Source organism: Pan paniscus, chromosome 12 (assembly GCF_029289425.2).
Source record: "Pan paniscus chromosome 12, NHGRI_mPanPan1-v2.0_pri, whole genome shotgun sequence".
Taxonomy (NCBI): domain Eukaryota; kingdom Metazoa; phylum Chordata; class Mammalia; order Primates; family Hominidae; genus Pan; species Pan paniscus.
Genome location: NC_073261.2, coordinates 25,461,322 through 25,605,500, shown reverse-complemented (window position 1 = coordinate 25,605,500; position 144,179 = coordinate 25,461,322). Strand labels below are relative to the sequence as shown.

Sequence of the window (144,179 nt, the reverse complement as noted above, 5' to 3'; positions counted from 1 at the left end):
CGATTGTGAGGACATTGTGGTGAAATGTTGCTTTCTTGACAAAACAAATGTGTTTCCTTCTGATGCATGAACAAAGATCTGTTGAATAAATAGTATGAGCGTGTAGAAGGGAGAGACTTTATCTGATCAGATTAGGGAAAGGGTGCTTTTAATATCTGTGGAACAATCTGTAAGATCGGACGTTTCCTCTGATAACAGAAACTCCAGAGTTACAAGAGAAATGGCTTCCTGACATCACAGACACTAAAAGGCCTTCTGAGTAGGAGTAGCAGTTGAATTTTTGACTACTATGTAAGGGAAATACAGTACCAAAAAAAAAAAAAAACCCATGGAGATCAAGTCATTTCTTACTAGCAAGTACCCCTGACTTCTACGTATTTGTTGTTAGATCCACAAAGAATATAGTATAACTTCATTTTCTATCAACTATTAGGGATCTATAGTGCCATAACAAAGTACTCTAAAATTTATCAGCTTAAACAGTAAACCTTTATTATCTCACATGTTTCCCGAGGGTCAGGAATCTGACAGTGACCTAGCTTGGTGATTCTGCCTTGGGGGTGCTCATGAAGTTGTGGTCAAGCTGTTGACTACACTTTTTCATCTCTGAAGACTTGACTGCAACTGAGGGACTTGCTGCTAGGGTCACTCATGTGGCTGTTGGCAGGAGGCTTCAGGACCTGTCCATGTGGAGCACTCTCTGGGGCTGCCCTCGAGATGGCTTCTCTCAGAGGGGGTGATTCAAGAGACAGAGTCCCAGACAAGTACAGGATGCCTTACATAACCAATCTTGGAAATGGCACGTGATCACTTATTCCATATTATATTGACGACATAGACCTGACCTGGTACAGTGAGGGAAAAGACTACACAAGGATATAAACACCAGGACGCAGAGATCAGGGGGCCAACTTGGAGGCTGCCTGCCACAGCTATTAAAGGTAATTTGTTGACAACTCACAATTTCTAGCTACCCAGTTGCTCATTCTTTTGCTTAAACTATTCAAGGCTGGTGGGGGACATGTGAATCCTGTTAAAATGTGGAAAGATCTAAATGTGTTTTATAGAAAAAATTGAGTAAACTTTTTTTTGCTTAATAAGCAAAAGAATGATGAGGAAGGAAGGGGCAATTGTGTGTGTGTGTGTGTGTGTGTGTGAGAGAGAGAGAGAGAGAATATAAAAATCTAATTTTTTACCAAAATTATTTTTTTTCTTCTGGGTGAACATGTGGCTTTAACATAACTTCTATTCCACAAACTCAAAATCAAGCACCTCTGTTAACTCTTAACTAAACATAGACTTTTTCTGAACTTTGGAATAGGAGTAAGGGGGAAGAGTGAAACACACTAGCTTTCATGCCTTGTTTAATTTTTAATTTCTCAAAGAGTGGACAAGAAAGAGAATGAATACAGCAAAGTCTTTGATCCCTACAGTTCATATTCAGACAAATAGGAGCCAATTATTAAGGCTAACTGCCTCAGTAAAATAAAAAACAGCCAATTTAACTTCTGAACACAGGAAGGTTTTTTACCCATTATGGAATCATGAAAGATCTGAATGCACATGGTATGGTGTAACCATAAAATAAGGTTGAGTTTTTGCTTCCTGTTAAATCTCATGAGAACAAGCATTCTGAGTGAGGGGTGCTGTAAAGACACACAGGGCTAGTCTTAAAAGAAGGTAAAGTTTCTGGCTATGTATTAGGTTTGATTAGAATTTTCTGGTTAAAACGAATTCTCCTTCAGTTTGTTTCTTTCATAGATGCTGGAATTCCTATAAAAGCCATTCAGACATTTATATTTATGACTTTTCTACTTTTTAAAAAACTATACTCCTCGAGAGAATAAAGGAGTAGGTTTTACTAGACACCATATTTAATGGGTTAAAGCAACCAAGTAAGAAGAAGGAATGTTCTAGAAGTGAGGGAAAGGGGATTCATGCAGACATGAAGGTGAAGCAAAGGTAAATGTGACAAAGAAAAATGAATTTGCCATCTCTTTCTTTCTTTCTTCCTTTCTCCCTCCCTCCCTCCCTCCTTTTCTTTCTTTCTTTCTTTCTTTCTTTCTTTCTTTCTTTCTTTCTTTCTTTCTTTCTTTCTTTCTTTCTCTCTTTCTTTTTCTCTTTCTTTCTCTCTTCTTCCCTTCTTTCCTTTCTTTTTTTTAGCCACAGTTTCGCTGTTGTCGCCCAGGCTGGAGTGCAATGGCAGGATCTTGGCTCACTGTGACCTCTGCCTCCCAGGTTCAAGTGATTCTCCTGCTTCAGTCTCCTGAGTAGCTGGGATAACAGGCATCTGCCACCACGCCCGGCTCATTTTTGTATTTTTAGTAAAGACGGGATTTCACCATCTTGGTCAGGCTGGTCTTGAACTCCTGACCTTAGGTTATCCACCCACCTCGGCCTCCCAAAGTGCTGGCATTGAAGGCATGAGCCACCACGCCTGGACTATCTGCCTTCTTTCTAAAAGAGATAAAGCTTTCTAGCTGCCTAGTACCTTGGTGAATTTGGGCTGAGGCCATTCAGCGACAAGCACTGGAAAGAAGTGAAGTGCTCCCAAGTACCTCTGCAAGGGAAGAGGGGTGATGAGCAGGGGAGAGGAGAGGAGGAAGAGGACCTGGTGGATCGTAGGAGGCCATCAGGTCTTCCATGTGATGTGCGAATCTTTAGCTAGGTACACCATATTTTAGAAATGTTTGGTGTAAATGGATTTCTTTTGCAAACTGAAGAGGGGACTGAGTTTTGGGCTGATGCTGACTGGAACAGAGATGGGACTCCTGGAGCTTGAGACACAGGATCTTGGAGAAAATGAGCCCCAGAAATCAGCAGATGTCATGAGGGGACTCTGGGTTATCATAAGCTGTGGAATTGGTATCGGATCTGAACTTGTTTCTTCAAAGTGCAAGGAAGACCAGCTAATCTCTTGGTTTTGCCAATTTAGGGCAATTTTCAACATTACGAAAATTCATTTAGTTTGGGTGCAGAGCTCAGATGTCCTCTCCATGTGGACACAACCCTCCATGTGCACACACAAACAAGCACTTGAGCACACATGTGTGTGCACAAACCCCACTTTTCTGCTTTTCCAGGAGCACCGTATGTTATTTCAGACAAATAAGTTTGGCCAACTTTGATCTTTCCATTCAGGTCATTGATTGCTGAATTGCCACAGATGTTGTTCTGCCCTCCTTAGGTTCTAGGGCACTTTCATTAAGGAGAGTTACCTCCAAGAGGGGTCATGGCTGGCGAGCAAACCATACTTGGGGTGCACCATTAAAGACCTCCACCCCTGGGGAGCGATCCTCACAGCAGAGCAGGACTTGGCCCCTTACAAGTTTGCCTAGTCTCTCCCTGACAGGTGGGTACAGCAGCAGGAGTCTGAATTCCACATTTTGCAGAGCCCTGGCATAGACGGATCATTCAAGAGAAACTTCCTCAAGCTGCCAACGGCTGCTCAGGTCCTCATGTCTGCATTCAGATGTGGCCTTCTTTATTACTAACTCAGGAGGACCTTGATGGATGTTAGTCTCCCTGGATTTGAAAACTATTTATGGGAGCACTGAAAATGGCATTATTCGTTTTGATGGCAATCAAGTACATAAATGCCAATGATAGAGACTGAAGGATAAGTTCCACAGCGGATGTGGTTCAAGTTTCTAAATACTGCTGCCATGATTCTCATGTGATGTGAAGGATATTAAGAGATCTAGAACTAGGATAGAACTGTAGCTCAACCATGCTAGAAAAAAATTTTTTTTAAGTTCCACTCTATTTAAAAATATTTGTGTAGAGACAAAATCTCACTGTGTTGCCCAGGCTGGTCTCAAACTCCTGGCCTCAAGTGATCCTCCTGCCTTGGCCTCCCAAAGTGCCAGAAGCCACTGTGCCAGGCCAAAAAGTTGTACTCCTGAGTAAAGACTACTTTATAGTCTCTTGATAACATACCATAATTTAAAGAATATTCTGATTGCTGTAAATTTCTGTATAATTTAAATCTTAAGGCCAGGGACAGTGGCTCATGCCTGTAATCCCGGCATTTTGGGAGGCCAAGGAGGGAGGATCTTCTGAGGTCGGGAGTTCGAGACCAGCCTGACCAAAATGGAGAAACTCCGTCTCTACTAAAAATACAAAATTAGCGGAGTGTGGTGGCAGGTGCCTGTAATCCCAGCTACTAAGGAGGCTGAGGCAGGGGAATCACTTGAACCCGGGAGGTGGAGGTTGTGGTGAGCTGAGATTGTGCCATTGCACTCCAGCCTGGGCAACAAGAGTGAAATTCCATCTCAAAAAAAAACAAAAAATCTTAAATTTGCAGATTTGTAAAATCCTACATCCCTGTCCCCCCACCCCTCTTTTCCCATGGTCTTTAATTTAGTTCCTCAAGGTCAGGAATGAGTCTCATCTTCTCTTGCACCTCTCACAGTGCCTGACACAATATTGGGGACATCGATAAGTATTGTTTTGTGTATTACTTAGGCATATTTTCTGCGGTTCTCTAGCAGTGGAGAATAAATGATTGATGATCTTTTGAAGTCATAATCCACCTAAAGACTGCATAGTACGCAAATGAGTCTACCATTATCTCCTCGATGTAGATTTTCATCTTTTATGTATGGTGACCCTAGGTAAGGAGAAGAGGTGATCTAGCTCACTTGGTGGGACGAGCGTCTTGACACAAATCCACAAAAAAAGGAGAGTACACACAGCTGTTCATTTGTCTGTGGGTTGAGGCGGGGGTGGGGGAGGTGAGGTTGTATTCACACAGAGAAGACATCTTAGCTCTGCACTCAAACCAAAACGAGCATCAGTGACGTTAAAGATTGAAGGTCAGGTGCTACCCAGGTTTTGTTAGTCTCTTGACATAAACATGGTGTCTAGATATGGTACATACTATGAATCATTTCATCTTTTCAAATACATTTTAAAGGGTTTGTTTGTTTGTTTGTTTGTTTTTGAGACAGAGTCTCACTGTGTCACCAAGGCTGGAGCACCGTGGTGCAATCTTGGCTCACTGCAACCTTTGACTCCCGGGTTCAAGCAATTCTCGTGACTTAGCCTCCTGAGCAGGTTGGATTACAGGTGTGCACTATCACACACAGCTAATTTTTGTATTTTAGTAGAGACGGGGTTTCACCATGTTGGCCAGGATGTTGGGATTACAGGCGTGAGCTACCATGCCCGGCCAGAAGGTTTGTTTTTATTTTAAACACAATTGTGCTGGGTGTGATAGGATGGGTATATGATAGAGCAGAAAATCACTAGTATTTCATCAATATGGATAACACCGTCCATAGGTTACTGATTTAATATTGACAACAATACCCTTCACACAAGAGAGAGGTTAGAGAATTTGCCCAAAGTCAAGCAGCTGGGAAGAGGAAAACTAGGCTGTGCTCTCCCTAAATCTCATGCTCTATTATATTAGGGAAGACTCTGGCAGATGGCACATCCTGATTATTTGAAAGTCACCAATATTTTTAGAAATTGCATAGATAATTAAGGTTAGGTTATCCAGAATTCTAATAATTGCAGCACATGTCCATAAATCTCTATTACAACCACCTGAGATAGGCCATCTGGGGCATGTGGAAAAAGCCCAGGTATAGACACTTTGGATCCTGGATTTCCCTTGTACTGGCTGCTACCTTGGGTAAGGTAATTCTCCTCTCTGAAGCTCCTGTCAGCTTCTGAGGATTGCATGGGATAGCACATACCAAATTACTGCACACAGAGCCTGGTGTACACTTAAGCACACGAGATGTGTCAAAGTTTTCAAAAACATTGCCAACGTGGCATCAATTACAAAACTTGCTGCAGAGTGAGCTGATATTGTGCCACCGCACTCCAGTCTGGGTGATACAGTGAGGCTTTGCCTCAAAAAAAAAAAAAAAAAAAAGAAAGAAACACCAAATAAGCAACTTGTTGCAGAAATGGGTACTGTTGTTCTTAGAAATGTGACTATAGGGAAGTTTCAACTACCAACTCGCATTAAGGGAAATGAGTGACCTGCCACCTACATGGAGTTGGGGAGGTTTTGCTGAGAAAGTCACTCCTGAAGAAGGCAAAATATAGTTAAGACAAAATGTAACTATCTATAGAGATAAGGTAAAAATTGGAAATAGAACTTCATTAAAGATCTTTCAAATAGAGGAGAATGTGGTGAAAAATGCAGTTAACATTTGTTAACAGTGTGATCATCGGGTTCAGCTTATCAGTAACCTGGTTCCTGTCTCTTAACTGATAAAGAAAATGGGAGGTTTTTAAAGAGAGGCTGGCTGTTGTATTTAGTAAAGCTATAAAGCTGTAAGAGAAATTGGCTTTCCGAGTTGTGAAACTGTGGGCAGAAAGTTGAGGAAGAAAGAACTCAAGTACAACCCAATGAGGGTAAGTGGCTTTGGGGTATTTTTCAAAAATACTTTTATCTCAAAGGGAACAAAATTTTCACATACGAATTTAGGTCATTATAAGAATAATATTCATTGTTATATTATTATAACATTATATGTTATAATAATATATAATATATATAATATATAATAATGTTATAACATTATAACAATTATACATTATATATAATATAATTATATAATTATATATTATATATAATATATTATATAATTATATTATATAAATATAATTATATAATTAATTATATATATTTATATAATATATAATATATATTTATATAGTTTATATATATTATATATTATATAAATATATATAATATATATTTATATATAATATGATATAATATAATATATAATATTATATTATATATAATATAATATAATCTATTATATATGATATAATATATATTATATTATATATGATATATAATACATATTATATTATATATGATATGTATTATCATATATAATATATAATATTATATATAATATATAATAATGTTATAACATTATAACAATAATAATCATTGTTATCAATTTTGCTTGTGAGAAAAGTAGTATTACCAATGGGAAAATCATGGTACAGATTGATGAAATCCCTTGAAATCTTGTTTGTGTAATACGGGACTTTGGTCCAACGTGTTGGAAAAGACCTGGTTGAGGGTAAGAAAGGATGGGAGCTTTATAGTATACACATAGAGTGCTCATATTCTGGAGTTATTCTTTCTGAAATCCACAAAATCCAGCAGTGTAATCTACTCAGACGGAGATGAAGGAAAAAGCAAAACAAATGAAGCAAGAAGCTGCTCGCCAAAAGGGGTGAGGAAGCAGGGTCGTACCCATCTGCAAGAAGAAAATAGAGAACGGACATGAGGGGGGTGGATATGAGGATATGAGAAGGCCCTCTTGAGTGAGGGCCATTGTTTCTGGAGGGGTGGGGAGTGAATGATTGATGTAAGTTCAAGTTTGTTGCAGGTGCCTGCTTTGATCCTCTGCTTGGTGGCTCCATTCTTCTTCTCTCTGAAGGCTACTTCAACAGAGGGTGCAGAGGTAAACATGGCAGAACTGGCCCCCAAAGCTTTATCCACTGAATGTCAGTTTTTCCTTTAATTTCTTCCAGGCATAAGGAAATCGGAGGCATGTTTCTGTCTGGCTATAACAGTTCTCCTACTAGATCCTGATGCCAAACTATTCACATGCCATTGTTCCTGAATACCATTATGGACATAATCATCTAATTTTGGCTATGCCATGCATAGGGTTGGAGACAGAAAGCTCTGGACTAATGCAGATCTGCATTTAATCCCTGCTCTTACACTTACTTGTTGCATGACCCTAGGCAACTCATCTATGTCTTTAAATCTTGGGTTTCTTGCTTACAAAGAGGTGACCAGCATATTAGTAATAATATCATGTTTAGAGGGTTGTTTCTGAAGGTTAGATGGGTGTAAGTGTTTAGTGCATTACTCAGCCAGCAGTCAACACTTAATGATGTCAGACCTCATCATTGTCCTTATTTTTTTTGTTCCCCACTCTGGGAACTTTTGTCTCTGCGCCCTGTAGATATGCTGCTGTGACTGCTGACTTGAATGTTACGGGATCCCCAGCAGGATCTGGGGTTCTCTCTGTTCTTGAATGCATTGTTTAGGTGAGGAGATTGATTCCAAGTTACTTTTCTACTGGGTGCCTCTGTGTTTGGAGATGTGGCCGCATAGCTCAAATGTATCTGGGGTGTCTTCAGTTTTCGGATACCTGTTTTTCCTCTAGGAGAACTCTTCCTCTATGTCCTTTAAAATATTTGTCCTATAATCACAAGGGTTTATATTTCTCTGCCCACTCCTCCATACTTCCTGGTTTTCTGGGAGTGCAGAGGCAGACAACTGCAAAGGAGAGCCCCACAAGGATTTGGGTGGTGACTTTGAGCCAGGCTGACATCCATGTCCAAGGGCAAATGCAGTCTGGTTGGGAGGATACAATGCAGGAGTCTTACAACAGTGGCAATGCCAACATTGTGGGAGCATGCATGTGTGTGTGCACGAGTGTGTGTGTGTGTGTGTGTGCGTGCGCTTGCATGCGCATGCATGTGCAGTAGGGTCCTACTACAGGTTGGTGGAAAAGATCCCTCTGGTTCTAGAACAAAAATCTAACAGCAACCAAGAGTCCAGTTCCAAGAAAGAGAAAGGAAAGGGCTAGTTAGGCGGGCATCTGGATTCTGAATAGGGGCTGAGGCCTTGGCTGAGACACAGAGGAGTATGGAGAAATGGGGTGATGACAGAGACATCTTTAAAATATTTGTGGGCCAAGGGTAGGATGGCTTCAACTTGTCTGGGATGTATTTGTCCTTAGCATGCTTGGAATAACATAGCAGCAGCAGCAGCAGCAGTCGACACTTACTAAGACTGCTATGTGCCAGACCCTGAGACAAGCACTTTTCACACACCACATCCTGCCATTCTTATGATGATAGTGCTGTGAAGTAGGGATGAAACCAAGTCCTTGCTGACTCCAATCCTGTACTTCCAACCAATGCTGCTGAGGGCCCCAGGCCCCCTACAGCAAGACTAAACATGGACATGTGTGTGGCTGGGCTGAGTCTGTGGGATTGGCTCCGGAGTTGGGTGTGTCTGAGCCCTGGGTAGAAGGGGATGCTATCCTAATGGAAAAACACAGAATAAAGATAGTGTCCACCAAGATGTAACTGAGATTTAGAGAAGACTTGATAACTTACCAGTTGGGTGGGTAGTCTTGAATTTCAACAACTGCAGATCCTATCTAAGACCACTTTTGTCTTGTGACAACTTAGTTAAACATGACTTTAGTGTGGATATCAGTGGCCAATTTTGAGCCCATTCTATGATTGGAACAATGGCTTCCCTGTCATAGGTGAGCGACAACTATCTGGTCTGGTGGTACAGGGGTAAAAGAATTTACTAAGACAGTAGTAGATAAATAAAGGCAGATTTATTAGAGAAAGTATGAAAATACATTACAAGGTTGCAACGGGCAGCACAGCCAGAGAGGAGCTGACTGCAAAGAAACAAAGGCTTGCTGGATATTTATAGGATAGTTCCTGGGCTCCAGGGGGCTATATGCAGTACTGATAATGCCAAGGTTGTAGTGAGCTAACTTGCAGGTGTCTGGTGATAGTTGGGTGCTGGAAGATTCTGAGTTATTTGCTCAGAAGAGCTGTGTGTCCTGGGCCATGAAGAAAGGCAAACTTACAGTTTATCTGCTTTCTGTCTTTGCTTTCCCTTGGTACTGCTAGTCTGACTTTTTTTCCCTAATTAGGATTCCGCACATCCTATGCCTTTCTCTCAGGAGCCTTGCAGTCAAAGTGTGATGGAGTGTCTGAGGGCCGAGTCATTGAGTAATGGGGCCTCTGCCCTCTCAGCCCCACTGCCACCCAACTGAGGCTTCCTGGATGGGGGTGTATGCCGTGGGGAAAAGGAATGGGATGATGTGGATCCCCCTGGGGTTGCAGGTCATCCTCCCGAATCCCCACTCTCCCTGTCTACCCACAGGACCAGTCAGCATTTCTCTAATTCCTCTTCACTCTGGGGCATTATGATCAGAAAATATCATGTACCTTTTGCTGCAATCTTGGCTGAAAGAACCTCACACTATACTTGAATGTCTTTGATTTACCATCTGAGCAGAGATCTCAAACTATAAAGAAAATCAGAGTCTCTTGATGCCCATGTTCAGGACAAGTTTTCTTGGATTTCATGACTCTTTAGGAACAGTGAGCTTATGGGTAAAGACCGAGACTTTAGTGAGGAATTCCCTCATCATTTTTCTCTTCTTGAGCAAAACCTTGTCTGATTTGGGGTTGTAATGTGTAAAATTATTTTCTTTTCATTTCACCTTTTTTTCTTAAGTAGTGGTTTCTGGAAATCTGAGCTGCTTTGTGCACCCTGACTAGTCTGTGCCAGATCACGAACGTACACACCAACTCTCAAGACGCCAGAAAAATCACCCTTTAGAGGAATTATCTAGAAAACTAGCCCCTATGCAAAGTGAATAACCTTTTCAAAATATAATCTACATTAAGATTTTTGAAACTAACACATTCCTCAATCATAGCAACCAAATGAATTACTTAAAGTGGGTTTGGTTCCTGCTTTCATTAAGGGAGTCTTTTCAGGAAATTAGAGGTCTAATGTAAACATGGCTCCTTTTGGTTTTTCCATTTTCTTTGTCTTCAGGCTGTTTGCTGCCACTTTCATCCTCCCCTTATCTCAGTCTGCCAGTGATGGTTTGTGCCTCTGGTCACTGGGTCAGATCCAGGACTAATTCACTCACCTCTGATTTCTAGTTCCACCCTTATGACGAAAGCATTCTTAAATCTGATATTCACATAAAAAAGGATTTGATTGTCTTTGGCATGTCTCTGCAGTTAGTTAATCATGTCTTGAGCACAGAAAAATGGGAAGAAAATGGAAATAAGATTTCTTTGATAGGAGGAGTCCTGCTAAGACTTGTCTGTCCCTGAGCTGAGATATGCTAATTTACCTTAAATCTTTACATAAACCACATTCCGAATTCCAGTTTATAAATCTTTATCTTATTTCCCGAACCTCATCTCATACTTTTTATGTAATCTGGTGGGCATAGATATTCTCTTGGTGAACCTGAGGAAATCTAGAATGACAGAGGATCTAAAATAAGTAACACAGTTGCTCAGGTTCCTGGGCCCTATGGTAGAATTTCCTTCTTCAGAGAAGGGGAGAACAAGGTAGATAAAGAAAGGAGCATTTCATCTTGCAGCAGCTTGGAAGACAGCTGGGAGTTTAATTTTTATAAAAAAGAAAGCAATCAAACCATCCAATACAGCCCATTTTCAACCAAAAGTATTTCAGAATTACCTGGAGATTTATCTAAAATTATGTAAAAAGTACCTAGAATTACCTAAAAAATTGTACAATTTCATTTCCCTTCTGTTACATGATATGGATACCCAGCTACTATTTATTAGTAGTAGATACAGACTACTTAAGAGACAAAATATTATATTCCAAAAAGTGTGACCCTTAGAAACCAAAATTCCAAAGAAGGGTTCTTGTAATTGGCAAGGCTGGCTCTGATTGAGTGTCAAACTTCCTGTACAATGATGGATCAACTTAGAAATTTGATTGATTCAAAGCATTCTGAAATTGTACAACTCGCTCAGCACTTGTATTATTTACATGTCTTCTTTTGTTATTTTCCATTGAATGATGTTTTCATGTATACTCAGCTGCTTATAAGGGCGATATTTTAAAATCAGAGCAATTTCTTTAAAATTAAAATGTTTCAGCCCAGCATGGTGGCTCACGCCTGTAATTCCAGCACTTTGGGAGGCCGAGGCAGGTGGATCATGAGGTCAGGAGATCGAGACCATCCTGGCTAACACGGTGAAACCCCATCTCTAGTAAAAATACAAAAAATTAGCTGGGCGTGGTGGTGGGCGCCTGTAGTCCCAGCTACTCGGGAGGCTGAGGCAGGAGAATGGCGTGAACCCAGGAGGTGGAGCTTGCAGTGAGCCTAGATGGCGCCACCGCACTCCAGCCTGGGTGACAGAGCCAGACTCTGTCTCAAAAAAAAAAGTTTCAGCAAAATACTTTTTAAAATGCACTGTAATTGCCCTAACAATATTACACTGTTACAGATAGTTTAAGAATAATAAAAAATGTCATTCATAAACTCACTCCTTTAATACAACAAACCTGATTAATGTTCTGTGTTCCTTATTAGACTTTCTCCCATGTATAGCTTTACAAAGTGGTAGTTGATGAGTAAATACAATTTGTGATATTTTTTTCATGTGAGAACAAACTCAATATGTCAATTACTTCATAGATTTTTAACTTATAAAAATTTTCTCATATCTCTTATAAAAATAAAAAAAGATTTGGTTTCAGTAAACACACATTTGGAGAGAAAGTTGATCCTCATATAAACTCAACCATAGACCATTCAGTGTGTTGCAAGTTATAAATGCCATGGAGGAAAAAAATCAAGCAGAGTTAGGAAGATTGGGAGCACAGGGTTGGTTGGTCAAAGGGTGGGGGAGGATAGACCTCATTAAGAAAGTGGCAGACCTCATTGAGAAAGTGAGGGAGTGAGTCACACAGACACCTGGAGGAAGAAAATGCAAGAGAGGGTAAACAGTTGCTGCAACACCCTGAGGTGGGAGCAGGCTCAGGAGGCCAAGCAACAGGAAGGACAAAAGCGCACGTGTTGTGTAGTTAAGATTGGGGGTGTAGCAGGATGTAAATCAGAGAGGTGAGAGGTGACAGACCCCCAGGGGGTCTTCTTGTTCATTGCAAGCAATTTGGCTTTTGTTGGGTAAAGCAGAGGTTTGAAGAGAGGAGTAATTTGAAAGGATCACTCTAGCTTCTGCTTTGAAAATCAATTATAGGGGACAAGGGAAGGATCAGTGCAAAGACTAGTGCAATAATTCAGGCAAGAGATGGTGGTGGCTTGGATCAGCAAAGATGGCCATGAGAAGTGGTCACATGGCTGAGTTCTGGCTGTATTTGGAAAGTAGGTTCACTGGGACTTACTGGTGGCTTGAGATTGATGTGCTGGAGAAAGAGAGGTATAAGGATGCCTCCAAGGATTTTGATATGTGCAGCTGAAAAAAGATGAAGTTGCCATCAACCAAGATGAGAATGATGGTTGGAAGAGCAGATTTTGGGAGAAGAACAGGGATTCATTCTTGACAGGTTATTTTTGTGATGTCTGGAATATAGACAAGTGAAGGCATTGAGTCAGCAGGTGGACATGAGAACCTGAAGTTTAGGGGAAAAGTGTGGACGGCAAGTGTAACTGCAAGAGTGTAATCAGTATAGAGATGGTGTTTCAAACCAGTTAACTGGATGACATCATGTGGGGAGTGAGAATGGACAGAGAAGAAAAGTGCTTCAAGGACGGAAACTTGGGGTGGTGGAGAGAAGAGGAGATGTGAAGCAGTAGCCTGTGGGTCCTGAAGAAAGATGTTGGAGAAATTGTTCCACTTTGACAGAGGCTGCTTATAGCTCAAGGTAAGGGGAAGACGCAGGACTGAGGATTCCTAAGCAACATGGTGGTAATTGACGATATTGATAACAGCATAAAGACATCATAATTTAAACTAATTATTAACAAAATTGAAATTTAAAGAAACAAGTAATGCAGTGTTTCCAAAGTGGATTCAAATTCCATAATACTATTGCAAAACAAACAAACCAAACAAACAAGGAAAACAAAGAAAGAAGGGATTCTAACATAAAAGAATTTAAAAATAAGTAAATCAGCTCGGAAAACTCAGCAGGCTATATCTTCCTGGTGGTTAGAAATATCTGCTTATTAAAAGGTTTCAAAGGTCCTTTGGGAATAGAACTTATTGCAATGTGTTTGGCTGTACATTTCTTACACTTTTTTTTTTAACTGAGGAGTCAATTAAAATATCCTGAAGTGACTGTCCATAGAACACATTTTGAAAACACAGATGCTATATAATCACAAATATATCTCCCTCCCCTTTGCTAGTGATGGTTACCAAACTGCCTCTGCCAGCTAGGATTCAACTCTTTCTCTTAACAAATATGCTTTGATGGAACAATTTTTTTAGATACAAATATTGTCAATGAGAACAATTATTATACAGTGCAGTCACAGAAGAGAAACAGAAAAGAAAGGGAGGTGCAACAAAATGAAGGTAAATATTAGCCTTCACACTTAAATACACTTGATGAGGGGATAAAATGTACATGTAGGTGTGGATTTATGGGTTGTGTTTTTCAAACAATTACCAAATATTTATTAACCACCAACTCAGTGTAAGCTAGTACACTAGGTGCTTATAGTGATCCAGCAGGCTATAAGGCAGGATTTCTGCCCTTATAGAATTTTGGGGCATATTCTCAGTATCTTTTTTATCTCTCGCTCTCTTTTCTTCTTTTGTGACACAAGATCTCATTCTGCCATCCAGGCTGTAGTGCAGTGACATGATCATGGCTCATTGCAGCCTTGACCTCCCAGGCTCAAGTGATCCTCTTGCCTCAGCCTCCCAAGAAGCTGGGACCACGGGCATGTGCCATCACGGCAGACTAATTTTTAAATTTTTTGTAGAGATGGGGACTTACTATATTGCCCAGGCTAGTCTTGAACTCCTGGGCTCCAGCAGTCCTCCCACCTCAGCCTCCCAAAGTGCTGGGATTACTGGTGTGAACCATCACTCCCAGCCCTTTCTTTTGCTTTGTTATTTTAAAAACTTTTCTTTATTCTCTTTCTGTTACCTTTTAATAAACTATAAGAAGTCCTTCCAAACAAAAATGTCTTAATGTCAGTGGGTTAGGTTTTGTCCTGCATTATTTTCTTTTACCCCATGGTGGGGAAAAAAGCAAAAAACTGTTTGGTGCCTATACAATGCCTTATCGCACAGCTTCGGTTTGTGTTTACTCCAGTGTCATCTTTAAGGTGGTGAGGTCAGTGCAGCTGGCCTGGGTCAAAACTCAGGGTCACTTCATGCCAGATGCTCACCACCTCTGCAGTGTTGTATGCAGAGATCCAAATTCATCCTTCAGGGAAGGAGGAACACTTATTCTCTGGGATGTTTTACAGTGAAAATCAGAAGTTGCTCTATTGTGCCCTCATGGCCTAGCTACTTCCACTCTTTTGAAGATCTTACCTGATCTCATGGGTTTAATTTCATCTATACAGTGACATATCCCAAATTTGTATCTCTAGCCCAATATGTCTCCTGAATTTCAGAAGCAAATATTCATCCTACTGATGGGTTCACATCTCCAGTTTTATGTCTAATGAGGTATCAAGCTGAATATGGCCAAAACTAGTGTAATGCTACTCTAAAACCTATACCACCTGCCATTTCCTAATTCACTAACTAGCAACCCTATTTGACCCAGTTACTCAGGGCCCCAAACCTCTCTTGACTGCTCTCATATCCTGTCCATCAAGAAGTCCTACTAATTCTACCCTCAAAATCTATCTGCATCCCAATCATGTCTCACCACCTGCACTTCCCTGCCCTGGTCATAGCCACCGTCTCTGTCTCACCTGGATACCTCATCCCTTGCCATTCTTAAGAGTGTTTTCACATTCAGAGTGTTTAATACCTACGTCAAGTTTGAGGTCATGTCACTCCTTAGCTTGAAACACTCCAGTGGTCTTCATCACACTTAATAAAAGCCAAGGTGCTCAGGGTGACTCACTCGCAATCTAGTCTCTACCCCTCTCCAACCAGCTCTCACTGCTCTGGAGTTCCTCACGCCCTGTTGGCCATGTGGCTTCCCTACTGTCCCTTGGACACACCGGGCTTGCCTCCATGGCTGGACTTTCATGCTGCCTGCCCCTTCGACCTGGGCTGTTTATTAAATGTCTCCTTCCTAGTTGGCCTTCCCAGGACATCTGGCCTGAAATTGCTCTCCTCCTGCTGTATTTTTCTCCTTAAGTGGATCACACTCTAAAATCTTTTGTAACTTTTTTTTATTTCTTTATGTTACTTATTGTCCTCCTGTAGGACATGAATTCCACAAGGGCAGGAGATTTTTGTTTCCCTTTGCTCTGTGTGGTGCATTGCTGTATCCCCAGCATCTGAAACAGTGATTGGCATGAAAGAATAACCCTCACTGGTTGTCTGGGTTCAGTATTTTGCTTTTCTAAGCTCAGTTGATGCAGAACAACTGGTTTTCTGGGTTCAGTATTTGCTTTTCTAAGCCCAGTTGATGCAGTGTTGGTATGTGCAGCCATGTTAGATGTTAGAACACTGACATCCTTACCACTGATGAGTCAATAGCCACTGCCCCCGACCCTCCTGATATTTTATGGTCTGAATAACTACTAGATGCATCTACATTTAAGGCTGCAAACATGAATTTACTGGAGGAAGCACAGTGGTGGTGGATGACCCAATCTCTCTCTCAAACTTACCAAAATCGCCAAGGAATCATAAATCCACCCCTCTTTGCATCTTCCAAGCAAAGGAAATTGTAGAAAACACAAGTGAAACTGTTTCACAGAGATATCAGCAATACATAGCAAATTTGAGATGATGGAGATTAAGAGGAAAATTAAATCATTCTTAAGTGGTCAAGGTGAAACATTATTGTGTGGTTCGCTATAGTTACATTTAAAACAGTCCGAAGTCAAACAACTCTAGTCTGATTAGTCTTGTCATTGATATGTGCTGTCTTAGAGTTCTCCAGAGAAACAGAGCTAATAGAAGATTATCTATCTATGTATTTATGTATCTACCTAATCTAGCTATACTCTCTCTAACTATTTTAAGGAACTGACTCATGAGATTGTGGGGCCTGGCAATCTAAAAGCTACAAGGCAGGCTGGCAGACTGGAAATTCAGATAAGAGTTGGTGTTGTAGTCTTGAATCTGAATTCCATAAAGCAGCCAGTCGGAATTTCAGGCGGGGTTTCTGTGTTGCAGTCTTGAGGCAGAATTCCTTCTTCTTTGGGAAACCTCAGTCTTTGCTCTTCAGGCCTTCAGCTGCTCACATTCCACAGTGCTGTCCTTCTGGCCATCCTTCATGCTTTTGTGTTGCCTGTCCCATTGCCCTTAATCTTATATGGAAAAATGGAAATAAATTCAGAGCGGAAACTTATCTAAAAGTTTTGAGGGGAAAAATGATCGAAACCAGAATTATTCACAGGACAACTTGTTCTATGAATAATTTTTGAAAAGGAACCATTTCCTCTACAGCTGGCTTATTATGAGGAGCTTGATGATAAAATATTGGCAAGGCCTCCAGTGAATATTTATCATGTTGTGACATATCCCAGAAATGAATCTGGGTCTCCCCACTTCAATACAGTTCTCTTCCTATTACATAATGAGAGAATACGATTTTCTACTCTTTTCTTTTACTTCACTTGTTGAGAAACAACTAATATTCAATTAAAAGCATCAATCTTACCTATTCAGTTGAATGAGATTCAGCAATCATATCCCCCATGTATCATCATCCATATCACCATCCCAACAGCACAGAAAGCATTTCTTCTTCCCAGAGATTTGCCCTCACCCCTTTCCAATCAAATTTCCACATACTCTCTAGTTTCCAGCATGATAGATTATAATTTGCCTATTGTTGGGCTTCCTATAGGTATGATATGTAATATGTAGTCTTCTGTGTTTAGTTTCTTTTGCTTAGCATAATTTTTCGGGAGCAAGGCTTTATTATGTTTTTGTTTGGAAACGAACTCAGAGTTACATAACATGATGTTTTTGACAGTCATCCTGTGGTTATATCAGTATTTCCTTCCTTTTCATTGCTGAGTAGTTTACATTAAAAAAAAGGATCCATTCTCCTGTTGATAGACATTTGGATTATTTTTAATTTTTGGTATTATGAGTATGGCATTTATGAACATTCTTTTACAAGTGTTTTGTGGATATGTTTGTTAATTCTCTTGGGTAAGGGGGGAGTTATTGAGCCATACAGTAGATGTTCTTTAACTTTTTGTTAGGTTTTATATATATATATAGTGTGTGTGTGTGTATATATATATATATGGTGTATATAATTTATATACACTAAAATATACACATTTTTAAGTGTAAAGTTCAATAAGTTTTGATACATGTATACTCCATTGTCTTTGTTTTGTATTGCTATAAAATAATACCTGAGGCTGGGTAATTTATTAAGAAAAAGTTTATTTGGCTCATGATTTTAATGGCTGCAAAGTTCAAGACTGGGCAACTGCATCTGGTGAGGGCCTCAGGCTGCTTCCAATCCTGGTGGAAGGTTAAGGGGAGGTGGCTTGTGCAGAGATCACATGGGAGAGAAGAAGCAAGGGGTGGGGGAGTGCTAAGTCCTTTTTAACAGCCAGCTCCCATGGGAAGTAATAGAGTGAGAACTCACCACCAAGGGAGGGGATTGAAGGAGGGAATTAATCTATTCATGAGGGATCCACCCCCATGACCCAAACACTTCCCCTTAAGCCCCACCTTCAATATTGGGGATCAAATTTCAACATGAGGTGAGGAGGGTACAAATATCCATGCATACCACCTCTGAAACCATCATCTCAATTGACACATTCCACAAATCTCTCTCATACTCCTTTATAAGTAATTGCTACCCTTCATCTTCCATTCTAGGTACCCACTCACTGGCCTTGCAGTTTGGGAACATTATATAAATGGGACCATATAACATGCATTCTTTTAAAACTGGCTTCTTTCATTCAGTATGTTTCTAAGATTCATCAGTAGTTCTTTTTTTTTTGCTGAGTAGTGTTCCATTGTATGAATATAGAATAGTTTAGCCATATATGTGCTGACGGTCGTTGGTCTTGTTTCCAGTATTTGGCTATATGAATTGAACTGGTATGAACATTTGTGTACAAGTCTTTTTGTGTGCATAAGTTTTTATTTCTCTTAGGTAAATCCCCAGGAGGAGAATTTCTGGAGTGTAACACAAGCATATAATCAGAAACTGCCAAACTATGTTCATTGTATCATTTTACACTCCTGTCAATGATGCATGAGAGTTCTAGGTGTGCCACATCCTTGCAAAAATTTGGTATTGTCAGTCTTTTTTATTAGCTATGAAATAGAATCTCAATATTGTGGAGCCAAGATGGCCGAATAGGAACAGCTACAGTCTACAGCTCCCAGCGTGAGCGACACAGAAGACAGGTGATTTCTGCATTTCCAACTGAGGTACTGGGTTCATCTCACTGGGGCGTGTCGGATAGTGGGTGCAGGACAGTGGGTGCAGTGCACCGAGCGTGAGCCAAAGCAGGGCGAGGCATCGCCTCACCCAGGAAGCACAAGGGGTCAGGGAATTCCCTTTCCTAGTCAAAGAAAGGGGTGACAGATGGCACCTGGAAAATCGGGTCACTCCCACCCTAATACTGTGCTTTTCCAATGGTCTTAGCAAATGACACACCAGGGGATTATATCCTGCACCTGGCTTAGAGGGTCCTACACCCGTGGAGCCTCGCTCATTGCTAGCAGAGCAGTCTGAGATCAAACTGCAAGTTAGCATCGAGGCTGTGGGAGGGGTGCCCACCATTGCCGAGGCTTGAGTAGGTAAACAAAGCAGCCGGGAAGCTCGAACTGGGTGGAGCCCACCGCAGCTCAAGGAGGCCTGCCTGCCTCTGTAGACTGCACCTCTTGGGGCAGGGCATAGCTAAACAAAAGGTAGCAGAAACCTCTGCAGACTTAAATGACCCTGTCTGACAGCTTTGAAGAGAGTAGTGGTTCTCCCAGCATGCAGCTGGAGATCTGAGAACGGACAGACTGCCTCCTCAAGTAGGTCCCTGACCCCTGAGTAGCCTAACTGGGAGGCACCCCCCCAGTAGGGGGCAGTCTGACACCTCACACGGCTGGGTACTCCTCTGAGACAAAACTTCCAGAGGAACGATCAGGCAGCAACATTTGCTGTTCACCAATATCCGCTGTTCTGCAGCCTCCGCTGCTGATACCCAGGCAAACAGGGTCTGGAATGGACCTCCAGCAAACTCCAACAGACCTGCAGCTGAGGGTCCTGACAGAAGGAAAACTAACAAACAGAAAGGACATCCACACCAAAAACCCATCTGTATGTCACCATCATCAAAGACCAAAGGTAGATAAAACCACAAAGATGGGGAAAAAACAGAGCAGAAAAACTGGAAACTCTAAAAATTAGAGCACCTCTCCTCCTCCAAAGGAACACAGCTCCTCACCAGCAATGGAACAAAGCTGGATGGAGAATGACTTTGACGAGTCGAGAGAAGAAGGCTTCAGATGATCAAACTACACCGAGCTAAAGGAGGAAGTTTGAACCCATGGCAAAGAAGTTAAAAACCTTGAAAAAAAATTAGATGAATGGCTAACTAGAATAACCAATGCAGAGAAGTCCTTAAATGACCTGACGGAGCTGAAAACCATGGCACGAGAACTACGTGATGAATACACAAGCCTCAGTAGCTGATTCGATCAACTGGAAGAAAGGGTATCAGTGACGGAAGAGCAAATGAATGAAATGAAGTGAGAAGAGAAGTTTAGAGAAAGTAGAATAAAAGGAAACGAACAAAGTCTCCAAGAAATATGGGACTATGTGAAAAGACCAAATCTACATCTGACTGGTATACCTGAAAGTGACAGGTAGAATGGAACCAAGTTGGAAAACACTCTGCAGGGTATTATCCAGGAGAACTTCCCCAATCTAGCAAGGCAGGCCAACATTCAAATTCAGGAAATACAGAGAACACCACAAAGATACTCCTTGAGAAGAGCAACTCCAAGACACATAATTGTCAGATTCACCAAAGTTGAAATGAAGGCAAAAATGTTAAGGGCAGCCAGAGAGAAAGGTCGGGTTACCCACAAAGGGAAGCCCATCAGACTAACAGCTGATCTCTTGGCAGAAACTCTACAAGCCAGAAGCGAGTGGGGGCCAATATTCAACATTCTTAAAGAAAAGAATTTTCAACCCAGAATTTCATATCTAGCCAAACTAAGCTTCATAAGTGAAGGAGAAATAAAATCCTTTACAGACAAGCAAATGCTGAGAGATTTTGTCACCACCAGGCCTGCCCTACAAGAGCTCCTGAAGGAAGCACTAAACATGGAAAGGAACAACCGGTACCAGCCACTGCAAAAACATGCCAAATTGTAAAGACCATCAAGGCTAGGAAGAAAATGCATCAACTAATGAGCAAAATAACCAGCTAACATCATAATGACAGGATCAAATTCACACATAACAATATTAACCTTAAGTGTAAATGGGCTAAGTGCTCCAATTAAAAGACACAGACTGGCAAATTGGATAAAGAGTCAAGACCCATCAGTGTGCTATATTCAGGAAACCCATCTCACATGCCGGGACACACATAGGCTCAAAATAAAGGGATGGCGGAAGATCTACCAAGCAAATGGAAAACAAAAAAAGGCAGGGGTTGCAATCCTAGTCTCTGATAAAACAGACTTTAAACCAACAAAGATCAAAAGAGACAAAGAAGGCCATTAAATAATGGTAAAGGAATCAATTCAACAAGAAGAGCTAACTATCCTAAATATATATGCACCCAATACAGAGCACCCAGATTCATAAAGCAAGTCCTCAGAGACCTACAAAGAGACTTAGACTCCCACACAATAATAATGGGAGACCTTAACACCCCACTGTAAACATTAGAAAGATCAACGAGACAGAAAGTTAACAAGGATATCCAGGAATTGAACTCAGCTCTGCACCAAGCAGACCTAATAGACATCTACAGAACTCTCCACCCAAAATCAACAGAATATACATTTTTTTCAGCACTACACCACAACTATTCCAAAATTGACCACATACTTGGAAGTAAAGCTCTCCTCAGCAAATGTAAAAAACAGAAATTATAACAAACTGTCTCTTAGACGACAGTGCAATCAAACTAGAACTCAGGATTAAGAAACTCACTCAAAACTGCTCAACTACATGGAAACTGAACAACCTGCTCCTGAATGACTACTGGGTACATAACGAAATGAAGGCAGAAATAAAGATGTTCTTTGAAACCAACGAGAACAAAGACACAACATACCAGAATCTCTGGGACACATTTAAAGCAGGGTGTACAGGGAAATTTATAGCACTAAATGCCCACAAGAGAAAGCAGGAAAGATCTAAAATTGACACCCTAACATCACAATTAAAAGAACTAGAGAAGCAAGAGCAAACACATTCAAAAGTTAGCAGAAGGCAAGAAATAACTAAGATCAGAGCAGAACTGAAGGAAATAGAGACACAAAAAACCCTTCAAAAAATCAATGAATACAGGAGCTGGTTTTTTGAAAAGATCAACAAAATTGATAGACTGCTAGCAAGACTAATAAAGAAGAAAAGAGAGAAGAATCAAATAGACACAATAAAAAATGACAAAGGCGATATCACCACCGATCCCACAGAAATACAAACTACCATCAGAGAATACTATAAACACCTCTATGCAAATAAACTAGAAAATCTACAAGAAATGGATAAATTCCTGTTCACATACACTCTCCCAAGACTAAACCAGGAAGAAGTTGAATCTCTGAATAGACCAATAACAGGCTCTGAAATTGAGGCAATAATTAATAGCTTACCAACCAAAAAAAGTCCAGGACCAGATGGATTCACAGCCGAATTCTACCAGAGGTACAAGGAGGAGCTGTTACCATTCCTTCTGAAACTATTCCAATCAATAGAAAAAGAGGGAATCCTCCCTAATGCATTTTATGAGGCCAGCATCATCCTGATACCAAAGCCTAGCAGAGACACAACAAAAAAAGAGAATTTTAGACCAATATCCCTGATGAACATTGATGCAAAAATCCTCAATAAAATACTGGCAAACCGAATCCAGCAGCACATCAAAAAGCTTATCCACCATGATCAAGTGGGCTTCATCTCTGGGATGCAAGGCTGGTTCAACATACACAAATCGATAAACATAATCCAGCATATAAACAGAACCAATGACAAAAACCACATGATTATCTCAATAGATGCAGAAAAGGCCTTTGACAAAATTCAACAACGCTTCATGCTAAAAACTCTCAATAAATTAGGTATTGATGAGACGTATCTCAAAATAATAAGAGCTATCTATGACAAACCCACAGCCAATATCATACTGAATGGGCAAAAACTGGAAGCATTCCCTTTGAAAACTGGCATGAGACAGGGATGCCCTCTCTCACCACTCCTATTCAACATACTGTTGGAAGTTCTGGCCAGGGCAATCAGGCAGGAGAAGGAAATAAAGGGTATTCAATTAGGAAAAGAGGAAGTCAAATTGTCCCTGTTTGCAGATGACATGACTGTATATCTAGAAAACCCCATTGTCTCAGCCCAAAATCTACTTAAGCTGATAGGCAACTTCAGCAAAGTCTCAGGATACAAAATCAATGTGCAAAAATCACAAGCATTCTTATACACCAATAACAGACAAACAGACAGCCAAATCATGAGTGAACTCTCATTCACAATTGCTTCAAAGAGAATGAAATACCTAGGAATCCAACTTACAAGGGATGTGAAGGACCTCTTCAAGGAGAACTACAAACCACTGCTCAACGAAATAAAAGAGGATACAAACAAATGGAAGAACATTCCATGCTCATAGGTAGGAAGACTCAATATCATGAAAATGGCCATACTGCCCAAGGTAATTTATAGATTCAATGCCATCCCCATCAAGCTACCAATGACTTTCTTCACAGAATTGGAAAAAACTACTTTAAAGTTCACACAGAACCAAAAAAGAGCCCACATTGCCAAGTCAATCCTAAGTCAAAAGAACAAAGCTGGAGGCATCACGCTACCTGACTTCAAACTATACTACAAGGCTACAGTAACCAAAACAGCATGGTACTGGTACCAAAACAGAGATATAGATCAATGGAACAGAACAGAGCCCTCAGAAATAATGCTGCATGTCTACAACTATCTGATCTTTGACAAACCTGACAAAAACAAGAAATGGGGAAAGGATTCCCTATTTAACAAAGGGTGCTGGGATATCTGGCTAGCCATATGTAGAAAGCTGAAACTGGATCCCTTCCTTACACCTTATACAAAAATTAATTCAAGATGGATTAAAGACTTAAATGTTAGACCTAAAACCATAAAAACCCTAGCAGAAAACCTAGGCAATACCATTCAGGACATAGGCATGGGCAAGGACTTCATGTCTAAAACACCAAAAGCAATGGCAACAAAAGACAAAATTGACAAATGGGATCTAACTAAACTAAAGAGCTTCTGCACAGCAAAAGAAACTACCATCAGAGTGAACAGGCAACTTACAGAATGGAAGAAAATTTTTGCAATCTACTCATCTGACAAAGGCTAATATCCAGAATCTAAAATGAACTCAAACAAATTTACAAGAAAAAAACAAACAACCCCATCAAAAAGTGGGCAAAGGATATGAACAGACACTTCTCAAAATAAGACATTTATGCAGCCAAAAGACACGTGAAAAATTGCTCATCATCACTGGCCATCAGAGAAATGCAAATCAAAACCACAATGAGATACCGTCTCACACCAGTTAGAATGGTGATCATTAAAAAGCCAGGAAACAACAGGTGCTGGAGAGGATGTGGAGAAATAGGAACACTTTTACACTGTTGGTGGGACTGTAAACTAGTTCAACCACTGTGGAAGTCAGTGTGGCGATTCCTCAGGGATCTAGAACTAGAATTACCATTTGACCCAGCCATCCCATTACTGGGTATATACCCAAAGGATTATAAATCACGCTGCTCTAAAGACACATGCACATGTATGTTTATTGCGGCACTATTCACAATAGCAAAGACTTGGAACCAAGCCAAATGTCCAACAATGATAGACTGGATTAAGAAAATGTGGTACATGTACACCATGGAATACTATGCAGCCATAAAAAATGATGAGTTCATGTCCTTTGTAGGGACATGGATGAAGCTGGAAACCATCATTCTCAGCAAACTATCGCAAGGACAAAAAACCAAACACCACATGTTCTCACTCATAGATGGGAATTGGACAATGAGAACACATGGACACAGGAAGGGGAACGTCACACACCACGGCCTGTTGTGGGGTGGGGGGAGGGGGGAGGCATAGCATTAGGCGATATACCTCATCCTAAATGACAAGTTAATGGGTGCAATACACCAACATGGCACATGTATACATAGGTAAAAAACCTGCACGTTGTGCACATGTACCCTAAAACTTAAAGTATAATAAAAAGAAGAAATAGAATCTCATTGTGATTTTAATTGTTTACATTTATCTAATAACTAGTAACTTTGTGCACTTTGTCCTGTGCTTATTGAACATTGATATATTTTCTTTTGTGAAATATCAGTACAAGTCTTTTCCTCATTTTAAAAATTGGGCTATTTTATCTTTTTCATATGAACTTGTAAGAGTTATTTATGAAGTAGAGATACAAGTCTTTCATCTGATGTGCAAATTATGAGTATTTTGTCTGGTCTGTGGCTTAGTCTATTCAAATTCTAATGATGTCTTTGAAGAAGAAGAGTTTCTAATTTTAATAAAGTCCCAGCTATGATTTATTTTTCTTTCATGATTAGTGATTTTTGTATCCATTTAAAAAATATGTTCCTACTTCAGGTTTAAGATGTTCTGTTATGTAATACAATCCATTTTTATTTCATTTTTCTGTATAATGTGAGGTAGAGCTTTTTCACATAGAGAGTCAATTTTTCTATCATTATGTGTCGAAGGCAGTGTTTTTCACAATAAACTTATGTTGGCACTCTAATCAAACATCAATTTACTCTATATTTTTGAGTCTATTTCTGGACTCTCTCTTCTTTGATCAACATGTCTGTCTTTATGCCCATACCACACTGTTTTCACTATGGTAGCTTTTATATTAAGTCTTAAGGTCAGGTTGTGTAAGTTCTCTGACTTTGTTCTTATTCTTTAGCCATGTCTTGGGTATTCCCAGTACTTTAATTTGCCATGCAGACTTTAGATTTCCATAGAAGCTTTAGAAACAGATTCTGCTGCTGGGAGAATAAGTTACACTGACCTCAGGACAAAAGAAGATGTACATGAACTAAATAAAGGATGACAAATGCAGACCACAGCAATAAAGTCTGTGGAATTAGTATGTGAGAAATTACACAATGGTCTAAAATATTAGTCTTGAAGGGATCTTAATGATGATTTAGTCATTTCACATGTGCAAACTGTTAAGACTGCTGGCTGTTTTTCACATGGCCACCAGCCCATTTCTTTTTCCTGAGTGTCTGCAGTCCACAGAGCTTCTTCTGGCTCTCTATGCTCCATCTTTTCTCGGCCCAGGAGTTCCCATGGGACCTCCCAAGGGTGACTCAGGTCTCATCTTCTGATGAGGTAAAAGAAATAAGACAGATATTCGGGGTAGAGATGTAAGAGCATGGTAAAAGGTAGACTGCTCCGTTTAGATCCATATATAAAAGCTTTATTTTTTGAATCCCAAATTCCATCCCCTGGTCATCTGTACTGGTTCATTCAATAAATATTTCTGAGGCTGGGCATGGTGACTCAAGCCTGTAATCCCAGCACTTTGGGAGGTCAAGGTTGGTGGATCTCTTGAGCCCAGATGTTTGAGACCAGCCTTGGCAATATGGTGAAACCCCATCTCTACGAAAAATACAAAAATTAGCTGGTCATGGTGATGTGTGCATGTAGTCCCAGCTACTCTGGAGGCTGAGGTGGGAGGATCACCTGAGCCTGGGAGGTGGAGGCTGCAGTGAGCCATGATCACACCACTGCACTCCATCCTGGGTGAAAGAGTGAGACCTTGCCTCAGAAATAATAATAATAATGATAATAAGTAAACATTTCTGAGCACCTACTTGGTGCTCTTCCAGGCACATGAGCTATATCAATAGACAAAACTCACAAAAATAGTCTTGCCTTCTGGAGGTCATATTCCAATGGATAAAACAGAAAATAATAAACGTGATGCATAAGTAGAATGTTAGACAGTGATGAATGCCTTAGAAAAAGATTGGAGCAGGTTAAGGAGATGGGGACTGGGAGAGGAGACATTGCAATTCAAAATTGATTGGTCAGGAACTCAAACAAATACTTGGACACTAATAGCAGCATTATTCAAAATAGTCAATAGCTAGAAGCAACCCAGATGCCCATTAAGGGATGAATGGATAAACAAAGTGTGGTAGGTACACACAGTGGAATATTATTCAGTCATTAGAAGCAATAAAGTACAGACCCATGCTACAATATGAACAAAACTTGAAAAGATTATGCTAAGTGAAATAAGGCAGTCACAAAGGGCACTTATTGTGTGACTCCATTTATAGGAAATATTCAGAATAGATAAACCCATAGAATCAGAAAGCAGATTGGTGGTGGCTATGGGTTTGTGGTGGAAGAGGAAGAATGGGGACTTCATGTTAATGGGTACGGAGTTATACTTGGGGATGGTGAAAATGTTTTGAAACTAGATAGAGTTAGTGATTGTACCACATTGTGAATGTACCAAATGTCACTAAATTGTGCACTTTAAAATAGTTAATTTTATGTTATGTAAATTTCAGTGCAATTTTTAAAACTCAGAAGCAAAAAAAGAACAGAAAATTGAGTAGTTAGGCTAAGTCTCACAGAGAATGTACAGTTTGAGTGCTCACTTGGAGGAGGTAAGTTAGCTCTTGGAGGAGGTGGGTAACAGGAAGAAGCTGTCCAGGCAGAAGGAACAATGTCTGCCTGGTGCCTTCAAGGAACAGCAATGAGGATACGGGGTTGGAGGGGAGGGGTCAGAGAGGTGATTGGCGGTGTTCCATCGTGTGGTACCTCCCAGCTTCTGTAAAGATGTTGGCTTTTCCTCTGGGTGAGGTGGAAGACTTTGGAGGCCCCCGTGATTTGACCTAGGTTCTAACAGAATCTCCAGAGTGTCTGTTTTAGGAATATACTTAAGAGGGTACAAGTGGAAGCAGGGATAGCCATTTAGAAGCAGTTATTCAAATCCAAGTGAGAGACCATGGTGGCTTGGACAAGGATGGTGGCATTGAGAATGGAGAGATGCAATTGCAGGTAGGATGTCCTTTGAAGATGAAACCATAAGTTGTCCTGATGGATTGCATGTCCAATATGTGAGGAAGAGAAGAGTCAATAATAAATGGAGTCTTGGTCTGAGCCAACATTCAGCATGGAGTTGTCATCATTACAATTAGAAGACAATGGGAGATGCTGAATTTTCTTTGGGCCAAGGGAGGCAAGGAGGCTGGAGGAGATCAGAAGTTCTGTTCTGGAGACATGAAGCTTTTGTGAATTCCACTTGTTCCTTGAATATATGATGGTTTCTTCTGTTTTTGTTTGTTTGTTTTTTTAAATTTTAGATTCTAAGGTACATGTACTTGTTTGTTACAAAGGTATATTGCATTACTGGTGGGGACTGGTCTTACCCAACTTGGGAATATTGTACCCAGTAGGTAATTTTTCATTCATCACCCCCTACCCTCCCTACTTTTGGAGTCCCCGGTGTCTATTATTTCCATCTTTATGTCCATGCGTACCCATGGTTTAGCTCCCACATATGAGTAAGAACATGTGGTATTTGGTTTTCTGTTTCTTAACTGGTTCACTTAAGATAATGGTCTCCAGCTCCATCCATGTAGCAAAGGACATAATCTCATTCTTTTTATGGCTGAATAGTAATCCGTGGTGCATAGGTACAACATTTTCTTTATCTAGTCAACCGTTGATGGACACTTGAGTTGGTTCCATGACTTTCCTATTGTGAACCGTGCTGCAGTGAACATACTAGTAGAGGTGGAGAGGTGTCTTTTTTATACACTAATTTCTTTTCCTTAGAAAAGTAGTGAGATTTCTGGGTTGAATGGTAGTTTTACTTTTGGTTCATTGAGAAATCTTCATACTGTTTTCCTTAGAGATTGAACTAATTGACATTCCCAGCAACAATGTATAAGCATTCCCTTTTCTCCACATCCATGCCAATATCTGCTGTTTTTTGAGTTTTTGATAATAGCCATTCAGACGGGTCTTCTGGTTTTTGGAGGGGAGGATTGGGTGAAGCAAGAAGGAGTTTGGAGGGAAGGAGTGGAGGCTTGAGTGGGCCTAGAGTTTGGAGTATGGGCAAGAAGGATCCCAGAGACAAGCACTTTGCCCACGGCTACACAGCTAGTGGAGCTGGGGGGCCCAGCATATTCTCCAGAGGCCCAGGCTAGGCCGTCTAGGGGCATGCTTGTTCTGCCCCATCCACTGCAGGTCCTGCAAACATTTTCATCAATTAAAAAAAATAAAAAAACAGAATAAAAATGATACCCAGATGTCCTCTAGTGAAAGGAGGGGAAAAAAAAAAATCCATCCCCGGCTTATTGTGAGAGTCACTGAATGAGAGCCTGACTCACTGAAATTCATATAAGATTAATGTAACCAAGTTCCCTGTCTTTTGATACCGGTTTACAGTAAGAGCAGGCCACACATGGCCAGCTCTGGAGTGTGTTAGGACATTTACATTTTACATTTCAGTGTGATATCTGCTAAGTCAAATGAAGAAGTCTTGAAAGATACCTTCTAAGTTCGGAAGTATTTGAGTGTCACATTCCATATGCCAGCAGTTAGTTGTTGCCCTCAAAACATAAGGTTTTGTTTGTTCTTTTGTTTTTTGTTTTTTTAGTGGTTATGTAAGTGAAGTAGATTATAAATAGGCACATACAGGATTTCAAAACTGTAACAAAATTAAGAAAAAGCTGGTTCAATGAGGTTAGATTCTATGAGATTAATCTGAAAAGGGAGAGTAGTTATGAGAAGTCTTAAAAAAGTGGGTGTTTGCCAGAGAAACAAGCAGACACTGGAAGATTTCCGATTAAGTTGGCAGAAATTTATGAGTGCTTAAAATGCCTTGCTTTATTCATGTATTAGAAGCCCTTGCCTTTTTGCAGTTTGTCTGAAGTTGCTATAAACTACTCTCTGTTATGTTGAATGGTGCCTGAATAGTGAGAAGCCAAAATAATTTAGTTCTTTTCAAAGAAGAAATTATAGACTAGCTTATTTTAATAACCCAGTCCAAATTATAAAAAGAAAAGCTTTACCACCCTAATCTCTGGTATAGAGAATGTTCTCTTTTTTAGTTGACACTGGGGGGAAAAAAGCTTGACTTTGAAGTTCAGCAAGTCTGGTTTCAACCCCAGCCACAACTGGGTGAACTTTGTCAAATTACTTAAACAGTCGTATCCTTGGGTTTTTATTTGTATCTATAAAATTTGAGTGATGTTAATAAGGACCACAGAGTATTGTACTTTGAATGAAAGGTCTTAAGTGTCAAATGAACAACTGAATTATTTTATAGGAAGAGTTCAACCTTAATGAATACTCCTGCAGAATTTCATCATTATGATGTTAAAATTGATGGAAGCTTTATTTTTTAAACTGAGAAACTAATGCTTACGTGGCCTAGTTTAAGAATGAATGCTCCAACTTAATACATGTTTTAAAAAGATGTTTTGGGATACCAAATGTAAAAGAATTCCGAGTTTGTGTTATTTTATTGAACAAACCTATTCAGCACTTGGGGAATCGCAGGCAGCGTTGCAGACTCGCTGGCTCCTGGCTGTGATCTCACACCCAAACTGCAATAATATCCTGATAAAACGGACTTCCACAAGTAGGTCAAGAATAGTAATGTGCAGACCTAATTCCTCTAATTTACGGCGAACATCTCGTGGTCAATCTCCCCGCGGTCAAAGGACTGTGTATCTCTTCCTCTCAGAGCCACTCCACAGGCCAAAAGGCTGACTAAATCCCTGACAGATAAGAGATTCAAGAGTAGTCCCAGCCCCCATGGGGAGCAAAGACGCTGGCTCAAAAAACGTACTGATAACTCTCCCTTTTGCAGCTCCTCCTTTCTGAACCTTCCACAAGCAGTGGCAGTTGGATTCTGTGATTAGTCTAGTCTTCAGAGCCAGCCTTCTTGAGTTCAAATTCTGACTTCACCCCTTAATGTGAAGTGACATGGGCAAGTTGCTTGATCTCTCTGTGCCTCAGTGTCCTTGTCTGTAAAATGGGCATCATAATAATAGCGCCTGCCACTTTGGGTGAGTATGAGAATGAAGGAATTAATACATGTAAATCACTTAGACTGTGTCTGGCATAGAGGACATTCTAAAGAAAAGTTAGCTATTATCATTATATTATTATATTGGTCTGGAATTAGTTCCTGAATCCTTCTGAGATGTGATGACTTATAAACGTAGGTTGAGTTTACTCATGATAGGGTCATCGCAACTATGCATAGCTAAAATCAAATTTTGCTTTTCAAGTTTGTTTTACCTGGAGCCCTAGAGTTCAGGGTTATGGTTTCCTTTGTCACTCCCCTTGAGGGAAGCTTCTTAGTCACACCCTCCTTCTCTTTCTCTGCACTCTATGCACTCTAGAAAAGCTCCTTTTTTTTTTTTCTTCATCCAGGCAGAGAGGCCTACTGGGACTTAAATCCAAGGAGCTGAAATCTGTTTTGGGATGGGGTGGAGTCACATTCTGGACCCTAGACAGAGAATTTCTAAGTTCCAGAAAGTGCTGCTTACTTCGCATTTCCTCTCCCCCACCTTTGCTTTTGAAACTCCTGGCACCAATGCTGCCAAGGTTGGCGGAGCTTTCCTGAGTGGTGTCTGCCAAATGAGGAGTCAAGGAATATCTGGAAAGGCAGCCTCCAGGTCCCTGATGTCAAGACCATTTAGAACTGAAAGTGTCCTAATATCGGGGCACAGGCAATAAGCATTAGTTATTAATCAGCCTGAGAAGTTGATTCTAAAATAGGAGGAAATGATTCAATTATTTCCTCTCAAGGGATTACTCAATGTTGTTTTTATGTTTAAATATTTATTTGTCAACATCAAGAATTCTTAGTACATGATGCACCAGCATTTTTGAACAAGTCATAGATTTGGCCACAAATCAAATTTCAGGATGGGAGGAGTGTCTCCCCTTTAAAATAGAAGAGAGTGAGTAGTCTATGAGGAGGGACCTACAAAGACTGGAAACTATTCTTAGCTCCGTCACTGACTCCAAGTTCATCCCCTCTGTCTTTCAGTTTGGGTAAGCATCAATTACTTATCTAAAATTTGTAATAAGAAAAGTCTTCAAAATTCATGATTGTGTTTATCCTTATGTTAGTACATTTCTATGTTGGTTCTATTCTTCCCCTTATATTTTAAGAAAAGAAGTAAGAAAGTAAATGATTATTTTTCTGAAAGAAAAAATTAATGTATTTATTATTATTCATAGACCTTCAACTACTCTTAGAAAGCCTTTGGTGACTCCTGGGAACAAGCTGAGTCAGGAACAAAAGTTTGAGGGTTTGGGGTTGAGAATAGGACAATTACTTGGCTAATGCTTTAGTCTAGTTCTGATTTTGCTACTCCTTAGTTGCTTTGTGATGACTACTTGCACATGTGTCTGTTTGTGAGTTATTTTTGTGAGCATGCTGCCACCAGCCTGTGTGGATGTCTGTGGTTTCACATGATACATTTTATTTTCTAAAGTCTACTGAATTTTATGTTTTTTTTTTTTTCAAAAATAGAAACTCATATACTTTCCTTCTTAATTTAGTTTCTTTCAGGACATTCTCATGAGACTGGTGAAATATAACTGCGAAGTAGCATGATAATTGTGAAATAGCATGATCATTGTGAGAGCTATATGACCCAAAACTTCCATAGGAATAAGTGCAATGCTTGCATATCTGAAACCTGCTGTTACATCTCTTTGCACTTAATAAATATGTGTTGACTGTTTCATTCTCCTGAGTGGTGCTGAGAAAGTAAAAATCATGGCTGATAAAAATTCTGTTTATGGTTTTGTCTAATTTATTTTTCAGTTGAGATATAGGCTACTCTTCCCAACTCAGTCTTGAAGAGTATCACCAACTGCCTCATGTGTGGTGACCTTCGCTGTCGTATGCCAGTGACTCATCTGGAGTAATCTCAACAACTAGTTACCAATACTTGCTCTTGATTGATAAACAGAATGGGGTTTTGGATCTTAGCAATTCTCACAATTCTCATGTATTCCACAGCAGCAAAGTTTAGTAAGTATTGCCTTCTAAGTATAATTTAAATTTTTATAAATTAAATAATTTCAAGAACATTTACCTTGTTTTAAGCAGTTTGCTTCCAGTTGTTCCAGTTGAATTGTAAACTGAAAAATATATTGCTTTTGTACAATCATTTTTCATTACGAATCTATCAGAAGAAATTCTTTGTAATGGATATATCATCAGTTTGGCTTTACATATTCAAATGCAGCAGAATTTAATGTGGTGCCTGCACATGGGAAGTGTTGTGGATGTTTATTGACTGACACACAGTTTGTTTAGATAGATAAGGCTGCTTTTCCATTGGATAACTGTGGGGAATTTAGCTCCAAATTAATTCATTAACATTTCGTAAGAGATCTTAATCAGTTACTTATTCTTTCCCAAGGTATCACAGTATATGACCGGCTTCTAAATTTAATCCTAGAAGAAAATATTGAGAGTATAAGAATTATGATCTTTTCATTTGATCATTTCAGGGTTGTCTTTATATCTTTTATTTGCAGGTAAACAATCATGGGGCCTGGAAAATGAGGCTTTAATTGTAAGATGTCCTAGACAAGGAAAACCTAGTTACACCGTGGATTGGTATTACTCACAAACAAACAAAAGTATTCCCACTCAGGAAAGAAATCGTGTGTTTGCCTCAGGCCAACTTCTGAAGTTTCTACCAGCTGAAGTTGCTGATTCTGGTATTTATACCTGTATTGTCAGAAGGTATCATGCGGAAAGCTCCCATCTTCTTTCACCCTGCTCCCCTTTCTTCAATGGTTGATTGCCTGAGCTGCCCTTGCTTTCATTCCTTCCCTAGTCCTTTCTGGAACAGTTAAATTTATACAGTGCTTTGAATAAAAGTGATTTGGATAAACTTCTAGGAATACTATCAGGTTGAGGTCTAGCTCATTCTGAGCTATTTGGATTTACAGTTGCAGGGATTGATTTGTAGCTGACTTAGAGAAAAACCTAGCTTTCCTAGTGACCAAGATAACTGAGAGCAATTGCTTACTTTTGGCTGGAATTAAGAACAAACTAGCACAGAAAGTAGTAATCTGGATGTTTTCCATCTCAGGGGGCCTCTAGTAGGTGAAAAGGGGCTTTTAACCTTCAAGTTAAGCCAGAGAAGGCTGATGAGATTGTGTGCCTAAAAATTAATTACTTTTGTTCACAAATTGTTAAATGTTTTGATTTTGTGGCTGTATTTGGCACACACAAAATGTCAAATGAATTAAATCAAAAAGCAGGAAGTATTAGTTAAGGGCCTAGGTCTGAGACTAGACAAGTGTCAAATTCATGCTCTGCCACTAGTTAACTGTGCGATGCCAGCAAGTTACTTCTCTGCCCTTCAGTTTCCTTCTCTGTAAAATGCATATAATGTAATAATATATTTCATCTCAAAGCATTATTGTGAAAATAAACTAAGGTAATGTGTGAAAAGTGCTCATCATCATCACTGGTACAGAGTAAACTCTGAATAAATAGTAATTATCTTTATTACACTGGGATTACAGCATTACAGCAGATGTAGTGTATGAATAAATGGTGAAGAAGTCATTGTTAGGGCTACTATGGGGGCTATGTTTTTAGCTCAAGTGTAACAAAAAAGTATTTAAACTCTAGATTTTAATGTTTATTTTTAAATAAGAAAATAACCATTATGTATATTGATGGTTTTTAAGAAGAAAAGCAATATTAAGTAAAGGCTGAATTTAGATTAAGTTATTTCACAATGCTAAGTGACTCTTTTAATTGTCTGACTTATTTTAACAGTCCCACATTCAATAGGACTGGATATGCGAATGTCACCATATATAAAAAACAATCAGATTGCAATGTTCCAGATTATTTGATGTATTCAACAGTATCTGGATCAGAAAAAAATTCCAAAATTTATTGTCCTACCATTGACCTCTACAATTGGACAGCACCTCTTGAGTGGTTTAAGGTAAGAAGAAATTTGGAAGGAAATAGATGAAAATTACACAATTAAAATAGACACAAGTGGCCGGGCACAGTGGCTCATGCCTGTAATCCCAGCACTTTGGGAGGCCAAGGCAGGCAGATCACTTGAGGCCAGGAGTTCGAGACCAGCCTGGCCAACATGAGGAAACCCCATCTCTACTAAAAATATAAAAATCAGCTGGGTGTGGTGGCACACACCTGTAATCCCAGCAGCTTGGGAGGGTGAGGTATGAAAATCACTTGAACCTAGAAGGCAGAGGTTACAGTGAGCCCAGATTGCACCACTCACTCCAGCCTAGGCAACAAACATTCTGTCAACAGATAAATAAATAAAAGTGAAGAATTACTGAGAAGGAAATGGAATTTCTTATTTCAGAATTGTCAGGCTCTTCAAGGATCAAGGTACAGGGTGCACAAGTCATTTTTGGTCATTGATAATGTGATGACTGAGGACGCAGGTGATTACACCTGTAAATTTATACACAATGAAAATGGAGCCAATTATAGTGTGACGGCAACCAGGTCCTTCACGGTCAAGGGTAAGCTACTGACATTAATGAGATAGAATACTACGTGAAAGAAGTCGAAATGGGAACAGCGGTGCCCTTCTGGTTGGGTTTCTTGCACTTCTCCCTCCTCCCTTTACTTCCTCCTGCTCCATCTTATCTTATACATTCTGAACTATGACGCAAAGAGGTTTTCTGAACACACTATCAAGATTTAAGAAATTTCAGGGGGAAATTACATTACTAATTCAAAGCCACATCTGTTCTTTATTCTTTTTTTGTGACTTAATTTTCCAAAGATAAAGCAATCTGAATGCTAACTTAATTTACTTTTTTTGAATGGAAATACAACTATTTGGAGAGAAAAACCAGCTTTTTTTTTTTTCTAGTTTGGTGTCAGAGTTTCTGCAATTTAAAAAAGAACTTAATCTTTAGTAATACTCATTGGATTCAAAGTTTAATGAGAGGCTTTGTGATGGTATACTATGGTGTACATAAATGTTGTCGAGTGGTTTTTAATCTTTGTTTGCAATACTTTCAACATCATCAATGGCCTTGAGTAGGTCACTTCATTCTAAAAATGTGTTTTCCAAGTTATTTTAAATTTTATAAAAGCTTATTTAAGGGAAAGATTTCACAATCATAGCTTATCAATCTACAAAGGATTGGGGTCTCCTTAGCACAAGTCGATCTACAGACGTAGATGTAATAGCCCCTTTACGTATGACAGTTTTTTCAGGGCAAAGCAATATTGGAGACAAATTTTTGGAGTTTTTCAATACTCCACCGCTGTAAAATAAGCATCACCAGACCACATTCCTATCAGTGCCTCTTCCTGTTTAATATCAACCCTTACAGTGGTCCTTAATCACACTGTCATTAAATAAATGAGCATGAAGGGATGGAGGATTGCAGCAGTGCTCCACAAGCACTGCCCGTCTTTCAGCCTTAGTGGTCACAGGAGTCAGAATTCTGTACGGGGAAGATTTCACTGAGGATGGGCCACCCTAGTGGAGAACTGCGAGCAAATCTGTGGACTCATCCATTTATTGTTTTCCTGGGTCTTTTGAAATCTTCTCTGTAGTCTTATTCTTATTCTGTAGAAGAGTAGTTTTCTAACAACTACTAGGTCATGTAATTAGTTTTATGGGTTGGACCTGCATTTGTTTAAGTGATATCAGAGAATAAAGATATTAAAGAGCATCATAGGTAATAAAAGAAAGTTTTATTTAAGTGCCTTTCTGTTTCGTGTGTGTGTGTGTGTGTGTGTGTTTGTCATTATGGGTTATTGTCAGAAGAACTTGAAAAACATTGCTATGAAATAGAATAGAAACATGAAAATACAAGCTTTATATTGACTAGCATTCAATGCTCTCCTAATATTTATATTTCTTTTTGTCTTTAAGATGAGCAAGGCTTTTCTCTGTTTCCAGTAATCGGAGCCCCTGCACACAATGAAATAAAGGAAGTGGAAATTGGTAAGAAAATTTATCAGAATGCTGTAAATATTGCCTGGAAAAATCCTTCCATATGACCCCTGTTCTGAATTCCCTTAGCAGGGGTCAGGCAATTAGCATAAGGAACCTTGAGGAGTAAGTGAGGTGACATCCCTGGAAGCACCTGCCCCAAGCATTTGCTAATATTGGGAACAGGGACACAGCAATTGCAGTGTTTACATTTGTTTATTGTACTTTGTAATTCATGATGCTTTCATGTATGCATCTAATTTCATCTTCATCTCTATCCCAGAGCTTGGGATGGAGACCTGCAGTGTGTTCATTCTGGGCAATGGTAGCCAGATCCGGTAAAACATGTTTATCTTCAAAGTAGCTTATGGAGAGATGAAGAGAGTTCTGTAGAAATATGTGGAAGAGGGCAGTTGGAAAGAAACTCTAATTTCTAGTAGAGGGCAATCCTTTTACTAGAAATCCTTTATAATATGGGGTTGGTGAAGGCAGAATCATTGGCCTTGTTAGTTTCCCATGCAGATGAGAACATAGTGGGAGCTGAGCTTCAAACCCAGCTGGGTGAATGAAGGTAATGGAAGCAGGGAGGAGGCAAGAGAGGACATAGAAAGAGGAAGGTGCTAGAGATGAGGGAGGGAGGTCCTGGTGGGGTGCATACTAAGTGTTCAGTAAGGTTTTTTTTACATTAAATGGGATAAAATGCCAGTCGCAGAAGTTAATTTTATTGGTGAATGTCCTTACTCCCCTCTAGGAAAAAACGCAAACCTAACTTGCTCTGCTTGTTTTGGAAAAGGCACTCAGTTCTTGGCTGCCGTCCTGTGGCAGCTTAATGGAACAAAAATTACAGACTTTGGTGAACCAAGAATTCAACAAGAGGAAGGGCAAAATCAAAGGTATTTTTATATTGAAGAGAACCATCCTCTTCCCCTTGCACATGGTTTGCACCTGCAAAGTAGGCATTAAAAGTAACAGGTTGCTTTCTTAGTTTCAGCAATGGGCTGGCTTGTCTAGACATGGTTTTAAGAATAGCTGACGTGAAGGAAGAGGATTTATTGCTGCAGTACGACTGTCTGGCCCTGAATTTGCATGGCTTGAGAAGGCACACCGTAAGGCTAAGTAGGAAAAATCCAAGTAAGGAGTGTTTCTGAGACTTTGGTCACCTGAGCTTTCTCTAGCAAGTGTAAGCAGAATGGAGTGTGGTTCCAAGAGATCCATCAAGACAATGGGAATGGCCTGTGCCGTAAAATGTGCTTCTCTTCTTCCGGATGTTGTTTGCTATCTGCTCTTTGTAGACTGTTCCTGTTTGCTGGGAGCTTCTCTGCGGCTTAAATTGCTCGTCCTCCCCCACTCCCTCCTATCGTTGGTTTGTCTAGAACACTCAGCTGCTTCTTTGGTCATCCTTGTTTTCTAACTTTATGAACTCCCTCTGTCTCACTGTATGTGAAAGAAAATGCACCAACAACCGTAAACTGAACGTGTTCTTTTGTGCTCTTTTATAACTTGTATTACATGTTGTAAGCATGGTCCCTTCTATACCTTTTTCTGGTCATAATGAACACTCATTTTGTTAGCGAGGGTGGTAAAGTGAACAAAAAGGGGAAGTATCAAACTACTGCCATTTCAGTGAGAAAATCCTAGGTGCTACTTTATAATAAGACATTTGTTAGGCCATTCTTGCATTGATATAAAGAAATACCTGGGACTGGGTGATTTATATGAAAAGAGGTTTAATTGGCTCACGGTTCTGCAGGCTGTATGGGAAGCATGGCGGCATCTGCTTCTGGGGACACCTCAGGAGCTTTACTCATGGCAGAAGGCAAAGCAAAGGCAGGCACTTCAAACAGTAAAAGCAGGAGCGCGAGAGAGGTGCCACACTTAAACAGCCAGATCTCATGAGAAGTCACTCACTATTGCAAGGACAGCATCAAGGGGATGGTGCTAAACCATTCATGATGAACTCACCCCCATGATCCAATCACCTCCCACCAGGCTCCACCTCGAATACTGGGGATTACCATTCAGCATGAGATTTGGGCAGGAACACAGACCCAAACCATATCACACACATTATCATTGTTAAACTTTATAAAGTGTTTAAGGTACATGGAACACCTGGGAAGTCTGGTAGCTCAGCCCATTTCTTTATTGCATCTGTTATTCACCACGTAATTCAGGTACCACCTATTCCAGGGAGCCTTTCTTGGCCCTCAGTTTGCAGTATACACACTTTCCAAGTACTCTTGTAGCATCCTGTTTGTATCATAGCACTGGTCACATTGCCTTACCTAAATCTGTTTGACAGTCTGCTCAACACGACTGCAAGCTCCATGAGGGCAGGGACATTATCTCATCCATCTTTGGGTCCTTAGTGCAATACCTGGCAGCTAGCCAGTGCTCAGTTAAATATTTGTTGGCTGAATAAATGAATGCACAACCAAATTATTGATACCAAATGTTTTTTTGTGTACATTTCTACTTCTCTAGCTGTAAGTCTTAATTATACAACAAAATACTATTTTTATATTTATGTTTGGTAAATTCAATAACTTTCCTCATCATTTGGAAAGTCAAATTGTTTATTGCTTCCCTACAGTTTTTTCTGAATCTAGCAGGATTTTAACAATATCATTATAATTTGACACAATAAAAGGACAACATGAAACTGATGAGTCTTTATTGGGTTAATTTCAGACGCTATATAATCTTTTAAAAATGTAACATTCTTTTTTATATATAAATAATTGGTGGCATCACAAATAGCCAAAGCAGGGTGGAGAGAGTGATCCTTCCTGGGTGCAGGCAAGAAGGGGATATGTTGTCTACAGAGTTTTCAAAACAGTGATAAAGCTGTCTACAAGTCATTGTGCTTTTTATCATCACTATGCCCAGACAATGTGAAACATCAGAGATGAAGTGCTCCTCCCACAGAGGTGGACTGATCCTTCTCCCCACTCCCTTGGTGTGTCTCTGAATGCAATGTTGTCTTGGAAAACAGCTTTCCAAGCATTTCACTCCTGAGCACTTGCCAGTTTCCTCACTTGTTCTTCACATATCCAGGCAAAGACATCCTGTTTGCTATATGAAGCATTGTATCCCGTATAAAAGGAAGGAAAGAGAGAAATATATTTTTACACTCATCACTCCTCAGGGCCTGTACAACCATGTAGAAATTGTTTAATGTGCTTGTCAAATAGCCAAAGAAAGTGTTAAACCCTGAGTTCCCACCCATGTGTGTGGTATGGTTAGGATTCATCCAGATACACACAGAGAGACACAACAGGAGGAGAAAGGATAGGGGTGTGAGGACAGCGGGCCCCCAATATGGTGTAATCGTGGCAGGTCTCTGCCTGAAGTGGTATGTGGGGTTTTTCTGGTTTTAATTTTGACTTTAACCCCTGATTTGTAAGTTTTTCATGAAATAAACAGAATCATAACTCATGTAGATGGCTATAAGTGCCGTAGTGTTCTGTGGGTCTCTGGTGTCTGCCAGTGATAAGTGTGGCACCCCAGGAAGGCTGTGGACCCCATCAAGGTGCTACGTGAGGGCCATGCTTGGGGTGGTGGTGGGTCCAGTAGACCCTGCAGCCATCCATCCAGCCTGCCCACCCACACTGCCCTTGTGTCCTCCTGCTTTGCTACATTATCATTGATCAATGTCCCTGGTTACCTATGTGTTTGAATTATCTTCGTGTTACAGGTGTTTAATGATTTTGCTCCTTCTAGCTTATTTGTATTTCACCTGTTTTTCTTTAAATCAACATGGTTACACTCTGTTTCAGCAACTGTATAAATTAAACACAAATTATTACTACTGCTATTGAGTTGTCATGATGAATTCTTTTTTATTTCTGAAATTATAGCATTTCTTGAATTTAAGAGAACAAAAACTTGAAAGGCCTATGTCTCCATTTTATTAACTATTACTAAATACATATTTGATGCTCATAATAATAATAATACACATTTATTCATTATTTCCTATGTACAAGGACTTATCTACTTATTTTACATTTAACTTTCTCATTTATTTTCTCAATACTTCAAAGTGAAAGACAAAGAAAGTTGAATAACTTGCGAAATACTACAGTTATGGAGCAAGGATTCAAACACAGCCAGCATTTTCCTAGCTATATGTGTATACAGAAAGTAATGTTTTGTCATCACATACCTGAATTACTTATACTTTTATAAAATAATTCACACTTACGAAGACTTCCTCTGGTGTCTTGGATCAACTTCTTTCCTCTACTTGGAAGCATCCAGCCAATGGCATGGTTACTTCCCAGCAACCCCCACAGGAAGTACGCATTCCTCTGTGCATCCAGCTGGGGTTTTTAGAGAGAGAGTGACCTGGAAAGGAATCCTGTTGAAACGATTTACTTACGGAGTTTTCATTATTTAACCTGATGACAGTAAGCTCTCTTTGTCAATTTTCACTTTTTCCCCCCAATTTTGTGTCACATCACCTTGATAATTCTTGATTCCATACTGCTGGTCACTGAGAGAACTGATAAACTATTAGAAGTTGTGGAGGAATTCGTGAATATGGGCCAGTGATTTTTCTACCTTAAAACTGGGAGCCCATGCATGGAGACTTAAGACGGAAAAGAACCGTATCAGCAAATCTCATTTGAGATTCTTCTCACATTCATCAGTGCATATGCATGTTGCATCTGCATTTTGTGAAGCAAGGAGTACTAGGAAAAATTTCTGGGTTGGTTGAGTAATGTTCACCATGAGAGAAGTATGGGCTATGAGTAGGACCTAGAACTTAGTAATTTGACTTTTGAATTCTTTATCAAAGATGCTTTAGCCACTTAGGTGACTCTTGCTTCTTCTCCTACCTCCCACACTGCCAAGCCCTTAGAGGCAACGAGTCTCTCAGACCTGTTGATGCCTTCTCCTTAATGCCCTGACAGCACCTTGTCCATTCCTTTCTCATTATTGCATGAGTTACAACCCTCTGCATCTTGCAACCCAAGTACCACACTCCATTCTTCTCTGAGTGCCCATAGTTTCTTTCCACAGAAACAAACTTTCTGCTACCATCAGATTAATCTCTTGGGAAAACCACTCAAGTCTCCAGTGCTCCTGTGACCTTCAGAATAAGGCAATCTGCCTTAGTTGGGGTTTCAAGTCTGGACAGAACCTGGCCCTGACCAAACTTTCTAATCATATCTTCCACCAATTCCCCAAACTGGGTTATTCCACTTCCTCAGAAAACATACTTCCTCTCTGCACTTAGGCTTATGGTATTCTCTCTGCCCAGGTGGGCATTTCCTTTTTTGCATCTCCCTGAATCCTACTCATCTTTCAGAGGCCTCCTCTTCCTCCAGGAAGGCTCCCTTTCCCAGTCCTGCATGGAGCAAGCTCTCCTTCTAAACTCCTCTGCCAGCAAAAATCATGCTTTTGCCTCCCATCTTAGTTAAGTTGACAAGTGTCTCTCTGCCTCTTTTGCCTTTGAGAATTCCCTATAATGCTTAGCCTGATGTGTTGTAGAGGCTCAATAAATGTGACTGTCCTGGTACTTAAAGCAGCCATGAAAATTCCCAGTGGGTATATCTTATGTGAAATTCTTGTACTCCCAAGGGAAGCCAGCATCCATGTATCAGTTTATTATATCTTTTTTCAGTAGTAATAATAATCTTTTTCTTTCTTTTGAATAGTTGATCATCATAGCACCTACTGCATAATTGCAGTATGTAGTGTATTTTTAATGCTAATCAATGTCCTGGTTATCATCCTAAAAATGTTCTGGATTGAGGCCACTCTGCTCTGGAGAGACATAGCTAAACCTTACAAGACTAGGAATGGTAAGTGGCAAATACCAAGTTTTTCTCCCAAAGAAAAAGTCCCATAATAACTGTTGGTTACTTGTCTATTAATCTTTCAGTAGCTAGGCTGCTAAGCCCAGATTCCATTTTGCTTGCTAATCTGTTATCAGTGAGTTGTGTTTTTGGATTTTCTTAGAGGCCATTTTCCATCCTGCTATGTAAATCCTCATGGTCCTGAGATCCATCTCAACAGCTCACTTTTCTTCCCCGATAGGATTGCTATTCCTACTGAGTTCCCAATAACAGAATCTGCCCCAAGCCCAGAAAGGTGTAAATTTCATAATGTATTGGTAAGACATTATGAAGTTAAACACAGTAGCAAAATTGTTCCTGTTTTCCAGATGTGAGCAGGTTAGAAAGGTCTATCGGAAAGCATGTGTGTTCTACCTGAAACCCTGATCCGTAAAGTCTAACCCAGGCACACAAGCATGTGCATGAAAGGAGTCAGTTCTGCCTGCTAGATGCAAACTTCATGCTTTCATTTGGAGGCAGATACATGTTGCATTTTTCAAACAGTTGACTGAAGTAGGAGCTCATTGTTTGATCTGTGGAAAATTCAGATCCCTTAAAAAATTCTATGCCCTTGCTACTATTAGCTTCAAATTTTTTCACTTCCCCAGGGGAGTATGGGGAAACCAAAGATGAAACCAAAGTCTATTCAGCACAGAAGGCCCCCTTATTCATAGATTATTAATCAAAATTGATGAGATGGACAGGTTCTTGTCCACTTTTTTGTTATTTAGTCTGTGACAGTAAAAAGGAGAAACACTTTGGGATGAAGACTGTTATTTCCTGATAGTGTTTTGTGGCAGTGGTTTGCCGTCAACATCTCTTGAGTCTAGAATATTTTGGAGGATGACATACATTCACCAACAGCCATAAAACTTGGAGAGGAATGTCTTTGAAGAGCCCAGTGAGAATTTTTAGAATCAAGTAAGAAGTTGTACTTCTTGTTTTCATTTTCAGATGGAAAGCTCTATGATGCTTATGTTATCTACCCACGGAACTACAAATCCAGTACAGATGGGGCCAGTCGTGTAGAGCACTTTGTTCACCAGATTCTGCCTGATGTTCTTGAAAATAAATTTGGCTATACCTTATGCATTTATGGGAGAGATATGCTACCTGGAGAAGGTAAAGCTATTGACATACATTAGGGACAGAAATTCATGCTTATTAAAGGCTGTGAACTAGGTGGCCTTATCCCTGCATTGGAAAATGAATTGCATTTACTACCACAGGCCTTAAGACCAGAACTTTAAATATTTATCCAGAAGCAGACACTTATCCTTCAATCGTCCCTCTCCCATCATTGTCCCAGTGATGAGATCTTCACAGTAATGTTGGTGGTGTGAATTCAGAGTTAGAAGTCCTTTGCTTCAAGGACTTAGCAAACCATCATCCCTACTTTATTCCCTTGGTCCCCCACCAGGATAACTCTGCCACTTCTTAATTCTGTCCATAAGATTTGAAAGAGGACTTAAAAATTGACGAATTTTGTTCTGGTAGCCATAGGCACTAGCTGAAATACCTTAAAAGTACTCAGAGAGTCTTCATGACTTTCTTCATGTTGGTGACACATTTGCAAATTTATATTCTCACCAGAACAAAAAGAACTATAGCTTCTGTTCCTTAATATTCCTACCCAATTTTATATACTTCTGACAGTTTTATCACAACTCCTGTGATTGCAGTAGTTATTTTTCCCTTCCCTTCATACATTTATGTCCAGTACCTATGGACCCTCCTTGTGAACTCTTCTCTAATTTCTCACAGACCAGGAAGGGTTTGGAATATAACTGGGGCTCAGCTATCAAGGGCCTAAGCATAATAAAGTAAATGTTCAGTTTTACATTTTAAACTCATTTTACTAAGAAGAGGAATTCACATGCCTATAGATGTAAAGGTATGAACAACAGGTGACTTTGGTTTACCCTGGAATATCTGGGAATGCTAATAGCCTCAATAACGGCTCAAGAGACTTGTGAAAGATACAATTTAGGAGAATCTAATGCATTTCTTCTCTCGAGGCTCTCTTCTTCCCCCATTTTCCCACTGGCCACCCATGCAGGTAGAAGTAATGAGTAATGCTCTCAAACACTCTTTTCATATTACAAATGTACTGAAGAACCTGCAGGGACTCCAGTTGTTTGTGAGCTCAACAATGTGCCACATCTGGCCACAAGCTCTTCACCTCTTCTTTCTCAGTCCATCCACCTAAGTTCTAGTTACACTTCTCCTCAGCCAAACCCAGGTGCTAGCTCTCTCACACTCAAGCTTGTGCTGCCTTCAATGTGTGACAACATACTAATCTGGAATGGTTTTCTACTTCCCTCTGTCAATGCATGTCCTCTGACCTTTCCTCAACCAAAATAAATGAAACCCAACAACACCAAACTTCACTCTTCACTTAGGAAAGTTCATGACTGACTAAGGTACTGTCTATAGTCTCATGCAACTTATCTTGCATTTGCCCCATCAAAATCCTCTCTGCACCACCACTCCATCCAGTGGCCCTGGGTGGCTGATCATCATGGAATCCATTGCACCCTTGTCCTCTGCTCCAGGCTGGGTTTGGCCAATGGGAGGCACTGGCAGGAGGTCAGAGGGTGGTCATGTACCTGCCTCTCCACGTGGGGCTTCTGGAGCAGCTGTGCTTCTCCCTCTGGGAGCACCTCTTCTCAGCTGGCCTGCCTCATGCATCTGCAATCCCTCAGACACCCCTCTGTGAGAATATCTTGGATTGTTTTCTTCACGGTTGTGCTTTCTCCTGTTGCAGTGAGGACTGGGTATTTCATGTTCTTTCTGAGTCCACCCGGAGCTAATTGGAATCACCATGGCGTCTACGCTGTATAAACACAAAATGGGAAAGGGGATCTATTGTCCCTTGAGATTTTTCTAGTTTGGATCAAATCAGTTTCTACAACAGAGATTAATGGGGGTGAAGTAAAGTCAGGACTTACTTTCCTAGAGACTTTGGACAATTTTGAGGGGCAAAGCTTCCTGAGTTTGTGCTTTTTAATATGTGAGTTAAAATTTTAAGCCATTGAAAAACATATAAGCAAATATTCTAAGAAGATAATATGTATTCTAAGAAGAATGAACCAGAATTCTAAGTCTCTAATGCAACAATAGACTAAATATCTTTACATTCCCATTTACTTGGAAGGACTCTGTTTTAGTTAAGACTAAGCTACCTGGGAAATAAAAAGAGGACATTGGGGCTGATATTCTCACAAATGAAAGGAACACAAAGAACAAAACGGGTTCTCTATCCACACATATTTCCACTTCTCTGAGTAAGTGACTTGATGTCAGAGAATCTCACACCAGATTATAACAATAAGACTTTTAAATGTTCAGGATGTTTATGTTTAAAGCATTAGACTGATAGGAAATCTGATCTATTTCTTGTATGACTAGATGTAGTCACTGCAGTGGAAACCAACATACGAAAGAGCAGGCGGCACATTTTCATCCTGACCCCTCAGATCACTCACAACAAGGAGTTTGCCTACGAGCAGGAAGTTGCCCTGCACTGTGCCCTCATCCAGAACGACGCCAAGGTGATACTTATTGAGATGGAGGCTCTGAGCGAGCTGGACATGCTGCAGGCTGAGGCGCTTCAGGACTCCCTCCGGCATCTTATGAAAGTACAGGGGACCATCAAGTGGAGGGAGGACCACATCGCCAATAAAAGGTCCCTGAATTCCAAATTCTGGAAGCACGTGAGGTACCAAATGCCTGTGCCAAGCAAAATTCCCAGAAAGGCCTCTAGTTTGACTCCCTTGGCTGCCCAGAAGCAATAGTGCCTGCTGTGATGTGCAAAGGCATCTGAGTTTGAAGCTTTCCTGACTTCTCCTAGCTGGCTTATGCCCCTGCACTGAAGTATGAGGAGCAGGAATATTAAAGGGATTCAGGCCTCAGGTTTCATCTGGTAACTTTCCTTCCATTTCCCTGCTTCTGGGTGGATGCAAAATGGCCAGAAATTTTTCTCCTCAATCCTCCACCATACTCCAGCCACCATTTCCTTCCCTTTTCCCTTTTGCTTGCCTGTCTTCACTGTGGTGTGGGATGTTTTCACTACTCTTTTTTCCTCTCTCTCTGTCTTGCTTTGTTTCTCCTCATTCTTTGTCAATAATCTGAATAGCAAACTAATCATTCGACAGTAGATTTTCACGTCATCTTGAAGAACATTCTGATTCCCTCAGGCAGAATGTCAGTTGTAAATCTTGTTCCCAACATGCCAGATTTTCTTTATTTTTTATATGTATAATATTTTATATATAATATTATATACAGTATTATATATAATATTATATAATATATAATATATAAAATGTGTATATAATTATATATATAATTATATAAAATATAACAGAATATCTAATAATGTATAATATATAACATATAAAAATAATATTATTTAATATATAATACATAATATTTTATATATAATATTTTTATATAACATTTTAAATGTAATATAATATATAATTATTAATTATATATAATTAATATATAATATATATTTTATATAATATAATGTTATATATAATATATTATATATTTTATATAATATAATATTATATATAATATATTATATATTTTATATAACATAATATTATCTATAACATATTATATATTTTATATAATATATAATATATGGTATATTTTATATAATATAAATAATATATAATATATTATATATTTTATGTAATATAAATATATATAATATATTATATATGATATAATATATAATATATTATATATATTTATATAATATATAATATAATATATCATATATAATATGATATATAATCTATAATCTATAATATATAATATACAATTATTAAACATTATTATTATTAATAATAGTAATTATATTATATATACAATTATATATAATATATAATAGTATATATCATATTATATATGATATATATTTTATATATAAAATTTATATATAATATTATCTATAAATTATATATTGTATATATAATATATATTATATAATATTATATATAATACATTTCATATATAATATTATATATCATATTATATATTTTATATACAATATGATATATAATATAATTTATATATTATATATTTATATATGATTATTATATAAATTATATAACTATAAATGATATATTTATATGTAATTATTAATTATATAATAATTTATATAATAATTACATATAAATATTTATATGTAATTATTAATTATATAATAATTTATATAATAATTACATATAAATATATAATTTATATTTGTATAATTTATATAATAATCATATATAAATATATAATATATAAATTATATTATATATCATATTGTATATAAAATATATAATATGATATATAATATTATATACAAAATGTATAATATATATAATATTATATAACATATATTATATATAAAATATATAATTTTATATATAATATTATATATAAATTTTATATATATAAAATATATATCATATATAATATTATATAGTATATATTATATATATTCTATATATAGTATATATAATATATTATATATAATATATAGTATTCTATATAAATAATTTAACATGTTTTATATAGAATATTATATATAATATAATATATATTTTATATAGAATATTTTATATATATAGTATTTTATATATATGTATTTGAGACAGTGTCTCCTATGAACATACTTGTGGACTTACAATTTTATTTTGACACTTAAGAGTGGTCATAGGGTAGGTGCATATTTAACTTTCAGAGAAACTTATACATTGTTTCGCAAACTAATTGTACTACTTTCCATTCCCACCAGTTGTGTATGAGAGCTCCGCTGCTTCATTGCCTCACCAATAATTGGTGTTGTCAAGTTTCTTTATATTTTAATAATTTTCACAGGTGTTAGATGAAGATCACCATGGTCTTAACCTGAAGTTCCCCGACTAATGATGATGAGCCCTTTTCATGTTTTCATTGGCCATTCGTATATATTTTTTAGCGAAGGCAAAATATTTTGCCTTATTTAAATTGTATTTCTTTGTATATTGTTGATGTGTAGGAATTATTTATGTATTGTGGATGCAAGTTCTTTGCCAGATAGATGTAAAGTGAGAATGTTTCCAGGGTTATCTATTCATTTTTAAGTGATGTCTTTGTTTAGTAGACATTTTTAATTTTGGTGATGTCCAATTAATCAATGTGTCCCAAATGGCTATTGTTTTTTGTGTCCTAGCTAAGAATTTTTTTTTTTTTTGCCTGTCCAAGGGCATGATTTATTTATTTATTTTTTGCCTGTTCAAGGGTCTTCTCTGTATTTTTATGAAATATTTACGGTTCTAGCTTTTATGTTTAGGTCCATGGTCTATTGTGAATTGATACTTGTATATAGAACAAGGCAAGGACAAAGTACTTTTTTCTGCTGCTGCTTCTTCTGTAGAGGTACCCAGCTGTTCCAGCAATGTTTGTGAAAGACTGTTTTTTCCCCACTGAATTGACATGGTGCTTTGTTAAAAAAATCAATTGACTAGATATGTGTGGATCTATTAGTCTACTTTCTATTTTGTATGTTTGTATGTTTCTGTGAATATCACATTGCCATAATTACTATTGCCTTATTATAAATCCTCAAGTCAGTATAAGTCTCTCAACTTTGTTCATCTTTGTCAAGATTGCCCAGACAGGCCGGGCAGGTGGCTCACCCCTGTAATTTCAACACTTTGGGAGGCCGAAATGGGCGGATCACCTGAGGTCGAGAGTTCAAAACCAGCCTGACCAACACGGAGAAACCCCGTCTCTACTAAAAATACAAAAGTAGCCAGGCGTGATAGTGCATGCCTCTAATCCCAGCTACTCGGGAGGCTGAGGCAGGAGAATCGCTTGAACCCGGGAGGCGGAGGTTGCAGTGAGCCGAGATCGCGTCATTGCACTCACTCCAGCCTGGGCAACAAGAGCAAAACTTCGTCTCTGTCCGGACAATCCTAGATTATTTGCATTTTCATATGAATTTTAGAAACAGCTTCTTAATTTCTTTGAAAATTTTTCCTGGGATTTGGATTGAATTGTATTAAATATATAGATTCTGTAATATATAGAGTCTAAAAATATACAGTGTGGAGAATAGATGTCTTAAGTCTTCCAATCCGTAAACGTGGTATATCCCTTTATTACTTAGATGTTTCATCTCTGTTAGCAATATTTTGTAGTTTTCACAGGAGATATCTCATATATTATCCAATGAATTTATACTTTGGTATTTTGATTTTTAAATGCTATGGTAAATGGCACTTTTAACAAACTTCACTTTTCAAGTTTCCATCTCTAATATATAGAATTGCTATTGATTTTTATATTCCATGATCTTGATAAACTTAATATTTCCAGTAGTTTTTTTTTTTGTAGATTTCAAAAGTTGGTCTACATATAATTATGCTCTCTGTTAAAACCAGTAGTTTTAATTCTTTCTTCTCAATCTTTATGCTTTCTAATTTTATTTTTATTTCTTCACTTGTTGCAAAGCAGTTGTCCCAGGTGGGAGCCAAAATCCTTATCTCATTACTAATCTTAGGAAAAATTAAAATATTTCACTATTATGAGGTCACCTGTAAGTTTCTTATAGATGTTCTTTATCAGATTAAGAAAGGTCATTTCTACTCTCGGTTTTCTGATCGTTATTAATTCAGAAAGGGTGTTGAATTTTGTCAGATGCTTTTATTTGCATTTATTGAAATAATTACATATTTTTATTTATTATGTGGTGAATTATCTTGATTGGGTAAAAAGAATTAAAATCATTGTCTCATTAAACATTTTGCCTGTCGGCCATGGGTTTCCCTTTTCCTTTTGTTAAATAACAGTTCTGCCACAAAATAAAAATCTAGAAACACACATTCCCCTTTGGCCTCCTTAAAAAAAATTAAAACTTCAACAATTGCACCCCTCTCTATTACTTCCCTATAGTGAACTCCCATCCTTCTGGGAAAGCAAAAAGCCTGGGGCGCATTTGTGTACTTGAGACGCGGAGCCCCTCTCACCTTCGGCATCCCCCGGGGACCCCTCTTCCACCCTCAGCCCTCCCCTCCTCTTCCTCTGAAGAGCCTGGCGGCCGCTGCGGCCAGCGGTCCTCCCTCCTGGCATCCTCTGCTGTGAACCGCGGCCTGCAGGGTGCTTGAGAGCGGCCCGGGCGCGCCCCCTTCCGGCCCCGCAGGTCACCCGGCTACGGCCCGGGTTTTCCCGGGACCCGCGCCGCGCGGCTGGGGAGGAAGCGCCAGACGCCTGGGGCCCACGCCGTCCGCGGGAAAAGGGCAAGGCGCTGGGTTTTCCAGCAGCAACCTTTGGACCCCGCGATCCAGTAGCTCCGGTAACTCCACGCGGGGCGTCTGGGTGGAGGAGCCGGTCCTGGAGCACGGCTGCGAGGAGCACCCGGACCGGAGGGTCCCCAGACCGGGCCCCCGAGTCAGGGAGGATTCTACGCCAGGGAGCGCCCCAGACTGAGAGCGCCCCAGACCGCTACACTCCCGGACCCGGAGCTTCGCCCGACCGCGGGCAGTGCCCACCTGCAGCCTCCACTGGCCGGGGTTAGCAGCCAGGAGCTGCCAGACGCCTGACATTCTTCTTTCTGTTCCTACTTTTTTTCCTTCTTCTTTTTTTCTTTTCTTTTTTTTTTTTTTTGTAGCCCTCTCTGGGTGCCTTATCTCTTTAATCACACCTCTCTTTCACTTTCCACGGTAGTCAGGAGGCGGAGATCGCTGCTTCTCACCTACTTTCTGAACTTGGCCTCCGCAGTCGCGACCTGGCGTGAAGGAGGAGCTGCCGCCCCCGCCCCAGCCTCGGGGAAGCCTCTCTGAAGGTAAGGGTGGGCTCCGCTGCCACCCGCATCCCCTCCCCACCCCCCAGAGGAAGGGAAGACCACCATCCGGGGAGGGATTCTCAAATCAAGATCAATTAAGAGAGAGAGAGAGAGAGAGATAGTGTGTGTGTGAATACGTGTGAATAATTGATGAGACAGCATCCTGTCTTTCTCTGAAAGTATAGTTTTAGAAATTAAGACATCCCCAATTATTTTCTGGAGAGGTGAGAACGACTGAAATAAATGATAACAATAGTTGTCATTTTTTAAGTGCTTACTGTGTGCCTGACACTGTAGAAAATTTTTAGATATCTTATTTTCACATAATCCTCCTAAGGGCCACATGAAGTAGGAACTATTATTATGCTTTAATAAAAGGGAGGAGGAATTCCGTCATTTACCCAAGAGTGTCCAGCTACTAAGTAGTAGATCCCAGACCCACACCTACAGTTTTTCTGATTCCAGAGCCTTTATCTTTTTTCTGCCCAGCCTTGGGAAGTTAAAATGCCCAGCACGTTGCATCGTAGTTATCAGACAAATTAATGAGGTGTCAATTGCAGCCAGATACAGAGATCCAAGATTTTTGTATTCATTTCACTGACTTCCCTTGCTTCATTCTCAAGACCCTTTGCAAATACTGATTTTGTGTCATACACAGTGCTGCTATTGGGAGCACACCTGTCAACCTCAGGGCCTTGGATGGGCTAGGAGGGGTAAATTTGGGGAATTGGGTTTGTGCAGGTTCTGGGGACGGTGTTTTCCCTCTCCCTGCACAAATATACATCCAAAGGCTGAGAACTGAGGCTAAGGCCTAGGAATGCGGATTGAAAAGGCGGGGTCTAAATCCCAGCACTTGGGAGGCTGAGGTGGGCGGATCATGGGGTCAGGAGATCGAGACCATCCTGGCTAACATGGTGAAACCCCGTCTCTACTAAAAATACGGAAAATTAGCCAGGCATGGTGGCATGCATCTGTAATCCCAGCTATTCGGGAGGCTGAGGCAGGGGAATCCCTTGAACCTGGGAGGCAGAGGTTGCAGTGAGCGGAGATTGTGCCACTGCACAATCCATCTCAAAAAAAAAAAAAAAAAAAGAAAAAAAGAAAAAAGAAAAAAAAGAAAAGGCAGGGTCCCTGCCTTCAGGGACCTCACCAGAGAGTGGGAGCTAGTCCAGGAGTGATGGAAACACCTGCAGAGTGATGGAGACGGGCTTGGACATAGGCATGTGCCATTTGGGGCTGTTGCAGTTGGAGAGCTTCCTTGAGAAGGCAAATACTGAGCCAAGTTGAAAGGACTCTAGGGACCTGGCATCTGGGAGAAGTGGGGAGGGTGGCCCAGGTAGCACAGGCATAGGCAGATTTGGGGGGATGCATAAGGCTAACAACAGACACTTGTGTGACAAGGACTATGAGGTGGCATTGATTTTCTTGGCCTTACAGATAAGAAGCCAGATTCCACACAAATTATTTTGTTTGTTAGAGTTTAAGCGTGTGTGTATGTTATGCCCCAAGATCATTTTCTCCTCTTTGCATTTGGTTGTTTTATCATCTCACAGGCAGAGTAAAACGACTATGCATGGATCACTGTAGAAGAAAAATTATATTAAAAAAAAACTGGTGTTATGATTTTCATCCAGGCATTTTGTCTCATGAGTTGCTCGATTGTATGTGTTGCTAATGAGTGATTTATATTGAGGCATCTACATTGATTCATGTGTGTCCTTGTGAATAGCTGTAATCTGAGGCTGGCCATTTCACTTCCTCAAATCTCAGGTTCCTCACTAGAAAGAGCTTTGAAATGGCTCTTTCCCTGTACATTATGTGTTTCTGTGAATTACTTTTAGAGAAAGGTCAGTTTCTCAGGGTGGGACCCATAAACAAGGGCAACTGGGCAGAGCCAGGGGTTCAGGTGACTGTTTGGACCCTCTGGAAGGGCTTTTTACTGTGCTGCCTTGGGAGACAGAGTGGTCAGCTTGGAACTGACCTTAAGCCTAGGTCACCCAATTTTTGAAGGAAACTTTTTTTTTTCATTTAGAGAAAATTTCATGCCTTTGGGTGATTAGGTAAGTTTGTGACTATTCGTTATGTGTGTGTACACACACGTACGTACATATGTACATGCACAAATATTTAATATGTCTTAGACACATCAAATATATGCATTTAAGATGTATTAAATGTACTTTCCTAAGAATACAAATAAGTGCCCTACGTCGGCGGCTCTCTACCTGACTGTACGTTAGAGTCACCTGCGGAGTTCTGAGGACTCAGGATGCCCAGTCTGTCCTCCAGACCACTGGGTGGAGCCCGGGCATCATTATTTTTTTCCAAACTTGGGTGAGAGCTGGTGGCCTAGACTTCACATTAGTTGCTAAAACATACTTTCCAAGATATCATGCTTTAAAAAGCATTTCAAAAGTAGATTATGCAGATGTGCCAATGGATCAGATGATCACCTAGATCCAAATTATGTATATTTTATGGATGTAATTCATTCAATAATTCAGCAAATAACAAAGAAACAAGCAGACATAAAGTGAAAATATGACAGTTAGTGATAAGTGCTATGAATAGAAAAACTAAACATGGGAGGGTAGAGGAACATTGGTGTGTGTGAGCATGTGTGTGTGTGTGTGCATGTGCGTGTTTGCATTTGGAAAAGCATGCTGTGCTAGACTTGCAGTAGAGTGCTCAGGGAGGACCTGTACATTATAAGCTAGTGTCAGCAAACCGTAGGGGAAATACAGGATTATTTAATAAACAATAGAGAAGTAATTAGTAGGTATTTGAGGAAAGTAAGTTTAGTTACTCCCTATCTTCATGTCAATCAAGAAAATTAATTGTTGGTGGATGAAAAAAGTGAAATATAAAAACAAAACAAAACAATACTGAGCCATAAAAATGAAGAAACTACGTAAGCATCTATTTGACCACCAACAGGAAAGTATATTCTACACTTAAAAGCAATGAAAATATCTCAAAGCAAAAGAATGATCGGTTTGACTACATCCATATAAAATTTGTCATATATTAGCATAACAAAAGAGAGAAAGTAAACAACAAGTTAGACAAACATCTGAGAACTGGACAAAAGACATAAAGAGATGGTTCATAAACATGAAAATAAAATGGCTGATAATAAGTGATTAATATTTGCCTCATTTATACCCAAAGAAATGCAAATTCAGAAAACAATGAGCTACCATTTTTCCATTTTGGCTGTCTAATTACATTTTAAAAGTAAAGCTGCTCAGTGTGCTTCTGGGTGTGGTCGATAGATGCTGTCTTGTGCTATTGAGTGAGAGAATATGAATATTGCAACATTTCTGGAATGCAGTTTGTCAGCATGCATCTGTCAGGTTTCAATGTAGTCTTCAACTCAATCACTGTACTGCCATCGAGTAACATCCAGGAAATAATAAGAAATGTAGACAAATAATAATAGCTAACATTTAAGTGGTATTACCATTCACCAGACACTTGGAATAGTAACTCATTTAACTTTCACATCAGCTCCAGGAGATGGTATTATTATTATCCCCTTCTATAGATAAGAAAATTGAGGCACAGAACAGGCAAGTCAGTTGCCCACAGTCGGTTAGCTGGTAGAGGGTAGAATGGAGATTCAAATCCACCCAGGATGCCACCTGAGCCCATGCTGCGAAAAAACTGAGCCATCCTGCCTTACCTGTGAAGATGGTCATGTGATTATCTCATAATACATCTGGTAAATGATAATATATCCACATGAAGTAATATTAGGTGGCAATTAGAATGGTTTTAACAAAGAGTTTTGTGACACAGGAAAAATGCTCATTATGTAATATTAGGTGGAAATGCAGGATATGCAATCATTTAAACATCTTTTTTTTTTTTTGAGAAGGAGTCTTGCTCTGTCGCCCAGGCTGGAGTGCAGTGATGAGATCTCGGCTCACTGCAAGCTCCGCCTCCCGGATTCACACCATTCTCCTGCCTCATCCTCCCTAGTAGCTGGGACTACAGGTGCCTGCCAACATGCCTGGCTAATTTTTTGTATTTTTAGTAGAGACGGGGTTTCACCGTGTTAGTCAGGATGGTCTCAGTCTCCTGACCTCATGATCTGCCCATCTCAGCCTCCCAAAGTGCTGGGATTACAGGCATGAGCCACTGCGCCCGGCCAAACATCTTAATTATGTGACAACATTTATAAAAAGTACAAGAAAACATGCTAAAATATTATACATGTTGAGATTATTTTCTTCTTTCAGTCTTTGTTTTGTAAATCTCCTACACTGAGTGTAAATTGCTTTAGAAATCAGAAAAACTTTAAAAAGAGAGAAACAAGAGTTACGGAAAAGCAAAAATATTGATGTTAAACATAACAATTAAAAACCCTTAAAATTCTTACATGTGAGACATTTAATATTTATATTCTTCTATGCCTATTTTATTAATACTTGCTAGAGTATCTGTTACATTTATCAGAATAGCTCTTTTTCTGGAAATGAATTCATTATTTAATATAACCTTTATCTCTTAAATTCACACATAAAACTTAAATACATTAAAAATTTTACATACACACATCCACATTTGCAGAATGGTGTGCAAATACCAGCTAATTTTTGTGTACTGAGATCTTAATATGTTTCATATTGAGACTCAGAGTTAACTTGTCAGTTTGCTGAACCATCTCCTGATAACTTTGTCTCTTGGTAGATATTGAATTTTTTTTAAAAGTGGTGCTTTTTATAAGGTTACGTCAGTCTTAATCAGAGTGACATAAAGGAAATAACATTTTTTATTCTATCCAAGATAAAAGAATAGGCAGAGTTAATAATAAAATGTGTGTGGAGGTAGCGGGGGAGGTTTCAAACCATAGAACCGGTCTAATTTGATTATGCACAGTTGGTACTTTCCATTCGTACTTGTTTCTTTGGCCTTTACTTTATTGATTATTATCTCTTGGAAATTTCACCAAATATTTGGTGATTTTTCCATAAGGATGTATGTGAATGGTTTGGCAGCTTAGCCATTAAGCTTTATCCTGGATTCAGGCATTGACAACCCTGTTTTTAGGATGGAAGATGAGTAGTTGTTGGTGAGAGGGGCATTATTCTGAGCTGAGAAGCTGCCATGCACTCAGGAAGTCTCCATAAGCCTTAGATGGTTTAATCACTCAATAATTCCAGAAGCAGGCCTTCTTATCATCTCCATTTTGGTAATGACCAAACAGGCTCTAAGACTTGCTCAAGTTTTGCACAGCTTGTCAGGACTCAAACTGGAGTGGCAGCCCAGGTTTGTGTGTTTCCGAAACCAGACTCTGCCATCAGGCTGTGCTCCCTGCACTCAGGATGGTAAACAAGGGATATGGTGTTGTTTATGCAGTATTTAGACTCTGAATGGTCTCCACTGTGGGGGATCCTTCCTCCACTGGGCTCTTAAAGTTGTAATCAGAAGTCCGAATGCTAGGTTGTAGTAGGATCAAAGTTCAATGCAGATCTTAGTTCCACTGGGTCACAGTCAATGTAAAGGAGGGGTCTGGACTGTAGGAGACTGTCACTTCATCTCTCCATTTCCCTAAAGTAAACTCATATGGGCAGCCACAGACACACGCAAACACAGGCATACACACCTATGCCTCAGTGACACATGTTAGTGAGTGCTGGCCATGTGCTAGGCATCGTGCTGGATTTTAGTGATACAGTGAAGAGCAAAATAGACTTAGTGCCTAGAATTATGAAACCTACATTCTGAAGGAGGAAGATGGATTTTTAAAAATTCAACCCTAAATGAAAATCTCATTACAATTCAGGAACGTTTTGATGTGAAAACACACACACACTCTGTTACATGGGCAGAACTGCCATACATAGCTCAGCATGTCACAGATTGTTTATCCATAGAATGGTAATATTTGTAGCAGTACTATTGTTCTGAACTTTGGCCTTGGAAGCAGGATTTAGTAGACCAGGCCTGAAATTCTTCAGACTCTGTTGTATCAGAGAAATAAATTATTGGGGATTTCTTCCAGAAGCAAAACTTCATTTGAAATTTTATTAATTTTATATGGCTGAAAGTTCTGAGAATTGGTTACTATATTAAGGATTATAAAAATCTTCTAGGTTGTTTTTTTAAAAATCTGTGTGCCAGAAGATTTTTAAACCTTCATAAGATAGGCACGCTTTTGTTTGAAAGCTTTGGCTGAATCTGTTTTATTCTGTTTTCCAGAGAAGGCATTTGAAGCAGAATCCAAACCATGAATTGTAGAGAATTACTCTTGACCCTTTGGGTGCTTATATCTGTAAGCACTGCAGGTAAGTGACCTTATACATATTCTCAAACATATTTCATGAGTAATTGAGGAAGAATGTCAAAGTTTTTTTTTTTTTATGTGGTGGCTACTGAAGATGCTGAATTTATTCAGAAAAGAAAAGATTCTGCAGTCTGAGTTCATGTAGTGAGAGCAGAGTGAAAAACTTGCATCTTGAAATAAATTACATTTGTCTGAGGTGAAAATTTATTTCATGTTATTTGAAACTGAGGAGGTGGCAGCCATCTTTATTATTGGGTTTTAGGAAGTTTGAAACACACTTTCTCCTTCCTGAGAGGGAGGCAAAGATTCATCTCATTATTTAGGTAATAATGAGAAAAGTAAATGACAAATATATTAGACAGCTTAAAAAAATTAGAGTGAGACGGAATATACAACAAAGAGACTGGCTAGACCAAGGAGCTCAAGTAGGCTTCATAGTAGATGTCAAATACCAATTTTAACTTATTAGCAGTGATTGCCTAGAGTTGTTTTTTTTTTTTAATTGAGAAGGATTCTGAGACTTCATTCTTTAGCATTCCATGATTGAACAGCAAGGCATTCCTTAGGCTTTGGGGGAGAAAGTGGGAGCACAAATATTAATTTGCCTTGATCTATTATCTAGGAGAGGGAAACACATGGGCTCATTTCCCTACTTTGATAATTACTGCTGAAGAGATAGCTGAATTAAGCTTTTGGTACTTTCAAATAACACAGGTCCAATCTCAGGGTATATTTACTTACGTGAATCCATTTATTATTGAGATCCCTGCAATAGAACCCTACCCAGATGATAAAAGAATGAGGTAGATCTTCATTTTTTTATATGTAATGATCTGTCAGAAACAAGTGAGTGGAAAAGCAAGGTACAGGAAAGTGTGTCATGAGTTCCATGTCCTGTGGACATACACTAATAGCCTTACTCCTCATTATAATGAGAGCATGTTTCAGGCACAGAAACAGCCATGCAGCCAGTTGTGCAAAGTTGCCAAGCTCCCAGCTGCCTGCCCTGGAGAGCACTTTTCATGAATGTTTCACTCTAGGGAGACATGACAATGTTCTACATGTAGGATTCACTGAACCTAGTTGAGTTTAAGTGACAAAATGCTATGATTGTCCAAACTCAAGACAGTTTCAAACACAGACTTTATTCCAAAGGGCATTTGTTGTTGGCACTGCTGGGTTCTTATACTGTGTTTATGGAACAATAGGAGTGCCTATTTTGGCACTTGGAACTCCACAAACCTTGAATTCCACTTATTTATCCCATCAAGAACCATTTCCAACAAGCATTATGGTAATCAACAAAGCCTCTAATGGTAAACCATGATTAGATATCCAAAGCTTCTAGCTGCCTGAGGAGGGGGGTGGTGTGGACTTTCAATTATCAACCTCCTACCTCTGGAGAGTGTGTAATTCACATTAAGTTTCTTCAAATGATAATATTTCCAGAGAGCACATGTCCATCCAAACACAGTCATATGTGTTTATAGAAGCTTTTTAAGACAAGCATAAACCTGAAAACCTAGAAATAAGCCAATATCCAATAGACATTTGTTTAATAAACCAAATCCCCAACATGCATCCTTTTATAAAATGGATAAATTGTGAAATGGTAACACGATTAGATACTACATTACAATGAGAAAAGACCACATCACTGCTACAGCATGAATGCATTTATAACAATCATGTCGAAATAACACAGACATAAAGGAGCACATATTGTATGGCCTATGCACTTTATTATATTAACTCTAAAACAGGAAAATAAATGAACTGTTAATGACTCACCAGGGTTTTGCATGTCAATTGAAGCTGACACCCACATATACACATGTATCACACCTTCTATGTTGAAGTGTTAGTATAAAATAGAGATTGTATTGCAACCAGAAAACATGAAGTTGGTGCTCCTTAACTCTTGTGTTTTGTGGTATATTCAACATCCATGTTTTCAAAGAATGTGTATTAGTCCATTCTCATGCTGCTAATAAAGGCATACTTGAGACTGGGTAATTTATAAAGGAAAGAGACTTTATTGATTCACAGTTCTGTATGGCTGGGGAGGCCTCAGAAAACTTACAATCATAGTGGAAGGGGAAGAAAACATATCCTTCTTCACATGGTGGCATCAAGGAGAAGGCTGAGCAAAATGGGGAAAAGCCCCTTATAAAAACATCAGATCTTATGAGAACTCACTCACTATCAGGAGCACAGCATGAGGGTAATCACCTCCATGATTAAATTACCTTCCACCAGGTCCCTCCTATGACACATGGGGCTTATGGGAACTACAATTCAAGATGATTTGGGTTGGGGTAGAGCCAAATCATATCATTCCACCCCTGGCCTCTCCCAAATCTCATGCTCTCACATTTCAAAACACAATCATGCCCTTCTAACAGTCCCCCAAAGTCTTCACTCATTCTAGCATTAACTCTAAAATCCAAGTCCAAAGTCTCATCTGAGACAAGGCAGGTCCCTTCCTATGAGTCAGTAAATTCAAGAGCAATTTAGTTACTTCCTAGATACAATGGGAGTACAGGCATTGAGTAAATACACCCCTTCCAAATGGGAGAAATTGACTAAAACAAAGGGGCTACTGGCCCCATGCAAGTTCTAAATTTAATAGGGCAGTCATTAAACCTTAAAGTTCCAAAATAGTCTCCTTCAACTCCATGTCTCATATCCAGGTCACGCTGCTGCAAGAGGTAGGATCCCATGGCCTTGGGCAGCTACGCTCCTGTGGCTTTGCAGGGTACATCTTCCTTCCTGGTTTCTTTCATGGGCTGGTGTTGAGTTTCTGGGCTTTTTCAAGTGCGTGGTGCAAGCTGTCAGTGAATCTATCATCCTGGGGCCTGGAGGATGGTGGCTGTCTTCTCTTAACTCCACTAGCTGTACTCCAATGGGGACTCTGTATGGGAGCCCCAACACCACATTTCCCTTCCACACTACCCTAGCAAAGATTCTACATGAGGGTTCCACCCCTGCAGCAAACTTTTGCCTGGACATCCAGCGTTTCCATACATCCTCTGAAACCTAGGCGTAGGTTCCCAAACCTCAATTCTTGACTTTTGTGCACCTGCAGCCTCAACACCTTGTGGAAGCTGCCAAGGTTTGGGGCTTGCACCCTCTGAAGCCACAGCCTGACCTGGTATCTTGGCCTGTTTTAGCAATGGCTGGAGGGGTAGGATGCAGGGCACCACGTCCCTAGGCTGCACACAGAAGGGGACCCTGGGCCCATCCCAGGAAATCATTTTTTTCTCTTAGGCCTCTGGGCCTGTGATGGGAGGGTCTGCCATGAAGATCTCTGACATACCCTAGAGGCATTTTTCCCATTGTCTTGGCAATTAACATTTGGGTCCTCATTTCTTATGCAAATTTCTGCAACCAGCTTTAATTCCATGCTCCCCATTCCAGCGAACATGGATTTTTCTCTCCTACCACATTCTCAAGCTGTGAATTTTCCAAACTCTTATGCTCTGTCACCTCTTGAATGATTTGCTCTTTAGAAATTTCTTCTTCCAGATAATCATCTCTCAAGTTCAAAGTTCCATAGATCTCTAGGACAAGGGCAAAATGCAACTAATCTCTTCGCTAAAACATAACAAGAGTCACTTTTGCTCCAGCTCCCCAAAAGTTCCTCATCTCCATCTGAGACCACCTCAGCCTGGACTTTATTGTCCATAACATTATCAGCATTTTGGTCAAAGCCATTTAACAAGTCTTTAGGAAGTTCCAAACTTTTCCATATTTTTTTAATCTTCTTCAAACTGTTCCAACTGTTCCAAACTGCCCTCCAAACTGTTCCAACCTCTGCCTGTATGCAGTTCCAAAGTCACTTCCACATTTTGTGTATCTTTACAGTAGCACCCACTTCTGGTACCAATTTACTGTATTAGTCCATTCTTACACTGCTAATAAAGGCATACCTGAGACCAGGTAATTTATAAAGGAGAAAGATTTAATGGACTCAGTTCTGCAGGGCTGGGGAGGCCTCAGGAAACTTACAAAAGGGGGAAAAGCCCCTTACAAAACCATCAGATCTCATGAGAACTCACTCACTATCATGAGAACAGCATGAGGGTGACTGCCCCCATGATTAAATTCAAGATGAGGTTTGAATGGGGACACAGCCAAACCATATCAGAATACTTCTATCACATCACTTCCTCTTTATGTTGTGGTTAACAATTTTGAGTTAAAACCAGACTGCTGCTTTGAGAAACAAACCCTGACTATAGAGAGGGCATTTTGTCCATGTCCTAAGGGAAATGTTTCGTTCAATTTAAATACTCTCATCCTCAAAATGCGGTAAAAGTGCACCCGAGAGTCACTGGAAGGTAGATTATGAGAAAGACCCATTAATGCTGAACTTGAAGTACCACAAGTGCAGAAAGAGGGGAAGGAGCACCTATCCTGTGTAGACGATGGTTCAGATATATTTCCAAAGCCAGAGAATCTGGGTCAATTGAGAAAGAGGGAAAGTGACAGATATGCAAATTTGGATTGATATTATATTAATGAATTCTTGATTATCCACATGGTGACCTACAGTAATAATAAATGTACACACACTGTAAGTTACATAGGCACACCTTTAACCATCCCCACACTTGCCAGGGAATGTTAGATAGGCAGGGTGAATGCAAGGTAAGTGAGATTTCTGATGGTGCAGAGGAAGAACGCCAAGGTTGCTAGGTTTCTTGTTTTCTTTTCTACTGAGACTCCTCAGCAGGGTATATTTTGAGGTAGGTATGGCAGCACTGTGACTTCTGTGGCTTTCCCTGTGAAGAAGTTGTAATGTGTAATATTTTCTTCTAAGAGGTGACACAATTATCAGTCTTCTAGCTACGGTTGGTTAAGTTCTGATACCTTTCTGTTCGGGAGAAACTGTCAGAAGTTGTGTTTTCATCTATGTTCTGAAAGTGCCTTATCCTTTCTAGTGTTGGAAAGATTGATGCAAAAATAAAGAACCCACAGGAAATTGACACCGAGATTTCTCAGGACTTTCTTGCTAACCTTGCTTCTTCACCTAACGCATTAGGAGACCAAAAAAAGTTACCTTTGTCATTTTGGTTTTTGTTTTTATTTATTTTACTTTACTAATCTTTTGAAGAATCTTGTACTTCACGTCCCCACATTACTGTGGTTGAAGGGGAACTTTTCTATCTGAAACATTGCTCGTGTTCACTTGCACATGAGATTGAAACAACCACCAAAAGCTGGTACAAAAGCAGTGGATCACAGGAACATGTGGAGCTGAACCCAAGGAGTTCCTCGAGAATTGCTTTGCATGATTGTGTTTTGGAGTTTTGGCCAGTTGAGTTGAATGACACAGGATCTTACTTTTTCCAAATGGAGTGAGTAACCCTTTCTTTTCAAAATGTATTTCACAGCCCTCTTGTCCTTTGTTCAGCAACTCAAATATGCAGTAATCTGAAAGGTCAGATAATCAGCACATCTTTTTCTTTCCTACTCTTCCTATGACATGAAATACATTCTTTGTTATGGAACAAAATAAGTTTATCTCTCTCTGCTTATTTTCTTAGTGATCTTAATGAAAGGAGATTACTTTGATAGGATTTCCTTTTAGGGGATCCTTACCAATGACAAGTGACGATTGCATGAAAGTCAGTTTTAAAATTCAGCTGCTCATGTTGTCTACATGCCCCCAGTCAAATGAAATCAGCAGCTCGGACTTCACGATAATATTAATGTGTTGTGAATGGGGCAGTGTCAGCTTCCTGGGTGGCATCCTTGGTGGGGAGCAGGGATGGGGTTGATGCAGACACACACTAGTCCAGTCTGCAGGGGCTCACTGGGAGCCAGGTGGCAGTGCTAGTGGAGGAAGTGTGTGTCTGGCAGCCAACCGCAACCCACAGCTGGCGGCAGTGAGAGAGGGCAACACGGAAGGGCTTTGCATTTTACTCATGAGGTGGCCCTAGATTGTGCCAGGATACTCGAAATTGGGTTGCATAACTTCCATGAAATGAGCACAGCCAACTGAAAGCATCACCCACACTTACCGAACACGTTTCTTTTTAGATGTACCTACCTACATATGTAGGTAGTTTTATAGAGACTTGAGACTGACCTGTAAGAAATAGCTCAGGGCCAGCTGAAGGTGATGGTGTGTAGATTTCATATGTAGCAGATTTCTTTTAGAAGCACTTCTAGAGTGAGTCCTGATCATTATCAACCATGCTGTTGAGAGCAGAGTGAGCTACCACTGTGAAACCTTGGTAGCACTTCTGTGGTTTTGCACCAAATCAGGTCATTTTTGTTTGTTTTTATACATAGGAACTCCCAGTCATCAGAAAAAAATTAAATAAATCTTTTGATAAAAACCAATACATTTTTAGATGACCTTTTAAGAGTGATAATTACAGAAATGGGTCACAACTGGGATTTTTCATAACAAGCTAAGGAAGAATGAATACTCACAAATGGGGTAAAGGAAAAAGAACAACAAACACCGCCCCCCCCCCCACCACAAACTTCCAACTCCTGATTGAATGAAGGCACAATTTAAAGGAATAAGGTATTCTGGACAGGCCTGAGAGAGCACGTTGAGAGGAACAGCCAGGCATCTATGATCATCACTTGGAGATAACAGAAGCAAATGGCATTGGCCATCTTTCTGATATGGGTAGTAGAGAATACAGCAACAATGGAAGCAAGAGATTGAGGCAGGATGTCAGAGAGAGGTGTGGAGAGGCAGGGTAGCAGATAGGAGATGCTAAGAAAAACGAGGTGTCCCAGAGTGGATATTGGAGACTGATCACTATGAGAGTAAAGTGATGAGGAGAGAAGCAGCTTTGACAATGGCCTTGAAAATAAATGGGATTCTACATGGAAGCAGGTTGTTTTAGACACCCAGGAGCATAGAAGATACAGACATATTCAAATATAGCATAATTAGTAAGCAGTATTTACTGCAGATGTGTGTGTATACACATATGTGTTCTAACTTAGGTGTGTAACCCTTTGTAGTTTGATGTGGGATCTATCAGTGAACAGACTTTACACCTGAAAATTTCCCATTAGAACAGTAATTCTTTAATTTTTAGGAGTACATTGCTAATAATCAAATGCCACTGAGGACTGATAATTTAATCCTGCAGTGAAAATCACTTTATCCCACCAAATTTTAAGAAAGAAATCAACTAAGAAGGAAGGGGATACAAAAGGGATAGTTTTCAATGATAGAGATGAAGAAATGAAGGTAGAGGGAAATGTACACACAGAAATCTAATAAACCAATCCTAGGCTGACAGGCAGCAAGTTCAGCTTGGTGAGCAGCCTCGGAAGTGGGGGCTGGTGTTTATCCCCTGGTGTGTGTGGACAAAAATGAGTGGTTTTCATAACCAGGATGGGCTGGGCCTGCAGCAGGAAAGTGTGGTCACAGCTTTGGGTCAGTTGGCCTCAGTGTTAACCCCAGCCTTGGAGCTCCTGGATGGCAGGTGCAGTGTGTTGTTGATTGTTTCAGTGTTCCCAGCGCAGTGTCCTGCACATGGAGTGTCATCAGTCCTCTAGTATTTATTGAGTGTTAGGAATTGAGGATTACAGAGGTAGAGAACAATGTAGTCTGAAAAAATGGGGATATTCATGTACCCTATTCCTTTTAAGCAACAAGTCATAGAGATCCAGAAATCTCTATCTCTCCAATTCATTGAGGTCAAAGCTGGGGAGACATTACAAAAACACACTTGAGAAGAAGGTGCTGCCAATGGGATCCTGAATCCATTTCAAGGGCCAGGTAGCTCTATCATGTCCCATGGCCATGGACCCTCTGCCTATAACTGTGACAACAGCCTGCCACATTCTCCAGTCATGGCCAATGTTTTATAAATTCATGCCCAAGGTGAAGGGGCCAGATTCATTGGATTGTGAAAGTGTAGAATTGTGCAGAGCACTTCTGGCCTCTGGGGCCAAATAGATGTGCATTTGTACCCTGGCCCCATCTTGTAGCAAGTGTGTGGCCTGAGTGAGTTGTTTAACCTGTCTGAGATTTAGCATTCTCATCTGAGCCTAAGGAAAATAGTCATCTCCCTTGCATGTACATAGTCTAATACCTGGAACTCAGTAAGTGTTAGTCTTTTCTTCCTTCTATCCTATTGTAGACCTAAAGGGGAACTGGAAGAGCCTAAGGTGGGCACAAATGTGTCAGGCATAGAGGATAACTTAAAAACACGTGTCTGCTGTATTTAGCAAATAAATCTATACATCACAGGTGCAGTGGAAGCAAACATGAAATTTGAAACATTTTCTCTTTAAAAACTTCATTTAAAAAATACTGTATTGTTTTCCAATTCCAGATCACCTTTTATTGTTGTTGTTGTTGTTGTTTTGAGATGGAATTTCGCTCTTGTTACCCAGGCTGGAGTGCGATGGCGCGATCTCCACTCACTGCAACCTCCGCCTCCTGCCTCAGCTTCCCGAGTAGCTGGAATTACCGCACCCAGCTAATTTTTGTAGTTTTAGTAGAGACGGAGTTTCACCACATTGGCCAGGCTGGTCTCAAACTCCTGACCTCAGGTGATCCACCTGCCTTGGCCTCCCAAAGTGCTGGGATTACAGATGTGAGCCACTGCACCTGGCCTAGTGATAGTCCTGATCACTAATTTCTGATCAGGAGTAACAACTATAAAATCTATTCACACTCACTTTTAGTCAGTAAGGCATTTAAAGAGCTAATTCAATTACACTTAGGGCAGCGACTCCAGACTTTGGTTTATTCAACAGTAAAAGAAGGGGATTGGAACAAGTTGCCTTGAGAAACAAAACCTAATGCATATATACACATATTTAGAAAACAACATCAGGAGTTTATAGACCTTTTGAAACCAAAGCCACCCTCCCATCCTGGGCCAAGACTCTCTGAACTTATCCATCAGTGAAGATCACTGAGGGTAATTGCTGAGAGAGAGTTAATCAGTGAAGCAACCCCATTAACCTGTCTATAAACCCCAGAGCTCATTCTTGAGCTGCTCCTGCATAGATCTGGTCCTGTTCAACCCACCAAAGATTGACAGCTGAACTGAGAGACCATCACCCACAGACACAACTGGCCACTGGGTGGTGCACAAGTCAGACAGAACTGAATAGTCCTGTGAAGACTTTGGACACTGAACTGACTTTGGAACCAGACTGCAGAATGGAGGGGTGGGAACTTGTGGCTTGAACCTAATCAGGTAGATTGCCTGGCCAAAATGAAAATACCTATCATCTCCATAGGATTTAATTTCATTCAATGATTTTTTTTTTTTTTTAGTAAATTTGCAATGTTTTACAGCCTTCCCCAAAATCTAATTCCAAAATATCTCTATCACCCCAATGAGAGACTCCATTCACATTGGCAGTCACATGCACTCCCGGATTTCCCCTCCGCCCAGCCCTTGGCAATCACTAGTCTACTTTCTGTGTCTTTGAGTGTGCCTACTCTGGATATTTCATATAAATGAAATGATATATGAGGTTTTGTGATTGGCACCTTTCATTTAGAAGAATGTTTTCAAGGCTGATTCATGTTGTAGTATGCATTGGTACTTCATTATTTTTTATGCAAAAGTAATATTCTATTGTATGGCTATACCACATTTTTCTTTGAGACAGAGATCTCACTATGTCGCCCAGGCTGGAGTTTAGTGGCTCTTCACAGGCCTGATCACAGCTCCTGCATGGATCAAGGAGCATCACTGCAGCTGCAAACTGCAGCTTCAAACTCTCCGGCTCAAGTGACCCTCCTGCTTCAACCTCCCCAGTAGCTGGGACTACAGGCACGTGTGTCTGTGCCCAATAATACCACATTTTAAAAATCCATCTTCAGTAGATGGAAATTTGGATTGTTTCCACCTTTTACTAATAAAAATAGTACTGCTATAAACATTCATGTATAGGTTTTCTTTTGTTTTTGTTTTTTCTTTTTTTGTAGAGATGGGGGTCTCACTGTGTTGCCCAGGCTGATCTCAAATTCCTGGACTCAAGTGATCCTCCCATCAAAAACTCCCAAAGTGCTGGGATTACAGGCGTGAGCCACCATGCCTGGGCTGTATACAAGTTTTTGTGTAGACATGTTTACATCCAATTAATGAACACGGGATGTCTTTCCATTGATTTAGCTCCTCTTTAATTTCTTTCAACAGTGTTGTGTAGTTTCCAGTCTACAAGTCTTACACGTTTGGGTTAAATTTATTCATAATTATTTTATTATTTTTTATAATATTATAAATGGAATTGTTTACTTAATTTTACTTGAATTGTTCCTTGCTAGTGTATAAGTAGACAACTCATTTTTTTAAATTGACCTTGTATGGTACAATCTCTTTGAACTCATTTATTATCACTGATAGTTTAGGTCTTTTTTTTTTTTTTTTTGAGGTTTCATTAAGGTTTTCTATACATAAGATCATGTCAAGACACCCTCAGACCACAGGGGGCTGCCAAGAGCCCTGCCGAGTGCAGCTCCAGCGCCCACGTCGCCAAGGATACACAGTGCTGAGGCAGAACGCAAGTTCGTCACAGTGGTTCTCCAACGGCTACACCGCTGTGTCACTGGCTTGTAGGCGCTTTCCTCTTGGAAGTGGCGACTGCTGCCGGGCTGAGCGGTGCTCTCACGCGTCTCAGGAGCCAGGTTGGTGGCGCGATGACGCGCAGCAACGCCGATGTGGAGCCGTACGTCTCCTCCTCGTTGCTGGGCTGCAACCCGTCGCCTCCAGAGGTGAGTGGATCTGGAAGAGACCGACGGCCCCGACCCGGCCGGGCGATGGGGCGGCGGCGGCGGCGGCCCCGACCCGGCAGGGCGATCCGGCGGCGGCGGCGGCGGCGGCCCCGACCCGGCAGGGCGATCGGGCGGCGGCGGCTGCGGCCCCGACCCGGCAGGGCGATCGGGCGGCGGCGGTGGTAGCGGCCCCGACCCGGCAGGGCAATCGGGCGGCGGCTGCGGCCCCGACCCGGCCGGGCGATCGGGCGGCGGCGGCGGCGGCGGGCCCCGACCCGGCCGGGCGATCGGGCGGCGGCGGCGGCGGCCCCGACCCGGCAGGGCGATCGGGCGGCGGCGGCGGCGGCGGCCCCGACCCGGCAGGGCGATCGGGCGGCGGCGGCGGCGGCCCCGACCCGGCCGGGCGATCGGGCGGCGGCGGCGGCCCCGACCCGGCAGGGCGATCGGGCGGCGGCTGCGGCCCCGACCCGGCCGGGCGATCGGGCGGCGGCAGCCTCCATGGTTCAGGCGTCATGGTTCCCGACGGGCGCTGCTCCCTGGCGAGCTCTGTTGAGGCGCCGGCCGGCTAGCGCAGTCCTGTGGGCGGCCTGGCGCTTGCAAGCGCAGGAAGAGTCCTGGGGGGACCGCGGTGGGCGGGAGACTGTTGGCGCCGGCGCTTCCTCTTTCTCCCGGCTTGTTCCCGACGGGAACGTGGCGGGATCGTGGCTCACTGCAGCGTTGACGTCCTGGGCTCAATCCGTCCTCCCACCTTAGCCTCCTGGGTAGCTGAGACTACAGGCATGCCAGCTACAGGCATGCACCACCATGCCCGGCTTTTTTCTTTAATGTAGAGATGGGGTCTTACCATGTTACCCAGGCTGGTCTCCAACTCCTGGGCTCAAGTGATCCTCCCGCCTTGGCCCCAAGTGCTGAGATTACAGGTGTGAGCCACTCTGCTCAGCCTGATTTTTTTTTTTTTTAAACAAGCTTAAAAAAAAAAAAAAAAAAGCAACCTTAGAGCCTTTCTGAGATTCTTAGTGGGGACCTTGGCTTCCAAAAGATTAAAAACCACTGGTCTAGACAGAAGTTAGAATGTTCTTTCAACTACATAACTTTTACATTAAATAAAGTGGAGTGGTAGCAAAATTTTGAGGATTGGTTATTATGATCACCTCTCTTACACTTACAGAGTCTTCCCCCCCCCAAATTTAAAGTCATTTACATTAGAACCTGGGGATTTCAGCGGAATATGGATTAACTAGTGAGTAACTTTGGAACATGTGAAGCTATTCTGTGAAGTTAGGTTTGAGTGAAATGACAAAACAGGGTGCTTTGGATAGAAGGTAAAGAATGGAGGGAGAAGAGGCAGTGGCTGTGAAGAATATAAAGAGGTTAGTATTCTCCCCCAGTTTGGCAGAGGCTGGCCATCTGTGAACTGCCCATGCTTTCTAGAATGTCTGAGTTTTGGAGTGTGATGATGTGTCTGTATATCATATCTTTCTAGTCTTCCATTGTGCTTTCATTTGTTAGTCTTCTCTTGTTTTGCCATTTTTCTACTCCCTCACATGTGCTTTTGCCCTTCTTAAAAATATTCTTCGTCTGTAATCCGAGCACTTTGGGAGGCCGAGAGACCAGCCTGACCAATATGGTGAAAATCCGTCTCTATTAAAAATACAAAATTAGCCGGGCGTGGTGGCAGCGCCTGTAGTCCCACCTACTCGGTAGGCTGAGACAGGAGAGTTGCTTGAACCCTGGAGGCAGAGGTTGTGGTGAGCAGAGATTGCGCCACTGCACTCCAGCCTGTGTGACAGAGCGAGACTCTGTCTCCAAAAAAGAAAAAAAGAAAAAATATATAATTCTTTCTCTAGTTTTTCTTTTTCCAGATGGCTTCTGTTTAGTTTTTCTATGTTCTGTCAAGTTGGTTTCTTATTCTGCAGCTGATTCCTACTTCTCAAAGGCTACTTGACAGCTCTTATTTTTATTTATTTGTTTTTTAGAATAGGGTCTTGCTGTGTTGCCCAGGCTGCCATCAAATTTTTGGGCATAAATGATCCTCCTACCTCTGTTTCCTGAGTACTTAGGACTACAGGCAGGCACCTTTGACAGCTGTTAGTTGTTTTTTTCTGCCCTTTACATCTATACTTCATACTTCTGAGTAACACACGTATATACTTTTGTTATTTTTAATTTCCTTTCTCCCATTTTAGACATTTTCTTTTCTTTTCTTTTCTTTTTGAGACGGAGTCTCGCTCTGTCATCCAGGCTGGAGTGCAGTGGCGCGATCTCGGCTCACTGCAAACTTTGCCTCCCGGGTTCACGCCATTCTCCTGCCCCAGCCTGTAGCTGGGACTATGGGCACCCGCCACAACACCCGGCTAATTTTTTAGTATTTTTAGTAGAGACGGGGTTTCACCGTGTTAGCCAGGATAGTCTCGATCTCCTGACCTCATGATCCGCCCGCCTCAGCCTCCCAAAGTGCCGGAGTTACAGGCGTGAGCCACCGCGCCGGGCCCCATTTTAGACATTCTGTACTGGCTATTATGCTCCTCCAAAACTGTCCTCAGACACTTTGGTTTGCCCCTCATTCTTTCAGTACTGTTATTGCAGTTTTTGTTTAAATGAATATTTAACATTTATATAAATATAAGGTAAATATTTTTGCATTTGAATTGCCCTTGTTGTGCAGTTTTGTTTTTCCTGGATTGAATAATTGCTTTATTTTTTGGTTTGCTTGTATGTTGTGTTACTACTTGCTTACTTAAACTCAGCAATTTACACCCTCAAATGTGGTCAAACTGGTCACATAATCCCATCAGTTGCAGCTTAAAACATTGATTGATTGATTGATTGTCTGTCTACCTGGAATACCCTTACTAACTGACTTCTCCAACCAGGATTGGTTTTTCTTCCTCTTTGCTACACAGCTGTGCTCTTGGGACTTCCCTGTATCATCAGTTTGAGAATTCCCTTCATCTTTTTTCTGAGTTAGACCCTTTGTTTCTTGTATCTCATGTCCTCTTCATTTACTTTGTTTGGGTGTAGCATAGTCTCACTTGCTTTGAGGAAAAGTGGATGAGAGGTTTTTTTGTTTGTTTTTGTTTTGGGACAGAGTCTTGCTCTGTTGCCCAGGCTGGAGTGCAGTGGCATGGTCTCAGCTCACCGCAACCTCCGCCTCCCGGGTTCAAGCAATTCTCCTGCCTCAGCCTCCCGAGTAGCGGGATTACAGGTGTGCACCACCACGCCCGGCTAATTTTTTCTATTTTTAGTAGAGATGGGATTTCACCATACTGTTCAGGCTGGTCTGGAAACTAATGGTATGTCTTTAAAACGTCTTTACTTAATTTGGTTGATCATTTGGTTATCGAATTCTGAGTTTGAAATATTTTTTTTCACAATTTTGAAAGCATTGCTTCATTTTCTAGAAGTTCTGTTGTTAGGAGTCCGATGAGATTCTTGTTCTTGGTAACTTAAAGGTTTTCTGGAAGTGTCCTTTCAATTGGGAAACTCATTTCTTTCAGTTCTGTAGCATTTCTTGTATTATTTCTTTGACCATTTCTTACCCTTTTTTTAATGATGTTTACCTGAAAGCTGGAGTTTCTCTAATTTTTCTCTTATTCTCCTCTTTTGTTTGTTCTGCCTTTTGAGAGATTTCCTTACCCTTATGTTCCCGGGGAAGAAGATTGGGGAACTCATGGTTCAGTATCTAGACTTTTCCTCATTGTCCTGTATAATCACGGCCCTCACCCTTGTTGGGACTCCACAGATTTGGAGCTGATCAGATGGGTTTGTTGAGAACAGCAGCTTTTTTGGAGGATTTTAGGGGGAGGGAGATTCATTTGACTGTGCAAGATGGGTGACAGAGCAAGACTCCGTTTGAATTAAAAAAAAAGAGAAATTTAGAACTGCATAATGAAAAAGTAGGCCACAAACATTAAGTTTTGGACAATTACAATTACATCTCTATCTTACTGTGCAAGATAGCGATGATGTGGCATCTCTTAGGGTCTTACTGTTCCTGTTTTGAGCCCTGCATCAGTTCTTGATATTTGGCAGCTTAAGTGAATTCAGGTATTTGCTTATAGTGACATCTGCTGTCATGTAAAGAAGTACTGCTTGAATCAGATATTGTCCTGTTTACATAACATGGGCTGTGCTCCTTCCTAGCTGTGTATCTTTAAACAAGACATTTACCTGATTGAGCTTCAGTTCCCTTGTAAAGTGAGCAGGTTAGAGGCAAAAGATCATATAGAAGAATAATTTGTAAAGTTGTTTAATTATCTTAAGATTGTCTACTTTAATAACATAGTTGGAAGCAAAGAAGGTAATGGAATTATTTTTCTATTATGTTTTGGCATTGTACCTTGAATCTATTTCTTCATTTTGAAAAGGGGGAACTGGCCGGGCTCGGTGGCTGACGCCTGTAATCCCAGCACTTTGGGAGGCGGAGGAAGTCAGATCACAAGGTTGAGAGATCGACACCATCTTGGCCAACATGGTGAAACCCCATCTCTACTAAAAATACAAAAATTAGCTGGGCATGGTGGCGTTGCCTGTAGTCCCAGCTTGTACCTGGGACACAGAGGTTGCAGTGAGCTGAGATCGAGCCACCGCACTCCAGCCTGGCGACAGAGCAAGACTCCATCTCAAAAAAAAAAAAAAAAAAAAAAGGAAGGGGGGAACAAGCCTTGTTCCTTTATGTGCTGTCCGGACTGTTGTGTATTATTTTTGTTAAGATTGCTATAGTTCTTTTTTTTTTGAGACGGAGTCTTGCTCTGTCGCCAGTGCTGGGATTGCAGGTGTTAGCCTGGCATTGAGCAACGTTTTGTAATTTAAGCATACAAGTCTCTCACCTCCTTGTTTACATTTATTCCCAGGCATTTTTTTCTTTTAGATGCGATTGTAAATGGAATTGCTTTCTTAATTTCCTTTTCTGATTGTTCGTTGCTGGTACAGTAGTCCCTTCTTATCCACGGTATTGCCTTACGTGGTTTTACTTACCTGCGTCACCCGTGGTCCAAAAATATTGAATGGAAGATTATATAAATAAACATTTCATGAGTTTTAAATTGCAAACAGTTCTGAATAACATGATAAAAATCTCACGGCCTCCTGCTCCGTCCTACCCAGGACACGAGTCATCCCTTTGTCCAACATATTCATGCTGTATGTGCTCGCCACCCGCTAGTTACATACTAGCCGTCTCAGTTATCAGATCAGTTGTTGGAGTATTGCAGTGCTTGTGTTCAAGTAACCCTTATTTTATTTAAAATGGCACCAAAGAGCAAGAGTAGCGATGCTGGCAGTTCACATATGCCAGAGAGAAGCCATATAGTGCTTCCTTTAAGTGAAGAGGTGAGTTTTTGACTTAGGAAAGAAAAAAGATCATATACTGGAGTTGCTAAGATCTATGGTAAGAACAAATCTTTTGTCCATGAAATTGTGAAGAAGGAAAAAGAAATTTGTGCTAGTTTTGTTGTGACACCCCAAACTGCAAAAGTTACAGCCACAGTGTGTGATAAGTGCTTAGTTGAGATGGACAAGACATTAAATTTGTGGGTGGGGGACACAAACAGGAAACATGTTTCGATTGATGGCAACCTGGTTTGGTACTATTCATCGTTTTGGACATTCACTGGGGTCTTGGAATTTCAAAAATAAGATGTTTGAGTAGCTGTATACTCTTTATCACATGGATGGAACATACTCTGGTTGTATCAGCATTTTTTTTTTGGGGGGGGGGATGGACTCATTCTGTTGCCCACGATGGAGTGCAGTGGTGCGATCTTGGCCCACTGCAGCCTCTGCCTCCCGGGTTCAAGCGATTCTTTGCCTCAGCCTCCCAAGCAGCGGGGATTACAGGCGTGTGCCACCATGCCCAGCTAATTTTTGTATTTTTAGTAGAAAGGAGGTTTCTGTATGTTGGCCAGGCTGGTCTCGAACTCTTGGCTTCAAGTGATCCACCTGCCTCAGTCTCCGAAAGTGCTGGGATTACAGGTGTGAGCCACCGCACCCAGCCTGGTGTGCATCAGCATTTTGGACTTTGGAGTTTATGTAACCAAGGAGCCAGGCTGTGGACCTCATTTATTACTTGAAGAATTCAATATTTATTTCTGCCTTTTTGACTCCTTGACTGTAAAATACTGATCTGATCTGTAGAGAGAACAGTACATGGACCAGGGAATCCTCAGTGCCTTAATAGATCCTAAGTACTTACTTATTCTTTCCCATAGAGGCTTACACATGGTAGGAGAAGAGATTTCTGGAATACCTTTCCCCCCCAAAGAAAGCTGGTTTCTTTTGTTTGTTAAGTGAGAGAGTGGTACCACAGGGTTTCCAAGATTTCCAAGGCTGATGAAAATTCTTAACTTCTGTTGTCTGCTTGTCTTTCTTTCTTGAATTTATTTTTTGTATGTTATGTATTTATTATTTAGAGAGAGGATCTCCCTGTGTCACCCAGGCTGGAGTGCAGTGTCACAGTCATAACTCATGGCAGTGTCAACCTCCTGGGCTCAAGTGATTCTCCTTCCTTGGCCTCCTGAGTAGCTAGGAACACAGGCATGCTCCACTATGCCTGGCTATTTTTTTCCCCCTGGAGACAGGATCTTGTTGTGTTGCACAGGCTGGTTTCAAACTCTTGGCCTCAAAGCTAGCCTCCCACCTTGGTCTCTGAAAGTGCTAGAATTAAATAGCATTAAAGTTGTGACCAACTGCACCCAGCTTATTTATGATGATGATGATGATGATGTTTGGGAGATTGGAGTCTCTGTCACCCAGGTTGGAGTGCAATGGCACGATCTCAGCTCACTGCAACCTCTGGCTCACTGCAACCTCCACCTCCTGGGTTCAACTGATTCTCGTGCCTTAGCCTCCCGAGTAGCTGGGATTACAGGCACCCCCCATCATGCCTGGCTAATTTTTCTATTTTTGTAGAGACGGGGTTTCACCATGTTAGCCAGGCTAGTCTCAAACTCCTGACCTCAGGTGATCTGCCCACTTCGGCCTCCCAAAGTGCTGGGATTACAGGCATGAGCCGCTGCACCCAGCTCTATTTTTTGTTTTGTGATAGGAAATTATAAAACATGGAATTATGCTTTTGTCAGGCTTTAAAAAAAACTTTTAAGTGAATGAAAATGGCGTATTTGAACATAAACTTAGGACAGATTTTTACTACTTTTGAAAAAATGTTGGAAAATATTTCTGTATGAAACGTAAAACAACTTTTAATTTTTTTTAGAAGTCAATGAGAGAATTCTATTTTGCAAAGCTGCATTATGAAGCTAAAGAATATGATCTTGCTAAAAAGTAAGTACAAACTGTAACATGTATTCTTTTTTTTAAAATCAATGCCTTTTCTCATTTTCTTCTTTGAAATAGGTAAAAATATGTTCTTAGTAGTTCTTCCTAAGTGTATTCTGGAATAAGGGATTTATCACTCAGACTGATGCTAAGGACCAGCCTAGATTCCATTGAGATTGAAACTGCAATTAGTGTTTTCTGCATGCTGCTGCTTTATACCAAGGGCAAGAAATTGTTTGGCTTAAAACACTTTTTCTAAAAATTGTCTTCTGTTGGAGTAAAAGAGGACCATGCCTATATCTTAATTTGTTTTTGGTTAGATATCTGATACCTTAATCAGATGGAAAATAGCAATGAATAAAAAATTAAACTGTAATTGTAAGGCAGGAGAATAGCTTGTATAAAAGATCTTTAATTGACACAATATGTGATGCTGTAAGGCTCTATCCTAGGGATAAGAAGCTTGGTGATTCTGATTTCCTGACTGGGAGTGGATTAAAGCAGGAAATTAAGAGGGAGGCAGGCTTTTTTTTTTTTTTTTTACGCAGTATCTGTCTCTCTTGCTCAGGCTGGAGTGCAGCAGCTGGCTCCATCTTTGCTCACTGTAACCTCTGCCTTCTGGGCTCAAGAGATCTTCCCACCTCAGCGCCCCAAGTAGCTGGGGATACAGATGCGCACCACCACGTGGACCTGGCTGAGGTTTGCATTTTTTGGTAGAGACAGGTGTCACTATGTTGCCCAGGCTAGTCTTGAACTTCTGAGCACAGCAGTCTGCCTGCCTCGGCCTCCCATAGTGTTGGGACTACAGGTGTGTGTTACTGCTCCCAGCTGGGAGGCAGACTTTTAAAGGCATCCAAAGGAAGTTGGAAATGCTGGTAAGAAAGGAAAATGGTGGTACATAAATTATGTAACTAGCAGCACTGTGACTGTTAACTCTTGTACCTTTTTACTGTGAGACTTTAATCCCTTAGTTTGGGTCTGGCCTAATTTCTCTGATCGTAATACTGTCAAGGAACCTAGAGGATATTTACTTATTTTAGTTGTTACTTGATTTGAGAAATGGAAATTTCCTGCATTTGGTACTGTAATTAGTAATTTTTCTTCTGTTCGATTTTAGCTGGATATAGTACTGTTAGAAATTACTTTCTTGCTTAAAGGGTAAATGTATTTCCCTTTGTTTGGGAAATTGTTGCTGTTTAGTATTTTGCATTATGATAACTTTAAAAATGTTTATTATAATCACTTCTAATTTATTGGCAAAACTGTTAGTGCTTTATTAAAATGTGATCAGGAAGAAAAAGCAATTGATATGTTCATTTATTATGTGTGGATAACACTGGAGAAAAATTTGGTAAATGTGACATTTAATGGTAAAACGAGTATGTGGTCAACTCTATGTACATGTTTTTAAGTATTACCCATTTCTTTCTATGAATACTTTTGAGTTATCTGTATGAATAGTGGTAGTTTTGAGTAACAATATAAACGAGTTTAGTGGTTGCTTTGGTTTAAGATGTATTCTTCGGTTAGCATTTAAAAGTACAGTTCTAAGTTTAATTTACTTTTGTATTATTTTTAAAAAACAGATGCATATGTACTTACATTGATGTGCAACAGTGGGATCCCAGAGCTCACAGATTTCTGGGTCTTCTTTATGAATTGGAAGAAAACACAGAGAAAGCCGTTGAATGTTACAGGGTAAGTTATAGGATTCAAATATAGCCTTTGCATAGCCAAACACATGATGCCCAGATAAATTTATATAAGTAAGTCAAATATATTTTATGAATATCATAAAACAGGCATTGGTATCATAGTACAATTATGTGACACAGCTTGGAACAGATTTAGAATTGTTTAACACCTATAAATTGTAAGTCTAACACGGTCAGAAATGGTGTTCTTTTGTGTTTTTTGTATTCAAATGACACAAATATAATTTTTATTTGATTCATTTCTAGAAAATTCCAAGACACTTTTATTTTAACACCTTTGAAGTAACATGTTTTCTCTAGAAGTAGAATTTTTTAAGGGTTGGAGTGATAATTTTTAACCTTTATCTATAAGTATATAAGTATATATACTCCTACTTACATACATACAATTTATTTACTAATCTTTAATTTCTTTTCTGATATTAGCGTTCAATGGAATTAAACCCAACACAAAAAGATCTTGTGTTGAAGATTGCAGAATTGCTTTGTAAAAATGATGTTACTAATGGAAGAGCAAAATACTGGGTTGAAAGAGCAAGTAAACATTTCCCAGGAAGTCCTGCAATTTATAAACTAAAGGTAAACAAACAAAACATAAAGGGAGAAAACTTAAGACATAACCATTTCTAATATTTGGAGTTTAAATTACTTTTCAATAGCAAACCTTAAGCCCAGGTGTTTGTGTTTCCTTTAACATTTTTCTTTTAAAAAGTGTATTAAAACCTTTCTGAGCATCTACTGTCTTATTAGGCATTGTTATACTTTATAAGTGACATCTCATTTACCCTTCTGGAATAATTAATATTTTAGGGATTTTACAGTTTAGTAGCTGTAAACTAAGTAGAGCTAAGATTTACATTAAGTTCTGTCTGGTATACAATTTTTGCTTCATTAAGTGAAAATTACCTACAGGATGACAATTTAGGGATATTTTAAAGAAGTGTTTTCTAATAACTATTGTCTGAAAGTGGAAGGGATTGTATTTTGAGATAGTAAGGTTTTCAAGCAAAAGATAAAAGGTGGTTTCTCTAGTATATAAGACGTAATTACTAAAAATGGTAGGAAGTTCTTGCTAGTGTGTTGACTGGTCCTGATATTCTTTATAGAGTAAAATATAGTTTACTAAGCAACTGTTCTGGAGAAAATCTACACAAATATGTTTGGCAAACATTTAAAATGTATATTGTAATGTTTTATATATTAATGTATACTTTATTGTGTATGTACAATATAAAATTATAAATGTATATTTGCCTTTAGCTTCCTCCTACCCCCATTATATATGTTTCTGATAGAAATTTAAAGAAATTTAATTTTGAAATAATTATAGAGTTTTTTCACAGGAAGTTGCAAAGATTGCACAGAAAGATCCTATATGCTACTTCATTTTCCCCCAATGCTTATACAGTTTGAGCATTTAAAATCCGAAATCCTAAATGCTCCAAAATCTGAAATTTTTTGAGCGCTGACATGATGCTCAAAGAAATGCTCATTGGAAAATTTTGGATTTCAGATTTTCAGATTTGGGGTGCTCTACCTGCTAAGTATCCTGCAAATATTCCAAAGTCTGAAAAAGTTCAAAATCTGAAATACTTCTGGTCTCAAGCATTTTGGATAAGGGATACTCAATCTGTTTAACCCGACCAAAGCACAATATCAAAATCGGGAATTTTGACATTGGTACAATGTGTATGTATAGTTTTTCTTTCATTTTAACATGTGTAGATTCATACCACCACTGCCGTCAAGATACAGAACTACTCTATTACCACAGAGATCTTCCTCATGCTGCCCCTTTTGTAGTCACGCTATTTACTTCTCTTCACTATGCCTGACCTCTGGCAACCATTAATCTGTTCTCCATCTTTATACTTTGGTGATTTCAAAATGTTATGTAAATGTCATCATGAAATGTGTGACTTTTTTTTTCTTTTTTCATTGTTTTTGAGACAGAGTCTCGCTCTGTTGCCCAGGTTGGAGTTCACTGGCGCAATCTCGGCTGACTGCCACCTCCGCCTCCCAGGTGCAAGCGATTCTCCTGCCTCGGCCTTCCGGGTAGCTGGGACTACAGGCACATTTTACCATGTCCCGCTTATTTTTGTATTTTTAGTAGAAACGGAGTTTCACCATGTTGGCCTGCCTGGTCTCGAACTCCTGACCTCATGTGATCTGCCCACCCCAGCCTCCCAAAGTGCTAGGATTACAGGCGTGAGCCACCGCGGCCAGCCAAGCATGTGACCTTTTGAGGTTGGCTTGTTCAGTCAGCATAATACCATTTGTGATCCATATTAAGTTTTGTATATCCATAGTTGGTTCCTTTACTTTTGAGTAGTATTTCATGGTCCACAATTTAACCATTCAGTTTTTTTATTTTTATTTTTTTGAGACAAGAGTCTTGCTCTGTCACCCATGCTGGAGTGCAGTGGTGCTATCTCGGCTCACTGCAACTTCTGCCTCCCGGGTTCTCAGGTGATCCACCCACTTTGGCCTCCCAGAGTGCTGGGATTACAGGTGTGAGCCACTGTGCCCAGCCTTAACCATTCACTTTTGAGGGGCATTTTGGTTATTTCTAGGTTTTGGCTATTGTTCAACTGCTATGAACAATCATGTACAGATTTTTGAAGCTGAAAAAGCATTGAAGATGCTTCCAAAGATAAATATTACTGATAAGTTTTTCTCCCCAGTAATAAGCAGCTGGATTTTAAATATTAGTCTAAAACGTGAGGTCTAATTGTGCAGATTTCTTTACTCTCTTAGGTGTTATGCCTCAAACATAACTCCCCTATTGGGCGTGGCAATCCAGTTAATCTGGTGTCAGTAGTGTTAAAGAACATATGTAATGGCAGGAGATTCTTTTCTTGCAGTGTAACAAGTTAGATACTTTGAAGCATTCTTTAAAGATTTTCTTTAATAACTTGAAGGCACTGTTACACCTTTCCTGTATCAGATTTTTTTTTTTTTTGGAATTGAAATCCATGAGATTTATAACTGTCATGCAAAGTAATTCCATTTCTCCTAAAATTTAAGGCTTGCTAAGGTAAACAGTTTCTGACATTTGTTTAATGAATGAGAGTATTACTGTTGAGAAGGCTTTTTCTCTCAAGTATGAGATAGAACTTTTTAAAAGCACTCATAGTGGTTTTTAAAAAAATGTTTAACATAGAGTCAAAGACTAGGGCTTTTGCAATAGGGAGAGACCAGGGTATCATCCATCTCATCCAGAAGAGGAGAAATTGATAAAGGAGAGAGGGGAATGAAATACAGAGTACTAATGGGCAGCTTGGTCTTGAGAGCTGGGGAAAGACGAGTTTAAGTAGGTAAGGTAAAATGGAATTTATATGTGATAGCATCAGGTTTCTCAGTGAAGGATGAATCTAGGTTATAAGTTGAAAGTGAGGGTCAAAGGAAGGTATGGGGAAGTTGAGGAAATAGGAGGAGGTGTGAAGTGTCAGGGAGTGGAGAAAGTGAGTCTGTTAGTACTAAAATGGTATTTTGTTTTAGGCAGCACCAGTTTGATGGTTGAGATAATGCAAATGAAATCAGTTAGCTTGGGGTTATGATTTCCCAAATCTAAGCACACAGAAACCAGTTGGGAGGGTTCTTCTGAGGAAAAGAGGGAATTAGTTGGAGGGCTCTGTAAGCAAACAGTAATTATGGATATAAGGGATTATAGCATTTTTTGCCTGACAGAAGAAAGTGTGTGTATTTATATGTGTTTACAGGTGTTTAAAACTTGATGATGTTATTGTCTTGAAGGGAACTTGTCATATGGTGGAGAAGTATATTTCTGAAAGTAAGGGTATGTAGGCCCTCAGTGAGGTGGAAGAATAAGAAGGGTGGTATGGTGGTTTCGGTGGTATGACCAAAATGCAGATTTTGAAGACCTGTGTCAGTGGCAAGTGGATGGTTGAGGTTGGAGTAGAGGATAACATCACTGGAGATGAGGTGATTAAGGAACTGAGTAGTCAGCCTGGGCAACACGGCAAGACCCCATCTCTACAGAATGTTAAAAAAAATTAGCCGGGCATGGTGGTGCATGCCTATGGTCCTAGCTTCTTGAGAGGCTGATAGAAGAGCATCGCGAATGAGAAGCGAGTGGCCACTTCCTCTCCTTGTATGTAAGTTCAGAGAGAAAAAGCCATCATGGTAGTGGGGGTTGTCCTGAGATGATACTGTCTTCATTTAAGGTCAGGAGGTGATGACAGTGCTTTGAGATGATGATGAAGGTAACAGAACAGTGGGAGGAGAGGGGATGTGGGATTGAGTCAGATTTAAGGAGATACAGAGCAGTTTGAGCATAAGGACCTTGTTGCTGAGGATTGACTGGGGAGGTCTAGGCTTCTGGTGGTGACTCAGACAGACAGGGATGTGTGGCAATAGTCCTCGTAGTCTCTGAAGAGAGTATGAGCTACTGCAGTAATCACAGATGCTTTTCTTCACATACAGTTCTTGAGGCTTAGTTTCTGGGTTGTAAGCAATCTCAGAAGGGATGAATAAGGTATATAGGATGGTGTTTTTGGTGGCATCATCATAAAACTAGACATAGTGGAATGGTGCTCTTTGGGAGCATGACTTGTTTAAAATTGCACAAGTGTTACTCTAATAATTTTTCTTTTTCCCCTCTAAATAGGAACAGCTTCTAGTTTGTGAAGGTGAAGATGGATGGAGTAAACTTTTTGACTTGATTCAGTCAGAACTTCATGTAAGACCTGATGACGTCCATGTGAACATCCGGCTAGTGGAGTTGTATCACTCAAAGAAAAGATTGAAGGATGCTGTGGCCCACTGCCATGAGGCAGAGAGGAACATAGCTTTGCGTTCAAGTTTAGAGTGGAATTCGTGTGTTGTACAGACCCTTAAGGTAGATAAAAGCTACTGGGTCTTTACATTTCTATGTAGGCAATTAGCATACATCTTTTTGTACTAAAGCAGCAGTGCCCCGCAGGACTTAAATTTCTTTTATTTAGGTAGAACAGTTATAAAATGAAATTTTTACCAGGATCAGCTAAATTTATAATGGGAAAATTGGGGAGATAACTATGATAAATGTATATATTTTTGGTGTTTTCATTTATAAGGTTGATGTAAAAATCAATGTAGTTTCACAAACGTGGTTGGAGTGAGAAAAGGAATTTATAGGCATAAAATGGTTAATTTCTTAACACCTGATTAAGTTTTGTAACTTACTATTCATTCCACAAAATAGGAATATCTGGAGTCTTTACAGTGTTTGGAGTCTGATAAAAGTGACTGGCGAGCAACCAATGCAGACTTACTGCTGGCCTATGCTAATCTTATGCTTCTTACGCTTTCCACTAGAGATGTGCAGGAAAGTAGAGAATTACTGGAAAGGTGCGTTGACTTTGAGGAGAATGCTTTAGTATAAATTGCAGTTTTTCTTTTTGCAGTAAGTTCATTGCTCTAAACTTCTTTACTGAATCATTATTTCTATAATGTACCTAGGAGTTATAGTTAATACAGTGAACCACTAGGAGGCAATCTTATTTTTCTTCTTTTACGGGGAAGTTCTAATTGGTTTTATATGACTTTCCTTTTTAGAGAACTCTTATAGTTCAAGCTTGATTAAAATTAGCCTTATGGTTAAATACTCAGTTTTGTCATAGTCAAGCTTAAAATGAATGTTCTAACTGCTATTTCATATTTTATTTTTTTATAATAGTATAATCTTGAGTGAAAATTAAAGTTCATCTGTCATCAGATGGCTAGGTTCACATGTACTAGTATAAGCACTTAGCATCACTGGTATTTCAGAAAATACTGTTTTAGCTAAGAAACAAAATAACTCAACTATGTGATTTACCTTTTTTCCTAAATTTTGATTTTGAAAACCAGTGTCTCCATTTTGAAAATAAATTCCATTGAACAAAAACATCACTTGGATTTGTATAAAGATGTTAGTTTAGAGCAGGGGTTGATTAGAACTTGTGGGCCAAATATGGCCCCTGCCTAATTTTGTTAATATTTATTGGAATACAGCATGCCTCTGTTTATGTATTGTCTGTGGCTGCTTACATACTAAAGGGTTGGAGTTGAGTGGTTGCAGCAGAGATTGTATGCCTGTAAAGCCAGATTAGTATTCTCCTCCTTTTTGTAGAAAAAGTTTACTGATTGCTAGTTTAGGCTGTCCATTTGTTTGGAAGTTAATTTATTTCCCCATCTGGTATAAGGAAAGAAGTTCATTTCACTGAGTGCAGGGAGTAGGTAATTTTCTTGAAAAAGTACATAGTGTCCTAAATTGGTAGGGTAAGAGCAGTATCTAAAAGAACTAACATAACTTTAAGATTATTTTAGAAAACATGTAGGATGTTTTATTTTGTGTTCTTTGTATACTCAAATTTTTTGGTCACAAGTTCCTTTTACATTTTTCTTAAGGACATCAAAGATCTTTGTTTGTGGGTTCCTTTTTTTCTTCTTTCTTTCTTTCTTTCTTTTTTTTTTTTTTTTGAGATGGAGTCTTGCTCTGTCACCAGGCTGGAGTGCAGTGGCACGACCTTGGCTCACTGTAACCTCTGCCTCCCGGGTTCAGGCGATTCTCCTGCCTCAGCCTCCTGAGTAGCTGGGACCACAGGCACACACCACCACGCCCAGCTAATTTTTGTATTTTTAGTAGAGATGGGGTTCAGGATGGTCTCAATCTCTCTTTTTTTTTTTTTTTTTTTTGAGACTGAGTCTTGCTCTCGCCGGGTTGGCATGCAGTGGTGCAGTCTCGGCTCACTGCAACCTCTGCCTCCTGGGTTCAAGTGATTCTCTTGTCTCTGCCTCCTGAATAGGTGGGACTACAGGTGCCCGACACCACACCTGGCTAATTTTTTTTTTTTTTTTGAGACAGTCTCGCTCTGTCACCCAGCCGGGAGTACAGTGGCACAATCTCGGCTCACTGCAAGCTTCACAATTTCCTCTCAATGCTCTGAATAAGAGCTTATCCTCCTGCCTTAGGTTGTTCCCCACCAGGAAGCCCCAGGAGGGCCCTGAGGACAGCCCTTGGCCCTCAGAGGGGGAGGCTCAGGAGGGGAGATGACCATGGGGATGGAGTCACTCAGGGGAGAATCTGGACCATGAGTGGGTGACTTGGGGGCCTGAGGGGAGGACCCTGAGGAAGATAAAAAGCTGGTGCCACCCTAGGCAGTTTCACAGTGTGGCTTAGGGCTGTGGGTGACAGATGGTTTGTCAGATCAGTTAATCAGGCCTCATGGGCCCTTTGTTATCCCCCTTGTGAACCTCCCAGGTTCACGCCATTCTTCTGCCTCAGCCTCCTGAGTAGCTGGGACTACAGGCGCCCACCACCACGCTCGGCTAATTTTTTTTTAGTTTTAGTAGAGACGGAGTGTCACCGTGTTAGCCAGGATGGTCTTGATCTGACCTCGTGATCTGCCCTCCTCGGCCTCCCAAAGTGTTGGGATTACAGGCGTGAGCCACCGTGCCCAGCCCACACCTGGCTAATTTTTGTATTTTTAGTAGAAACAGGGTTTCATCATGTTGGCCAGGATGGTCTCGATCTTTTTTTTTTGAGACGGAGTCTCGCTCTGTTGCCCAGGCTGGAGTGCAGTGGTGCCATCTCGGCTCACTGCAAGCTCTGTCTCCAGGGTTCACGCCATTCTCTTGCCTCAGCCTCCCGAGTAGCTGGGCCTACAGGTGCCCGCCACCACACCCAGCTAATTTTTTGTATTTTTAGTAGAGATGGGGTTTCACTGTGTTAGCCAGGATGGTCTTGATATCCTGACCTTGTGATCCGCCCACCTCAGCCTCCCAAAGTGCTGGGATTACAGGCATGAGCCACCGCGCCCGGCTGGTCTTGATCTCTTGACCTCTTGATCCGTCTACCTTGGCCTCCCAAAGTACTGGAAGGTCTCAATCTCTTGACCTCGTGATCCACCTGCCTTGGCCTTCCAAAGTGCTGGGATTGCAGGTCTGAGCCACTGCACCCAGCCGTATGTGGGTTATTTCTGTCAGTGTTTATTACATTAGAAATTAAAACAAATAAAAAATGTAATCCATTAAAAATGTAATAAGCCCTATTGTGTGTTAATAATAATAGCTTTTTTTTTTTTTTTTTTTTTTTTTGAGACAGAGTTTTGCTCTTGTTGCCCAGGCTAGAGTGCAACAGTGTGATCTCGGATCACTGCAACCTCTGCTTCCCAGGTTCAAGCGATTCTCCTGCCTCAGCCTCCCAAGTAGCTGGAATTACAGGTGCCCACACCACGCCTGGCTAATTTTTTGTATTTTTAGTAGAGATGGGGTTTCACCATGTTGGCTAGGCTGGTCTTGAACTCCTGACCTCAGGTGATCCACCTGCCTCGGCCTCCCAAAGTGCTGGAATTACATGTGTGAGCCACCACGCAGGGCCAATAATAGCATTTTTTATGAAAAATAATTATTTTCCAACAGCAAAAAAGTAGTCAGAAAAGTGTCATTGTTTTTGCATTTTTGTAAATCTTTTTAATGTCTCGCTTAATAGAACATAGCTAGATTCTCATTTACTTCCTCCTTCAGTCTGTAAAATTATTATGTCATGAAGCCTCTAGAAAACTCAGGTCAGCGGGGCGCGGTGGCTCAGGCCTGTAATCCCAGCACTTTGGGAGGCCAAGGCGGGTGGATCACGAAGTCAGGAGATCGAGACCATCCCAGCTAACAATGGTGAAACCTTGTCTCTACTAAAAGTACAAAAAATTAGCCGGGCACGTTGGTATGCGCCTATAGTCCCAGCTGCTCGGGAGGCTGAGGCAGAAGAATCGCTTGAACCTGGGAGTCAGAGGTTGCAGTAAGCCAAGATTGTGCCACTGCACTCCAGCCTTGTGACAGAGTGAGATTCTGTCTCCAAAAACAAAAACAAAAAAACTCAGCTCTACATACATAAGAAAATGAGTATGTAATATATAAATTTTTTTTGGTACTATTGTAAAAGTAATTTTAACTTCATGGATCCCCTGAAGGGGTTTTTGAGCACCCTCAGAGATCTTTAGACCTCACTTGCTCTGGTTGCTTTATTGTAAGCCACTTTAAAATCATGCTTCACGTTTAAGTGTTTGCTTTTTGCTTTTAGTTTTCTTCCAAAGTGAGGATTTGGAGAAACATTAGGATTTAGAAGAACTAATTTAGAATATAGATTACAAATAATAGGCCAGGCATAGTGGCTCATGCCTGTAATCCCAGCACATTGGTAAGCTGAGGCGGGCAGATCGTGAGGTCAGGAGTTCGAGACCAGCCTGGCCAACATAGTGAAACCCTGTCTCTACTAAAAATATAAAAAAAGTTTAGCGGGGCATGGTGGCAGGTGCCTGTAATCCCAGCTACTCAGGAGGCTGAGTCAGGAGAATCACTTGAACCTGGGAAGTGGAGGTTGCAGTGAGCTTAGATCGTGCCATTGCACTCCAGCCCAGGCGATAGTGAGAGACTCCATCTAAAAAAAAAAAAAAGACAATTTATTTAACGCTGTAATGATCTATATAGTAAAAAGAGCAATTACTGTATTGATACTCAAATACCTGTCAGTTATTTACTTATAATTTGGAAATGGTATGTCTAATTTGAGAAATTACAACTGTTAATTAAATAATGAAATTATATGATCAGGAAGAAACTATAAAATAGTCTCCCAACTTTATCCTTGTTTATTTTGAAATGTGCACCTATAATCACTAATCTTATATTTATCCTGTGATTGGAGGGCTGGAAATAACTGGGAATAAGACATCATTTGAGAGGTTAAGCATGAAGTATAGGAAGTAGGCAGGATAAAAATAAGCATTAGATGATTCATAGTTTATAACATGGGGAATAAGAATTATTAGAAGTTGAATGTGGAAGATGAAGCTTGAAATAAAATTTTTATTTTGTTTTGAATTAAATGAACCATGATTATTCACAGTGCAGTAAGTGTGTATCATCTGTTTGATATTTTCATATTACAGTTTTGATAGTGCTCTTCAGTCTGCGAAATCTTCTTTGGGTGGAAATGATGAACTGTCAGCTACTTTCTTAGAAATGAAAGGACATTTCTACATGCATGCAGGTTCTCTGCTCTTGAAGATGGGTCAGCATGGTAATAATGTTCAATGGCGAGCTCTTTCTGAGCTGGCTGCATTGTGCTATCTCATAGCATTTCAGGTAAGTCTTCCACTTGTAGGAGCAATTGACATTTCACGGAGTCTTGATGTGTTTTAAATGAAGGTGTGCTCTGGTATGTAATGACAATATGTGAACAAACCTGTGGAATTAAAGTTAAAATGAAATAGTCAATTTGATACAGTGGAAAATAACTAAGCATACACAATACTGGTGAGGCTGGTGAAACAGGGATGTTGAATGCACTCTTGTCGAAAGCCTGCATTGCCATGATTTGTTTGTAGACAAATTTGAAGAGTTTGATCTTTTTACTCTGCCATTTTTGGGAACATGATAAAGATGTAATCTCGTATTATGGGTAAAGCTTGATTCAAAAAGATGTGTTACTTGGACAAAATCCTAATAAGTAGACGTAGGGCAATGGCTTTATAGCCTATGATAGAAGAATATGATTGCAATTTAACATGTTAATTGAAACACATGTATATAACATTTATGACTGTATTGTGTATATGTAACAGTATATCTATTAATCTTTGAAAACATAAAACCTTTTCTTATTTTTTATTTTTTTATTTTTTTTGAGACCAAGTCTCTCTCTGTCGCCAGGCTGGAGTGCAGTGGCGTGATCTCGGCTCACTGCAGCCTCCACCTCCTGGGTTCAAGTGATTCTTCTGCCTCAGCCTCCTGAGTAGCTGGGACTACAGGCCCGTGCTACCAAGCCCAGCTAATTTTTTGTATTTTTAATAGAGATGGGGTTTCACCATGTTGGCCAGGATGGTCGCAATCTCTTGACCTCGTGATCTACCTGCCTTGGTCTCCCAAAGTGCTGGGATTACAGGCGCGAGGCACTGCGCCTGGCGCGCCTGGCCTTTTTTTTTTTTTTTTTTGAGACGGAGTCTTGCTCTGTCACCCAGGCTGGAGTGCAGTGGCACGATCTCAGCTCGCTGCAAGCTCCACCTCCCGAGTTCACACCATTTTCCTGCCTCAGCCTCCTGAGTAGCTGGGACTACAGGCACCTGCCACCACGCCTGGCTAATTTTTTTTTGTACTTTTAGTAGAGACGGGGTTTCACCGTGTTAGCCAGGATGGTCTCAATCTCCTGACCTAGTCATCCACCTGCCTCGGCCTCCCAAAGTCCTGGGATTTACAGGCATGAGCCACCATGCCTGGCCTTTTTTTTTTTTTTTTTTTTTTTTTTTTTTTTTTTAATGAGCTTGCATAACTTTTGAAAGGAAAAGAAATAAGCAGTCTTCCAAAAAAGCATTAAACCAGGCTTAGAAAAATGATTAATTTTAGAGAAGGATTTTTTGCTTGGGGAGGGAAAAAAAAGGATTAATTACTTTTAGAGAAGGCCCCTCCTTCTAATATAAATCTTTTTTTTCTTTTTGAGATGGGGTTTTGCTCTTGTTGCCCAGGCTGGAGTGCAATGGCGCCATCTGGCTCACTGCAATCTCCGCCTCCCGGGTTCAAGCGATTGTCCTGCTTCAGCCTCCCGAGTAGCTGGGATTACAGGCACACACCACCACGCCCATCTAATTTTGTATTTTTAGTAGAGACGGGGTTTCTCCATGTTGGTCAGGCTGGTCTTGAGCTCCTGAACTCAGGTGATCTGTGCGTCTCGGCCTCTCAAAGTGCTGGGATTACAGGCAGTGAGCCAGCATGCCCTGCCTAATATAAATCTTTTTATTTTTATTTGAGACAGAGTCTCGCTCTGTCACCAGGCTGGAGTGCAGTGGCGCAATCTCAGCTCACTGCGACCTGTGTCTCCTGGGTTCAAGTGATTCTCCTGCTTCAGCCTGTCACGTATCTGGGATTACAGGCACACACCACCATGCCTGGCTAATTTTTTGTATTTTTTAATAGAGATGGGGTTTCACCATGTTAGCCAGGATGGTCTCGATCTTCTGACCTCGTGATCCACCCGACTCGGCCTCTCAAAGTCCTGGGATTACAGGCATGAGCCATCGAGCCCGGCCTGTAAATCTTTTAAAAACACCGTTGATAGACAGTTTACATGTTAAGTGCTAATATTTGCTCAGTAGAAACTTCCGTGTTCATAAGGAATGGATTAGTGAAAATTGATGGATTTAGTGAGGTTCACTAGGTAATACAAACATTAAAAGGTTCTTATATAAATTCTCAAGTAACTGATAGTTCTTATTTTTATTTATTTTATTATTATTTTTGAGACGGAGTCTCACTCTGATGCCCAGGCTGGAAGCACAGTGGCACGACCTCGGCTCACTGCAAGCTCCGCCTCCTGGGTTCACGCCATTCTCCTGCCTCAGCCTCCCGAGTAGCTGGGACTACAGGCACCCACCACCACGCCTGGCTAATTTTTTTGTATTTTCAGTAGAGATAGGGTTTCACCGTGTTAGCCAGGATGGTCTCGATCTCCTGACCTCATGATCCGCCCACCTTGGCCTCCCAAAGTGCTGGCATTACAGGCGTGAGCCACTGCGCCCTGCCAATAGTTCTTATTTTTAATGGAAACTTTAAAATTTATCTGTCTGTGTGTCTATTAGAGTCTTGCTGTGTCACTCAGGCTGGAGTGCAGTTGCGTAATCGTAGCTCACCGTAACATTGAACTGGGCTCAAGCTTCCCAGAGTGCTGGGATTATAGGTGTGAGCTACTGCGCACAGCCTAAAATTTTTTGATATGTGGTTTTGGGAGGCAGAGTCTCACTCTTGCTCTGGCTGGAGTGCAGTGGCATGATCATAGCTCACTGCATCCTCGAACTCCTGGGCTCAAGTGATCCTCTCCTGCTTCAGCCTCAGCTCAGTAGCTGGGACTACAGGTGCCTGCCACCGTGCCTGGCTACATTGTTAAATTTTTTGTAAAGACAAGGTCTTGCTATGTTTCCCAGGCTGGTTGGTCTTGAACTCCTGGCTTCAAGTGATCCTTCTGCCTTGCCCTCCCAAAGTGCTGGGATTACAGGTATGAGCCACCACACCTGACTGTGAACTTTTAATCATAAAAAGTTAGTTTCCCTCTTAATCCATTCACTCAGGTCTCCTTTCCTAGATGACAGCTAGTGTTAGGAGTTTCTTGGGTTCAGAAATATTTTTTGCATATGCAAATGTGCAATACATTCTTTCTCTGCTTTTAAAAAATATTGTGCCTCAATGTGGGTGTGCTTTACCTATTGCCAGATGCCTTGCTTTTCTAAATGTTTCTTCATTGTCCCACTTCAGCACAGAGATACCTACCTCAGTCTTTATTAACTACCACATATTTCTGTAGAATGCATATATAATAGAAACATCTTAGATGCTTGTATTTTATTTGATCAGTTTATTTTAAAGCTTAATGATCAAATGATTATAAGCATAAAATGTAGGTTATGTGCTGGCATTTGGTATGTAAGAATTGGCTAACTTTTATGGCAAGATTTTCAGACTCTTAATCAGAGGAATACTGTGGTTCTAGTAAGTGCATCTGCATTGCAGCTAGGAAGTTAACAAAGTATCTTGAAACCTTTTAGTTAAGATGAGGAAATAGCCAGGCACGGTGGCTCATGCCTATAATCTTAGCACTTTGGGAGGCTGAGGGGGGCGGATCACTTGAGGTCAGGAGTTTGAGACCATCCTGACCAACATGGTCAAACCCCATCTCTACTAAAAATACAAAAATTAGCCACGCACGGTGGCGGGTGCCTGTAGTCCCAGCTACTTGAGAGGCCGAGACAGGAGAATTGCTTGAAACCAGGAGGCGGAGGTTGCAGTGAGCCGAGATCGTGCCACTGCAGCACTCCAGCCTGGTGACAGAGCGAGACTCCATCTCAAAAAAAAAAAAAAAAAAGGAAATAGTGAATTGAGATGATTTGATTGAGTGGATTCACAACTAATTAACTGGTCACAGATTCAACTGTTGAATAATTTTGTAAAAGAGGCCAGGTTTATGAATTGAGGTCAGTTTCAAAACAAAAAGAATGATGTCAACATTTTGTTTCTTATTTTGTGTGCTCTTTTCAACATATAGATGACAAACTGACATGATGTTTGGAAAACTTGTGAGTAAAAGGATAGGCGATACGAATATTTCTAAAATTCAAAATCAGAAGCTTTTAGGTTCATAAATCATATATTTTGAAAAATGAGCATGTTTGGAAAGAATTATATATACATGGTTTAAAATTCTGGCGGCTCTTAAGAATATGCTATGAAGACTCCTTTCTGTTCCCTAGTTATTTACTTTCTCCACCCCCAAAGAAACTAATGTTATTGCTTTCTTGTGTGTTCTTCAGGAAATGTTTTATGCATCTCCAAGTAAACACACATATATCCCCTGTCTTTAAAAGAAGGAGGAAAACATTTGAACATTGCATTTACTTTATTTCCATTAACTGTATCTTGGAGATGTTTCCATGTCTGTATATATAAAGGGCATTCTCATTAGTTTGGATGCTTGCATATTATTCCATTGTATGGATGTACTGTAGTTTTGGAGTTTTTAAAACCAGGGTCCTAAAGCCAGGACATTAGCTTGCTTTTACTTTTTTTTTTAATGCTACTTCAAGTAATTTAGCAATGATTAACTTGTGCCATGAATTCCTGAAAGAATTGCAGTATCAAAGTATATCTGTGCATTTATAATTTTTAGAGCTGTTGCCAAATATCTAACCCTAAAGAGGTTGTATCAAATTACATTTCCACCACCAATTAAGAAAGTGGTGATAGAATTAAAAGCCGATGCTCTAGTCACCCATATAGTTACTTTTGGCATGTTTCTAGTAAGCGGGCATTGCCTATGACTGGACGTTTTCAGTGATGGACATTCATTACTTTTCAAGATAGCCCAGTGCATCTTTAGGTGGTTTGGCTCTTGGTACTTCCTTATATAGAATAAAAATATTCTTCAAGCCTTCTACCTGTTGGTCTTGTTTCTTCTTTTGATGATTTCTTTTATAAAATAATTTTAATATTTGAAGGCAGCTGTCACGTCTTCCCTTCGCCATTCTATTCATCATGCTTTTTTTTTCCCCATAGGTTATTGCATTAGGATCTCTTTAATTTCCTGGTTGTCCCATTTATTCTAGTGCTATCCCCTATTATCCATACTCTGAAAATGTGTTATCTACAATGTGGCATTTCCAAGTGTCATTTCACCTGTACTTTTTAAAGTAGGGTGTCATATCTACTCAAATAGGACAACATCTGCTGTTGTCCTATTTATGCAGGGTAGAAAAGTAATGTAATTAAATTTTCCATTTCTCTGAATGTAACATGAATGTGCTTTTAGTAGAAACTAATTTCTCAGAGCTGCTCTGTGTATGCTTTTTTTTTTTTCTTTTTTTGGAGATAGGGTCTCACTCTGCCGCCCAAGCTGGAGCACAGTGGCATGATCATGGCTCACTGCAGCCTTGACCTCCTGGATTTAAGTGATCCTCCTGCCTCAGCCTCCTGAGTAGCTGGGACCACAGGTGTGTGCCACCACGCCTGGCTAATTAAAAAAAAACTTTTTTTAGAGATAGGGTCTCACCGTGTTGTTCAGGCTGGTCTTGAACTCTGGGCTCAAGTGATCCCCCCACCTTGGCCTCCCAAAGTGCTGGGATTACAGGTGTGAGCCAACATGTCTGGCCCCTCTTTTTTTTTTTTTTTTTTTTTTTTTTTTTGCGATGGAGTCTCGCTCTTTCACCCAGGCTGGAGTGCAATGGCACAGTCTCGGCGCGCTACGACCTCTGCCTCCCAGGTTCAAGCTATCCTTGTGCCTCAGCCTCCCGTGTAGCTGGAATTAACAGGTGTGTGCCACCACGCCTGGCTCTTTGTTTTTTTTTTATTATTTTTAGTAGAGACTGGGTTTCACCATGTTGGCCAGGCTGGTCTCGAACTCCTGACCTCAAGTGATCAGCCCACCTTGGCCTCCCAGAGTGTTGGGATTACAGGTGTGAGCCACCACGCCTGTACCTGGCCTATTTTTCATAGGTTATATAAATTCCTTGGTTCCCAGTTTTTGCAGTCTTTTCCAATTCAGTTTAATTAATGGTTAACTGTTTATTCATTATCAAAAAAAGTACAGTGTAATAGATAAGACCATGTTACTATTAGAAGTATGGGTATCATCAAATTAAGATTTTTGATTCTAAAATTATTAGGTTCCAAGACCAAAGATTAAATTAATAAAAGGTGAAGCTAGACAAAATCTGCTGGAAATGATGGCCTGTGACCGACTGAGCCAATCAGGTAATAGTAATATTAAACTAATTTAATTTAAAAAGAAAAAGGAATTTCTGTTAAGGCATATCTTATGATAAAATCTTCATCTGTCCAGGAGATAATTTGTCAAAATTATTTCTTTTCGCCGTATCAGTTAAGAGCAATAGGTATGGAAGAGATGCGAAGAAATAGCACATTCTTTAAAAAAATGAATATTTGATATTGTTTGTTCCTATGTGGAGAGGATTTCTTAACTCTTTCTTCATCTGGCTGCTAGAGCCTCTATCCTGAATATTTAGTCACTTCCTGAACTAAGTATAATTATTGATTTGCTAACCATTTAACACCAGCTGATTCTAAAAACACTGCTGTGGGGATATAAAGATGAAGAAGATACGGATCTGTCTTAAAGAGCTGAGAGCATAGTGAGGAAGATAGAAGATATATACTTACCTTATATTAGGCTCTTGGAATTTGTGGATTTTTTCCCCCCATTTTTGGCTTGGGATGAATCCTAAAGGTCTGTTGCGTATTACCTGTGATTTTGCTAAGATACAAACTTTAAGGTAGTTAGGTGGCCATTGAATCAAGCAGTGAACTGAAGAAACATAATGCTTTCTATAAGGAGCAGTTTTGATATAAAATTGGATGAATTTTGTAAAGAGCAAGATGTAATATTAAATCAAAGTTATTATAAGCTTTGGTGTATAGTTAGGCTGTTGGCCAAAGCTCACATTGCTCTTTTATTCCATAGCCCACTTTTTTTGTGGGAGTTAGGCTTTCAGTCCTTAAAGTGACTTTCTACTTTTTTCCTTTTCTCTTTTCCTTCTACCCTTGCAGGGCTCTCATAAGTGCCTTTGCATGGTGTCACAGTTGGATGAAAATTGCCTGTATTTTTTTTTTATGTCTTTGATCTGGGCATCCTGAGGGTGCCTCTGTAAGTGTGCTGAGACACAACTGCGTAGTGGTAACCAAACCTAATTGCCCAGCAGAATTAACTCGAAGGAGGGTTTTTAAAAAAAGTTCAATTGAAATATAATTCATGTACCATACGCTTCACCCATTTAAAGTGTACAGTTCAGTGGCTTTTACTGTGTTCGTAGAGTATTACCACTGTCACCACAGTCAGTTTTAGAAGATTTTCATCACTCCATGAGGAATTCCTTACCTGTTAGCAGTTACTCCCCATTTTACCCAAACCTCTCAGCCTTGGCAACCGCTAATCTGTCTCTGTAGGTTTGCCTCTTCTGAACATTTCACATAAATGGAATCATATAGTATGTGGTCTTTTGTGACTGGCTTCTTTCATTTAGCAAGGTTTTCAAGGTTCATCTGTGTTATAGCATGTATCAGTACTTTATCCGAGACTATGATTTTTTGATTGCTTACTGTAAACCTATGGAATAAAAATCTCTGGGAACGAGGCCTGGAAATAATTCTTTTTTTTTTTTTTTTCCTGAGACAGTCTTACTCTGTCACCCAGGCTGGAGTGCAGTGGCGTGATCTCGGCTCACTGCAAGCTCCGCCTCCTGGGTTCACGCCATTCTCCTCCCTCAGCCTCCCCAGTAGCTGGGACTACAGGCGCCCGCCACCAGGGCCGGCTAATTTTTTTTTTTTTTTTTTTTTTTTTTTTTTGTATTTTTAGTAGAGACGGAGTTTCACTGTGTTAGCCAGGATGGTTTTGATCTCCTGACCTCATTATCCACCCAGCTTGGCCTCCCAAAGTGCTGGGATTACAGGCATGAGCCACCGTGCCCAGCTGGAAATAATTCTTAAAAGCTGTTTAAAGGAGGATTCTGATCAGCCAGGTTCAGAAATCAGTGTATCAGATCAGAGAATAAGAGCTTGTCCCGGTTCTCCTATGGCCACTTAAATCCAGACCTTTTCATCTAAAATGCAAATATGTTTGGCATTTTTCATACACATTCCTGTCTTTTTTACCCCTTCTGCTGTCTTATGTAGATACTGAGAATATTAAACCTGTACTCTTTTCATTTGCTACATAAGCACCCGTTTTGTTGTCCAGCTGTATTTTTTGGGTTGGAGGGTTAGGTCTGCAATAATCATGTTATTTCCCCTTTGGGTATACAAATGAGACAACGTGAGCAAATACAATCTGTATTTTTAAAGTGATGGAAATAACTTAAATTTTTTTTTCAGGGCATATGTTGCTAAACTTAAGTCGTGGCAAGCAAGATTTTTTAAAAGAGATTGTTGAAACTTTTGCCAACAAAAGCGGGCAGTCTGTGTTATATGATGCTCTGTTTTCTAGTCAGTCACCTAAGGATACATCTTTTCTTGGTAGCGATGATATTGGAAACATTGATGTACAAGAACCAGAGCTTGAAGATTTGGCTAGATACGATATTGGTAAGTTATATGTTTCAGAGGAAATGGTCTCCGTCTTAATTCTTATAAATTGCCCATAATCTTATTACCCAGAAATAACGACTTAATATTTTCCTGTATTCCTTTTGTGTGTGGGTTGGGCTGGGGGGAGTTTGAATGTGGTGCTGTGGGGGTGGCATGTATTTTTTGTTGTTGTTGTTGTTTTTGAGACCAAGTTTTGCTCTTGTCGCCCATGCTGGAGTGCGGTGGTGCGATCTCGGCTCACTGTAACCTCTGCCTCCCGGGTTCAAGTAATTCTACTGCCTCAGTCTCCCAAGTAGCGGGATTACAAATGCCCACCACCACGCCCGGCTAATTTTTTGTATTTTTAGTAGAGACGGGGTTTCATCATGTTGGTCAGGCTGGTCTCAAACTCCTGACCTCAGGTGATCCACCTGCCTTGGCCTCCCAAAGTGCTGGGATTACAGGAGTGAGCCACCACGACCAGCCTTGTTGTATTTTGAGACAGGGTCTCACTGTGTCACCTGGGCTGGAGTGTAGTGGCGTGATCGTAGGTCACTGCTGCCTTGAACTTCTGGGCTCAAGGGATTCTCTTGCCTCAGCCTCCTGAGTAGCTGGTACCATAGGCACATGCCACTTGGCCCAGATAATTTTTTTTTTTTAATTGGTAGAGACAGGGTCTCCCTTTGTTGCCCAGGCTAGTCTCCAACTCCTAGGCTCAAGTGATCCTCCTGCCTAAGCCCCCCAAAGTGTTGGGATTAGGCCTGGCACAGTGGCTCATATCTGTAATCCCAGCACTTTGGGAGGCCGAGGCGGGCAGATCACCTGAGATCAGGAGTTCGAGACCATCCTGGCCAACATGGTGAAACCCCATCTCTACTAAAAATACAAAAATTATCCGGGGGTGGTGGCATGTGCCTGTAGTCCCTACTCAGGAGGCTGAGGCAGGAGAATCACTCCAACCCGGGAGGTGGAGGTTGCAGTGAGCCAAGATCACACTGCTGCACTACAGCCTGGGCGACAGAACGAGACTTCGTCTCAAAAACAAAAGTGTTGGAATTATAGGCATGAGCCACTGCATCTGGCCATATTTTTCATCTAAATGGTTGTTTATGTATGATTTATCTTGCTTCCTTCATGAATTCTCTCCCATAGTCTCTGTATTAAAACTATAAATATCACTTTTATTGGCAATATAATCTTTTTTATGAAGTAGTCATAATTTTCTTGCTACTTTCTGTTATTGGGCATCCAAGTTTTCTCAACTTTTCCACTGTTAATAATCATACTCTGATAAAAACTTCAACAAAAAGTGTCTTCATTGCAAGTTATTTCCATAGAGATACCTAAAAACAGAACTACTGAGACAAAGGACATGAACATCTTTAAGTCTTGCAAATTGCCAAAATGACGGAAAGATTATACCTCTTCATGCTTCCAGAAGCGCATAACCTTTTCTTTTCTTTTCTTTTTTTTGAGACAGAGTCTCGCTCTGTCACCCAGGCTGGAGTGCAGTGGCGCAATCTCGGCTCACTGCAACTTCTGCCTGCCAGGTTCAAGCAATTGTCTTGCCTCAGCCTCCCAAGTAGCTGGGACTATAGGCACGTGACACCGTGCTCGGCTAATTTTTTGTATTTTTAGTAGAGACGGAGTTTCACCATGCTGGCCAGGCTGGTCTCGAACTCCTGACTGCACATAACCTTTTCAATATTGACTTTCTTGTAGAAAAACAGATTTCTTTACTGTACCAATGGATTAATGTAGTGGTGTTCCATTGCTTTAATGACTTAAAGGAAAACCCATTGTTTTGGGGTTTCTTATTAGGTTAGGTGTTCTTTATTTGGCTTTTGTCAGTTGATTTTGGTTTATTGAGTTCTAGTCAGTGTCATTTTTTAAGATGGACTTAAACATTCTTCATCACTACTATTTTTATTAAAATTTCTAGAAATAATCAAGTGAGAATGCATTTAATAAGAACATGAGATTTTGCCTAACATAGAATTCCCTCCAGCTTTGATATAGAAAAGCAGTTATATAATTAAGATATATATATAATGTGAATTGTTTATGTTGGCAAAACTAATGGCACAAAGAAAAATTTCAAACCCTTAAGCCAATTTTTAAATTTTATTTCAGGTGCTATTCGAGCACATAATGGTAGTCTTCAGCACCTTACTTGGCTTGGCTTACAGTGGAATTCATTGCCTGCTTTACCTGGAATCCGAAAATGGCTAAAACAGCTTTTCCATCATTTGCCCCATGAAACCTCAAGGCTTGAAACAAATGCGCCTGAATCAATATGTATTTTAGATCTTGAAGTAAGCAAAGATTTTAACAAATTAAATATTCTGAATTTTGTTTAATTTTTTTTTCTAACTTAACTTTTCCTTAAATAAAACAGGTATTTCTCCTTGGAGTAGTATATACCAGCCACTTAGAATTAAAGGAGAAATGTAATTCTGACCACAGCTCCTATCAGCCGTTATGCCTGCCCCTTCCTGTATGTAAACAGCTTTGTACAGAAAGACAAAAGTCTTGGTGGGATGCGGTTTGTACTCTGATTCACAGAAAAGCACTGTAAGTAGTAAAACAAAAATATTGCTTTCACTTCGTGCGTAGGTTTTACCAGGGATTTAATCCTCATGTGAAGATTTAATTTGTCATGTGACCCATTAACATATATGTATGTAAGCGCTGAACTGTGTATTTAGAAAGCAATTTTAGTATATTGAACTATTTTTTTAGACCTGGAAACTCAGCAGAATTGAGACTTGTAGTTCAGCATGAAATAAACACTCTAAGAGCCCAGGAAAAACATGGCCTTCAACCTGCTCTGCTTGTACATTGGGCAAAATGCCTTCAGAAAATGGTGAGTTTTAAAGTATAAGCATTTTTAAAGAACATTACCTTAATTTTTTAAAATCATGCACTTTTTATTGAAAGTTTTTTTGTTCTGAAAACAGCAGCTTGGTCATATTATGACAGATGTGTTTTTTATTGCTGCAAAATAGTTAATGTAGTTAAATATAAGCACTTAGAGGAGCAATGCCTGGCACACAGTGAATGTTACATATTAGCTGAGCTGTTACTGTTATTCCTTAATAATTAAGTTCTGATAATTATTCAGCCTGAAAATTAAAAACAAATTAGCACAAGGCTTTGTAGATAAGACCATTATAGATCTTTCTAAATATTTAAGGTTTGTTTTGTGTCACCATTAGGTGTAGATGGTCAGCCTTTTGAACAAACTGACACTACAGAAGAGGCAGGTTTCAGCTATCTAAAAATGGCAACTGTTAAAAAGTAGTTGGGATTGCTACATTAGGGTGGTATCATTAGAAGTGTTTAAAAGTTGAGTGTAGAGGCCGGGTGCGGTGGCTCACATCTGTAATCCCAGCACGTTAGGAGGCCGAGGCGGGCAGATCACAAGATCAGGAGATCGAGATCATTCCTGGCTAACACGGTGAAACCCCGTCTCTACTAAAAATACAAAAAAAAAAACTCTACTAAAACTACAAAATTAGCCAGACATGGTGGCAGGTGCCTGTAATCCCAGCTACTTGGGAAGCTGAGGCAGGAGAATTGCTTGAACCTGCACGGCAGAGGTTGCAGTGAGTTCACTGGTATTAAGGTGGTTTAGTTATTACAGTATTTGGAAGTTGAACAAATGACTATTGAGGTACCATTTGGTTTTGACTTGAAATTTTAGTCAGTTCTTACAACTTGTAAATGAACTTTAGATCTAATCATGCGTGTTCCTTAAAGTTGTGTGCTTTTAACTTTCTTTTTTAGGGCAGCGGTCTTAATTCTTTTTATGATCAACGACAATACATAGGGAGAAGTGTTCATTATTGGAAGAAAGTTTTGCCATTGTTGAAGATAATAAAGAAGAACAGTATTCCTGAACCTATTGATCCTCTGTTTAAACATTTTCATAGTGTAGACATTCAGGTAACAGAGTTCCTTTATGAATTTATTGGAGATGGGAATTTCCAGTTTATAAACAAAGACGTGGAGCTATAAACTGCTTAAATTAATTGCCTTGTTATTTAACGGTAATCTTGTTTTCTAAATTCACTAGCTCTCACAGATAAGATATGACAGAGAAGAGTAATGAGATGTTTGTCTCTTAAGATCATATAAAATCTTTGGAAAATCATTTGGGTTTTATATTCTGAGTATAAACAATTTGACTAAAAACTATTCTGTGCGTTTAGGCATCAGAAATTGTTGAATATGAAGAAGACGCACACATAACTTTTGCTATATTGGATGCAATACATGGAAATATAGAAGATGCTGTGACTGCTTTTGAATCTATACAAAGTGTTGTTTCTTATTGGAATCTTGCACTGGTAAGTAGATGCGGTACTTGAGCTAAAAGTTTTATTTATTTATTTATTATTTCTTTTAAAAGACGGGGTTTCTCTGTTGGCCAGGCTAGAGTGCAGTGGCACAATCTTGGCTCACTGCAACCTCTGCTTCCCAGGCTCAAGCGATTCTTGTGCCTCAGCTCCTGAGTAGCTGGGATTACAGGCATGAGCTACCATGCGTGGCCAAGCTGAAAGTTTTTTGTTTTAAAAAGCTAATGATTTCATAAAAGCACTGTTTGTATAGATTTTTCACAGGAAGGCAGAAGACATTGAAAATGATGCCATTTTTCCTGAAGAACGAGAAGAATGCAAAAATTATCTGAGAAAGACCAGGGACTACCTAATAAAGATTATAGATGACAGTGATTCAAATCTTTCAGTGGTCAAGAAAGTAAGTAGCAGGTTGTTGTATGTACGTTCTTACTGATAACCCACTGGTCAATGTTTTTGCGTTGGTCTTATATTTTGGTAATTTCAAAAATACTCAGTAATATGTTGCTATTAATGCACAGAAGGGATGTGTGTATCTAAATGCTTATATTTGCTTGCTTTGTCTTAGGTTTGGTGTGTCTTTTTAAACTTGGGAATCTAGGTATATGCTCTTAAAAAGTACTTCTTGGGGAATTAGAAAAGATTTCTAAGATAAGACATTGATTTTGTTATCTTAGCAGTGTAATCAAAACAAATATTATAACCTCAGGACTAATTCTTAATGAACTTTGCTGAAATCGAAAGTTGTTGCTGACAACTTAAGAGCATTTCTTCTCATCCTCATCAGCCATTATGAACGCCCTTGTTTTCTTGCTGTCAGCTGTTTGAGATTGTCATGATGATGTTAAATTATGTTCAGTCTTCTGAGTGTTTTGTTGATTAATTTGTGTTACTACTCTTTTATTAGGATTTATGTTGTCTGGTGTATTGTAGCATCTGTATTTCTGTCACCATTGAAAATCAGTTAGAAAACATCAGTAACTTATTTTGTTCACTTGGAAAAGCTTTCCAAGTTAACATTCCTCTACAATTATCATGGTTAACAGAAGTAATAGAAAGAGCATGGACTTTAGAATCAGAAGATGTTAGATTGTACAACACTTTTCTGTGTTCATGAAGAAAAAAATAGAATAAAGACAAAAAAATAAAAATAATAATACAAAACAGCAGAAAAACAAAGAAAAAAGATAATTAAAAAACACTTTCACGTGTATTATTATTTAAAGTGTAAAGTGCTTATTAAAATGACAAAAATGTAAATAAGATAAAATATATCATTTTAGAGTTTTTACTTTTGGAATTTTTTGCAAATGAAAGCCCTTAATTAATGTCTTTTATTTTTAGTTGCCTGTGCCCCTGGAGTCTGTAAAAGAGATGCTGAAGTCAGTCCTGCAGGAACTCGAAGTCTATAGTGAAGGAGGTCCTCTCTATACAAATGGTTCTTTGCGAAATGCAGATTCAGAAAGAAAACATTCTACACCGTCTCCTACCAGATATTCACTATCACCAAGTAAAAGTTACAAGGTAAACAGGAAAGAATGGAATCGTTTCATTGTGAAATTGTTTCTAAGTGTTTTAAATGCTCTTTTGTTATTTTTATTTTTTTTTAGTATTCTCCCGAAACACCACCTCGATGGGCAGAAGATCAGATTTCTTTACTGAAAATGATTTGCCAAGAAGTAAAGGCCATTAAGGTAAGTCACTTAATTTCTCTAGCTGTACTTTTTATTCCAAGATTCCTTCCCTGGCCACTCTCTCACTTTTTTTCTGAAGCTGGTCAGAATGTCCCCTTGCCATCCAAATAGTATGGCAAGCGGACATTTTGGTCTTTTTTTTTTTTTTTTTTTTTAAGGCAGGGTCTTGTTGTGCAGGCTGGAGTACAGTGGTATGATCACAGCTTACTGCGGCTTCGACCTCCTAGCTCAAGAGAGCCTCTTGGCTCAGCCTGCCACGAAGCCAGGACTACAGACAGTCACATGCCACCAGGCCCAGCTAATTGTTGTATTTTTTGTAGAGATGGGATTTTTCCATGTTGCCCAGGGTGGCCTTGAACTCCTGGCTCAAACAATCCTCCTGCTTCAGCCTCCCAAAGTGCTGGGATTGCAGGTGTGAGCCACTGTGCCCAGCCTACATACCTTGGTCTTGACCCTTTACCATATTTTGTTTTGTTTTGTTTTGAGATGGAGTCTCACTCTGTTGCCCAGTCTGGAGTGCAATGGTGCGATCTTGGCTCACTGCAACCTCCACCTCCCAGGTTCAAGCGACTCTCCTGCCTCAGCCTCCCGAGTAGCTGGGATTACAGGCACCCACCACCAGGCCCAGCTAATTTTTGTATTTTTGGTAGACACAGAGTTTCACCATGTTGGCCAGGCTGGTTTTGAACTTCTGACCTCAGGCGATCTGCCCGCCTTGGCCTCCCAAAGTGCTGGGATTACAGGTGTAAACCACCGCACCCAGCCCTTTACTATATTTTTGAAAGTACTTTATGTGTCTCTCTCCTCATCTTCCACAAAATTTGAGACCTTCAAAGGTAGAAACTGTTTTATTTAAAATATAAGAGTTCCTGACACAGAGAAGGTTCCCAAGTGATTGAACTGCTACAATGTACTAATCATACTCTGGTCTATGAGTTCATTCCCAGATTAGCTGTGGATTACATGTGTTCAAATATATAGCTAGGAATTGAAAAGTGGTCTGAGCTTCAAAAAGTCTTACTATATTTTAATACTTCCATATGAATTTGACTTAATTATGTAAGGAAATAGTTATGTATATATATCTTATTTTAACAATAGGGTTCAAAGGAGCTTGACTTTTTTGGAATTGGAAATAAAAGTAGGTTCTTTCATGTTTATCACGCAAGAACTAAATTATACTGCTAAAGTTACATCAAGGATATGCTGATGTGTGGCGATTATTACAGTGTGATCAGCAGTATTTGCAAATTAAGAGAATACTATTTGGTGGGGAAGACATTTTTGAATTTGCACAAAAATCTTGAATGTTAATTCTGTGTAGTCATGGCCTATGACAATTACATACAATTTTGACTTAACATACAGGTTTCAGGCTCCCAACATTGTATTCTGTGGAAGCATAGTGGAGCACTAGTCCATGAGCTTGAAAAGCTTGGTACTAGTACTGACTCTGCCATTAATTAATGATCTTGGGCCAGTCACTTCCTTTGTGACTGTTTGGCTTCTTATCTTTAAAATGAGAGAATTATTGAAGCCAATTCTCATCACACTGAATGTTAAAAATTACAGTTACAGCAGTGATTGCAAATTCAAAGCTCTGGTGTGGATACCAGCAGTGACCATAAAGTTTTCTAGGTGATTCCACTAGTTTCTTATTTCTTGGATGTGTATGTGTAGCATCTGGACTAGGCACTGTAGATGGATGAATGGGGGAAATTTTATTTAGCTTGAAAATTGAGATAGTTTTGGACCTCATGGTTAGGTCTTTCTGGGAAATTTTTATTTGAAACACTTGTAGAAAAAGAAAGCAGACATGCTAGATCTGTCCCTGACCTCGCTTGTTAGAACTGATCGGATTCCTGGGCTGATACAGAGAAGTTTGAAACTTTTCAAAATTTACCTGTTTTCTGATACCACTACAATTTCTTTGGAAAAAGAATTTCCTGTTAAGTGTCTGTTTTGTAAGGGGACATTTTGTAGGTTCTAGGGTTGGGTATGGTGCTGTCATTTAGTTTTCTTCAGCGGAGATCAGGTAGCCACATAGCTACACTAGACGGCATTGTATCTATCTGCCATCTTGTCAAGGCAGCAGAGTTGTGTAAGAAAACATTTTTGGAGTCAGATGTGGTTCAAATTCCAGCTGTTATTCCCTGCATCCCTTTTTCTCATTTTAAGATAGGAGCTAATATTGTTTACCTAACAGTGTAGATAGTATAAAAATTAAGAGTTTAAGTGCATTGGATGTATTATTATATACATAATAAATTATCTGCAGCTACTGCTTTTTTCCCTTTCCTGGTGGAGCATTTGAACATCACCTGGAGAATTAGTTGTATTTTGTTTCAGCATGGGGTTAAGTGAAAAGCTAATTTGGGGAGGTGATTTGGAATGTCAGGTATTCCAGATTGCAGTGTAGAAAGAACACACTGAAAGGATGGTCAGTGTAATGTTAGAGGACTGTGAAAGTTGGGGAAAGAAGTTTAGTTTGTAGGTACTTGTTTCTTTGAGCAGGGAATTGTCTTGGCTGGAGGTGAATGTCAGAAAGGTTAATGTAGGCAAGTGTAGAATGGAAATGAAGGTGTGATCATTTAGGAGGTTATTTGTTTAGGTGAGAGAGTTAATGAATTAGGTTTTGTATTAACGAATGAAAATGGGAGCAGATAAATTTTTAACAAATTAAGAATCATATTTTAAAATCAGCACCAGGTACCTAGAACTCATTGGCAAATAGAAACTTTCAAAAGATGTAATCAGGTCCAGGCGTGGTGGGTCACACCTATAATCCCAGCACTTTGGGAGGCTGAGGTGGTGGATCACTTGAGGTCAGGAGTTCAAGACTAGCCTGGCAAACATGGTGAAACCCCATCTCTACTATTATACAAAAAATTAGCCGGGCGTGCTGGCTGATGCCTGTAATCCCAGCTACTCGGGAGGCTGAGGTGGGAGAATTACTTGAGCCCAGGAGGTGGAGGTTGTGGTGAGCCAAGATTGTGCCATTGCACTCCAGCCTGGATGACAGATCGAGACACCATCTCAAAAAAGAAAAAAAGAAAAAATCAGTTATTTAAATTTAAAAGAGTAAGTTTCCCCAGCACTGTTTCTGGCATGATATAATTAAATGATTAAAATTATTTGATTTTTTTTTCTTCCAATAGAAAGAAATGCAGGAGTTGAAACTAAATAGCAGTAAGTCAGCATCCCATCATCGTTGGCCCACAGAGAATTATGGACCAGACTCGGTGCCTGATGGATATCAGAGGTCACAGACATTTCATGGGGCTCCACTAACAGGTGAGCTGGCAAGTGGATAATCGCATATTTTAGTAAAACTACTTTACTTCCCTCTTTTAAGTAGATAACGTGTGAAATCACCTTGTTTATATATGTTTGTTAATATACATGTCAACGTCTGTTTATCTGTGACTTCAAAAGCTGTATTTGATGTTACGGAGATTTTTATAATCCCAAGCAGAAAAAACGAGCCGTATGTGATCACGTGTATATAAAGGCTTAAAGAACACTTAATCCACACCTCGGATGAGCTGAGATGAGATTATTCCTTAAATTGAAAAATGTTATTGAATAGAGTTATGCACTAAGAAATGCTTAATTAAGAACCTACACCTCTGGGGAATTATTTTGATGATAATGATGAGAGGCAGGACGTTATATAGGAAATCTTACTTAATTTGAAATATTATGGTTATATAAAGAAAGAAAAGGAGTTTGGACCTGAATCATACTGGGTTTTTAAGTTCTGCTCTATCACTTACTATAATAGCTGTGTAAGTTAACCTGTCTGAAATGTGGAGATAATACTTGCCTTACATAATTACTATGAGCATTTGTGTATGTGCAGGTGGGCGTGGGTGTGTATCAGACATTTATTAGAGTATAGAGTAAACAGTTAATGAACTAAGGTTACTAATAGTGTTTACTGTGGGTTGGCTATGTGCAAAAGTGCTTTGTGAATGTAATTTGATTTAATTACAGTAACTTAGAATGGCCGGTACCATTATTAATCCCTTTTTTATAAATAAGGAAATGGATAAAGAAAGGTTAGGTAACTTACTCATTATTATACAGCTAGTTATTGATAGAGCCGAGATTCACACTCCAGTGGTGTAACTCCAAAGCACTTGCCAGTATAATACATTGCTCCCAGGCAGCCAGAAATAACAAAATTGTTCCTTTTACGTACGACAGACTTCTGAAATGGTAGTAGTAGTGCCCTTTTTTTTCTCTCTTTTTAGCCCAGGAAAGATTTAGAAGAAAATGTAGTTTAGATGAGCACATTTGTGTGATGGTTCATATAGTTAAGGCAACCCCACTAACCTTTTGTGATAGTATCTTCTCAACACAAGCAAAATAACAGAAAATCTTTGTGAAGTCAAGCTTATTAAATGTCGTAAGTCATAGATAAGTATATGAAATGTCTAACGTTCAAACCTTGTTTTCTTGAAACCTTACACATCATATAGGTCCTTGTAAGAGGATAAACAAACCGGCTAGCCTTTCCTGGGGCTTTTTTAGTGATGTGTGCAGTCAGTTATTTGGTGCCTTGTGGGTCATGATTTCCATTTCTTCTGTGTACAGGCATAAAAGGTCTTCTGTTCTTATACAAGCATGTAAATCCAACATTCTCATTGTCTCATTTTATTCTTGCAATGACCCTGTGAAATGTGTAGAAGCAGCACATCCTCATTTTACAATTGAGAAACATGGAGACTCCAAATGGATTATTTACAGGTTCACAAAACAGCTTTGTGGCACTGAAAGGGCGAGAGCCAAGATCTCCTGATTTCTGTTCCTGTGTTCATAGATTCTTTTTCCTTAATAAAAGTAAACATATATCAAGATGGTCCTTGTTTTTTTAAAATAAGGTGATTAAAATTAAAGATTAATGAGCTCATAGGAGATACTCAGAAGTACTGAACAGGGTGAAGAAAACTAAAAACTAACCACCTTATTAGCATTTCTTATATTTGAGAACATTTCCTTCTGGTTCTTTCTCTATACATATAGTATTTTTTATGAGATTGTTAGCATGTTACTATGTTGTGTGTAGATGAGCTAGCCTGTTTTTTAAATGTTACTTTAGTTCTGAGCATTTTTAAACTTAAATGTTTTTTGAATATTAATGAGTTCATGGTATCCCATCACATGGAAGTACTGTAAATTCTGTTCCTTTATTTATGTTGTTTCTGGTTTATGCCATTACAAATTCTAGGACACTGTCCTAGTTTTGTAGGGTATTCAAAATATTCAGTTTATGCTCTTACCACTAGTATCTGATAGTGCCATTTTCGCACTTTTGCTAATGCTGACTTACTAGCTTATAAAATCCTTTGCCAATTTGTAGGAACAAAAGTGATATCAATTTTTAAGTTTTTTTAATACTAGTCATGCTCAACAATTCATGCAAATGGCAGTTGGTAGTTTTGCCATCTTCAACGTGGGTACCTTCCAGTTGTTTGGTTTCTTGGTAAAACTCACACAAAACAGATGGAGAAGAGTTTTTGTATATCAACATGAATGTTAATGTGATTTTTTAAAAGCCAACGAACACATTTGTGTTCCTTGTGAGATCCTGTGCATGAATTTGTCAGGTAATTTTTTTGACCTGAACATTCTCATAATAGCTTCAATTTGCACAATGCAAACTCGTCATTTTGCAGATTTTCAAGGCTCACTTCAAAAACATGTTCCTTGAGGCCCATTAACATTTCTTTCCTAAATTGTCTATTCATACGGTGCTTTAAAAAATTAGATTACTTTTAGTAGATTTATTAGAGCCGCACAGTTTAGAGTCAGTAGTCAATTAAAGTCCCTACTTAAACTTCACACTAAGATTTTTTTTTTATTTAATATTTTATTTTTTCTTTTTGCTTTCATGCAGACAGACATCTTGCAAGACTTTAAGATTCTTGGGCCATTTCTGTCAGGTTGTTCTGTGTTCTGTGCCTGCTTCCTCCCCATAGTAATTTCAAAATAGCTATCCTCACCTCTGTAAGGTTTCCAAAATCAAACTTGGGCTTCTGGCTAGCCTTTTCTAGGTCTTGATTTTTCAGTGCTTTCCAGAGGCAATTGTTTGGAACCTCTTGGCACAGTTTCTGTTTCTTCTTCCATGTACAGGCATAAAAGGTCTTTTGGTTGTTTTCTGGTAAAACTATCATAAAACAGTTCAAGCAAATGACTATTGGTAGTTTTGTCATTAACGTGGGTGCCTTCTAGTCATTTTGTTTCCTGGTAAAACAGACCAAACAGAGAGAGCAGACAGTTTGTACATCTGTATGAGTGTTGATGTGCTTTTTATTTTAAGCCAGGGAACACATTTTATGTTATTTATGACATCCTTTCCATGAATTTGTCAGGTGATTTTTGAGCTGAACATTCTCAGTAATAGCTTTAGTTTACAAAATACAACCTAGTCTTTCTGCAGATTTTCTAGGCCCACTTCAAATGCATTGACCATCAGATGGCATCTTGGTTCCTTACGTCCTTTCTGTGACTGAATGTCCATAATTCCACATCATACTGATCTTTCTTAGAAAAGGCAACAGTTACTTTCTTCTTTATTCCTTTTTTAATGCTTGTGAGGTAGTTCTTGTTGATCACAGCGATGCTATTCTCTTATTCTTCATGTCATATTTAGCAATTTTTTCTAGTTTGTCATTTGATAATCTTGATTGGTGTATTTTGATGTACAGAAATTTAAAATTTATGTAGTTAAATCTTTCTTTAATTTCTATTGCCTTTGTATTTATAGCTCTTGCCTAGATAGTCTTAACTGTAGTATAGACTTTAACAGTGTTTTCTTTCTTTCTTTTTTTTTAGTTGCAACTACTGGCCCTTCAGTATATTATAGTCAGTCACCAGCATATAATTCCCAGTATCTTCTCAGACCAGCAGCTAATGTTACTCCCACAAAGGTAACAAAGGAATAATTTATACATTTATAATTATTTTCTTTTTAAATTGTTTAGGGTTCCTTCAAATAAATTCAAGAGAGCAGTTCACTATGAAAACTTTTATGTCCCTTAAAATGTAGATATTTTAAATTTATCTCCAAATACAGAAATTATCCTTCTTAGTCACCTTATTTTTGTGTTAATAAGTGTGAATATTTAGAATATTTTAAAAATGGGAGTGGTGGTGGTGGATCCTTCATCGTTCTGTTTTAACAGAAATAGAACTGTAATGCCCTTGCTGACCCACTATGTGGTAAGTACTTTCAGGCCTGATACAGCTATATATATAACAATTGATTGAAGACTCAATATTACAGTGGTAGTTGAATGTGACAGCTTTGAGGACAGAGTGTTGGGGTGCATTTAGACCCTTGCTCTTCTGCTTATTTTGACCACAGGCAAGTTTCTTAACCTCTCAATACATCAGTTGCCTCACGTGTAAAATGAGGATAATAATAATACCTTAATTCATAGGGTTTTTGAGGATATTAAAATGAGATAATAATGTAAAGTGCTTAGAACAGTGCCCAGCTGGTGCATTAATAAATGCTCAATAAATGTTATCATCATCATCATCATCATTATTGTTAACATCATTTGATAAATTAGGAATGAAGAAGGTATTTATTTCATGACTATTTTGGGCATGTGGATCAAGAAAATTCACCTTCATTTATGTTTCAGGGTTCTTCTAATACAGAATTTAAGTCAACCAAAGAAGGATTTTCCATCCCTGTGTCTGCTGATGGATTTAAATTTGGCATTTCAGAACCAGGAAATCAAGAAAAGAAAAGTGAAAAGCCTCTTGAAAATGATACTGGCTTCCAGGCTCAGGATATTAGTGGCCAGAAGAATGGCAGTGGTGTGATTTTTGGCCAAACAAGTAACACTTTTACATTTGCAGATGTTGGAAAATCAACTTCAGGAGAAGGATTTCAGTTTGGCCAAAAAGACCCCAATTTCAAGGGATTTTCAGGTGCTGGAGAAAAATTATTCTCATCACAATGTGGTAAAATGGCCAATAAAGCAAACACTTCCAGTGACTTTGAGAAAGATGATGATGCCTATAAGACTGAGGACAGCGATGACATCCATTTTGAACCAGTAGTTCAAATGCCTGAAAAAGTAGAACTTGTAACCGGAGAAGAAGGTGAAAAAGTTCTGTATTCACAGCGGGTAAAACTATTTAGATTTGATGCTGAGATAAGTCAGTGGAAAGAAAGGGGCTTGGGGAACTTAAAAATCCTCATAAATGAGCTCAATGGCAAACCAAGAATGCTGATGCGAAGAGACCAAGTACTAAAAGTGTGTGCTAATCATTGGATAACAACTACAATGAACCTGAAGCCCCTCTCTGGATCAGATAGAGTATGGATGTGGTTAGCCAGTGATTTCTCTGATGGTGATGCCAAACTAGAGCAGTTGGCAGCAAAATTTAAAACACCAGAGCTGGCTGAAGAATTCAAGCAGAAATTTGAGGAATGCCAGCGGCTTCTGTTAGACATACCACTTCAAACTCCCCATAAACTTGTAGATACTGGCAGAGCTGCCAAGTTAATACAGAGAGCTGAAGAAATGAAGAGTGGACTGAAAGATTTCAAAACATTTTTGACAAATGATCAAACAAAAGTCACTGAGGAAGAAAATAAGGGTCCAGGTACAGGTGCAGCCGGTACCTCAGACACAACAATAAAACCCAATCCTGAAAACACTGGGCCCACATTAGAATGGGATAACTATGATTTAAGGGAAGATGCTTTGGATGATAATGTTAGTAGTAGCTCAGTACATGATTCTCCGTTGGCAAGTAGCCCTGTGAGAAAAAATCTTTTCCGCTCTGATGAGTCAACAACAGGATCTGACTTCAGTTTTAAATCTGCTTTGAGTCTATCTAAGTCTCCTGCCAAGTTGAATCAGAGTGGGACTTCAGTTGGCACTGATGAAGAATCTGATGTTACTCAAGAAGAAGAGAGAGATGGACAGTACTTTGAACCTGTTGTTCCTTTACCTGATCTAGTTGAAGTATCCAGTGGTGAGGAAAATGAACAAGTTGTTTTTAGTCACAGGGCAGAACTCTACAGATATGATAAAGATGTTGGTCAATGGAAAGAAAGGGGCATTGGTGATATAAAGATTTTACAGAATTATGATAATAAGCAAGTTCATATAGTGATGAGAAGGGACCAAGTATTAAAACTTTGTGCCAATCACAGAATAACTCCAGACATGAGTTTGCACAATATGAAAGGGACAGAAAGAGTATGGGTGTGGACTGCATGTGATTTTGCAGATGGAGAAAGAAAAGTAGAGCATTTAGCTGTTCGTTTTAAACTACAGGATGTTGCAGACTCGTTTAAGAAAATTTTTGATGAAGCAAAAACAGCCCAGGAAAAAGATTCTTTGATAGCACCTCATGTTTCTTGGTCAAGCACTCCCAGAGAGTCACCATGTGGCAAAATTGCTGTAGCTGTATTAGAAGAAACCACAAGAGAGAGGACAGATGTTATTCAGGGTGATGATGTAGCAGATGCAGCTTCAGAAGTTGAAGTGTCTAGCACATCTGAAACAACAACAAAAGCAGTGGTTTCTCCTGCAAAGTTTGTATTTCGTTCAGAGTCTGTTAAAAGCATTTTTAGTAGTGAAAAATCAAAACCAGTTGCATTTGGCAACAGTTCTGCCACTGGGTCTTTGTTTGGATTTGGTTTTAATGCACCTTTGAAAAGTAACAATAGTGAAACTAGTTCAGTAGCCCAGAGTGGATGTGAAAGCAAAGTGGAACCTAAAAAATGTGAACTGTCAAAGAACTCTGATATCGAACAGTCTTCAGATAGGAAAGTCAAAAATCTCTCTGCTTCCTTTCCAACGGAAGAATCTTCAATCAACTACACATTTAAAACACCAGAAAAGGGTAGGTACTTTGTTGTTTAAGCACAATTTTTCTTTCTTTTAATATTTAGCTTGATGCAGACTCTCTGTGGGATACTAATGTTGGGATATAAACGATGCTTTGTGAACACCCCCAAAATATTTGAGCAATTTTTTTTCTCCCTTAAGTTCACGGTGAGGTTTCAAAGAGCAAGAGAACTTAGTTAAAGACATTTCAGTAACTGGAAGATACTTCTATCATGCTAGGGCAGAGCAAAAGAACTTGGTACAGTGTACGGACTCATGCTTGAATCATGCGCATTAACGTGAGTCTTTTTTTAAAGTGTTCATTTTCATTTGTTCTGTTTCTTTTGTCACTCAGAAAACATGATATTGAGGCTGGGCACGGTGGCTCACTCCTAGAATGCCAGCACTTTGGGAGGTTGAGGTGGGCAGATCACTTGAGCTCAGGAGTTCGAGACCAGCCTGGCCAACATGGTGAAACCCTGTTTCTACTGAAAATACAAAAATGAGCCGGGCGTGGTGGTGTGTGCCTATAATTAGCAGCTACTCAGGAGGTTGAGGCAGGAGGATCGCTTGAGCACAGGAGATGGAGGTAGCAGTGAGCTGAAATCATGCCACTGCACTCCAGCCTGACTGAGTGAGACTTTGTCTCCAAAAAAACAAACAAACAAACAAACAAACAAAAAAACCATGATATTGAGATGTTCTCATTTTATGTGTTGTATGTCAGTCTTGCTCATGTATTAAATGAGCAAAGAATGAAACTACAGGGATAAATGAATATGTAAGACAGTCAGATTGGTGGTATAAATTGAGGGATTCTGGCTTTTTATGTTTTAAAAGCATATTCATTTTGTTTCCTAAAATGTTAAAAAATGAAATATTCTTTATTTTCTAGGATTTAATTTTAGCCTTTTTAAATCTAATCCCATGGCCTTTTGGACTAGCACCCCTTCCTCACAGCCTGAGAGCAAAGGTATAGAACTAGCATTCTCAGTATGAGATAACAGCAGTTTTTAGCAGCTGGTAGCCCTTAGCAAAGTATTAATAACTGTGGCTGTATGAAATGAAGTACTTACCACTACAACATGCATGTTAAAGAATGCCAGTTTAAGCAAAGTACCTTTTGACTGGTGGCATGACACCCTTGTTGGTTTGTTTTTTAAAATGTACTGGGATGCTGATTTGTAATGTACTTCATTGCTCTGCTATTTGAGGTCTGCTCAATGAAGACCTATGTTTTATCTAATGTTTATCTTTAGCCACTAACGTCTGCCAGTATTCACATGTAGTGGCAACGGCATGTATACAGTATGGAAGAGTGTCCCTGTAGGGCTGTTCTTTTGTGCATGGTTTAGAAAAATGCTGTATTTGAAAATGGACCCCATTTTTAACAGCCAGCATTCTACAGCTTGCATATTATGTATGTTGCACAGATCATTTTTAGAAGTGTGGCTTCTAGAGTGGAACAAGAAGTGGGATCTGTTGAAGGCCTTCAAGAACAGGTTAGGGAAGTGAAATCTCACCCTTAGTGACCAGTAACACATCTTAGCCATGCCAAACAAGTACAATGATAAAGTAACAATCTCTGATTTTTTTTTAAGTATACCAGTTTTATTACCAGCTAAGGTAGCTCTTAATCTTTTATTTTAAAGATACGGTCTTTGAGAAATGTGAAAAGTGTTAACTTAAAAGTGGATGTATACTTGCGTACAGTTTCTGTGAGCTCTAGGTTAGGAATCCCTGACCTAAGAACAAATGTGCCTATACACTACTGTAGAACATAGAGCCTTATTCTGTTTTGAATCTGATAATGTCATTGTCCCAAGGGACCTTAGAAATGAAGACTTTAGACATGAGTAAACTGAGGCCAAGAGAGGCTGATTTACCCAAGGGGTCTTTACTGAGTAATAGCAGAAGTGGAACAAGAATCTGTATCTTACGGTGTACTGTTATTTCTCCTAGCTAGGAAATGATACTAAGTTTTTGTTTATAATGAAGGAGAGGGACAAATTTCACATTGTAAAAGGAAGGGCACTGGTTCTGCAGAGCAGTGTCATCCAATAGAAAGAAAATATAACCTGTGTATGTAATTTAAAATTGTCATTTGGTGCAATGGCTTGTGCCTGTAATCCCAGTTACTTGGGAGGCTGAGGCAGAGGGATCACTTGAGCTCACAAGTTCCAGGCTTCAGTGAACTGTGATCACATCACTGCAGTCCAGCTCTGGGTGACAAAGCAAGACCGCATCTCAAATAAATACATAAATAAATAAATTTTCTAGTAGCCATATTAAAAAGAATAAAAAGAAACCGTTAAAAAGGGAAACAGATGAAAGTAACTTTATCGATAGATTTGATTTAACTCGTTATGTCCAAAATATCATTTTAACTTCTAATTAATATAAAAAGTAATGATATTTTACATTATTGTTTTTCACCAAGTCTTCAAAATCCAGTGTGTGTGTTTACACTTACTGTTAGCATGTCTTGATTTGGACTAGCCACCTTGTGAGGTTTTAATAGAATGTGGCTAGGCTACCATATTGGACACCATAGCTCTCAGAATGTTTCCCTGTCACCAGTTGGTATACATGGCATGCTTCATAACTGGCTTACTTTATTAAACTCCTTTAGCCAGAAGTTCTTCTTTACATTAATAGATCAGAACAGGTTGCATATAGAAGTTTTTTCTGTTTCTAATTTTTTGCCCTTTGCATTGATGGTGGCTGGGGATGGGTTGTTTTCAGCCATATGAATGGTCTTAGATTTTATAGTGTTAGCTACCCATAGAGTAACAGTTTTTATTTAATTTTATCTAGTATCATGCTTGAACACAGGCAAACTAGACGCAACTCTAGTCACCTTCCATTCTTGGCAATTGTTAACTTTCCTTACAGGAACTAATCACAGTTGGCTTTGGATTAGTTTCATATGTATACTAATACTTGCTTATGTTTTAAGATTTTTTTCAATTGCTGCAAATGCATGGATATTTTGGTAAACTATTGTATGCTAAGTATAGTTAGGCAACACTTTAAAATTTTTAAGCTTTTTAAATTCTAGAAATTTGTAGTAATTCTTTTCAATGACTATTAAGTAAACACAAGATTTTTTTTGTTTTCTTTGGTTTTAAATAGATTCTGTGTTCACTTAGGGTTTTTGGTAGAACACTAAATCAGGATGCTAATTCTAATTCATGATTATCGTACATCTCTGCATCAAAGTATATGTGTTTTTTTTCAGTATGCTGTATTAACCTATAGATAGGTTCCATGGTTTTTATTTTCAGGTAGAGTATTAACGTCAATACTTAATACCTTATCCTTGTCAATTTTTTTGACTGGTGTTACAGCAAAAGAGAAGAAAAAACCTGAAGATTCTCCCTCAGATAGTCTCGGTCTCCTGACCTCGTGATCCACCCGCCTCGGCCTCCCAAAGTGCTGGGATTACAGGCATGAGGCACTGCGCCTGGCTGACACATGTCTTAATTCTGGTATTCACCAGATTTGTTTCGTGTTCTCCGTTGTTAGTCATCAAATTTGTCTACTTTTTAAATAGAAACATTAGCTAGAGCAAGGAACTTAGAAACACTCAAGCGGCACTGAATGTGTAGAATTGCATAACCAATATAGCTTCTTTGCTTTCACATTTACAACTAGTTGGAGTTTTAGTTCAGCCGCACCCAGTATCTTCCATTCTGCTTCCAGGAAGAAATGGAAAAATGTCAGCCATGATGATGCAGTATTTTAGTAGCAAGTTGATGGTGTTTTGGTTTCCCATGGGAAATATTGTCACTGGAGCATTAGCAGCTATCGGTCACTTATTAGGGTAAAAAAGCAACTTCAGAAGAATTTAACATATGCCAAAGAATCAACAAAGGAAGTAATCAGCCAGGGCAAAGGTCGCACAAGAGATTGTAATCTAGCAATCAGCAGTGGAATAAGCAGTCAGCTTACCAGAAACCCAGGAAAATGCTTCAGAAAGGGCAGTCAGGACTAAGGCAATTTAATGAAATGCAAAATAAATGAAATCTGAAGTTTAAAAATCTAGATTGCAATTCTGGTTTCTAACTCAGTTATGAGACCTTGGGCAAAGTCATTAAATTTCTCTGAACTTCAGATTTTTGGGAGTCAATAAACCAATACATGTCAAAGGGCCTGATAAACTTGACAGTTTAGACCAGGCGTGGTGTCTCACCCCTGCAATCTCAGCACTTTGGGAGGCCAAGGCGGGTGGATCACGTGAGGCCAGGAGTTTGAGACCAGTCTGAACAACATGGTGAAATCCCATCTCTATTAAAAGTACAAAAATTATCTGGGTGGGATGGCATGCACCTGGAAGTCCCAGCTACTTGTGGGGCTGAGGTGGGAGGATGGCTTGAGCCTGGGAGGCAGAGGTTGCTGTGGGCCAAGATCGTGCCACTGCACTCCAACCTGTGTGACAGAGTGAGACCCTGTCTCAGAAAAAATAACACTTTACAGTTTATCAGCAAACAGGAAAGTCTTGCTAGGCAATGTAATTGATTAGTTCCGTGCCCTGGATTCTGGGCTCTTAACTGTATGAGCACTGTAGGTGTGAGCAGCAACAATTAAGAAGCTGCAGAGGTAAAGGTATAAGGGCAGTGATTGAGGATGTCTACCAAGCAGATTTCAGCAAGTGTGTTTCAAGAAGTATGCAGCAATCTGAAATACCTAATCCTGAAAAATTGCTAGAATCTAATCTTTTAATTTTGGCCAGTATTTAGCAGTAGTTTGGCCCTCTACTCTAAATTAATAAAAAATAAGTAGTACTATATTATGAGCTGTGTTATCTAACAGTTTATCTTAGCTAGTAGCAATTAATTTATAGCTGCTATTAAAATGACTAACGTAGTTAAAAGTTTGATGACTAAGTTTTTTTGTTTGTTTGTTTTTTTTTTGAGCTGGCGTCTCGCTCTGTCGCCAGGCTGGAGTGCGGTGGCGTGATCTTGGCTCACTGCAACCTCCGCCTCCTGGTTTCCAGCAATTCTCTGCCTCAGCCTCCCCAGCAGCTGGGATTACAGGCACCTGCCACTGTGCCTGGCTAATTTTTGTATTTTTAGTAGAGATAGGGTTTCACCATCTTGGCCAGGCTGGTCTTGAACTTGCTGACCTCGTGATCCACCCACCTTAGCCTCCCAAACTGCTAGGATTACAGATTTGAGCCACCATGCCCGGCCTTGATGACTAAATTTTAAGAAATGTTTTAGCAATTCTTCATACACCTTTCACTTATCTTATAGTTACTTAATTCCTCTACTCTTATCATTTGATATTTTCATTTTATTGTGTATCTCTGTAAGGCCGAATCAATAGATTTTGAACAATCTCACACTTAACCTTTAAAAAAAATCTAATAGGCCCAGTTTCCTCTCAACAATCTTTGAAGAACCTTCGAGAAAGGAGAACACAGACCTCCCGCTTCTAGACATGCACACTGTAACCCGGGAAGAGGGAGAAGGCACGGAGACAACTGATACGGAGTCTGTGTCTTCCGCCAGCACATACACACAGTCTTTAGAGCAGCTGCTTAATTCTCCCGAAACTAAACTTGGTCTGTTACTCTGTCTAAATATGTTCTTCTTCTTTAATTTCACAGTCTTATTTAATTACTATTACTCTAAGGTACATATGCTTTTTTGGGCTGCTCCAATAAAATTTCTTTCAATATTCCACTACCTGTTTGTATTAGGGTTCTCTAGAGGGACAGGGCTAATTGGATGGTTGGATGGATGGATGGGATGGATGGATGGATGCTTATTAAGTATTACCTTACACGATCACTAGGCCATCTGCAGACTGAGGAGCAACGAGAGCCAGTCCAAGTTCCAAAACTGAAGAACTAGGAGTCTGATGTTCAAGGGCAGGAAGCATCCAGCACAGGAGAAAGATGTAGGTTGGGAGGCTAGGCCAGTCTCGCCTTTTCAGGTTTTTCTGCCTGCTTTATATTCGCTGGCAGCTGATTAGATGGCACCTACCAGATTAAGGGTGGGTCTGCCTTCCCCAGCCCACTGACTCAAATGTTAATCTCCTTTGGCAACACCCTCACAGACAACACTCAGGATTAATACTTTGCATCCTTTAATCCAATCAAGTTGACACCCAGTATTAACCATCACACTGTCCAAATGGAAAAATTATTAAACAAATCTTTTTAAAAATAAAATGCTAGCTCTTGCCCTAGGCTTGAACCATAAATAAGTGGTGGGAAGTTTATAGTCACAAATAGGTGGTGGGTATTAGACAGCAGGATAAACTATCCTCTCACCCTTCCAAGAAACTGACAGTTTCAGTTTATTCCTCTTGATGAAGTAATGCTAAATTTTTGTAGTGATGTTTTGGTATATTTTATTACTTGTAATTAATATTACTGTTCAAAATTTAGGGGGAATCTGTCATCTTCCTGAAACTTCAGAATCACCTGGAGTAAGGGTCATTTGTATTCATGGTCACTGGCCACGTGGGGTAGAAACTGCAAGTCATGGTTCCTTCAGGCAAAGTTAATAATGGTGACATGGAGGCATCATGATAGAGCAGCAGACTCCAGAAGCCAATTTGACTTTGTGATTTCTGAAAAAATTACCTGTCAACTGTGAGCCTGTTTCATCATCTGTAAAGTTTGAATAATGATACCTACCCCGCCTGATAGAAGATTCTTATGAGGGAACATGATACATGACCAGTAAATGTTAATGCTTTCCTTATACGTGAAATGACATAAAATCTTGGAATATTAATAGATGGGAAGAAGATGTGTAATAAAACTGTCTATAAACACAATTCTGACAAATTTCAGAACTGGGACTCATAGGGCTTTATTCAGTTAGATGACATGCTTTACAACAGAGATACTGTTTTATTTGTGTCACCTACAATATATAATCTGTTGATTGAGGTATGCTGAATAGATGAATGGCAAAGAAAGCAGACCTATAAAATATCACATAGTAAGATATTTATATTTAGATTTTTCTTATTTAGAATCTTCATCTGTAATGTATGATTTTGAAAATTAATTCTTGGAACAACATCTTGCAGAGCCTCCATTATGGCATGCTGAATTTACCAAAGAAGAATTGGTTCAGAAGCTCAGTTCCATCACAAAAAGTACACATCGCTTAATCGGCCTGCTTTGGGAAACAGAGGCAACCAATACAGTCCTTATGGAGCAAATTAAGGTGAGATCAGAAAACCTGGCCACCGTGAAAACCGCCAGTTTGGTTTTCTGGACCCTCCATACACATGCACCCAAGTTTAAAAATTCACATTGCAGATGCATCTATAACGTCTTGATCTTTATATTAGATTCCTGATGGTGAGAAATATTGCCTTTTTTTTTTTTTTTGAGACAGTCTTGCTCTGTCACCCAGGCTGGAGTGCAGTGGCACGATCTCGGCTCACTGCAAGCTCCACCTCCCAGGTTCACGCCATTCTCCTGCCTCAGCCTCCCGAGTAGCTGGTACTACAGGTGCCCGCCAACATGCCTGGCTAATTTCTTTGTATTTTTAGTAGAGACAGGGTTTACCATGTTAGCCAGGATGGTCTCGATCTCCTGACCTCGTGATCCACCTGCCTTGGCCTCCCAAAGTGCGGGTATTACAGGTGTGAGCCACCGCATCCAGCCAAAATACTTCTTTTACACCTATTACATAAAGATTATTTCTTAATTCCTACTTTTCCTAAGAAACCCTAATAGATTTAGAAACTAGAGAGATGTTCACAAATCATTGTTCACATATGCTTAAATAAAAAATGGGTGTGAGTCTTTGAATTCTAAAGATAACCAGTGAATTTAAATTATTCAACTGATATTTATAGTACTGAACTACTAAACAGTTTTCAGGTGGAGATGGCAAAGTGGCATGGGAAGTTTTTCCTGTTTAAAGTAGACACCAGAAACATCTAGGAATGTTGCAGAACAGTTGAGGATTACTCAAATGAGGTATTTCCACCCTGGCTCACTGATAAATCACCCCTCAGAATATAGTCATACTGCTTATTGCGGAGTTCTTATGACCCAGGCCCTGGGCTCTACATACATTATTTAATCTCATCACTGGTTGAGAGAAAAATTGAAGCTGGTAAATGGTGGAACAAAATTCAAACTCATAGCTGTCTGAAAAGTACATGCTTTTCCCCTGTACTTTGCTGCTCCTAATAGATCTGTCCTGCCACTGTGCAAGGCCACTAGCTATCCTTGTCAGATTATTTTAAAGCCGAATTCAGTTATTTTCAGTAAATTGTATATATCATGACATTCCACCATTAAATACTTCAGTGTGCATCTCTATAAAATAACATTTTCCCACTAATAAAAACATTATCATAGCTAACAAATCACTAGCCCAGTAAACCTAAATGACTTATTTAAATGTTATATTTTCTTTTTTTTTTTTGAGACAGTCTCGCTCTGTCACCAGGTTTGGAGTGCAGTGGTGCAATCTCAGCTCACTGCAATCTCCGCCTCCCAGGTTCAAGTGATTCCCCTGCCTCAGCCTCCCGCGTAGCTGGGACTGCAGGCACGCACCACCATGCCCGGCTAATTTTTTTTATTTTACTAGAGACACGGTTTCACCATGTTGGCCAGGACGGTCTGAATCTCCTGACCTCGTGATCTGCCTGCCTCAGCCTCCCAAAGTGTTGGGATTACAGGCATGAGCCACCACGCCTGGCCAAATGTTATATTTTCATAAATTTATACTCTCTTCATGATTTCTTCGTCTTCTTTATTGTCACTTTTTTAAATGGTCCTAGGTTTGAGGACAAAGTTCGCTAACTTTCTTGCCTAACCTAAAATGAAAATATACTAAAAGCTATGGCTTGGTTTCAACCTGGAAATCTTCCTCAAAGACTTGAACATGATATTACCTTTTTTATATCGTTCTTTGCCTCATTTCTCTGATAGTGTTTTACATTGTCTTATATTCCTGAATTTTCACTGTGTCTGAACTTTTGATTAAGTGCCGTTCACTGTGGACGTCTTAACTGCCTGGGACTTTAGGAACAGCGTAGGGGCAGAGGGTTAGTGGAGGCTACCGATGTTCCCCTCAGCCCATTTTCAGAGCCCCATGCCAAACTGGCTTAGTTTCTATCGAAAGTAGAAGGCAGAGGGAACATCTTGGTACCAACCCATGGCTCCAGTTAGTTGCTCCTCATGGAGATGTTCCATCAGTTCCCCAGCTTTCACCTCCATTTCCATGATACCCTGTGCTTCTGAGACAAGAACTCCAGTATTTACACAGGATGCATCCTCTCCTCTTGTCAGTGATACTTGGTAAGCTGCTGGACTGACTCATTTCCACCTCTTCATCTGTTTCTCGTGAGAATTTCTTGATGTGTCTCATCTACTTTTTCTCCTCTTGTATTAGCTTGTTGCTTTTCTACTTCACCCGTCTTCCTTCCAACCCCAAATAGCTTAGGACAATGGAGTCATATAGCCCAACACTTGGTTCATATGCAGCAATCCACTTTCTAGGCAAATGCAGCTTTGAAATTATCTCATAGTTGGAGTTCCGGTTTTCATGTCAAATGGATTTTATATGGTGATGTCATAAACTCCTTTGAAATGCTTCACATGCAGCTGCTGTAGTTAACTGAATTCCTTCCTTTATTGCCATATGGAGGGAAGGGGGAAATTTGGGGGGAAGAGAAGAAAAATACATGAGTTCAGTCTGCCATATTTAATCAGAAGCCCCTAAAGCCCATTTTTAACTCATTTCTCTAACACCAGCTTCTCAAAAGTGAAATAAGAAGATTGGAAAGGAATCAAGAGCAAGACGAGTCTGCAGCTAACGTGGAACACTTGAAGAACGTCTTGCTGCAGTTCATTTTCTTGAAGCCAGGTAGTGAAAGAGAGAGACTTCTTCCTGTTATAAATACAATGTTGCAGCTCAGCCCTGAAGAAAAGGGAAAACTTGCTGCGGTTGCTCAAGGTGGGTAAAAGGAGAGTCTCAGAACTTCTGACTTCTAACTTAAACTAAACAGCCTGGTGGTTGAGAAGTTGTCTGTATGTGTAACTTTTCAATTTTGCTCATTTGAATTGGGTCTGTCATATGAGTAGGCCATGACTAGATTTGAAAAGCTGACTTTTTAACATCTTGAGGCAACTGTAGTACATTTATATAATTTTAATGTTCAGCAAAATACAATAAGTGCTTAGCTTGATCTTCTAGCTCTTTGAAAATTGGATTTTTATCCTGGTGTTGAGTTCTGGTGTTCAGCTGAACGTGGTTTTGTTTTAAATTCTACTTTTTAAAAAACATTTATTAGCTTGTTCCTTTTCTACTTCACCCCTCTTCCTTCCTCCAACCCCAAATAGCCTAAGACAATGGAGTCATATAGCCCAACACCTGGTCTATATACAGCAGTCCACTTTCTAGGCAAATGCAGTTTTAAAACTGTGCCACAGGCCAGGCGCCGGTGGTTCATGCCTATAATCCCACCACTTTGGGAGGCCGAGGCAGGCGGATCACAAGATCAAGATACTGAGACCATCCTGGCCAACATGGTGATATCTCATCTCTACTAAAAATACAAAAATTAGCTGGACGTGGTGGCATGCGCCTGTAGTCCCAGCTACTCAGGAGGCTGAGGCAGGAGAGTCGCTTGAACTCACGAGGCGGAGGTTGCAGTGATCTGTCACGCCACTGTACTCCAGCCTGACGGCAGAGCGAGACTCCATCTCAAAAAAAAAAAAAAAAAATGATGTAGTTAGAGTTGGTTTCCATGTCAGATGGATTTAATACTGTGATGTCATTAACTTCTTTGAAATGCTTCATATACAACTGCTATAGTTAACTGAATTCAAGCTGCATCTTAAGAATTATGGTTTCATTTTTGTTTTAGTTTTAAATTACTTTTATTTTTGACATTTACAAGCACAAGGAAGACACTATAATCTCTCTTGAGTTGTCACCCATCTCTAACAGTTTTCAACTCATGGACAATCTTTTGGCGTAAATAGGGGAGAGTTAGAGACTTAAATCCCACACATCATTTCTTTCCTCAGTGAATAATTCAATGTTTATTGGATTTCTCTGTCACCTATACCTAGTTTATGTTCATTTTGCCTGTGTTATTGTGAATGTCTTTTTATAGTATCCTAAATAGGGCTCATATATTGCATTTGGTTGATGTTCCTTAAGCTTTATTTCGTTGTTATGTTTTTGTTTGTTTGAGACGTAGTGTTGCTCTGTCACCTTGGCTGGAGTGCAGTGGTCCGATCATGGCTCACTGCAACCTCCGCCTCCCGGATTCAAGCGATTCTCCTGTGTCAGCCTCCCAAGTAGCTGGGACTACAGATGCACGCCAGCTAATTTTTCTATTTTTAGTAGAGACGAGGTTTCACCATGTTGGCCAGGATGGTCTCAATCTCCTGACCTTGTGATCTGCCTGCCTTGGCCTCCCAAAGTGCTGGGATTACAGGTGTGAGCCACCACGCCCGGCCATTTTGTTGTTTTTTTATCTATAACAATTATATATATAAGTATATTTTTAATGTGCCACTTATTAATTGAAGAAAGTGGTCGTTTATGCTATAGCAGTCCTATATTTGGGTTTTAATCATTACAGGGTAACACTGAGCTTGTTCCAATTGCCTATAAATAGGAAGATCCAGGTGCAATTGGGTGGGATGGTGGACAAAAATACATCATAGATGGTATTGTGTGCTTTCTAAGACATCAGGAGGCCCAGAATGTCCAGACATCTTACTTTTGACTGATTGACCTTATCTAGTTGGTGCTCTTTAACATGTTCCCCATCCCCTGTAAATCCTAATAACTAAACTGATAACAGTCATCCTCAAAATTGAGCAGGCATCTGAATCATCTGGTATACTTACTAAAATTCCAATTGCTGGTCCCCAATTTCTGACCCAAGATTCTGCATTTTTAGCAATTTGTTGCTGATACTTCTGGTCTGGGGCCCATACCTTGAGAACCCCTGGTCTAGAGGCCTGATAAGATTCAGGCTTAATTTTTTTTATAGACATACTTCATAAGTAGTATTGATAGTTTCTTTGAACCTGGTTTTTAATAATCTTTCTAATGATGAAGGAGGAATGTTCTCAATACTGACAGTAATCTCAGTTCTTCAAACTATAGGATAGGTTTCTATAGCCACAATAGTATTTTTTGTCACAAGGGCCCAAATAAGAATACATCATGTATATTTTTAGTACTTATTCAAATTACAAATTCACTGTCTTTAATTTATTCTAACAAAAGTAAGCCTAATTTTATAGTTATAAAAAAGAAGAAATCTACTTCTAGTCACCTAAGAGTAAAACTGCCCCTATAAAAAACAAGACAGAAATCTCAAAATTATAACTAATTTTATAGTTATAAAATTAACCAGGACTTTAAGAACGTTTGCATTTTAAAATTAAAGTTTTCAATAGTTTTCAATATAACAATGATACTATCTCAAAATACTCAGCATGTCTAACAGGCCTCTTTTAAAAGCTCAGCATGTTTAATGTAGATGTTGCTAACGTCCAGGTGGCTCCTATAAGTTAAGGGTCCATTGATTTAGAAGTTCTAAAAGAGACTAACCTAAGGGATACCAATAACAGATATTTTTAAAGAATTTCATAGAGGAGATACACATTAGAAACCCAGAACTCTAAGATGTGCATTGCTAAGTCCTGTAAACAGACAGGAAAACACATTTACATTAGTTTGCCCTTTAAAGATTATTTCCTACTTGTCTCTTATCAATGTGAGTACATAAAAGAGAACTTATTACAATTAAAAACAATGATGGTTTAGCAGCAGATTTAGATACCTTACATTCTCTCTTTAAGAGAGACAATGTAAGGCCTGGTGCGGTGGCTCACACCTGTAATCCAGCACTTTGGCAGGCCGAGGAGGGTAGATCACCTGAGGTCAGGAGTTCGAGACCAGCCTGGCCAACATGGTGAAACCCCGTCTCTACTCAGAATACAAAAATTAGCCAGGCGTGGTGGCGCATGCCTGTAATCCCAGCTACTTGGGAGGCTGAGGTAGGAGAACTGCTTGAACCCAGGAGGCAGAGGTTGCAGTGAGCCGAGATGGTGCCATTGCACTCCAGCCCGAGCAACAAAAGCAAAACTCCTATCTCAAAAAAAAAAAAAAAAAAAAAAAAAAAAAAAAAAAAAAAGAATGTAAACTACAAGATGGTTCAAAAGAAATTACACAGAATTCAGCATGGGAGAAACAAAAAACAATAGTGGGAAAAGACATCAAACATGTTTTTACTAATCGAAGCTCTAAAAGGAGAGACAAGAATACAGCACAGATAATATATGAAGAGAATGGCTGGAAATCTTTCAGAACTGTTGAAGGATATCTATCCACAGATTCAAAAACCCAATAAAATCTCAAGCAGTATTAAAAAAAAAAGAAGAAATCTACTTCTAGTCACATAAGAGTAAAACTGCCCCTAAAAAAGACAGAGAGAAATCTCAAAAGCAGGCAGAGAAAGAAGACACATTGCCTCACAATAGACTTCTCAACAGCATTGGTGTAATACTATCTCATGTACTAAAAGAAATAACTGCCAACCTTTTATATTTTCCAAGATCTCTTCTGGAAAACAAAAACTTTAAGAATCTGCCCTCACTGAAAATTCTTAATGATGTACTTCAAGCAAAAAGAAAATTTCCTAGGTAAAAGGTCTAAGATGCCAGAAAGAAAGACATGCAAAGGAAACTTACCACCATATTACAGATATGGACTGTCAGTCTAACTGGTCACACTAGGGGCATTTTGTTACCAAGGCCTTGAAAATAATAACCAACACTGCATACATGAGGGATGCCAGAAGAAAGGTCTGAGAGCCACTCTTCCTGGCACTGAAGGAAACAGGGCCCATCAGAGCAAACAAGTACCTTTTGCCTCTCTCATCTCCTTGGAAGCAAATGTTTATAATCTCTGGTTTTGTCTAAAGTTTATAACAGTATTTTTCATTCAGATTGCTACCTATTAGTGGATGGTGAAATTAATTTGGTGGATCACATTCAGAATATTTTTTTTTAAATCAAAAGAATACAAGCTGGGCTCAGTGACTCACACCTGTAAGCCCAACAGTTTGGGAAGACCAGGCAGGAGGATTGCTTGAGAACAGGAGTTCAGAATCAGCCTGGGCAACATGGCGAGACCCTATGTCTACAAAAATTTTAAAATATGCCAGATCTGGTGGCATGTGCCCATAGTCCTAGCTACTCGGGAGGCTAAGGCAGCAGGATTGTTTGTTATAAGGAGTTCGCGGCTGCAGTCAAACTTCTGGTCAAAATCCTGGTCACGCCACTGCATTTCAGCCTGGGTAACAGAGTAAAACCCCATCTTTAAAAAAATATTAAGAAATAAAAATAATATGTGAAACATTAGAATATGTTGAATCTGGTAAGGATAAGCAATTATTTCTTGAAACTCTACATATATACATGAGTGTTGGTAAATACCTGACTGTATCATCAGCTCTAGATATAAAATGTTTATGATGTTGGCTGTGAGTTAATGAGGAATGGTTTTCCTTTCTGTGGGTTTGGGTGTATTTGGGAAACATTAGCTTAGGGGGTAAAGTAGGTTACCCAACTCTGAAAAGCAGCATCAAAATCTTTAAAATAAACACATATTAGGGGCCCAACTTAAATTTCAAGCAGATGTCATGAGCTGCTCAGAGTAGCGTGTTACAACTCTGCGTTATAAGGTAAAATGACTTAGAGTGTAGCAGTAGTCCCCAAACAATGTCAAATAGACAGTGGTAAGTATAGATTGCTCTTCTCCTTGCATCACAAATGTTAATTCACCCTGCCCCCACACGCATTAAAACTCAGCATATTTCACAAATTGAGTGTTTCATTTCTATTTGAGATAGACTTATGGTAAGTCAGCTTTGCTCCCCAAAGAAGTTAGCCATATAGTACTTCTATATGCAAAATTTGAATCTCAATTTTACTACTCAAGCCGGAAGTAAAAGTCATTTTTCTATATCTTCTTTGCTCCCAGACTGGGTTACAGTTTACAGATCTGAATATTGTCACTTGTACACCATACATACACAGAGGTCTAAAACTCTCTACAAGTAAATAAAGAAAAAAAGCCCAGCAACCCAATAGGAAAATAGGCCAAGCCTGTTATAGGCTTTTTGATCATCTCCAGACTGGCAGGAAGAGAATGCATACTCACACTGTAAGTGCCTGATTTGATTTGCAGAGGATATAGAACCTTATCAGAAAACAGCCTTCCAAGGCAAGAGCAAATGCACCCTATCTAAGCACAGCTTTTCTCCAATTCTTATTTACCTAAGGAGATGAATAGCTGCCAGGAACATTGTTTGCACAAGGGCAGGAGCCTGCCAGATCTGAGAACACAGCAAAATTTTTATTTTGTCAAAAATCTTATATTCAGCTTACACCATTCATTTCAGGTGAACATACAACAGTCTGCATTTCAGTTTAGGGAGATGTTTACAGTCGTCTGGTTCTCTTTATTCTTGGGAACAAGGTTACCTCACTTGGAACACATAACCAGTGCCAAGTTGTCCATCCCTAAGCAATATCGCTTCCTCCTACTTTCTAGAAGTTCTTCAGATTGTGGAAGACAGACTTTTCAGAATTCTTTGCCCTCATTCCCTCCTCCAGAAATGCATGCCTTTGTATAATCTCTTCCCCTTGAGGGCCAGTAGGCTAACCTGATGAGTTATTTTTAACCAGTAGAATACAGCAAGAATGATAGATTACAAGAGATTGTGGCTTCTATCTTGCTAGCGGACTCTCTCTGTCTTCTCTGCTTGCACACTTTTTTGAAGGAAGCTACCATCCCAGAGGCAAGGAACACAGGCCATCAGTTTAGCAGCCTTGAGGAACTAAATTCTTCCAACTACCACATAAGTTTGGAAGTAGATTCTTCTCCAGTCCAGCCTTCAGATGAGACCCCACCCATGCCAACATCTTGATTGCAGCCCTGTGAGAGACCTTGAAATAAAACCATTTCTGATCTCCTGACCCACAGAAACTGTGAAATAAATATGTGTTAAGGTACTAAGTTTGTAGTAATTTGTTACGCAGCAGATTGTAAATAACACGCAGATAAAACCAGACAGAACAGAAAAATAAAATGGCTTTAACTCTAGAAAGTTTCCCCATGTAAAATTTTGAAAATGCTACTCTGCCTAAGGTCAAACTGTCATACATATATATGTATGAAAACACAGAAAGGTGTCTGGAAGGGTAATACCAAATTAAATCTTTATCCAAGAGGAATGAAAACCAGTATTCACACAAAAACCTATGCACAAACCTTGTGAATATATTAAAAACCAGTGAATTATGCACTTTAAAAAGGTGAATTATGTGGTATATGAATTATATCTCCAAAACATTTAATTAAAAACCTGTACACAATTATTCATAGAAACTTTCTTTAAAATTGCTAAAAACGAGGAAGATCTCAGTTATCCTTCAACTGGCAAATGAATAAACAAACTGGTACAGCCATGCAATTGAATACTGCTCAGCAATAAAAAAGAATGCACTGCCAGTTCAGCAACATGGATAATTCTCAAATGCATTATGCCAGTTGACAGAGGTCAGACTCAAAATACTGTGTACAGTGTGATTCTACTTATATGACACTCTGAAAAAAGCAGAACTATAAGGACAGAAAACAGGTTAGTGGTTGCCAAGGAGTGGGAGAAGCAGCCAGGGAGAACTTTGAGGAGGTAAAAATGTGCCAGGCCTTGGTCGGTGGTGGTACATAACTGTGCATTTGTCAAGACTCAGTGCTATATGCTGAAAAGGGCAGGTTTTACTCTAAGTAAGTTGTACCTCAATAAACATGATTTTTAAATGATTAAAACTTTGGTTTTTGTTTGTTTTGGTTCAGTTTTAAGGTTTACCATAAATCTATTGGTTTTAGATTCTAAGTTGTATATAAGCTTCTGTTTTAAAAGAATTTTTTTTAAATCCTCTTATCGTCAACAATATTTAGTTGTGCTGGAAATTTTATTTTGGAATTGTTTAATAGAGAAAGACAATAAATAATGTTCAAGAACAGACATTGATTCATAACATCAAAGTATATTGTGAGAAGATGGTATTTCAGAATAGAGGAAGAATTTCTTATGTGCTGGTAAGATTGTTTGTAGATAATCATTTCTGCATAATTTTCATAGCTGGATTGCTTTAATAAAGCCATTTAAAGGTTAAGTTCTAGATTGCTTCATGTTGCTTATCAATGTTTAAAAGCTAAAATAGAAAATTAGCTGTTAAGTTGGCTCAACCGGAAATTCAGTATATCCTTTAAAAAGAGAAATTTAGTAAGCAATGTGTCTAAAGAATGACATATGGTTGGGTACAGTGGCTCGTGACTGCAATCCCAACACTGTGAGGCTGAAGTGGGAGGATCACTTGAGCCCAGGAATTTGAGACCAGCCTGGAAAACAGTGAGACCTGCATCTCTACAAAAAAACAAAAAATTACCCAGGCATGGTGGTACACACCTTGTGGTCCCAGTTGCTTGGGAGGCTGAGGTGGGAGAATCACTTGAGCCTGGGAGATCAAGGCTGCATTGAAGTCTCATCACGCCGCTGCACTTGAGCCTGGGTGACAGAGCAAGACCCTACCTCAAAAAAAAAAAAAAAAAAAAGAACCCCCCCACCAAAAAAGGCATGTGATCAGTAAAAAAGACATTATTTGCTTATATTGTAGAGTGGTTCTAAAATATAGATTTTACATTGAGAAATTTTAATACTCTCTTTTTTCTTTTTTTTTTCTTTGTTTTACTTTCCAAAGATGAGGAAGAAAATGCTTCCCGTTCTTCTGGATGAGCATCCTATCTTCGTAGTTGGTTTGGACTTCCGATAGGTTGATGGAAGGAATACTGTTATTAACCAAATAGAATCTGTTTACAAAAATGGTTCGTGTGTGTTACCATCATTCTTTCGTCAAAAAGTGTGTATATATGTTTGCATTTACATATATTTGTACATCTGTATGACAGATGTATTTTAAAAGTTTCAACTTGAAGTAAAAGTACAACAGCTTGAAGTGTTGATACCAGGCCACAGCCCTCTAACTCATGTGATCTCCCATGCATGCTGCCAGAATAAAACCACCAGGAATGAATTCACTCCCCACTTCTCTGGAACCTCAGGACCCGCCCATTTCTCGGCAGTACTGTGAATTTTGAAGTTAAACTAAATTTTGGTACCATACCAACTGGAATTTAGGCTTTAAAAATAATGTTTCAAGGCCAGGTGTGGTGATTCATGCCTGAAATCCCACTACTTTGGGAGGCTGAGGCTGGAGAATCGCTTGAGGCTAGTGAGCTGTGATTGTACCACTGCACTCCAGCTCGGGGAACAGAGCGAGATCTTGTCTCTAAAAATAATAATAGTAATAAAAATAACGTTTTATGACTATTTATTGCAAGGTCAGAGTTACAGATTGTTATAAATTGTTGAGAAACTTTTGTGATTAGAATATGAAGGAAAAAGCTTTGTTGGTAAAAGTGACATGTTAAGGGGCTATGAAGTAAATATGCTGCAGTGAATTATGCTAAGTTAAAATACAGTTTAGTTATTTGCTTTAAAATAAACTCTTCTTTTTTTCTTTAAAGTATACTATCTCAAAACTCATTATGTTGTCAGAGCCCTAGAGCTGGCTAGTGTAACACTGACTATGAATAGGTGGGCCCACCACTTGAGTTGAGGTGATTTCATGGTGTCTTTCCAGGCTCTTGATAGGGTGTCACTGCATGCAAGCCATGAATCTGTTTTGAGAATCCTCTCCATTTTCCCAAATAAAAACCTATCCCAACAGTGACTATATCACTCAGCATTGGATCTAAATATAAAACTGGTGCTTTCAGTGTTTTTGGCAGATAGTGTTCCATAAGCTTTCCATCAGAAGGGATTTTAGACACCTTAGAGGTCCGTGCTACATCTTCACAGTTCCTCCGAATAACCTTAGGTGGTAGTGTTAGTTGCCTTTGACACCTGTGCATATGTTTTAATGACTAGATCCAAACTGTGTTGTTCTTAAATCAAAAATTGGATAATTTTTAATGTTTATGTATTAATCACACAGTATGCTCTCTGAAGTTCTCTTAAGCCTTCAGTTTATACTCTTAATTTTCTTTCTGAGCTGGGGAACTGACTTTGCACTTTGGTTACACAGAACATTGGTTTCCAATTTAGTTTAACTGAAATTTGCTGCTGATATGTTGAGTTTGTTCTTTAAAAAATATCTCCTATATCTCGTCTTTCCTCCTTAGAAGAACAGACCTAACTAGCGAATGTATGAATGAAAAAGCATCTATTTCAGAGCCGACATGAAGAGTTCAGTTTTTTTACTTTATAAACTGTGAATATGAGTATGCCAGCTGCATACGATGTAACTAATCATATTTAAATATATTTCACTTTGATTTTAGACCTTGTGAAGTCTGTATAAACTTGTTTTGAAATACAGTCTCCACTTACGAATGTCATAACAAAATACTTTTTTGCATGATAAAAAATTACTTTGATTACAAAAGGCATATTCTTTCATGGTTTCTGCAATGAGAGGAAGTGTAGTGATTATTTTAATATTTCTATTAAATATGTTTAACTGTATATTTTTATGGCTGCTCTTTTATGTTACCCACTGTCTCTTTGGGGTTGTTAATTGGTTTCTGAAAGGGAACTTCAAACTCCTTTACTACTGGCCTTCCATGGTTGGTCCCTATTAGGTTGTTGAGAGAATGTCGACCAACTCTTTGATACCCGCCAGGTAGACTGTAGTACCTGCCATGTCTGATACCCTGCATCCAGCTAAAACCAGAAACAGCGCTGGGCCTCCCTGTGGACAAGACATTGATTTGACCAGAAGCAGATGTCTGGCTAAGGCTGCCAACCAAAGGGTGGCGTTAGATGAAGGGCTTTGTTCAGTTAGGGGCAGAGGTCATTAATTTTTTTTTTTTTTTTTTTGAGACAGAGTCTTGCTCTGTCACCCAGACGTGAGTGCAATGGCGCGATCTCGGCTCACTGCAAGCTCTGCCTCCCAGGTTCACGCCATTCTCCTGCCTCAGTCTCCTAAGTAGCTGGGACTACAGGCGCCCGCCACCATGCCCGGCTAATTTTTTGTATTTTTAGTAGAGACGGGGTTTCACCGTGTTAGCCTGGATGGTCTCGATCTCCTGGAGGTAATTGATTTCTTTGGATGTTTGGACTAGGAGATGGGGAGAGACAGAGCAGAAAGAGAAACACAGATGCCACAAGGAGGAGGAACAGAGCTAACCCTGGATAGGACTGGACACAGAAGCCAGACCAAGAGAGGCATCTAGTGAGAAGCAGCTCTTCAGCCCTGGGCCTGGTGCACACATCACTCCTTGGTTTCTAAGAACCAAATTTGGCCCAGCACAGTGGCTCATGCCTGTAATCCCAGCACTTTGGGAGGCCAAAGTGGGTAGATCATGAGGTCAAGAGATCAAGACCATCCTGGCCAACATGGTGAAACCCCGTCTCTACTAAAAACACACAAAAAATCAGCTGGGCATGGTGGCGTGCACCTGTAGTCCTAGCTACTTGGGAGGCTGAGGCAGGAGAATCACTTGAACCCAGGTGGCAGAGTCCAGTGAGCTGAGATCACACTACTGCACTCCAGCCTGGTGACAGAGTGAGACTCTGTCAAAAAAAAATAAAATAAAGCCAAATTCATACAGTCCCTGAGGAGTGGGAACTGATGCACATCTCTTGTATACAATAAGCTATGCTTGTGCTCTGAACCGTGTAAGATTGAGAATTGTATTCCTTTAAAGAAAGTTCGGCAGAACTGTAACTGAATTACTAACAAGGCACTGAGAAGGCATACCGTACTTTGTATTCTTTTTAAAGTCCCTGTTAGGTGGTGATGTAGCTGGAAGTGTATAGTATTGAGGATGTAAAGTTTCCCCTAAAAAATTTTTGGTATTTGGTGAATGGCATAACACATCAAAAAATTGGTTGTATTGTATGATTAAATTGCAATGTGATGATTTCAACTTGGTGGAAGACTTCTACTTTGTCTTGGTATGTGAAAATCCCCTTTGCTTCAAACTTAATACACACCAAGGAAAACAACCTGATACAATTTTGCAAGTGTCTTTGAGCTAATGGTTTTTCATGGGTATTAAAAAGCATTGGGTTATTTATGTATAATTATGTAGAAAGAAAATATTTGTTCCATTCAAGATACGGTTACACGAAAAGGCATCTAGTTGTGACCTTCAAATTATTACTTATATACCTATAGAAAATTCCTATAAATAGGCTGGGTGCGATGGCTCACACCTGTAATCCTGGCACTTAGGGAGGCCAGGGTGGGCAGATCACCTGAGGTCAGGAGTCCAAGACCAGCCTGGCCAATATGGTGAAAACTTGTCTCTACGAAAAATACAAAAATTAGCCAGGCATGTTGGCCCATGCCTGTAGTCCCAGCTACTCAGCAGGCTGAGGTAGGAGAATCGCTTGAACTCGGGAGGGGAGGCTGCAGTCAGCCAAGATCACACACCACTGCACTCCAGCCTGGGCAACAAAGTGAGACCCCCATCTCAAATAAGGAAAGAAAATTCCTATGAAGAAACACTATACCTCTGAGTTTCAATAATAGAGATGATTAACCCAGTTTCCCTGCAAGGATGTGCTCACTGTGAACAGATGTAGTGGTTACCACTCCAGATGTCTGCCTAGCATTTGAGACAACAGTCTCTGTCACCCCTGCCTCTCTCTGGGAACTTCTGCCCCACCACCATACAGAGGGGCAGTAGGCCCAGCCATAATCAACTGAAACAGACACAAAGTTATGACCTGAGCCTAGGCAATTAGGTTTTCTCAGGAATATGGATCTGGGACTAAAGAACTCAGCATCTTCCTGTGACTGGAATTGTAGCATGTAAGTACAGAAGCTTTGGAGTGCCCAGAAAGAGCAGAGAAAGCCAGCCAAGAGAGTGCCAGGTTTAAGTTGACATAAGAGGTCAACAAAATCGTGAAGTGAGTGTTCTGGGGACCTGAGAGTCAAGGGACTGGATTCTGTACAATGTCTCTGCATCATCATAGTAAACTTCCTACACATGCTTTGAAAGTAAATATCAGATAATTTGTAGCACAGTATAATGGTAAAGTATAAACTGTGAACTTACACAAGGACACCACAATTTCCGCCTCACTGACGAATAACTTGGGGCATGTTCTTGACTGCTCTGAGGCCCCATTTCTTTATCTGTAAAAAGGAAATAAATTACGTAGTTGTGAGTTATTGGATGACAAAATAAAACCCAGCACAGAGGGCTGGATGCAGTGGCTCACACCTGTAATCCCAGCCTTTGGGAGGCCGAGGTGGGCGTATCACAAGGTCAGGAGATCGGGACCATCCTGGCTAACACGGTGAAACCCCGTCTCTACTAAAAATACAAAAAATCAGCCAGGCATGGTGGCGGGTGCCTGTAGTCCCAGCTACTTGGGAGGCTGAGGCAGAAGAATGGCATGAACCCAGGAGGCAGAGCTTGCAGTGAGCCGAGATTGCGCCACTGCACTCCAGCCTGGGTGACAGAGCAAGACCCCATCTCAAAAAAAAAAAAAAAAAAAAAAAAAAAACAGCACAGAGTAGGCATGCCAGCATTCTCTCACTTCTCAGCCTGCAAAAAGATTTACCAATTTACCTCATTTTCTTCTGTTCCTTGTTCTGACCTCAGTGCATGACCCATAGCACCAAGTGTTACTGTCGTTTATGAGTGAACAATTGTGTTAATAAGGAAATAAATGGAATGTTTTCCAGCATTTTGACCTTATTTTTTAAAACTTTGTACCTCCCAGAGCTGGGAAGAGATTCCAGATTTCCAGACTTAGTCCAGAGTCATGACTAGTGCTGGACTTCGTCTATAGCTCTTATTGAAATGTCAGAAAACATTTTTTGCCCCAAAAACTATTAACTGATAAATTTATAGCATCAAACTGCATTTTTTAAAGGAGGCTTTTTGTTTTTTCTTTTTTGAGAGAGAGAGAGAGTCTTGCTCTGTCACCCAGGCTGGAGTGCCTTGGCATAGTCTCAGTTCTCTGCAATCTCTGCCTCCCAGTCTCAGGTGATTCTCCTGCCTCAGCCTCCCAAGTAGCTGGGACTACAGGTGTGCACCACCACATCCGGCTAATTTTTGTTTGTTTGTTTTTGGTAGAGACGAGGTTTTGCCATGTTACCTAGGCTGATCTTGAACTCCTGGACTCAAGTGATCCACCCACCTCGGCCTCCCAAAGTGCTGAGATTTCAGGTGTGAGCCACCACACCTGGCCAAAAGAGACTTTTTTTTTTTTTTTTTTTGAGACGAATGTCGCTCTGTTGCCAGGCTGGAGTACAGTGGCATGGTCTCAGCTCACTGCAACCTCCACCTCCTGGGTTCAAGCGATTCTCCTGCCTCAGCCTCCCGAGTAGCTGGGACTATAGGCACGCGCCACCACGCCCAGCTAATTTTTTGTATTTTTAGTACAGATGGAGTTTCACTGTGTTAGCCAGGATGGTCTCGATCTCCTGACCTCGTGATCTGCCCACCTTGGCCTCCCAAAGTGCTGGGATTACAGGCATGAACCACCACGCCCAGCCCATGCCCGGCTAATTTTTTTTTTTTTTTTTTGATTTTAGTAGAGACAAGGTTTCACCATGTTGCCCAGGCTGATCTTGAACTCCTGAGTGCAGGCAATCCGCCCACCTCGCCCTCCCAAAGTGCTAGGATTACAGGTATTTGGTTTTTTGTTTGGTTTTCAAGCAACCTTTCTAAATTTTGCTATGCTCACTCTTTCTTCACATGTTGGTACTGGCTAGATACAGATTTTGCTTTCCTATTGGAGACTCTTTTGAGAGCTGGCTATCCCCTCTTGCTCCTTTTCTTTTTTCTCTTCCCTACTTTCAAGTTTCTTGCTCTTTTTCTTACCCCATAAGTTACCAGAAATTCATACCCCCTTGAGAGGGCTTTTTGTTTGAACTTCAGTCTTTAGTTTCATCAACTTTTCTAAGGAAATTGATCTGTTAATGAAAGTTGGCTTGCTTGACTTCAGAATATCTGTATTATTCAGTAATGTGTTTTTCTGGTTGCTTTGTTTGAGCATAGTGTAAATATCACCCATTGCATAGCTTTGGCAGTGACATAAATCTAGCAGCGTAAGACTGAGAAAAGCTAGAAGTCCCACCACAGATTGTATTTCAGTGAAAGGGATTCTTTTTAACTGCTTATAAAACTAAAGGAAACCTATAAACATGGGAAACAATTATTAAACCCACCATATGCTCATACTGATATTAAATGGTGTGCCAGATTCTAGAAAGAATTACCTTTTGGTAAGAGCACTGCTTGTTAACTATAGTTGATTGCTTTAGATGTCTAGTGTGTACACAAAAGCATGAATTTTATTCCTTATAACCAAAGTAGAAACCTACTCTGAGCAATTTGACAAAAGGTTTACATTATTTATTTTAGTGTAGTTTAAGATTACAGTAAGATACAATTCCCAAAGAGTGAAATATAAGACTGGGCGTGGTGGATCACGCCTGTAATCCTAACACTTTGGGAGGCTGAGGCGGGTGGATCACCTGAGGTCAGGAGTTCGAGACCAGCCTGGCCAACATGACAAAATCCCGTCTCTACCAAAAATACAACAATTAGCCAGACGCGGTGGTGCGGTGCGCACCTGTAATCCCAACTACTAGGGAGGTGAGGCAGGAGAATCACTTGAACCTGGTGGGGCGGAGGCTGGAGTGAGCTGAGATCATGCCATTGCACTCCAGCCTGGGCACACTCTCAAAAAAAAAAAGTGCAATATAACTTTTCACAAAATATGGAACTGTGGTAGTCTAGAACAATGTCTCAATATACCTCCTACACTAAGTATAATAGTAAATATCTGTATTTGGTGGCATAATATGTTCTTAGTATAAACCAAAAACACATGCTGAGCATTGGACATTGTCCAATGTTTAATTCATATGATTCATTCTGAGTTTCTGACTGAGATCATTCTTTCAGACTATGTGTATTTCTCCTGGGATCCATAAAATATGCAGCCCTAACATGATTTCATTTTTGTTTCCTTTCCTGGAAAAGGAGAAATCATTCAGATCAGCTTTCATATTGCCTTATAGACGATGACTTCAAAATAGTTTGAAAGGGACTCCTTTGTTCTAGAACTGCTCTAACACAGTAGCCACTAGCCACATGTGGCTATTGAAAGATTGAAATGTGGTTATTCCAAATCAGGATGTACAGTAAATATAAAATACACACCAGATTTCAAAGGCTTACATGAAAAAAGTAATGTGAAATATCTCACTAGTAGTTTTTATAGTGATTACATGTTGAAATTTTAACATTGTGAACATATTAGTTTAAATAAAATGTATTGTGAAAATTAATTTCACGTTTCTATTTACTTTTGATAAAAGTACTACTAGAGGCTGGGTGTGGTGGCTCACTCCTGTAATCCCAGCACTTTGGGAGGCTGAGGTGGGAGGATCACGAGGTCAGGAGACCGAGACCATCCTGGCTAACAAGGTGAAACCCCGTCTCTACTAAAAACACAAAAATTAGCCATAGTTTTTTAATACTATGAATTAGCTGTAAACCCTCATCACTCCTTTCCAAGACCCTGGCTTGAGGGAATTAGAGACTCCCCTGGGAATCCCCAGGGACTGACCTGGAGGTAGGGCTGCGAGCGGAGATTGGACCAGAGAGGTGAAATACAGGTGCTGAGTTGCTGGGTTACCTTTACATTCACCTTCCCATAATGACTGAGTCAGCCACAAAACCCACTACCTTTGGTATCTCCCCTCAAATACCCTGAGTCAGCTCATGAGAGAGGCCCTGGGAAAGACCCAGTCACATTAAATAAAGGGACCGGGAAGGTGTGGTCTTTCCCCGGAGGACCAAGCAAGATGAAGATATACATGCGAAAAGTGCTTGGCAAACCGTGGGATGCCATGAGGAGCTGGCCTGACAAAATATGGAATGTGCTCAGGGAGCCTCAGTCCCCAGGGCCCCCCACACCCATCAGCACCCCATAGTGATGCAGACCACTTCCTGCCACATCATGGTTGACCTTTCCTCGGCACTTGGTCCTGTTTTTTATTTATAAACTTCCCTCCAACACATGCTTGTTTGGTATTGATCTGGGGCTGTGTAAAGTGGAAAATTCCTTCCTGGTTTCCTTGAAGAACAGAGGCTGTTCCAGATGAGGTCTGGAGTGAGCTACAGAGGGTGATGCTGGCTTTAGGAGTGGTGGCTGCTGGGTCTGAATGTTAGAGGCCACACATCTCCAGTAGTAGTATTATTCTGGGAGATGGGAACTCTGTGTGTGGATGTCCCCTCCCATACACCCAGGGACTTCTGAGAAATGCTGCTGTTCACTAATACAATTCCACCCTCATCTCCCAGGCTGTCCCTGGAGAGGAGCTCTCCACTTGAGAAGGACCTCAGAGCCCTGGCTCTTGTCATCCAAATTCACCTTTCCTCTGGGGCTCTTATAGGAAAGGTGAGATTTGCCACTACTCACCTGTGATCCTCTGGCATAACCACCTTGCAAAGATAACCCAAGAGAAATGGAAGCCTCAGGGATATACCACCAGATGAACTGACAGCAAGGTAGAGGTTTTCGCATTCCCATGGCAGGTTTCCTCATTAGCCCCCATCTCCCACCACATCAGAAAAGGAGAAAATAGATCTTTCCTGATTTCAGGCCCAGAACTAGGCTCAAGAAGAAAGAAGTGTACTCTCACGACTGGCTAACACTTGCTGGACTGACACCTATGGCTGGAAGATGACTTGTTTTGCTCCATGTCTCCTCATTCCTACACCTATTTTCTGCTGCAGGATGAAGCTAGGGTTAGCATTCTAGACACCCAGTTGAGCTCAGGCGTAGAGAAGAGGAGGATGGGATAAGAGCTGGGGCCATCCCCATGTCATGGTGGGTGAGAGCTGGGGCCATCCCCGTGGTCATGGAGGGTGAGGTGAGAGCTGGGGGTTATCCCCATGGTCATGGAGGGTGAGGGCTGGTGGGGGGAGGCATCCCCACGTCATGGTGGGTGAGAGCTCGGAGCATCCCCATGTCATGGTGGGTGAGAGCTGGGGGTCATCCCCATGTCATGGAGGGTGAGGGCGGGTGGTCATCCACATGGTCATAGTGGGTGAGAGCTGGGGGTATCCCTACATCATGGTGGGTGAGAGCTGGGAGCATCCCCATGTCATGGTGGGCGAGATCTGGGGGGTATCCCCACGTCATGGTGGATGAGAGCTGGGGGAATCACCTGTCATGGTGGGTGAGAGCTGGGGGGATCACCTGTCATGGTGGGTGAGAGCTGGGGGGATCACCTGTCATGGTGGGTGAGAATTGGGATTCATCCCCATGTCATGGTGGGCTGAGCCCACATGGAAGCCTGTGCTTGGACAGCGTATGCCCTTTTCTCTGTTTTTCCACAATGAACAATTAAACTGTAAATGTTAAAAATATCAGTAATTTGTGAAATAAATTTTATTCTCATTTGAGCCGCATAAATCACAATTTTGTTTGTTTACCATGCCTGTCAAAATCATAAACATTTTCTTATCGGTTTAAATAATGAAAACTGATTTCTGCTAAAATCATCTGACAATTAGCTTGTCAACATTCAAATATTTTTCACCTTAAATCCACTACCTTCGTGGTGTGGTCCACTGAAAAGTTGGGCAAAACCCAATCTGTGATTGAGGCTATAGAGAAACATGAGGGTCATGCACAATAGCTTTTTTTCCCCACACTTAGTAGATGGACTGTTTCTCAGTCTGACAGCCACCAAAGCTTTATGTCCTGATGAATATTTTCGTCCTCTCATCTTCTCTGATGGCCTCATTTCTCCAAATTTCTTCTTCTCCTCCTTTTTTTTTTTTTTTTTTTTGAGACAGAGTTTCGCTTTTGTCACCGAGGCTGGGATTACAAGCATGAGCCACCGAGCCCGGTCAAGGCTTTCATATTTTTAAAACTTTGAAGTACAATGAGAAACATAATTTAGTAAGCAACTCAGTATGCACACACGGAATGGAAAAAGCTCTGTTCTATGTTATTTGTTCTATTTTGTTCAAGTCTAGCTCAATTTTTCAAAATGCTGGTCACAGCTCGCCAACTTGTTTTAATAACCAACTTATGCCTTTCCACTGCAATCTGGAGAGCTCAGCCTCTCAGGCTGCTGGTCCCCCTGTCAATCACGATACTTTGGCTACTTTGCTTTCTTCAATCAACAAGGCTTTATCAAGAATTTATGGCTCTTTTAATTATCTGACTTCCTGGTCAATCAGCTTTGTTTGTGGTTTTAAATGACCACAGGATAGTAGAAGTGAACATAATTTCCTGCCTGTGTAAAAGGATGACATCAAGAGGAAAAGAAAGCAGCTCACTGGGTGAAGAACCTTGAGAAAGAGATGAACATTTCCTCTCTTGAGACACAGGACAAACAAGATCACGCCTGAGCTCGGCAAACAAGGACTTCGGTGCCTGCCTACGGCGCCATTGCGCCCTCTAGTGGCTGCTGAGGAACCGCTGTCCAGCCCGAAGCTCACAGAGCCCCGTTCAGGCTGCCGCAACCTACCTAGGCGGCCAGAATGGAGCCTTATAGGTGGGCGGGCATCCCGGGGTGCACACATTACCTTCTCGGGGCTCTCCAACTTAAGGCCAAGGATATCTTTCTTCTTTTTCGGCTGCTGAGAAGGTGGAGATAGTGCCATTTTCGAATGTGTTCCTAACTCTTGGGCTTCTGAGACTGCCGCAGTCTGTCCAAGGGTGGTGAGTGGGGATCAGCAGGCCCTGTTTACTGTGTGCTTGCAAGAGGGGACTGCGGTCATAGGGATTTCAGAGAGGTGGCCCTGGCGTCGGGCCCCTGGACTCCAGTCACAACTCAACCACTTGCTGAGGGAGTATGCTAGCTAAATCCCTCGTGCAAGTCAAAAACCCTGTGCCCCAGTTTCTTCCTCTGTAAAAAAGGGATAATACGATGTTGGTATCCTTATTGCCCACTACAAAAAGGGCCAGAGAATATGAACAGGACATTTACAAAGTAAGGATTAATTCGTACAAAAGCCCGGTGAACGGAAAATGTGTGTAACATCACAAATGATCTGATGCTGCCAGGTAGGGGGGCATTTGCCATGTGCCAGACCCTAAGCTAAGCTCTTTAAGTACATTATCTCATTAACAGTCAATTATCCTATATCCTCTCCATTTTAAAATGAAGAAAGTAAGTGTGTAAGAGATTAGATAACCCACCCAGGGGTAACACAGTTGTTAGACATGGCCCCAGGGAAGTGTATCACTGGCTGGGTATTTCACGATGTTACAGCATTCCTTTTAAATTGTTAGGCATGATAATGGTAGCATTGTTATGTTTCTAAAAGCATCTTATGTGTTAGAGGTGACATACTGAAACATTTGTGAATGAAATACTATGATGTCTCGGATTTACTTCAAAATAATCCAGTGCAGGGAGTGGTGGAGGACATGAGTTTGTGAAACAAGACTGCCCATGAGTGAAGTTCATTCATGAAAACATACAGCAGTAAAAAAAATTTTAAAAACAAAGAAACTCACAACCCTCAGACACTTACGCAAGTCTGCTGTGAAATAAGACATCCTGGCTATTCTGAAGAGCCGGATGAAACTAGGGATGGAGATTTTTGTTTTGTTTTCAAAATATGAACAGCTTTTTCCTCCCTGATTATTTGCTCGTTGGGTAAATTTATGAAAACAGGAAGTTATAAAAATATTCATTATCCTTTTGGTGTATATATGAATATTCACATAGATTTGATCTTGCAATACCAATCTTAGATTTATGAATTGCGTTAGTCAGGGTTTTCTAGAGAAACAGAATCAATATGACTTTTATATATATACAAAATTAAGAACTGTCTCCCATCATCATGGAGGCTGAGAAGGCCTACAATCCACTCTCTGTGGGCTGGAGACCCAGGAAGGCCAGTGAAATATTTCTTTAGTTGGAGTCCAACACCCTGAGAACCAGTGGCGCTGATGATATAAATCCTGGTCTGAAGGCAGAAGATGAGATGGTTCAGCTCAAGTAGTGAGTGAGGCAGATTTTGAAAAGGGGTGGAGAAGAATTCCTCTTTCTTCTGCTTTTTGTTCTATTCAGGCCTTCAAGGGATTTGGATGATGCCCACCTGCTCTGGGGAAGGCTCACTGTCTTACTGAGTCCATTGATTCCTGTGCTAATCTCCGCTGGAAACACCCTTACAGACACGTCCATAAATAATGTTTAATCTGGGCATCCTTCAGCCCAGGCAAGTTGACATATAAGGTGAACCATCACATGGATGTTTAGGTTTGTTCTATTTGTTACTTTTACAAACAGAGTGCATTCATCTGATCATTTGCCTTAGATAAATTACTGGAAATAGAAGAATTTATCTTTTAAATAGATCTATTTATATCTGATCATTTGATGCATTCTTCCAAATTTCCCTCCGGAAAGCTTGTACCAGTTGTGACTCCCACCAATGCTGGCTGAAGATGTCAGAAAGAAAAACCTATTCTAAGGTGTCCCAGGCTCAAGCCTGAGTTCCTAGTTTGGTAATGACACTGGGGAATTTCTTGTTTTATATATTTTTTGTGCATTCCAAAAGAAATGATCAACAAGCTGTGATGGGATGTTTTTGGTCTTGAAGGACCTAGTAATACACTTCTCTGTTTCAAGGTGTGGCTGTGCAATTCCCAGCCCCACTAGTCCCCTGTCTTGTATGTTTATCCATTGTACCTTCTCTGCTGCTGGTGATTCTCAGTAGGGCACGTTCTCAAGCAGGCCTCCCTAGGGGTGGATGGTGCCATTGCTTCCATCCAGTTGGATGGATCCTAAAAACTTAACAGGCCATAACACAGGGGTGGAGAAAGCTCAGAGCTCCTAACAAAAGGGGAGAACCATCTGGCCTTTCCCAGTACCTACTCTAGTAGAGCAGGTTAATTAAAAACAGAAGCAACCATAAGACCTGACTGGTGTTATCTCTTTTCCCAGCCCCAACCAAGGCAAAACAACAAAAAAAGCCCATACTGAGTCTCAGGGTCTTTTGTGTTTATGATTCCCATGTGTGTGGTCCCAGAGAGAAAGAGGTTGGAGGAGGCAGGGGCTTGAGGTCAGCAGGCTGCAGTGGAGAGCTGCTTTCCTGTGAGGAGGCTGAAGTCCCCTAAAACGAAGAGAAAGCTTGGGATGTTGGGCTATTCCCGACCCTGCTTTCATGTCACTCTCTCTGATTTCATTTCACATATCACAGTTGACAGGGCACAGATACTCTCGAGACTTTTTTTTTTTTTTTTTTTTTTTGAGATGGAGTCTCGCTCTGTCACTCAGGCTGGAGTGCCGTGGCATAATCTCGGCTCACTGCAACCTCCACCTCCTGGGTTCAAGTGATTCTACTGCCGCAGCCTCCCAGGTAGCTGGGACTACAGGTGCATGCCACCACACTCAACTAATTTTTGTATTTTTGGTAGAGACGGGGGTTTCACCATGTTTGCCAGACTGGTCTCAAACTCCTGACCTCAGGTGATCTGCCCACCTTGGCCTCCCAAAGTCCTAGGATTACAGGCATGAGCCACCACACCAGGCTCTAGAGACATTTCTAAAGGGGATGCTTGGAATCTTGAGAAGCCTGTAGGTCTTCTTGTAGGCAATCAATTATCTGCTCATTGAAGTAAGAAAGCCAAGTACTTGATTGGGGGCAGGTGGGTGGGCAATGGTAGGACATTTACTCCCAGCCCCCATGCTTGAAAATCAATTCTCTTTCCAGTTTTCCAACTTTTCTGTTTCAAGCAACATCAGTCAGGTGTCAGAATGCCCACAAAGCTTTTCTGATTGAATGAGTAATAGGTAGGCTCTATTTTATTCTGTGTGAAAATTAAGGGTCTTTATCTCTCAGCTCTTACCATGGCCAATAAATAAATGCTTTGGAAGGTACAGCCGTGGCCTTCTCTGGAATTGAGGACCCTCAGAACACTGCTGGCACCCTAGACCTTCCACAGAGCTTGGCCCAATGAATGAATGATGGGAACTTGGATGCAACAGCAGTGGTGAGAT

General features: G+C 40.0%; 2 protein-coding genes across 5 annotated transcripts; both read left to right on the top strand.

Annotated features, from left to right (window-relative positions):
* The first annotated feature begins 31,795 nt into the window (after nucleotides 1–31,795).
* Nucleotides 31,796–46,958, top strand: LOC100983215 (interleukin-1 receptor-like 1). The gene is made up of 11 exons (XM_034951153.3): nucleotides 31,796–31,951; nucleotides 32,733–32,942; nucleotides 33,455–33,665; nucleotides 34,716–34,890; nucleotides 35,284–35,446; nucleotides 36,820–36,891; nucleotides 37,631–37,772; nucleotides 37,865–38,010; nucleotides 42,546–42,692; nucleotides 43,680–43,847; nucleotides 46,137–46,958. The coding sequence occupies exons 2-11, from the start codon at nucleotides 32,882–32,884 to the stop codon at nucleotides 46,520–46,522; spliced, it is 1,671 nt and encodes a 556-aa protein (XP_034807044.2). The 5' UTR covers nucleotides 31,796–31,951; nucleotides 32,733–32,881; the 3' UTR covers nucleotides 46,523–46,958.
* A 13,423-nt stretch (nucleotides 46,959–60,381) lies between these two features.
* Nucleotides 60,382–133,103, top strand: LOC129397125 (ranBP2-like and GRIP domain-containing protein 4). 4 transcript variants are annotated; one of them, XM_055107528.2, is made up of 24 exons: nucleotides 60,382–63,210; nucleotides 68,231–68,570; nucleotides 75,784–75,851; nucleotides 77,432–77,543; nucleotides 77,987–78,139; nucleotides 82,191–82,421; nucleotides 82,767–82,912; nucleotides 87,490–87,685; nucleotides 93,742–93,829; nucleotides 95,963–96,172; nucleotides 98,288–98,469; nucleotides 98,553–98,728; nucleotides 98,897–99,020; nucleotides 99,944–100,102; nucleotides 100,369–100,506; nucleotides 100,769–100,915; nucleotides 101,860–102,039; nucleotides 102,126–102,209; nucleotides 105,368–105,503; nucleotides 109,050–109,144; nucleotides 109,868–112,091; nucleotides 119,129–119,268; nucleotides 121,821–122,022; nucleotides 129,867–133,103. In XM_055107528.2, the coding sequence occupies exons 2-24, from the start codon at nucleotides 68,496–68,498 to the stop codon at nucleotides 129,899–129,901; spliced, it is 5,301 nt and encodes a 1,766-aa protein (XP_054963503.1). In that variant the 5' UTR covers nucleotides 60,382–63,210; nucleotides 68,231–68,495; the 3' UTR covers nucleotides 129,902–133,103. The 4 variants fall into 4 exon arrangements, with proteins under 4 accessions (XP_054963503.1, XP_054963507.1, XP_054963509.1 ...); XM_055107532.2 differs by lacking the exons at nucleotides 60,382–63,210; nucleotides 68,231–68,570; nucleotides 75,784–75,851; ... (1 more) ...; nucleotides 77,987–78,139; nucleotides 82,767–82,912 and having other exon boundaries at nucleotides 82,283–82,421; XM_063594709.1 differs by lacking the exons at nucleotides 60,382–63,210; nucleotides 68,231–68,570; nucleotides 75,784–75,851; ... (3 more) ...; nucleotides 82,767–82,912; nucleotides 87,490–87,685 and adding exons at nucleotides 88,093–90,584; nucleotides 92,952–93,069.
* Nucleotides 133,104–144,179: the final 11,076 nt, after the last annotated feature.

Coding starts and splice junctions, on each gene's coding strand:
- LOC100983215 (XM_034951153.3), top strand. CDS start 32,882: ATGGGGTTTTGGATCTTAGCAATTCTCACAATTCTCATGTATTCCACA. Junction 33,666..34,715: donor TATACCTGTATTGTCAGAAG/GTATCATGCGGA, acceptor TTATTTTAACAG/TCCCACATTCAATAGGACTG. Junction 36,892..37,630: donor AATAAAGGAAGTGGAAATTG/GTAAGAAAATTT, acceptor ACTCCCCTCTAG/GAAAAAACGCAAACCTAACT.
- LOC129397125 (XM_055107528.2), top strand. CDS start 68,496: ATGACGCGCAGCAACGCCGATGTGGAGCCGTACGTCTCCTCCTCGTTG. Junction 87,686..93,741: donor GCTATCTCATAGCATTTCAG/GTAAGTCTTCCA, acceptor TAAAATTATTAG/GTTCCAAGACCAAAGATTAA. Junction 112,092..119,128: donor ATTTAAAACACCAGAAAAGG/GTAGGTACTTTG, acceptor AACATCTTGCAG/AGCCTCCATTATGGCATGCT.